Genomic DNA, 144,179 nt, shown 5'->3' on the forward strand with positions numbered 1-144,179 from the left:
TGTTTGTAACCTTTCATCAAGCCTTATTTTTCAAGACTTAGAAATTGCTAAAGACTTGATCCAAAGTTCAGTGGAAATTTTCCACCCTAAAAACACTAAACAACTTCAAGTCATGTCCACATGAATGCACAGTTCTCTTATAGATCGTGCATGATTTAGTCTTGAAGGCTTACACTGCACCTTGATTCTTCCTTGCAGTCTGAGTAAATTGAGTTTTCTTAGGTCATTTTAGTTCAAACTTCTGAGAAATGTATGAAGAAAGTAGTAAACAATACCCCATCTGAAACAAACCAGATACAAGAAAACAAAACTATTTAACTAAAGAAACATCTCAAGATGTCTGCTTTAAGACTAATGGTAAGCAGCTGCTCACTGTTAAAACAAGGAAGTTTAGCAAACAGTGGAGAGACTTCTACAATTCCAAAAATAAAAATTAAAAAAAAAAATTGAGGGAAACAAAGTGACATCATGCAGTACAGGAACATATTTATAGTAAGTGGAATTGCATTGAGCTGGTGGCCAGTCGCTATCAGGGCTTCATTTTGGGGCCCGACATTTGATAAATTATTTGGATGCAGGATATAAATGCACATTAAGTAAGTTTACAGATGAAACTAAACTGGGAGGAGTTGTTAGTTCCCTTGGGAGTAGAAAGGGCTGACAGAGAGATCTGGACAAATCAGAGGGCTGGGCAATCACCAACTGCATGAAGTTACCACTTTCAACTCCAGATATTCTGTGATTCTGTGACTTACTTGCTGAAGTATTTCCAAAGTTGTGGATGCACAGAAGGTCCTGCACTCTTTGAAAACTGTAAGGCATCTGTCTTGTATCTCAACTCAAAGCATCAGATTCAAAGTGCTAAAGTGTTTTGGAATATCTTCTCAGGCAGTCAGATAGTCACTGCCTACCTTTATCTGTTCTCATATTATCCATTCGCTCCTGTGTGCAAAGAAAGCTTGGATGACAATGGAATAAAATTCTCTGCAAGAACCAGAAACTCAGCACCTCCCCTGCCTCCTTACATCTCCTTTAGTGAGATCCTCATCACTCACAAGCCACACTCTGTCTCAGGACAAAGGAGATATATCCAATAAGCTGCTCAGACAATAAAAGAACTCTGTAACACAATGGAAAGCACAGCAGAACAGCAAAGCTTTAGGTTGTAGCAAGTAAGGACTTGCTCAAATGCAATAGCCACGAGTACAGAAATAGAAAAAGGAAGATGCTTACCTTCAGAAGGCCCTAGGTGCACAGGAATCTCCAACAAGATACCCTCACCTCCACTGCCAACTCTTAAATGAAATCTGGGATTGCACTGCATTGCATTGCACTGCATGCACCTGAGTTCCTCTGGGTTGGCCCTGCCTTTCCATCAGGTGCTCAATCACTGATTCAAGCTATGTCTTAGCTTTTCTGCCACACTATCTGAAGGAGACTTAATGCTCAGAAAGCAGCAAATCTCTTCCCATTGCCCTAAGCAATTTCCATCTCAGATCTTAATTGCTAATAAATCTTTTTGCACCACTTCATTTCGTGATAGAATTAACCCAATTGCATAGCAGCTAAAAGAAAGCTGCTTTCTGTTATTTTTCACAGGAGTTTTCCAGCATGTGTTTGTCCTTTAGGAATGGGAAATGTTTAGAAAGTTGTGGTACTACAACCTTTGGATTATAAATCTTCTCTTCAAGCAACTAGAACTCTTCTTTCTTAAAGTATGGTCTACTTTGTAATTAGTAAGTTGCATCCAATACATTTTTTTCTTCAAAGAGCTGTGAAATGAACTCCTTGTAAAAGTAGTTTTGTGCTGCTTGGAAAAAGTTTAACTCATTTTGTTAAGTAAGAATATTATTACAGAATCCTTACCCAAAAAAGTTAACAAGGTCATTGGCATTTTAATAATTTCCTACGTAGATATTGTAATATTTGATGTCCATTAAATGTCCATTTAAATGTTTGATGTCCATTTCCACTCAGTTATATTGCATCCTTTTACTCAGGATAAGCTCAAAGCATCAACTCATCCATCATAGATAAAACAGCTGTTTTGTGTTTTCCTAAACTAAAATGTATTGGATCGCAAGATGCACGTAATAGCATGAACATTGAAGGGAAAGGTTTGTGGTTTTCTTGGGTGTGGTGAGGGCAGGCAGGGTAAGAAGGGAATTCACAACCAAGTAAAAACAAAGCAAAGGAAGTAATCTGATTGTCCCCAAGGCGTTTGTTAATTGCAGCTGAAAAGTACATTTCACGCCCAGTTTCAGAGGGTGGTTGCTTGGAGAGGGTCTCTTGGGCACAGGACTGGGACAAGAGGCTCAGGATTCTGCATTCATGGGAACCAAGGTGACTCTGATGTGGCAGGTGCCCAAAGCAGAGGACTAGCTAGCCAGTCTAGTCTTTTGTCCTTTGTTTCCATCCTCATAGGACAGCTATAGATATAGAACAGCTTTAACTGTAAGGATGGGGAGTGTGCTTCTACCAGTATGCAGCACGGTATAGGGGCTGCTCTCCTAGGAAATGTGGTTTGGGTGAAAGTTACGGTTAAGCCTCCTATAAAGATACAAATCTAATCATTAAACTAGCCCTTTGGTCCAGACATCCTCTCTTTTCAGCCTCATGAAATGATAAACAGCAATCAGTGTATGTAATTCTGTACTTTGACAGACAGTGAGCTGAAGGAAGCAAATGTTTCTGAATATTTTCCTGTATAACAAAACTTTTCTCTCCTTACAGTGACCAAGCAAAGCAGCAATTGTTTTCACAATCTTGCTTAGGAAGATAGTTCAGTATCTTAGGTATGCATGTTCTTCTAACTGCTATTGACATTAGATTTGCAGTCTGTATGCTACAGGACAATCATTTTGTAAATACTCAGTATTTTCATGAACGTAAGTAATTTTGACTGTTAACTTTTGAGTAGTTTTCTCTCATGACAATGCCAGTGCAACAGATGTTAGCTACTTGTCAGGAAAAAATGTCCCAGAAGCATTTCTGGAAAACACTTAATCAGTAAGTTCAATTTGTACAATAAATCCGTGTTCCTTGCCCCAGATTTTAAAGGAGAAGTGAATAATATAAGGGAGTATGGATATTATGCAAGTTCTGATGGCAGAAAGATGAATAGAGAGGATCAACAGGCAAGCATGAGAAATGCTTAGTCAGCCTGCCTGCAGTATCCAGAGCAATTCACTGAGTAGTGTAGGGAGCCAACAGCACCAGGAGCATGGCCCAGCTCCTGGGTCTAGGCAGCATCCACTACCAATGCAAACTGGAGGATGAAAGGATAGAGGGTGGCCCTGCCTATAAGGACCTGGGCATACTGGTGGATGGGAAGCTGGACATGAGCCAGCAATACATCCTCACAGCCCAGAAAGTCAACCACATCCTGGACTGCAGGGTACTGTGAGCAAAAATGGAGTCCTCAGTACAAAAGAGATACAGACCTGTTTGAGTGCATCCAGAGGACAGCCACAAAAATATCTATGGAAGGGAACACCTCTCCTATGAGGACAAGCTAAGAGAGTTGGTGCTCTTCAGCCTGGAGAATAGAAGACTGCAAGGTAACCTGTTAGCAGCCTTTCAGGATCTAAAGGCAAGCTACAGGAAAGAAGGGGACAGACACTTTAGCAATGCCTATGGTGATAGAACAAGGGGAAATGGTTTCAATCCTAAAGAGGTTAGGAACAGGATAAAAGGAAAAAGTCTTTTACATTGAGGGTGGTGAGGCATTGGGACAGGTTGTCCACAGATGTGATGGATGCCCCATCCTTGGAGACTTTCAAGGTGAGGCTGGATCAGACCCTGGGCAACCTGATCCAGCTGTGCATGTCCCTGTTCATTGTGGGGGAGTTAGGCTAGGTGATCTTTAAAGATCCCTTCCAATTCTAAGGATTCTATGATTCTAAAGAAATCAAACGATGCCATACTACCTCTTCTGTTTACAAGTCTCAACTGAGTCACTCAGATACAAATCCTAAACTGGGAGTAAAGACCACCAGAAGATGAGGAAAAAGCTGGACTCTGTTGCTCCTCTGGAGTGCAAGATAAAACATTTTCTTTGTAGGTTAGGAGTTATTCCTGTTATCCTAATTATTTACCCTGTTGGAGTTATCTTTTCTTCTTCTAACAAAGATAATATTAGCCATTTGATTCATCTTTGCAAGTGAGGAAAAACAGGCCTTTAAACATCAGAGCATTGCTAGGCAATGGTCCAAGGCAATGTCCTGAAATCAGAAGTCAGCCCTTGCTGCTGGTAATCACAGCCTTGGTTACATAGAGCCCAGACAAGCCTTACCAGATTCTGTTTTAAGAACATACCACAGGGAGAAGCTATTCTTCTTAAGAATGAACAACAGTGTCCTGCAGTGCCTGACATACTTTTTCAAACACTTCTGAGGCTTTCTTTTGTTACTGTGCTCTACTGAGAAGTAGCATTACTGCTTGCCCTTATACACTGGTGTATTAAAAGAATGCTTCACAAGCTACTGAAAACAATCAGGAGTTCACTTCTAAGCAGTACTTTCATTACCTCTGACATATGGAGTGCTTCCATGTTTCTCGTGTTAGATGCTTTGGCCACGTGCAAGATTGTATGGTACAGAAATGGATGTGTAGTAAGATACTACTTCCTCATATTTTATGCAGGATTACCATATGCAGAGCAGAGCATGCCTGCCTGCTAGTTATATATCTAGATTTACTAACTTTATAGCATTAAACTAGGTGTTAATTTGTAGCACCTTCTTAGTCTTCACGCAGGGTTTCACTGTCTCTCGTATCAAAATTCATAAGCTATTTTCAGAGCAAAATTTCCATTAGAGAAGGGCTATTTGACCAAAAGGTTTTCTATTAGGGTCTTCCCCTGAGCTATCCTACCAGAGACACCCCTCTGCAAACAGAGGAGGATGCTGAACAAACCCTTGCTCCCGTTCTTTCAGCCTCTCTTTTCCCTAAACATGGGGCAACTCTATCTAGATCAGGTCTGCTTTCCTCAGCCTTTTTCCCAGTCAAGGATAAAAGCAAATGGCCTAACAAGCACCAAATGACTCAGAACTAAACACAGCTCCAGCCAACGAGCTCCTCCTGCCTGGGAATGTTTTATCTCCAGTTGCATATAAACAAATAATAAATACTAAAATACGGTAGGATCAAACTATCTGGTTCATTGTACCTTTTCCTGCAGAGTTAAATTAAAAAAATACTAGACAAATTCATTTCTTCTTCAGCCAGCTCTGTTTGGATCCCAGGGTTACTGCTGTTTCAGAATGACCTGGTTGAGACCACTAACTCAATTAGAATTAGCGCTTTGTAACCCAGCAACAGCATTGCTGAAGTTGGGATGAAGTTAGCATTTACGGTTACTTTTCCCTAGTATTTACAGCCTGCAATACTTCAACCGTTTTTGAGTTGCTGCCTGCCATTAGAAAAGCATTGATACATCCAAAAAGATGCAACCACTCTGGTGCAGGAACATACAGTGATTTCCTCAGCTGGGGAGACCCCAGGGGTGCCAGCAGAGAGAAGGGCTGAGGAGGCATGGGCAGGGTGAGGAGGAAGGGTGGTCCTTTCCTGTGCAGACACACGGCACCCCAGGGAGCACTGCGGGCTGGGTGGACAGCCTGCAGGATGCAGCAGTTGTCAGGAAGGCACACAAGGAACGGTGCTGTCACTGCCACTGCCAATGGTGGCTGTTACACACTCACAACAAGCACAAGCACCAGTCATGGAATCCACAAAAAAATTGCCATGTCCTCTGTGTCCCCCACGGCCTTTTCAGCCTCAGAAATCTGTGAGAGGTATGCCCAGGCAGAGCTGCTCAGCACAGGGACTTTGCTTTGGGAGCACATGGGCTGAGTGCTGAGGAGCACAAGGGAGTTGGCGAAGGAGATTGAGCAGTGGTATCGTGCTCTGCCATCCCTGGGACAGATGTGTCACTCAGCCACTACACAAGAAGCCAGCAGACAGAAAGAGGGGACTTAAGAGATAGAAGGGAATGGAAGCAGGTTTCTGCTTGGGGTGACACGCAAGTCCCTTCTCTGACTACCTCACCCTTCCAGACATCATTATAAAGCAGATACAAGATTCTGGAACCTGATGGACAAGCAAAAAGAGGTGTGGATGAAGATCCATCCAGGTTGGAGGAGTCACCTAGGGCTAGTCAACCTGATCTCATATCATGACCACTTCTGTCACACAAAAAAAAGAATTGTTGTCATCAACACTTGTGATTCCGTCTGAGAGGAACAGAGCCTGATAATGTCAACCGGACCCGACCTATAGGGGAGTCTGTTGCCTCCCTGGGGGCTGATCATTACCCATTATTGGTTTTTCACGTTGCCAGCAATGAGGCAGCAAAGGGAAGCCCAAAAGCAAGCAAGAGTGAATTCGGCACAGTGGAAAAATTGATTAAAGGCTCAAGGGCCCAGTAATGTTTTCTCTGTCCTTTCAGTAGCAGTGAATAATATTCACTGAAAGGAGTAGGCAGACCTAGCTGATGCTAATGTGGCACTGAAGTTGATGGCACTGGCAAACTTTCGGTGGTTTTTTTTTTTTGGTTTTCTTAATCATGGGATGAACAGCAGAGATGCCATTGCAGGGAGAAAATGAGGGAGTCCCCCCGTTTGCTCAGATTGGAGCAGAGCAGGCTGAGGGGAGGCCTGATGGTGGCTGCAGGAGCAGAGGACAGTGCTGAGCTCTGCTCTCTGGGAACAGTGACAGGGGCTGAGGGGACGGCATGGAGCTGTGTAGGGGAGGTGGAACAGTCTTTGCAAAGAAAAGGGTTAGAAGGGCATCGTGCACAGAGCAGGAGCTGTGGCGTTGTCCTCTCAGCTGAGCAGAGCCCTCAGGAGCAGACACAAGCCTAGAATGGCACGCTTTCTCTCTTCTTCAAGATGGTGAAAGTGTTCTGTATAGATTTTCTGGCAGTTTATTTCAGCAGTTAATTAGAAACCATGAGGTCATCTGACAGAGACCAGGCTCTGCCGTTAGGCAGGAACAAAAGGACGGGGATGGGGTGATTGGGTCTGGTCTCAGTGTGGCAGTAGCTCTTTGTTTTGCTGCTTCTTTCTGAGCAATTTATTGAAGAGATTTTAGCCTGGTGAGGTCAGAAAGTGTCGTGAGAAAACAAATCAGAGACTTTTTAAAACGCTGGGTTCAGTTTGGCTCCTTTTCACAGGGTATGGTATTCTATCAGAAAGCAATGTTTCTTAGTGCTGCGGCACTTTAGTGCCAGGAAACATGTTTTTAGATAAGGAAGTACTGCAGTTTGAATGTGACACATCTGGGAATGCAACAGACAGTGGAGGTTGCCTACAGTTGCAGTGCTGTTTTCCAGCTGAAAATACAGGGCAACATTCACCCACAGATAAGCACAGTGGGAAGGTCAATAATGTTCAATGATAGCACTAAGTGAAAAGCCTATTGAACAGCCTTTCATAAATAACTGTTGACTTTTTCTTGGTATCTTGGAGTTAATTGCAGCTCAAGAAAATACTGACATCTCTAGATGAACAACAAACCTTACGCTTGATTGAGCTGCACGAGCACATCTACGGTATGAGCTGTAGATGACAGGACAATGTGATCTGACAGCCTTCTTTTTGAATTCCAGTTGGAGCTCAGCTGTTCCCCTCCTGTTCTTAGCCAGACCCTTACCATTTCCCATTACCTTTCAATAATTGTGCTTCTAAGGATGCTTCCACATTTTACATTAACCAGAAAAGAAGGAATGCAGGGGCAGTTCAAGAGCCCACTTTATTGGGATTACTACAGTATTACCTGTATTACAGCAGTACTTGTGTTATAGACCTAGTGAATGTTGTCCTTCTCCCTGATACAGGCCGAGGCAGCAAGGAACGAGCAATGTAGCCTCCACGGAAGTTCAGACAAGCTGTTGATGTTTGTGTTGATGAAAGGGCTGAAGCTAGAAACACTGAACTCATTCAGGTTTATTTCTCTTCTGGAAACTCTGACCATGTAGATTTTGAGGCTTTTTGCTAGAGGTGGCTTTTTTGGTTTGTTATTCTAGTTGTTTTCAGTTAATTGTTCTCCAGTTTGGGATCATGATTAACAACCCTTGGAAACTATTGAATACCTTCAGCCTTTTCTCTCCACTCAGCTCAGTTCTGTCATTTTATCACAAGTCTGTTGCTTGAGCTCTAGACAGGATGCCACGTTTATCAGAGTGTAAAATCAATCTTGGAATCACCCTGACAATCTGCAGGACATAAAAAAATGCACAGGCTTAATGCCAGATGTCCAGAATATAAACAGGTAAAATAAATGTGTGCTGGCACACAAAACCACTTCCCTGGAGTTTGCAATTGTATTGTAACCTAAAACTTGCATTAGGTGTTTTACATACATTGAAATCTCCACAACCACTTCTGAAAAGAAGCTATTAATAAATGGAATGTCAATCTGTGGGACATGGTATCCAGGGAAGAGTCTGCAGTACAAAACCTCTCTAACAGAGGGTAAGGTTCTTCATCCCAGAATAATAATTTAAAAAACGTTATTGCATTTCTGGTCATCTTTATCTCCAAAATAGTCACACTGGCAGAAGGACCCAATGACCATTATGATGAAAACCAACATTAGCCTTTTCCTCCTAACGATAACAGCAGTGATTTGGTGGTGACAGCATATATTGTTGCAGGTTTTCCTCAACTGTCATCCAAAGCTGGTCAGAGTTCTGAATAATAATAGAGAAAAAAAGTGTCTCTTATGTGCAGTTTTAAATTGGTGAATTGAAGCTTTTTTTCTTTCTTTTTTCAGTTTCCTTTGCTTGGAGATGATAAGCCAGCACAGTGACAGAATTCACCTACTATACCCCATAAGCATTTTCCCCCTTTTCCTTCCCGTTCCCTTTCTCTCCCCTCCATGACCATTTTACACTTCGTGGCAATCATACACATCCTTTAGAATACACTCTTACCATAGTGAACTGAAACCATCGGGATGTGGGTGCCTCAGCCCCTGCTCTTGCTCCATGGAGATGAGTGTTATTGAAATGGCTATCAATGTTCCAGGTGTACACTGCAGTGCATAGCTAGGCTGCAGCAGACTCATGTTTGTTTGCTTTAGATTTTACAGGAGTTTTATTCATAGAAAATGCTCTGAGGTCTTCAGGTCCACCCATCCCTTATTCATATCAAGTGTTACCATATTGTTTCCTGTTTCCTTCTTTCTGTATATGATTGTCTTTCAAACCTGAGCTTGTAATTAGCCAGATAAACTTTGCACTCCAGCCTACATGAAACACCACAACCAGGTCACAAAAATATCAACCTGCTTTTTTTTACACCTTTGTCTTCATGGCTCTTTCCTGAGACGTCCTTTGTATGTGCGTGTAGTGATACATAGATAAAGGTACAGACGTAGAAATATGGATATGTAAAGAGCTGGATGGATATTTTGGGTGCTAATGGTGCCTTTGTGAACAATAAAAATGGAAATTTCCTCCACAACACTGAAAAAACAGCAGCCCTACAGCAGCAGATAGGGAAGGATGAATTAAAACTCCTCTGGGCAATAGCTTTTATTAGACATATCACCCTAGCCACTTTTAACTTTAAAAAGCCAAGATTTTATGGAATTCTGCATGGGGAAGGTCTATAAACAAAGGCCATACTATTAAATCACCTCATTGGGTTGTGAGTCCTTATAACATAACTTCTAAAGAATGACACTATGTGCTTATTAAGCTTGCTTTATTGAACCTAGTGAGAGTCCTGCTGTTTTTCAAGCCCTGTAATAGATAAAAACTATATATATTGTCCAAGAAACACTAACAGCAGTCAGACTACTCAAGTCAATTACTCTAAGAAGCAGAGCAGTCCTCTGCAAGGCCAAACTTTGTTAGTAATACCATGGAAATGTAAATTCTTTTGATCCAGAAGATTAGTTGCAACCACGCATTCCGTAATTTGCAGTTTCACTGCTGCTTTCGCTTTTCTTCTCATGTCAAACTCTTTTTTTTTTTTAAACAAAGAAATACTAAGATAAACTAGACACACTTATAAATGCCTTTGAAACAGACTTAGGTAAATATTTGGCCTCATGTTTCAACTACAGAACTTCTACTGTGAAAGCAGATCACTGCATTTAAATCAGAGACGAGAGCACATGTGAAAGAACTAAATACAGGGAAATATTTAATCAAATTTCATTGTTAGCTGTTGAGCTTAGCGTTCACCTGAAGATTTATTTTAATAACAAAAGTGGTCAAATCATACTGATTTCCTTGAGATAAAAAGCACTCAGATGAACTTAGGGTATGAGTTTCTAGTGCTTTAAGAAATTGGTTATGCTACAAAGCAGCTTAACAGGAGCTTTAACACTTAGAAATCATTAAGAAATGATAAACTCAGAGCACTGTTTCTGGCATGTCATCTTAAGTCATCCTGAAGTGTAGTACAAACTGTTCAGTTACTTCACAGTCTTCTGCATCAACTATTTATATACCATACAACCATATTTCTCTATTATTTTGTATTAGTTCTATACAACCATAGATGTCACAGATCTCACGCCCAGGGATCACCACTAAAGTTTTGGCAGGCTCCATCAGCATGAAGGACAAAGAGCTGCTGTGCAGATTAGCAGAGCACGGGCAATCTCTCACCGTGCCAGGAAGAGCTTCTGATGCACAGTGAGTGATGCAAAAGAATGTATGCAGCTCTCCCTCTTTGTTTCCCTACTTCAAACTGAGGATGTGATCCAGGAACCTGAACGCAGGAGACTCTTGAACATACGCACACAGTGAAACAAGGACTCAAGAAATGATTTAAATGCGAACCTCGAATTGCAGAATGGGGAATGTGCTTCTTTTGTATCAAATGCAACACTGAAATGCAACTGTCATGGAAAATAAAAGCCCAGAATTTCTAAAGGAATCAGTGGAAAAAATAATTTATTGCAATTTCTCACATTACCATGAAACATTTATACATATATATTCTGTGCTGATAAGGTATACTAGGTACAGACAACTTTTATACACAAAGTAATTGCACTATTCTAATTTATAATGCAAATATTCAGAAAATGCCAGACACAAGAATGGATATTATTCACACAAAAATGCACTGTATGTTAAAACTGTGAAGCATCTGCAATCCCATCTAATTTTACTATGTCTGCTTACAAGTTATATATCTCTTAATTATGCCATGAAGCCAAGAATACAATCAGGTTCTCCCAAGGTATAAAATAAAATCATTTTCTGATTCCAGAGACCAAAACAAAAGGCAACTACGACAACCATGTCCTGGCAGTACGCCTGTCAATTTTGAAGGCTCTATCAGAGCAGAATTAGAGCACAAGTGATGGCCTACAACAGTCCAGCAATCTATTATTAACATTACAACTTCATTTAGTTAATATAAATCAATGAAAAATATATTGAAAATGAAAAGCATTTCAGTAAACATACATTGGCACGAGCTTCAGTTGGACAAACAACTGCCCCCTTTCAATACAGAAGATGTTTTACATAGTGTCTACAAAGCCAAAATGCTGGATGATGTCAAAAGGTACCATCTTTCTACACAGGGATCAGCAGTGCATCAAGTGTTATTTGCAATATGAACAGGAAGCATGGTCGTAGCAGAAGTAAATCTGATAAACAAGTTTTAAGCAGTAGTTTCCACAATGATGCTCTATGTACTACTTTTTACAAATAGTTCCTTAGGTTCTTTGTTCTGCCAAAAAATTGAAATGCCTCCTGTCTTTCCAGAAAAGTCATTGATTTATGCACCCACTGTACCGCAGAGATGAAGATGAGAAGCATCAGACTGAGTTGTTAGTTGTGGCATGCATATTATACAGTTTGATTCAGTGGTAACTGGTGATAGGAAGGGCCACAGGATTGACATGCAAAAATGCATATTAAAAAAAAAAAAAGAGCCTGAAATACATGCTCATAGCAGAGAGAGAGTACCAAACACTAAGGAAAAAGTAGCAAGCATGCCTGGAAGCAAATGGTGAGTATGATTTCAGGACAAGAGCAACAGACAATGGTACTGACATAACAATGGGAGACACGAAGTAAAGTAACATTCATAATTCATCCTTACTGCCTGGCTCCCTATTTGGAGACAGTATTGCACCCTGTTCAGGATCCTTTTCCTCTTCCCTCAGCTCAGAAAGTATCTTGCTTTGTTTCCTTGAATGCATGCAAGTAGAATTTGAAAAATAAGGGATTTTCTTTGAAGCAGCAACATAGTGGATCAATGCAGTGACAAAATATGTTTGACAACTTGCAACCAGTATTAGTAAATAACAGAACAGAGCATAGGTAACACGCACATTTCTTTTGCATGTGTTGTACGTAGGAATGTAACAACTCCTACATTCCCTGATGGAACTACTGGGGATATTTTGACTTGCTCCCATTAGTAATCTGGGGACATGGGAGAAGAGAAACATATTTGGCAGTGGGGACAGATGGAAACCACAGTCAGGCATCTGGGGTTCTCTGCATGCTTTAGGATTTACAGCAAATCTGTTCCTCCTGAGAGAAGTTGCAGGTGAACCTCTGTTCATGCAAGCAAGCAGACAAGTCAAGGTTGCTTTGGTTCTACGTATATTTCTGATGCAGCTCTGAATATTGCTGGAATGGTATTATGGAATAGAATTCTTTAGAGGGAAGAACAGAGATGCCAACTTAGGAATAAAGTCTGAAGTATGCTGAGTTGCTCCAATCTGATGACATTCTACGTGCCCAGTGAAGACAGCGTATTTTAAGCACTGGTTTTATATCACTGTGCCAGCTGTAAGCATTTTGTTCACTTCTCCTATCATATATTGATCACTGGGCTTCAGGATCTGTTAATGCTAACAGATATGCAAATGATGAGATTGCCATTCTGTTAAGTGTAACAGAAAGAGGGAGTGTACCACTAATACAAATCAGTTCTAGATTTAAACACACTGGAGATAGAAAACTTCACAACTGAAGGACAGTCAGAGAAAATATCTTCAAACAGATTTAAGAAATATTTTCAGGGAGTGACCACTCAAGACATTTATTTACCACATGGATTCTTAACAGACATTAACGTGCCATATTAATTGTTACTAATGGCTCCCACTGAAATTAATCACTCTGCAAATGATACTAATCGTAAGAATGCACGTGTGTTTGAAAGGTCAGATAGAATAAGTATCTGAAAAGAAAACCAAAACTGTACCTTAGCAAAGTAATTACAATAAGGTAATCAAAGATAAAAAGGTGTTTATTTGATTTCTGCTTTTGGATTACCACTGTTATATGCAGCCTATGAAGTGTCAGAAATAACAACAGTTCAGCACATCTTAAAGGAGGAAGCCTTAGTGCATCTTTCTGTTTGTGAACAGATGAAATGGTGCAGGGAGTGGAAAAGAATGAAAAGACCATTACAAGATTATCTTCTTACACCTATCACAATCACCTCTGAAACAACTGATTATCATTGTCATACACTTCATGAAGTTATCCTTCTAGTCTCCTATTCTCCAAAACTTAGTACAACAAAAAAAGAGATACCTGTGATGGGAGAAGTCCTTATGTGTTTGAGAAATATATGCATGTCTGAATTTAAGAATATACAAGAAAAGCCTAACACAAACTAAGAGAGACTTTTCAAGTGTGCCTAAACTGTGATTTATAACTGCGTATTATGTGCTCCCAAAAACCAGACCGACAATATTTTATTTTTCTAGCATGTTTACCATTGTCCCTATGTTTCTCTCTACAAAGCTGAATTATTAGACAATAGTAACAGCAGGTACCTGTCAGGGCCGTTGTCATGATTGACAAAACTGGCTGTTTCACAAGCTCTCTAAAAAGAAGTTGCAATATTTAAAATCATAAACTTTTAGAACCCTGAACACATGTGAAGCTGAACTAAGGAAAATATGCACCTGACTCAATACTCTTCTGAAGCTTTACATTTAACATTACAATATTCCCTGATACAAATGATAGGACGTAACTTATAATGCAGAAAGAATAAGTCTAAGGTGCTCAGTTATGCATATTTCACATAAAAGTATGGATTTGAAAGAACAGTAGCCATGTGAAGTTACACTTAACTTTGATATAAAACAAAATCATACAAGTATGATCAAAAGTGGCACCCAGAATGTTAGCACAACTAATATATACTAAAATACAGACTTCAGCGGGGTTAAAATACAGGCTGTTCCCTGAAGTTTAATAGTGAGAGTTACTACTGAGGGTTACCATTAAACAGCCAATATTCATACACTTGGCTACCGGTTGCATTAAATCTTTTCTAAAGGGCCATAATGGTTTAACAGTCTAAATTTCATTTTCAGAGGCACACAAGAATTCAGAAGTGCAATCAAGTCCCTGTGACCTGTACGTTCAGTGAAGGAACTGATGACTTACATTATTCCAATCAGTATTTCTTAGATTAAATACATTAGCTTAAAACTTTTTGTACTTTTACTTTTAGGCAGAATTCAGGCTGTGCATATCACTTCCACACTTTTTTTCTCCCTGTTGGCAATAGGTGGAATGTACACCTGCTAGGCTGGCACAAAGCAATGTGATTAAAAGTAAAACTTTGTAGTTTATTTCTGAGTCTGAATCTCATTGGTTTCTAATAGGATTTTGGTTACTACATGTGCAAACTTCTGAAATTATCAAATAAGCTCAAAGACAACTTAGTGCTTGAAGAGCTTCACCCTATTCACAACAAGATTTAGTTTATATGTCAATCAGAAGATATATTTTTATTCTGTAAATTTCTGAATTAAGACCTTCATCACACAACAATTTGTGAGCAAGAAGATCCATCTGAGGTTAACAGAACAAACCACACATCAGGTTCAAACCTGCCTGTGTGTATTTGTTGGACTGCTGCCTAAATATCTGAAGGCACATTTATTCACTCATAGAAATGGTAAATTTCAAAGTGCTGATAACCAGGCATCGGTTAAACATTATATTATGGGCATTATATTGCAAAGTCTAGCACAGTGGAGAAATCTGTACATAAAGAGATATTTATATTTAAACACTGGCATTCCCTCAAGGACCTCTTGAAATATGAAAGTATTCCTTCAGGGTCTACACAAACTCCACAGACAAATTGTCAAGGACTTCAATGTGCTGTCAAGATAGTAAATGTTAATAAAAGTGTTGTACAAAACTGTTCTTTCTTCCAGGGAACATTTAGTTTGCAAATGGATCTCAGTGGCTTAAATGTATCATATTTATAACTTGTTTAAAAGAAAAATACACTTTGGTTAGTCATACCTCTGTCTCTGTACTCTTTCGGGACAAAAACCAAACCTGCATTGGTTCTTTTTTACCCTTCATAGAAACTGGACCCCTGTATTCCAGGTGGAACTGAGGATCTGAATTTTCTGGTGTCATAAGACACCTGAGAATGGAAAGAGAAAAGATGTAATTGTATGCATGCAAACAATACACAATTTAAAATATTAAGCACAAATGTGAGCAAATCAATAGAAGCATTGAGTCTATCTCTAGATTGTCATTATATTTGCATACCAACAGTCATGCATCATAATACAGTCTGCCATACAGTTTCATCAGAGCTCATGCACTTCAAAAGTGTGTTAACAACGCCCCATCACCATCAAATCCAAAGGCACATCGATGTTACACGGAAAAAGTGATTTCTTTTCAAGTGTCAACACCAGTAAGAATAGTGAATCGCTTACCTGTACGTATACTCAGAGACATTGATCTTTCCCTTTTCTCCAGTAGTTTCTGTCCTGCTTGTTAAATTGACAGTATTTCCAAACAGGCAGTAACGTGGCATCCTTTGGCCTATGACACCCGTGACTACCTCACCAGTATGGATTCCTATCGTTATCTTTAGAGAGGAAAAAAAAAGGCTTCAGTATTCAAAATAGATGTAGCTTATCTCATGCTTCCAACTAAACACAGGTATTATGCAGTTTCTGTCTACGAGTTTTATTTCCAGTGCATTACTCTGGCTTCTTCAAAGCTCTGCATTTTGTATCACCATTTTTTTTTTTTTTTTTAATTATTGTATTGCCATGACTCTGCCTCCCAAATGAAAGAACAAACCTCATCTTTTTCCAACATGCACCACGCCATGCTGCTGTTATAATGCTGTAAAGTAAAAGAAAAGTGGAGAGAGAGGAATACCCTGTAGGTCTGAGTTTGATGAATGCTCAGAAGCTGCAGAAATCGATGGGTTAGACCAAGAAAAGACTACTGCTCAGAAGTAAGGCCCTATATGAAACCTCCTCAATTCCTTGCTCACTGACAAGGTGAAATAGACAGACCTCAGTTAGGTCTTAGAGCAATAGATTGCAGCTAAATAACAATATGTATCACAACCAATTATTTTGTCCTCAGAGCTTTTTGATGAAGACAAGTCAATGGAGTCTCACCAATTCTGTATTAATGCAACAGCATATTTAAAAAGCCCATAACAACAGAACTTCCACTAACATACATTGTTGGAATCACTGCCAAAACTACCTATGGAAATGGACTTTTCTATTAAATGCAGTATTTTCCCATGCTGATGAGATCACAAGCATGACTGAAAATGCCAATGAGGGAATACTACTGTTGTATTCATTGAGATGAAAAAGACTCAGCTAATTGTACTTGATGCAAAAGGCAAATCTGTTGAATAGACTGGAAAGATCAGAAAACAAACATACATGACGAGGATCTAATTATTTAAATAGTTAAGCACAGCAACTGCATTTGAGGATCTGGGGAACTGCCAATACCACATCTACATGCAACTCTTCATATTATTTATAGAGATCTATCTCAAAATAATTAATCTACATGGAAAGGGATTTTAGTATTATCATATTTCAAAGCATTGTAATCATATAAAAGAATGGGCTCTTCATTCAAGCCCACACATTTACTAACCTGTACAGGCTCCCCATCAACTTGAACCTGGCCTGCTATTTCCATCATGTCCAATGCTAGGTGGCAGATAGATCGTGCATGATGAATGCAAGGCTCTGGTAGACCACTCACAGTCATATACTTGTCCCCAACTGTTTCCACCTGGCAAGGTACATATTGTTCCATTTATTACCATGGACTTCAGAGTACAATAAAAAGATGTAGCACTCCCTTCAAAGACTGTCCTTTCAAGTGTTTTCCCTATACTTACATTCAAGAAATCTTAATTCCAAAAATATCTTGTATTGATAAGAATTAATTATATTTCAACAACAAAACAAAGACAGTGATTAGGTGAACTTCAGTCTCTTTTTTGGAGTATTCCAAAATTTGTATAACCATGTTTATTCTCATTCACCCTTGATTTGTCTGGTGCAGGACATAAATTTAATTTAGAGTAAAAACTAGCAATGGATTTTACACATGCAATGACACAAGCATATACATGTGCATGCTGAAAAAGTAATGCCTCATATTTATTTCCACGGAAACTATAACAAAGAGCACAATAACACTATTTGATATGAGCAAATTCTCAGCTACAAAACACTATTTTTCAACACAGGCACCACCATGAGCTATGCATTTTCTCCAGCAGTGAACAAGAGCCTGCATGTCACAATCATAAAACTTCTCCAGCAGAGGTGACCCTTCGTTGTTGTCACCACTGCTGAAAAGCACCACCCACCAACCCACTGTGCTCACATCCACTGTTTGGTCTCCATCAACGTTCAGCAAGTGTTAATGAATGTCAATGGGTGCCATTTTTTCCACATGGAGGAATTCAATGCCACATCTTTGCTTCAAACACACTTCCACGTCAGACATCATTTTGCAGACTGCCCCTCTGCTGCCCTCTGTCACATGGCAGTAACAAGTAATTGGCAGAAAGGTTCAACATCTACTGCCACACCATCAACATCCATCTCTGATGCCATGGGCCAACTATTTATTATAAATAGAAGGCATTCCTTTTGAAGCAGCCCTTGTATATACGGGCTACATATCTATCCAATTATCTATCTCCTACCATATCTGCAACTAAACCTCAGTACTATTGAAGGAATAAAACTAAATAACAAATTATAGCTTACAGCTAGGAGGCCCAGGTATATGACTTAAAGCAAACTGCTTACATAAATTTTTACATCTTCTAAACGTGGAAGCAAATTAGAGTATCCAACTAACAGGTGACTACGCACAAACACTGCAAAAAACTATTGACTCACAGGGCAGAGAGAAAAACAACATACTCCTCTTTACATTCCAAAGGATGGAAAAGAGCAACATGAGAGTAGATTATTGAAAAATCACAGGGTAAACTACTTGAAAATCTACTGCTTACCTTGTAAACAAATGGATTCCTTCGTGAATCAGTTAGAATATCAAATCTCGTGTAAAGATCATTTAAAAGATTAACAATCTTCATAGCTCCCTCTCCAGAGGCATGCTTACTACAGAAGGCATTGAATCCAACAATGCCACTGAAGAGAATGGTGACATTGTCGTATCGCTTAGCTGGAACAGGACGCTTGTGTCTCAGCTCATTTGCCACCGACGGTGGTAGAACGGAGTACAGTAATCTAAATTAGTCAGCAAGAAAGGCACAGGCAAAACAGAAAGAATTTTGAGCAAGGTCTCTACATAACATAGACACATTATTAATTCTTCTGACAAGATTTGTTAATAGTGTCTTGGATCATTTTTGCTTTCTGCTTGAGCGTTTCTGCCACATCAACTGGATGGCAGGTAAGAAAGTTTGCAAAACTATTTTAGGTTAATTAGCAAAGTAAAAAGAATTGCCAGTTCACTTCTCCTCTAGTGTACTTATAAAGGAAGGAGCCATCAAAACAGCCATTTTCATGTAGGCGACAGCCCACACTGCAGATGACACATGACTATCTAAATTAAGAACAAAACCCTTCAAGGAACTGAAGTGAAATGTTCTTTCTTGACTTCAAAATTATTGGCCTTGAATATTTTTTACGTTCTCCCAAGATTCTTTTATTTTATGAAGAAGGTACCTATAAATAATATATTGCTGTGACTGTTTCAGCTCAAAAATCAGGATTTGTATCTTACGTGTCTGTCTTTTTCTTTTCATCTTCGAGTGCACGTAGCGTGTGCTGCAGTCTGTCAGTGAGGATCTCAAGCTCTTGAGTCAGTTTATATTCCTCTCTGAACTGCTCTCCCAAAAGAACCAGATCACGGGTAGCATCATGCAATGGAATATCACTCAGATATAACCCTCTTCTGGTTAAATCATCCAAGTTCATAACACTACAATGCGAAGAGATAGACAGATGTGAGTAGATAGACAGGGGTATAATTAAGCTTGCCAAGGAGCACTTAAACCTGAGATGAACAGCAGAGAATATGAAATAGGAGAAAAAAAGTGTGCTTCTAAAAATCTGATGAGCTATATAAAATATTCCTTCCACAAAATCCTTGGAGTTCATTTGTGTTAAAACACAGCTCTTGATTTTACCTTTAAATATAGAATTCTCATGAGTTCCATGAACATACGAAACACACGCTCTTCAGTGCACAAATAAAAGTGAGATTATGTTAAGGTAGCATCTTTCTGTCTTCAGCCACTCTGTACATCACTTTTATACACAAGGTGAACGTTTCATACACATGGTGAATGTTGGGGGTTGGACTCGATGATCTCTGGAGCTCCCTTCCAACCCCTACAATTCTGTGAAGTCTGGTGTATTAGCTCAATGAGGATTTAGCTAAAGCCCTCCATTCAATCCCTAATTCCAAACACTCTCTTCATAATCACTGCTGCTCTATTACACTAAAATTACTGAAAAAAAAAACCAACATGAATCCACATAGGAAACCGAATCAGTGACATCTCTCAGCATTCTCAGAATAAGAAACAAACATCAAAACTTGCCAAACGTCGCTGAATAGAGGAATTCTCACTCATCCAAACTAAGCCAGAGCATCCCAGTGCTTATACTGAATTATTTCATAAGCATCCAAGTTCCAATGTTCAAATGCTCCTCCCTCTTTTCATATAAACACAACAAAATCTATTAAATCCATACCCAAGCCAACTAATCTCGGTAACATTACTCTCATAGATATTCATAAAATCAGTAACTGTAAAATGAAAAGCAGTATTACACAACTCTTATTGTTTAAAGTACCTTGGTGAACAAAGAAAGAGAATGCTGTCTGCTTCAGGCAAGTAGATCATTTGCCCTTTCAGGCGTAAGCAACTGATTTCTGTGCCAGTCAACTCATCTTCACACTCCAGCTTCTCTACATCCAACAGCCCCTCCTGGTGAAAAAAAAAAAAAAGAATCACAATTACTTTATCATTGCACTGGTTTATGTGTTACTTCACAACATCTGTTTAAGTGCCTTCACTATGAAGGTCATCATGATGTCTAAAATAGCTACACCTTATCTTAAAATCCAATTATCCCTTGAAAACAAAACACTGTCCTCACTTCAACACTGATATTCTGCCTCAGAGATTCAAATCATGGCATCTTTCCTTAATTTCAAGTTCTTCTTCTCTTCACAATAGTTTGACTAAAAGATTGTCTACTCTATGAACTTCATAGAATGCCTAAGAAGTATTGCTGGCTTCTCTCAGGAAGTTTTTTAGCATAGCAGGTGCAATTCTACATTCTGCATTCATTGTTTCATCCTGCCTGCCTCCCCACTCCTGTTCCATGTGAATGTAGGGGCCCAAATGGTAACACATTTCGTATTTGCCTCCTTTGTCATAATTAAGTAAAACTAAGTGCAACAGCCCTTCCTTTCCTTCAGTAAATTGTTATGTATGAGTTTGGCCTCTTGCCAGGAAAGCCTCAGATGAGAAGTATATGTATTTCACCACTCCTGTTTAGCAGTTAAGTCAATTTAACACACTGAATTCAGATCTGTGATTTTTTTTCTTGGCTCAAGACTCATAAGGATCCAGGCTTACTACTATGTTCTCTGCAGACTTCTGCTTTTTCCATACTGCTTTTTTCTCTCATGCCTGCTTACTTATAGAAATGCCAAGTGAATATTTTTGAGTTACCTTGGTCCTCAGTACAAAGACTGTATTGATATGTGAGAGGATCCCATGGAAACTAATATCAATATGAGGCCGGACCAAGGAGAACACTGACAAAAGACTGCAGTTTCCTGGTTGCAGCTGAAATTTAAAGAAAAAAAACACAAAAAGAAACAATTGAATTATGTTACAATAAAAGAATACATTGAATAATTATATTCAACTTGCTTAAATTACAGTACTGAATGGAAGAGAATATATACTTGATGCATTTCTCCGTTAGAACACAAGGTTTTCAAATTAAGGATTTTACAACAAAAGTATTATTGGCTTCAAAATGCAATTCTAGCCTGCAACATGACTTTGTAAAATTGTGTTGGATTGTTTCATGTTAATTATCTGTCAAACTGTTCCCTAACTATAAAAAAAAAAGTAAGAAAGCTTTGCAGTCAAAAAAAGCTCTCCTCATTAGTACCATCCCTCAAACATGCTTTTCAACGACAAGCCATTTCCTCCAAGGTGTTGTCTGGTTGTAACGATCCTCAGAGCCATCCTCAGTAGGCTAATCAGTTACAGCTGTTCAGTGAGTGGCCTTGAGAAGAATTTACAAAGCTCTTCTTTCAAATTTTTCTGCAAAATCCAGAAGGAAATCACACACACACAAAGGCAGGAGAAGTGTTCTCCGTTCAAGTGTATTCCTTGGTCTGTTACTGCCCATTACAGACATGATTTTTAAGGAACAGAGCTGCTGGAGGTTAAGGGCTACTTTTCAAAGTCTTTTTTCAAACAACGGCAACACAACACAGTAGATATTATACATGGGGATGTTCTTTAGACAGAAAATCCTGTTTTATCAATCTTTGGGGGAAAAAAATGAACAAAAACAACCCAACAAAAAACCACCTGCACGATCTAGTATAAGAACTCTCCATAACTATTAACATGTAAGAATCATCTGACCTGTGGAAGGACTCTGTATATTGCATTGCCACACTGTGTGACCACCAGATCTCTGTCAAATATTATGTGGAAAGGAAAAGCCTTGCAGAAAGTATATGGACTGATGCGAGACTCTTGGGTACCATTTTCTTCAAATCTGTCAAGGTCCTCATAGTAGTCCTCTTCTTTAGATTCTTTCTCTTCAATTAAAAATTGAATGTGGTCACATTCCTCATTCCGCTGTTGAATAACCTAGGAAAAATAAAAATACAAAGAAGGAAAAGATGAATGAAATGCACATCCTGAAATCAGGGATGCAGGCTCGGGTTATGCTTGCTTTCATTGGTATGTGTCACACAATAGAATGCTCCCTCTCTTTGAATGGACCTGTTGCAAGTCTTGAATTTCACAAGGCACTGGAATCCTTATTTTAATGAAAGCTGTTTGCAAGGCCTGCAACATAACAGCAAACAGTGCTTGACCAGAGGGTGGGCATGTCATAACCAGCCAGAAGAGCAGCAGAGGGAGCAGAGCTCTGCATACACAGCCCTTGCCCAAGCAAGCAGTGCTGACTACAAGATCATGCTCAAAAAATAAAACTAGAAGCAATTACAGTCTTCTCCGAGTCACATTCCTTATTAAATTCCAGCAAAATTTACATCAGCAAAATCATAAATAAATGTCTTGAATACAGCACTTTGCTTCAGTAAATTTGCTTAGTCAAAAACTAAAAAGGATTATTTTGTTTCCAGGGAGTCGTATGCTGTAGTATAATTAAAGCTAATAATTAATAGAATAGCACAATTTACCTTGAGAGGCCAAACTCACCTCTTCTCAAGTCTAATTAGGTTTAGTGACTGGAACAGAACAATTCTATTTGTACAGTACTGTTAAACAGCAACTTTTTGGAACACATTGCACTTTATTGTACTTCTATCTAAAGTCTGATCCTAAACCTATGAAAGCAATTAAAAAAAGAAAAAAAGGTCTTCTTAAAATCCCTAATGCATCCTAAGTCTGCCTTTTACACATTATCTGGTCACAGAGAACAACAGTTAAAATACAAAAAAAAAAGTAGATTTGCACAAACACTGATGTTTAGACTTTTTAAACACTTCTCTTCTACAGCCATGTTAGCTGGTGTGCTGGGGAGTGGTGATACTTCATTTGTTCCTATTCACAAGCACGAAACAATATTTTATTGCTAAATGTTGCTTAATTTAAGAAGCTGGTGTTCCTTCATCCTCTATTTGAATATAAAGGAAAGACAGGCCCTCCTGGAGGGCAATTCAGAGTAGGAAACTAATTTAAGTGCTCTATGTAATGTGATGCACTAATTTTTCTATTGAGCATGTAACTTAGAGAAAGATCAGCCTATCGTTTACTAACCAATGCAAGTACCTGAAGCTAGATGTAAGAACAAGTTCAAATGTTAACGATGATAATGCTTACTTTATCTTAAAAACTCTGTTGGTAATCCACGTGGCAGTGTGTAGCAAAGATAAATGGGAAATTATCAGTTAACAAGGGGTAAGCCACAGAAAGAGGATACAGTGGTCATTTGAAGAAAATAAATCGCATGGGTTTATCTAGTAAAGCAGAACATAGTAGATGGCATCCTAGGTTTCTTCTGAATTCACAGCTTAAGGGTCTTCAACATCCTCCTCTTCATTTAAATCATTATCCCTGTAATTCAGAGAGTCTGTGGCCATACTGAGGATTGATAAAATGCAGGTAGCATCTTAGTTCTCATTTTCCCCTCACTCGTTAGCATACTTACCGGTTTTATTTCATTATTACTACTGTTATGGCCATGGGATAACTGAGATTATACACAGTAATTTTTCAAATTCTGCAGAACTAGTGCTAAAACTGATCTATTTTTACAGAAGATTTCTAGTCTTGAATCTTATTTCACAGTGTTGCTCTTGCCAGCAAAAAAATGCGTAATTTGGATAAAAAAAGCTTCACCATCCAGCAATGCAGTCATGTAAGTTTCAAAAAATCCAATATTTTTCAGGAAATATTTATATTGACAGTACATGACCTTTCAGAGAGATTAATATCATCACCTAATGACCATATTAGTCAGAGGCTGCAGATGGGGCTCACAAGAGCCGAGCAGAGGGGGACGATCACCTCCCTCTCCTGCTGGCCGCCCCTTTTTCATGCAGCCCACAACACAGCTGGCCTTCCGGGCTGCAGGCGCACACTGCTGCCTCATGGCCAGCTTCTCGTCCACCAGGACCCCAAGTCCTTCTGCGCAGGGCTGCTCTCAAGGAGATCTGCCCCCAGTCTGTATCAATACCTGGGGTTGCCCCGACCCAATGCAGCACCCTGCACTTGACCTCGTTGAACCTCATTAGGTTCACATGGCCACTTCTCCATCCTGCCCAGGTCCCTCTGGATGCTTCCCTTCCCTCCGATGCATCGACTGCACCGCTCAGCTTGGGGCCACCTGCAAACTTGCTGAGGCTGCACTCGATGCCATCATCTGTCATTGATGAAGATGCTGAAGAGCACCGGTCCCAAGACCGACCCCTGAGGGACACCGCTTGTGACCGGCCTCCACCTGACACAGAACCATTGATCACAGCCCTGTGGCTGCATCCAGCCAGCCAATTCCTAATTCATCCAACAGTCCATCCTTCAAATCCACACCTCTCCAGAGGTGAGAGAGAAGGATCTGCTGAGGGACCATGTCAAAGGCTTTGCAGAAGTCCAGACAGATGACATCCATTGCCTTCCCCTGTCCACTGATGCTGCCACTCCATCACAGAAGGCCACCAGATTGGTCAGGCACGATCTGCCCTCAGTGAAGCCATGCTGGCTGTCCCAGAGCTGACACACTACAGGCCAACCTCATGGAAACATGACAGATTCACAGTACAGCCACTGTGCCGGCTGAACACTATTAGTAATACTGATATGCTATGGATGGGGAAGGCTTATTGAGGTTTTGTTCTGGCCCTCCTTGCACAGGCCCTTATTAAGGGAAGCTACAATTTTATCCCTCTACAGGCTAAGTAAGCTACTGATTCAGCCTTAAATAACACCCAATTTCATGCCTTTGTTGCTCACTTCATTTATGCACTAGCTTATCTTTCTATCTTGTTATTTCATTAACCTCAAACAACTTAGACTTCTTCTCTGAGGCATTTGAGATACAGATAAAATTCAATCTTCAAAATTTAATGTATGAATGCACACATATACGTGCTGTGGTTTAACCCAGCAGCAGCTAAACATCACAGAGACTTTCACTCACCTCCCCCCTCTCCACCTCACTGCGATAGGTGGAAGAGGATCAGAAGAAAAAAAAAAATTAGAACTTGTGGATTGAGGTAAAAGCTATTTACTAAGGCAGAAAAGGAAAATAAAAATACTAGTAATTATAATAATATACACACATACATATACAAAAGAAGTGACAGACAAGCAATTGCTCACCACCCTCTGACCAAGTCTCCAAGCAGCAGCAGCTCCCCTAGCCAATTCCCCACCATTTTTTATGGGTTTTTTTTTTTTTTTTTGGTATGATGTCTTATGGTACAGAATTTACCTTTGAACAGTTTAGGTCAGCTGTCCTGGTTCTGTACCCTCTCAGCTCCTTGTGCCCTCTCAGACACCCCTGCTGGCAGGACAGTAAAAGAAGCCAAAAACCTGAAACGTCCTTTGCTCATACAGCAGTGAGTGCTCAGCAACAACTAAACACCAATGCATTATCAATATTGTTCTTCTCCTAAAGCCAAAACATAGCACCATGTCAGACATTTTGAAGAAAAAAATCAATTCTGTTCCAGCTGAAACCAGGATAATATACATGCATATATTTTGCCATCCTAGAAGATGAAAGCCATCCTAAATAAGATAATGAGATAATGCACAGAATAAGTCAGACAATCTGCTCAGACATACCACATCCTCTGGGAGTGTTCTTGACTTATAGTGACATCCACAGTAATTAAATGTTTCATTGAATAGCCAGGACTTTCATTTGTCAGGAAGTTTAAAATCAGCACTTCTGGCCATAACTTAACATGTTACATTTTTTTCCTTTCACTTCTAAGTAAGTCCAACTTATTTGATGAGATACTTACTTGGCAGAATGACCTGCCGTACAAAGCATGAAATAAACTTAACTAGGACGAAACTTTCCTATTGATAAGCTTAACTAGGATGGAACTCTCCTATTGTCTCGTTACGCCAGCCTAGTTTGCAAGCCACAGAATTCCAGCATCACTTCAAATATTACTAAGGAAGCATCTATCAAATGCCTGGCAAATGAAAGTTCAGTGATAGAACTGACAAAGCCAGGAACCAAGCCCATTTCTTTTCATCTCTAGTCTCAGCTGAAGTGACATCAGCTCACCACGTGTAAGAGCACAGTCACCATAGAAACAGCAGTTAAAAACGGAGGGGAAAATCTCTCTGCTGTTTTCAAAGAGAATATATAACATCTTACTGGTTATCCACCTGTGCTTTTCAGAAGACGTAATTTCAATTTCAATTTATTTATTTATTTATTTTGTGTAGCCAAGTGAAAAATTACACTAATATTTCAAAGGGGGACAACTCAAAAGGTTATTTTACAAATGACTCTGTGGTTTATTTGCTGAGCTTCACACAAGATACTTAATAAAGTAGTATCATTGTGTTACAGCATGTATACTGAACACATGCTATCTGTTAAAACTTCCACTGATACTCCTGCAAGAAATGACTCAGTTACAAGCAGTTCCACAATACAGACTTGTATTGCAGCATTAGGAAGAAACAGAATGTTACTGGACAGAATATTTTTCCTTTGGATTGTAAAGCTGAACACGAAGACAGGTTTTTTGCCATTTAACACTGAATACAGGATAAAATTCTTGATCCCTTCTGATCAAAACTGACCATGCAATGCTACTTGATGCATTTCACTACAGCTGCTCCAGGGAGGTCCTGAGGCAAATCAGTTTGTTGTGCAAGTGGCACCATTGTTAGCTTTGTACATCTGAGGTGATCTGAAGGGATGTCTGCATCTGTCACTTGGTTTTGAGGTGCAGACTGTCTCACTTTGCTGAATCTCTGAGTCTTGAGCTGGTGATGTTTCCAGGTGCCCTTGCATCAGAATTAGAGGCTGATTATGCTCTGTGATTTCCTTGTCTTCATACAAAGGTAACTTTTAATATATGGCTTAGTATTGCTTGTTCTCAATGACAAGTACCCAACCAGATTTTAGGGCAGCTTCTCAGCAGGTCACATTCTGGCTTTGTTGTTTTGGACTGTCACTAGTAATGACAGTTAGAAATTACCATCTTGACAAGAATTTTCTCTAGCTCCCTTTCATTTGCTACTGTAAACCATTTCTCCTGACAATCTAAAATATAGATTCTGATAACCTGCTCTTACATAATAACAGAACTGCAGAAGTCAGTTTTCCCAACATGTTCTTTTGGCTTTGTAGGATTTTCCAACACTTCCTCATTGTCCTGTATCATTTGTAGTCCTGAGAGAATCTCTGTCCTGACTTCACCTTCACCTTTATAGACAAACAACCTCTGACAAGCGAAGCAAGAGAAGGTACAGCCAGAAGGCTGCTAACAGAGATCTTATGCCAATGTCAGTAACCAGCAATGCAAAGAAGTATTTTTAGTCCTCACACTGAGACAGGCAGAACACAAATATTTTTAGTGCATTCTCAAAGTCAGGAACGATTCTTAGGACAGTACTTACTGCAAAAAATTGTATTAACTCTATTTAGCAAAAGTGGATTATGGTATCAGGGAAGATAAACAAATTGGATTTGAATTAATCAGTTGACTACTGTCAAGGTAGGCTTCCCAGGTTTAATGTGCTGCAGCTGTGAATCCAAGTTAAAAAACAAAAACAAAAACAAAAAAAAAAAAAACACCACTCCTTTTGGTACTAACAGAGTTTAATAGAGACAAAATCAGATCTTTTTTCTTCCTTGCCTTCAGCATACACATACCTTAGATGTTAAAAGGCATCTTTCCTGAAGGATGTCATTCTGGAAAAAGAGCTACAGTATACCACAAGAACATGCATTTCTATGTATGCATGTCTACAGAGAATAGTTCTGGGTAAAAATGCAGAAAGAGGGTAAAAATTAAACATTCTTTTTTTTCCTATTTGGCCATTTCTCCAATCAAAGAAATAACCTAGGAAACAAAAGGCACAATATATTTTTCCTCCATATTTACTTTGCTTCATGTGATCATGTGATTATTTAGTTTATCTTTGCACCCCATTCAGCAGACACTGGAAATGCCTACAAATTAATTCCAGGGTTGTGGAATATCTGAAAAACAAGCAAACAGAATAGGATTGGGCTGCCACGCACTCCAGGGGTCAATACAGGATCCAGTCCTATTCAACTTATTCATTAATATTCTGGATGATGGGCCTAGACTGCTGGTGATATAAAGTGGGGAAGAGTATCTGATACGCCAGACGGTCACCCTGCCATACAGAGGGACTGGACTGACTGACAGAAACTTAGTGATGTGCAAGAAATGAAAGTATGGACTCTGCACCTGGGAAGAAGTAACCTTATGCACCTGCATACATTGAGGATTGCCCAGCTGAAATTTGCAGAAAAGGTCCTTGTGAACAGCAAGCTGAGCACTGGTATTTTCCAACACGATCTTCCCAAGAAAGTAACACTCAGATTGAAAATACAATTTGTCAGAAGTTTGTCCTGGTAGCTGTTTTGAACAACCTGGATTTATCCCCTGCCCCACTGATCAGTTTTGCCTCTGCACAACCCTGTGATGATGCTGGCAGAACTCCCTGTGACACATAAGAAAACCGAATAGCAAAAGGGAACAGATACAAGTAAAAATAACCCAGAAAAACAAATGTTATTTTGAACTTAGTTCACTTCCTCCATCTAGTTTATTTTATAGCTCCGTAACAGCTGAAGGGATCAGTAGAAGAATCTGAATAAACAGGGACCAACAAAGAGGATTGTTTTAATTCTGTCGCATCCTTCCCTGACTACTAACACCTGCTGTAAATATGGATTTCTACCAAGCAGAATTTAAACAAAGGACATAACTATATCATCATCACCATATAGCAAAAGCTATTCACTATAAACCCGAGCTTATAACAAGAAACTTGAAAGGCAAATATTCCAAGATTGCAGTAGTAATTACCACTGTCATGGGAGCCTTTATAAATCTCTTGCATAAGCAAGCAAATGATCACACAAAAATACTTTACAGCAATGACAGAATGAACATGACACTGAAGCATTCTTCTGATTTTAGGCTTCAGCCAGATTCATGCTAAAATAAAACATTATTACTTCAGCTGAAGTATACAGTGTAACTCAGCTTGAAAAGTAGAATAGTTAGCAATAGCTGAAACAAAAAAAAGCTTGCTATGCACATTTAGATTCTTTTCTACTTCATGTAATGCATTTGTGTTGTGACACTTCTAATGGCAAGAAGTGTTTATACAGTTGGTTTCAGCCCATACCTGAAGCTAACCATGTGTTAGGTCACACACTGCTTTTATTCAGTTACTTATGCAAGGCCTGATGAATTAAATGTGTTTGCTACTCTGTACCACCTCAAAACAGGAGTCTCCCATTTCACAAGTGACAGCATACGCACATCAGGTAAACTGCATGACAGGGGAACACTTTTCCACTTCTGGGGCTGCAGCTGCCTATTCAGTCACAATCCCACCCTGCAGATGTATCTGAACCACAAACACGTATTTGTCTGGGAAGGACCTCCAACGCAGGCCAGAAGGAGGACTCTGCCCTCCAGCATGGCATAATCAGTGTGCATTGTTTTAAACTGCTCCTGAATGGGCCTGCCCACAAATTAATGTTGGCCTTCTCACCACATGACTGACCTGTTCTTAAAGCAACTCAAACAACAGCAGCTCTTCTCAAGTCAGTTCTTAAAGCCACCATTTCATAGAGGGCAGCAACAATTGCAGTGATTGTTTGCCATCACTTCTCTTTTCTTGACTTTGTTCTAAAGACATTTAAATGCGAACAACTCTTCAGGCATTACCTTCATATCTATTTCTGTACCGTGGATCTGCTGAGCTACTGTTTTGATGATTCCAATGACAATATCCTGCAGACCTTCCCTCTCTGAATAGTAATGCAGAATGAGTCCTTTCCCCTTCTCCGCATCAGTGCATCTGAAGGAAGGGGCTCGCATACCTGGGTAAATAGTAGCAAGATGGTCATGCAGAGCATCCAGGTTCTAGAAGAAGAAATTTAAAACATGATTATAAGACATTCACTTGTTAGCTTGGAACAAAAAAATAATAAAAAAAAAAACATTTCTTGCCTAATCTGACTCCACCCCTTCTTGTTGGTCACACTCCCTTTGCACTTGTTTTACTACTTCTGAAGCAGCCCCCAGCAGGCTTTTCAGAGCTCAAGGTATTCTTTCCCCCTGCTGCGTAAACATTTGGACATGAACAGCAGCAAAGCTAGCACTATAAAGAATTACTCTAAGTAGTAAGAATCCATGCATTTCAAAACTACGGTTATTAAAGACTGTATGGGCTTCTCAAATCCAAAGCCCATTCATTTGCATCCTTTTCAAATTCAAGCCTCTGCAATTTCTTTGAATTTAGGCATCAAACATAAATAAGCATGTTTTCATAAAATCTTTCCCCTGTTGACTGTGAAACAACAGGCTACTTCTATCATCATAACAGTCAGACCAAGTTGACAGGGCCTGATCTCAAACACAGACTGAGAATAAGGAGAAAAAAACCCAACAGGACTCATAGAACATGGCTACTGTAAAAATGTTTCAGAAAATATTTGTTTAGAAAGGGAAAAAAGGTCTTCTATATTTTCAACTGATGTCTTGGACGTCTTATGTGTTTTACTTTAAATTTTAACAAGACAAATTGACATCTGGAGAGGAAAAAAAAAAGTGAAATTGAGAGGCATATCTAACGAGGATAATAAAGAGAACAAAGAGATCAGAACCACGCTAAGAATACAGAGACAGTTCTGACTTTGTTTAGGAAGCAATTACCATGGCTCCAGCTTGCTGTTTGCTGTATAGAGGTCCATACACAGAAAGCAAATAGTGTTGCAACTCAAACAACTATTTATCTGTTGTAAAACATATACACATCCTTTACATCCTAAGCCCAGATCATTACTGTATATTTCAAATACAGTTCTCCCAACCCCCCACACAACTGCTATCATCAGATCCTGAGTATTTTCATCTAGCACAATGGAAAGTGAGGGGAAAATATTTTCAATGTGCTGGCTGGTCCATTTTCCACCTTTCCTGAGCATCTGTCAATCATCAGATCCATGGAACTATACTGAACTTTGTTTCATGTGAGCTGTGAAGCACTTAAACAGCTGGTTCTTCTCCTGGAAGGTCTCCAGAGGAAATGAGGCTCTTAGAAATGAATTCTGTAGGATGTACCCAGACTGAAGCTTCCTCCTTCAGTTTTTTAGTTTGTTTCAAACTCATGTTTTTGTTGCTATATCAACACCTCCAAACTAAAACTTGGAGAGGCAACAGCAAGGGAGGCAATTTATTCCAGCTGTTAATGAGCATTCAGTTGCAAAAAGAAGAAAAATGTTTGAAGGCAAATTCTGTAAGATCATTACCAGGGTTCAAGACAAGTAAGTTGGAAGAGAGCTTGTGAGATGTGGATGAGAAAAGAGCAAGAACTCCAAGGAAGTGCCCCTGAATCTCCTTAATTGCATTAAGAACTGTGTTTTTGGTACACAAGCTAAAGGATCAGCTGAGAATTATTTTGGAAACAAGACCCTTAAGGAGATGGAAATAGGAAATATGAAAATATCATGGAAATAGAGGGTAAACTATCAAGTTCTACAGTCATCAACATAATTCCAGAAGAAGTTAAGCACAGAATTTTTTTGTATGGCTGTCTCATTATAAATATTTAAGTCTGGCGCAAGCATTGCTACAAATGATGGCAGCCACGCTGTGAATGATCACTTTGCCACCCTACTACCTCATTACTGACTGTCCAAGAAACATCAAAGCTGAATGCCCTGCATGTGGCAGGGGGTTGGAGATTCGTGATCCTGGAGGTCTCTTCCAACCATAGCTATTCTGTGATTCTGTGAATCCATGCAATTTGCTCTTTAGTCTTGAACCACCACTCATCTAGAGCTGGGGACCTGTCCAGAATGTACTGCAGCACTTTTTTAGTATCCACTGCATCTTTTCTCCCCCATGCATATGACTTTGGAGTGAGCAAAGTACTTATTATATGCGGTCAAGAAGAAGTAGAGATGCGCATCCAGATGCGGGCACCAACACTGCTCCAACATCCTGCCATTTAGACATTGTATCATTATCACTTCCAACAGCAACCCTATCTTCGCTCCCAGATTACTCAGATGAATGCCAGAGCTTGTGCTGGTACCAGAGACACTAATTCTAGAGCTTGTTAAAAGATGAAAGGATCTCCAAGCAGGAAGGAGCATGGATAGTAATAATAAATCAGGCAGATCCAAGATAGTCTTAAGGAGTCATGACTGGCACCTGAAATATAAAGACTCACTGTTCAGCTCCGTGCTGCACAGAGCATACGGAAAGTATTGCATGAGCGGAATTAATCCACTTAAATTTACTGCACTGAAATGAGAAGCAAATAAATAGGCACGTAGATGATCTCCTATATGAGACAGGACTAATCTCCACTCCAGCGTTTGATTTCCTTTCTGTAGAAAGCTACTGAATGTAACAAAAACACACTTTGAGTTGCTCAGGAGGCTTCATCTTTTCACGTTGCTCCTCCTCAGCACAGTGTCTTCTTTCAATATGATTTGCAATTTTTCCAGCCCTATGTTTTTCTAGAAAGTATAAATATTGGATTTGGTTGTGCTGTCTTCTTCCTCTTTCTTAAAGCCTGAAGTATCTGTGTTTCATTTACGAATAAACTAAATTATCTCTGAAATGTCAAGGAAAATAGAACATAAACATGAGATTTATTTTCACACACTTAAAAAACCTGCAGCCCTCTATAATTTTCACACATTCCTGGGCTTAATACATGTTTCAAGAAGATGATGTTTTTGGAATCATACCATATATTTTAACAATCTGACAAAAAGTCAGTACATCAAACTCAATCTGCACCTATTTTAGTAAGTATATAAATAAGCTTCCTGACCTAATCTGTTAGAAGCTGCAAAAACAATAAATCATGGATAATGTTGATTTTCCATCATAATTAAAAGCTGAAAAGTACACTACTGGCACAATTACTAATACCTGCCTTGCCTTGTTAGAATTTACAGGGGTACATAATAACTAACGTCATCTTCTAGCACTGAAATACAAACAAAACAGCCTAAAATACTTTAATTAGAAGACCATAAATGTATGCAGTTCACACTTTTACAGGGGTTTGGTACGTGCTACAAATGTGTCCATCATTATTCATGTTAGGGAACAGAAAGATGAGTATACTGGATGGAAAAGGTGATGAGAGAAAGGAAGAAGAAAGGACCAATGAAGTGTACTCAAAGTGATGGGGGAATTGGATGGCTGTATCTTTTTTTCCTGTCTTCTATTCTTGCTCAACCCCAACCATAACTTCAGTACATCTTTAAAAATTACATTGATCCATATGCATCCTTTGAGAGCAGCCTATGGATGGAGCTATAAGGTACTATGGATGCCCAATCCCACACAGACAGTGGTATGCAGACCACACGTTTGGTATGCATCAGATGGAGCACACACATAACTTGTCTTTTGGCCCAGCAGTTACAGATCGTGGGATCTTTAAAAAGTCTGAGTTGAGAACACCCAGGAAGCTCTGCAGTGCTACAGGTTTCAGAGCAAGTAGTGAGATGCACAAGGAAATACCCCCAAAATACAGCAAAGTAGGCACTTTGCCCCTTTCACATTCTATTACTGGAGAGAATTTCAAGGGAAAAGATGACAAAATGCTGCTAAATTTCCAGTGAAAAATCAATAGAGGTTGGACACAGCTATTTGGCAATCTCCTGTGAAATCTTCATCAGTTCAGTGTCTTTAAACTCATTGCAGCACACAGTTCACCCTTGAGGTGATCTATGTCACAAACACAAAACTGTATTTGAAGCGAACAATCTTCAAGTGACAAAAAACAGAAGCCCATCTTTGCTACACTTGAAAATCAGGCTTCAGAGAGGCCATTACACTTTTTTCCATGCTACTGAAAAATTACTTCCAGTTTGTTGTGGTTTACAGCACAATGTCACAATGTTCTGAAGTTAGGAAAGCACAAAAAAAGGATAGCTGCTCTATCCCACCCTCAGTTCACGTACAAAACAATTTCCTGTCTTAGAAACAAGCTGTGTGAGCCCTAGCTCTGTACATAATGTACAATTATAAATAACATCTATAATTAGTCAGAGAGAACTCTGGATGAGAAATATCCTACAGGTCTGAAGATCACATTTTCTGTTAATCTAAACAACATAAAGCCCTTTTAATTATGATGTACAGGCAGCCTGGTGTTTTTTCCATGTCTCTGATACTCCATGCTACCTATGAAAACTCCTGTTATAACTTTTCCTTTGTAACTTCAAATTAAATTTCAGATGTATGAATGCTTCTGTGAATGCCAGCTTACTTGCCTTCTCAACTCACTGCTCATGAAATCAAACAAAGGGGATTGTTCAAAGGGATACAGAACAGCAATGCCAAAACTGCTAGGCAGAGAAAAGCTCTACAGAATGCAAAAAACAAGGCATATATCCTTCATACCTCTACACAAATAAAGCTACACAGTACAACTTCTATTTCTACATTCCATTCTAGCCTGTTGGCTAGACCATACTCCTGTCTAGTCCCCTGTATCTGGAATAGTTTGGCATAAAAATCTTACCTGCAAAAATTCTCTAACATTTGAGCCCAGAACACGCAGAATTGTATCATAGCCAGATTCTTGGCAAAACACAAAAAACATCTTCCCAAACATCTGAAGAATTTCCCCAGCATTCAGATCTAGTAAAAACAGGAAAACGTGTTTTAGTTCACACATTAACAATACCTAGACTGCACCCAGATCCAGAAGGCCAAGAATATGAGGACAAGAGTCAGAGTGCATAAAAAAGCAATGCATAGCTAATACATATTTAGGAATTTCAGGAGGATTTACAGATTCCCTTTATGGATTCTGTCTATGTGAAGCAGTTTAGACTTTGATACAGACAAGGAAGCACTACTTGCAATAACTCAGCAACACTTGACTCTGGGGGGTTACTTCTGGCTTGCAACAGCATGAAACTACATCAGCTGCATCAATTCAACATGACAACTAGCTTGGGTCTGCAGATAAAAGAAAGCTGATGGGCATAATTATACCTTTTAAACCGCAGGACAACTGAAAATGAATGCTACCCAAATAAACAGCAGATATGAAATAAGACGTGTCACAAATCATTCTGTAACTCAGCATCTTTCATCAGCAGAGGTCAGAAGGAGAGAAGGACGCAGAGGCCACGGACTGCCATCACAGCAGTGGTTGAAATCCGGGTGTATTAGCAAGGTCGTTACAGTGATACTTTGTTACTTCACGACCATTTTGTAACACTGATGATTTGTGGATTAGATACATTACTACAACTTCAGGCGGATCCAGTACTTAGAATATTACTTGGAAGTAACACAAATCACTTAAAGGAATAAAGGGAATAAAAATATTTGAGGTAAATAAATAACAATAAAATCCATTCTTCTGCTGTTGTTCTTAATCTCTGACCATTATTATGTGTTCTCATCCTCTGTGCTAAGTCCTGTTCCTCTCTGCAATGTGGACCTTCCTGTTGGTGGTAGTTTTCAATCTTACACGTAAGGACTGGTCAAAGAAGATATCCATATTACTTACTAAGAACCTTGCTTGCAGCTGCAACCAGATCATAGGTCTTGGAATCATCATATATTATTCTGACGAGAAACTGTCCTTCTTCATCCAGCTGTGCCTCCTTCCTATAAAGGAAACAAAATATTTTTGGTTGAGGGAGAAACACCAAATCTGTAAACTGGATATACATTGTTTGGTTCTACTCTTTTAAATCATGCATGTCTGCAAGTTATACACTTAGGAAGTTATGTAATAAAGCTAAAATTATAACTGTCTCACACCTCAGGGTAATTAAGATACAACATCACTATCTTAAGAGCATCTGTGCTATACTAATTAGCTGGAAGAAAATAAACATAACTTTTTGGTACGGGGCTTCCCAACAAAGTTGTAGAACTAATAAAGACAGAAGGTGTATTTTGAAAAGGGAAATATTTAGGAAGAGAAAAGCAATCAAAAAAAGATATGACTTTGTAACAAAAGCAGGCATGCCGCACAAATCGAGATACTCATCAACTCACCACTGAAATAATTACTTCTCTAATCAGCAAATGAATCACGAGGAAAACTTATTTACTACCACCATGATAATGAAGGGCTCTTATCACAGTAAGACAGAAATGCTTCTCAAGATAGAATTGAAACGTACTGCTCAAGAGCCAATATTCTAACTGCTTTAAACTCGTAACAATCCTCAGAAGAATTCTAAACCCTTAAAAAGCAGATTCTGAACCTACCATCTAAAATCCTACATCTTTTACAACAAAACCTTTGTCTCTACCACCACACAACCAGTCACCAATCAGAACAAAATTCTTAAATTGATATTTAGCTCCTAGTGGTGTAGAGCCAACATTGCCTACTTCACAAATGAAATCATGCAAACAAATAACGTCCACACAACAGTTCAAGTATACTGTTTTACTGGAGTTACCCATCCATACAAATACAGAAACATTCTGAGCATTACTCAACAGAGAAAAGACTGAGGATGAAGTATTCTGGTTCGTGTTAAAACTGATGGATGACAAAACTGTTGGTAAGGCCCGATTCCAGTTTCATATGATGTTATTCTACTGATCTGAATGAAATTAATGGTCATGTAACCCTCCAGTTAATAATCATGTCTTCCACAATCTGTCCACTATCAATGGAAGTCAAGAACACATCATTTTCAAATTAATTATTTCTTCCTCTTTCTCTTGCTTTAACCACACCTACTGCATTTTTACCACTGACCAAAAATTAGTATTAGATTGGTTTTGTATTTAAAATATCTGTCTACTTTGTTATTACTAGTGTATGAACGGGCATAGTGAGCTGAAAACAAGTGAAGCAACTTTCCCAAAGCAGTAAGACGAGACTGCAGCCTGTAGCTGAGACTAAAATTCCTACAGAATGGATGTAAAAGGAACAACTTTTGTTATTAATGGCATGAAAAATTATTAATAATCTCAAGATGTTTTTCTCTGAATCTCACGGGGAGATTCACAAAAAGAACAAACGAACTGGCACGAAAAAGACAAAGCATGGTAATATTTTTAATGAATAATTGTTGCAATGATTTATTCCTTGTACCAATAAACAGTGCATTAATAAAAAAGCAAGAAAAATGGTTTGTATACACACACTCCCCTATGACTCTTATTTTCATATTTCATTCTTCTGATCCTCTCCTCCAGCCATTCTCTGACAACTTTAAATTAACCTGCAGGCTATCAAGTCCCACTGGTTCCTGAAAACAGCTGATACGACATGGATTCCATCTTTCACTAAGAGGGAGAGACTCAGGCTATTAGCAGGTAACGTTGCCCTGAAGCATGTGATATCAGTCAGGAACGAGACAGTAAAGTTCACATTTACTAACAGCTGAACTGAAATAGTAGAAGAAAAGAAAATCATCTTGGTTCTTTGATTCTCATAGCATGGAATGCAACTGGAAGTCAAATGCAGCTTAGGGAGAAGTTTGCACAAGGGTGAGCAAACTTTCCCACGTCCCGGATGCACACTGTGCCTTCTCTTAGTCCCTCTGTTCCCAGCCAAACCACAAAGGATAACATACACATCTGAAAAAGCAATGAACATCCTCTAAAGTACTGCATACTTGTAAAAGCCACGGGATGCAGTTTTTCTGTGTGAGAAATTTATTCATTGAAAATTGAACCAGTTTGATCACTCTGGTACCTCCTCCAAAACGCTTCCATCTCCTTTTGGTTACATTGGTTGGAACATTTCCTGTCTCTTTCTCTGTGCCAAGCCACAATTCCTATTTTACTGTAGTTATTAGGGGGAAAAAAACTCTGAACTGCCCTGCAGGATCTTCCTGAAACTCCTTAGAGGAGGTAACATTGCCAATCCCCCATCCAAAACCTTCTCATGCCCCTCTAGGAAGCAGTGGGGAAATACAGAGGTTTGAGGAGGGGCCCCTCTGGAAAGGTTATGTGTCAGAAAGCCCAGCCGAAGTGCCTTTGCACTAATGCATGCAGCATGGGAAATAAGCAGGGGGAGTTGGAAACCGTGACAGGCTTGGAAAACTATGATCTAGTTGCTATCATGGAAAGGTGGTGGGATGAATCTTAAGACTGGCATACTGTGATTGAGGGCTACAGGCTCTTCAGAAGGGACAGACAGGGTAGGAGGGGAGGGAGAGTTGCCCTCTATGTTAGGAAGAGGATAAATTGCAAAGAGCTGTGTCCGAGTAACACTCATGACCAAGGTGAGAGCTTATGGATGAAAATCAGGGATCAGTCCAGTAAGGGGCATCTAGTGGCTGGGGTCAGCTACAGGCCAGCTGATCCTGTTGATGAGGTGGACAACTGGCACAGCTGAGCAAGGGCCTGCAGCTTAAACTGAGGGAAAAGAGGGAAATGGACAGGAAGTGGAAGCAGGGCTGTGTAGCCTGGGAAGAATCTAGGGATGTTGTCTGCATACGTAGAGATAAGGTGAGGAAAGCCAAGGTGCAGATGGAGCAGAACTTCGTGAGGGATGTGAAAAATAACAAGACGGGGTTCTTCAAGTACATAGGCATGAGGAGACAGATCAAGGAGAGTGCTGCCCCTCTGATAAATGAGGATGGAGAACTGGCTTCCTCAGACATGGAAAAAGTTGAGGTACTCAATGAGTACTCAACGATTTGCCTCAATCTTCACTACCAGGCTTCCTGTGTCTGTCAGGACCCCTAGGTGAGGGTGTGGGGAGCGGTTTCTGTCCCACTGTAACAGTGGAACAAGTCCAACTCCTTCTCATGAAACTGAATTACTTGAAGGGAGTGTATATCCAGGAGGGTAGTCCTTTTCAACCCAGGCCATTCTATCATTCTATTTTCAGTGTATTTTGTTGAAGTTTGTCTTCAATTCCTGTAGTTTCCCTATGCTGCCATATTTCAGAGGCACCACTGTTTATTTCAAGCCCTATCCCATTCAGACTATTTCAACTACTCTGGTTTTTTCTAGACGCCTCGCTTCAGCCAGCAGCCATCTTCTCAACAGCCTTAACGATGCATTTCCCACTCCTCTTTCAGGAATCTTATTTCTAGAGAATATGACAAATTAAGTACTCGTTCCAGCAGGGGACTACTCCCCTCAAAACTGCAGGGACAAAGAAAAGACAACACCTCAGTTTGTCCCGCAATTAAGTGAGAATGCACGATGTAAAGCTGTCAAAGGACGAAAAGCTTTTCCTAAAAATAAAAATAATACTAGTATCAACAACTTTTTACCTTCCCACAGCGACTTCTCCATACTTCCCAGCCTTGCTGGGCCAGTACATGCCAATCATTTAGCTAGACGATGAGATGATGTTTAATTCATCTAAATACTTGTTTTATTAGGCTGTTGGGTATTTTTTTGCTAGATGGATTACCAACTCTGCTCCCTCACCGGTTCACAAAAACTGCTGTGCATCTACAACAGGCACTTCAGTGACATCAGCTGAAGCCTTGTCTCCTGTCACCAGTGCAGTCAACTGAATTTCTGAAGCCTTTCTGCTTCCCTTGGCAACCTGACAGTCACAAGAACTTCATGAAGTTTTTCTCTAGAATTATCTGATTATCCTTAAGGCACCACATGATCAAGAAACGCTGCTGTACATTTATCACCGATGGCCAATGCAACATGACAGCACTCATTTTTACAGAGGCATTTGTTCTTCAGCAAATTTGCAGATCCTTTAATAACCCTGCTAGGCAGCAGAGCATCACAGGTATCAGCACCAGAGAGGGTAAACATGATGTGAATGCTAGCAGTCTAGGAAACAGGACAAAGCCATTCAAACATTCATTTAGGTGACTGGGCAACTACCAGATGGTTTCCCCACGACTGCAGTTCTCTCACCCAATTGCCTGAGTCCTACCTGGTCTATCAGGCCAGTCTGCATTCACACCAAGGAGCTGCTTCTAAGGCAAGAGTGATACGAAGAAATACGATCACAAAGCTGACAGTATGTTATCATGGTTAAGTCACTGTGGTTGGCTGTCCATCAACTATCGCTCCTCCAGTGAGATACAGCTCTTTTTAATTCACAACCTATGAGTATCATGTATGATAACAAACCTGCCTGTGTGGAACAAGGTCTGTGTGTGAACATGAAAATACCAGGAGGCTGCAACTGCTCTCATCTAAACAGCTCTTCTCCTGGCTGACAAGTGGTTCACAAGCAGGGATTAGAACAGGAATATGAAATGGCCTCCTTCAAGGTACAGAATTCACATTTGCCTGGCTGTATTTCACAGAAAACTTCATAATCCACATCCTTATGAAAAATCGTGGCACCTCCCTTGAAACATTTTGCTGCAGTATTTACTCTCAGCTGTTTCTGTGTTTTCACCAGACGATCTCTGCGGACTGTTGGGTTTGATCACAGAAGTATTAGCAGCAATAACGTGGTAAATTTCTTATGGGCTTGACTGGAAATGAGCCAAAAGCAACAAGTCCTGGCAAATTCCCAATTCCTGCTCTTACTAATTCTTTAACGAGTCAGCAGGACGACAGCACCAAGCTTTTAACTTTCATACGTCCTTCCTTTCAAAATAATTTCTATGTGAAGTAGAACACGATTTACAATTAATGTCTCATTTCCATTTCTGGAGGCAAAAGAAGAGTGTGCTTTGCTCAAAAACAGAAGAAATCCCAGCAGTCTGATGCTCTTGCCTGAACCACCTTCTGCTGTTAGCACACCAGATACGCTATTTCATGGTTCAAAACTTACATCCCACATTATGCCTGTCCTACCAGCTGTGCTCTGGCAGCCCTTTTGTTCTCTCTGGACTAATTTTGAATGATTACACAGAGCTATCCCAATTGTAGGAAACAAAGACTCCAGCCTAGACTTTCCTAAAACATGTTTTCCTCCAGAATGTTTACATTATCCAGGTCAATCTGTGGAAAACGTGGGGAAAAACAATCTTAACCAACGCACCACAGAAAATAACACAGTTATTTGAGGGCATTTCTTACGTACAGGTTTGACTTTGACATCATTCAAATCCACAGAAAATTCTTACAGAGCTGATCAAAGCAAGATCGAGTCCTGAAGCAGCCTTTCCTCTCTCTATCAGTCATGCTAACAGCCCCAAATTGCTGCTCCGTCAGCACAGAACACTGGTACAGGCAATACTACATGTGGACAATCGGCCCTTTGAAAGTCTTTTCCATTGTGAACCTCATTTAGTAGTTGAAAAAACACTACTAACGTTCAAAGGTAACGTTAATAATTCACAGAGATGAATGAGATGCTAAGTGCTAACAAATATGCAGACAAAAGCTGTTCTTAAAATGAGAACAGATCTTGCACTACAAATCGTTAAACCACAGGTTGCACACACTTTTCTTTCACCCTTGGTCTTCACACTAAAAAAAAACTCAAAAAGACATGCTCAGGAAAAAAACCCTTTTCTCTTATTACAGATATTCCTAATTCGAATGCATAGAAAAAGACTTGCTATTAATGTGATCTTTAAGTTCCTGGAAACACAGGAAATACTTTGGTTTTGGTTGTTTCAGGGCTCTCCTGCTGTCTTAAGAGATCTAACAGGCGACAGAGTAGGACAAGATGCCATCTCAGCTTGCTCCCAGGTACATCTTTTACTTATGTACACTTCCACAAAGTGGATTTCAATGTCGTTCTACTGTCAGAATGTAGCAATTAAAAGTAATCTGAATCTATCATTACCAAGTAGAAGGCTGCTGCTTCCAGAACTTCACAATTCATGCAATTTGCTATTCTATCTCTTAGTTGTAAAGCTGGAACTTAAAATAAAGCCAGTAGCAAACATGTTTTACAGCATTCTTTCAACCTACAATTTTGCAGACAGTAACTATTGATAAAATATAATGGATACAATGAAGGAAAAGTGATGATTTGAGACAAGGCAGAATTCTTGGTATCTTGAAGCTTCTCTGACAGCTATGCTACCATTTAGAAAGTGTTGGCATCACTTTCAGAAATCAGAATTGTACCTGGAACTCTTCCTACCAAAACTCTGCCCTGGGTGTGTCACCTTCAACACATCACAACAGCCACTTCAAAGAGCACCTCTAGGACTTCTTCCATGATAGGCACTGTTTCTTCTGGGACTTCTGCCACCATTGTGCTTAACTATTCTTGGCATACCAGGGATGGAAAAAGCGCTCATTAATTTGACCAGAGCAGTCAAAACAATCTTAATGACAAAATAACACTTCTGCACTTAGAAACCTAGCGCGATTCTGATCTCACTGATAGGAGTTTGTTGAGCTTAACTCCCTTCCAAGGGAAACATTATTAGACAGCCTTACATGTGTCAGAGTTAAAGATGATTCTGGTTTCACCAGTGCCATCACTTCTGCATCTCTTTTATGTTAAGATTACACACTCACCACCCATTATGTTACTTAACACGTGGTTTGTGTTTTCAAAACGCCCGTCCTTTTCCACGTTTCACAAAGATGCTTTGCTTCAAGAATTTAAGATATTGATTCAAAATCCCCTCTCTTCTCAATTAAAAAAAAAAAAAAAAGACTTGTACATGTTATGCACGGTCCAGAGATATTTTAAACAGCCCACTGGGAAAAACATAAATTATATTAAGTTACAAGATTAGGGAAAAAAAAATGGGAATCTGTCCAGGAAAATGACGTCCTGGGTAAAGTAAATAGGTGTATTTATAGACTTCAGAGCTCTGAGCTATTCCCCAGTTTTACAGGCTGGAAATGAGAATGTTTAATGTAGGTTTTCAAAACAAGATAATCCTAGAAGATACAGATAACAAATGAGCAAGTTTTTTGTTACTAATACAAATACTAAAAATATTATGAAAAACACAAAGCTAGAAGCATTTTGCTTCCTTTTCCATAAGTGGACTAAAAGGAATGGTATTTACAATATTATTTCTTTTAAAAGCTTCATTTATAAGAGTGAGTGATATGTTTACAGCACCTGGTATCCTGACAGATCTAAAAGTAATTCACCGTTCTGGGAATAACTGCAAAGTACCTAAAGAGATGCTGCCTGCACACTTACACCACATTCCATAGTATGGCAGGATTTCTTTTCAGCCAGGCCTTTCCCAGATTAATTATAGAGCTTGGCATCCGCACAGCTAAAAATCCTGACATCCATCCAGATCTGTCTGCTGTGGGGAGCTGAAGGAGCAGCAAATGCACTGCCCTGACCCTACAAATGCTGCCAGTCATAGCCTCCAGGCCCATGGAGAATCCCCTATTCAACATCTGCTATAAGAAGACTTCATAAGAATTGTTGAGAACTTTGGAATGCTGTGAAATAAAGACTTAGGAATATAAAAACAGTAAATGTTACTACTTAAAGCTGATTCCTGGACAAACACTGTTAAGAGGTGTAACGGATGAAAAGAATTAACCTATTGTCCTTCCCATACTAGTGGCTTCCCACAGCACATTTCTGACCTCTATTTATACTCACTCTGTTGGATTCTTTTAAATAATTATGAGATGGACTGAATGGAACACTCCACCTTTAGCACTGCATAGAGGTGCACAGTGCTACGGATGCAGGAAATAATAAGCTTTCAAAACTTTTCACAGACCACTGCAATTAATTATAAGTGGGTCCTACACAGCCCAGAAAAAACATAGACTTCCACGTATAAAACCATAGTGAAGAGTTTATTTTCTAAAAGGCACTAAAGGTAGCATGTCTGTAACACCTTTGAGCATGACAGAATCAGTGACTTTGGCTCAACTGCAAAGCAAAAATTCTTTGCAATAAATTTATTGTGGGCTGAGAAAGGTGAACGTGAAGCAAGCTCACAGCAGCTCAACAACACAGGAGGGAAGATTCACAAGGGAGCCATTGGCAGCACTGTGAAATATAGTTAGGTATGTCTACATGGTAAAGTCCATAACCCGCTGAAAGGTACCTGGACTTCCACAGTTCTTGGGTGAGAAATGCATAAGAAAGGAACAGGAAACCAAGCAACTAGATGGAAAAATCCCAAAGGCATTAAAAAGACAAAACAACAAACATTAAGTCCCAGGCACATCCAAATCTACAGTTAAGGTGCCTAAAAGGAGTTTAGCAGCAAGCTTCTCTTGCAAATCAACCCTTGCTGAGAAACACCACCAAAAATAAATGGAAGGACTATCTAACACTTCAACTATACGTGATACCTAAGTATGGTTCATAGCTTCACTATGTGAAACTCACTCAGAGGGTGGTGAGGCACTGGAACAGGCTGCCCAAGGAGGCTGTGGATGCCCCATCCCTGCAGGCATTCAAGGCCAGGCTGGATGTGGCTCTGGGCAGCCTGGGCTGCTGGTTGGTTGAAATTATTTGATTTTGAGGTCCTTTTCAACCCAGGGCACTCCATGATTCTATGAAGTTTCATCCTCACCACATTTCCCTGCTTCTCACTGAGGCTACAGGACACAACCTGCCTTTGAGAGCACACAGCCTGCTTCCCTCCCTCAAGGCAACTGATTCTTTCAGTTTGAGGACAGATTCTGTGTCACTTAGATAATATACAACTATTTAGTTTCTTATTTTGGTCAATATTGGTTGGTCAGTATATAACTTCACCCTGGGTATGAAACATAGTTTTAAAATCCAGCTTTGGATTTATTCCTCTCTAACAAGCCTTTCTGTGGAATGGATCCTCATAATAATGGACGAGCATTAATTAGCTCTCCAACTGGCTAGTGAGGCCATTTACATAATTTCTATTTTAAATGGATGGCACTGTCTCAGAGCAGAAAATAATTATATGTAATGCTGAAACTAATTCAAAAGGTTTCGTGAATTTTGGATGCCCAGTTTGAGACAGGTACCGTTCTTTCAAGGTACTCAGCAGTTCTGTGGCCAAAACACAGCTTTACATGCCACCACATCAGTACAGTTCAAAGGAAAATGACAGCTATGTCGCTTGGCTACCCTAAATTGAACAGTTTTTCTACCACCCCAGCTGAATTTGAGAAGATTTCTGCTTACATTATACCACGAGAAACACACCATGATAATTACTCAGCTCCCCATGTTCCACTGTAACAGGACAGTTATAGCAAATTCTGATGAGTGAACAAGCCCAGATGCTTGGTAGCTGACAATGCACAAGGTTTTGAAGGCAACAACAAAAAATTCCTTCCTGAAAAGACAAGTGATTGCCTTCTGCTCTTCACAGTGCTCACTGCCATTCACTGAACTCATGTAAACACTTCACTACCCAGCTGGCTCCCCAGAACTTGAGTGTTAACATTTAAGAGCACGTGTGGACAGCACTACGCCAGGCTGACCCACAAAAGGGCGAAGGCAGGAGGATGCCTTGATTCCATACTAAGCACTGAACAACAGGAAAATAATATTATTTCTTGTTTTCTACACCCCATACTAAGGCAAAGAGCACAGGCACATTTTGCCAATGTACAAGTTTCCATTCAGATGCTTCTTTCTAAAATCAGCTTAAAAAATTATTTTACCTACAAGCATTTTGTGCCTGCAAAAACTGAGCTTTCAGCTTCTGCTGAGTTATTCTGTGCTCACAGGCTACTTGTTTGGTGTGGATTTCTACTACAGTAGCAGAAAAATGATGGAGACTCCAGTTGAGAGATCATCCCATTTCATTTCCCTAAAACAATCTTCCAGATCATTTACACAGGAAAAATACTGATTTATTTCATACTCTTGCGATGAAGCCTTTTAATGTGTTTCTTAATATGATATTTAAGTTTTCATTCCTATTCATGGCAATATACTTGAAAGTGTTACAGTTTGACCATCTAACACAGAGTCAGTTTAGAGCCTGTGGGAAAATCCTGTATTTAAACAAACACAGAGGGGTGCTTTTGTAAAAGACAGACTACATGCATATGCCCTGCTGACAACAACTTAAGGCACCTAAACTAACAGGTACTTAATGCCTAGAAGAGGACCTCCATACCATCTTTTATAACAGCATAACCATTATAATTTGTTCCAGTAGGATAAATGAGAGTTTGCTTGCTGGTTTCTAAACTCCACAAAAAACTAACGCTCAAAGCAAGTCATAGTGAATACAAAAGCAGTTGCAAACATATTTTGCATAAGCAGCTGGGGCAGCTGTTGTGTAAACACTGCCTCTTTCTCGTAGATCATTTTCCACTCCTCTGTTTGTGCCTTGTTACAATACTGTTCATTCCAGAAAGCCATCTTCTCTGTGAGTTAATAGCAGAACCTGCCTCTTGAACACTAGAAGACAAGGCTTCCCAGCTGAAAGACAGCAGCATGACCCATCAGCTTTCTGAACTTACACAACTGACATTCAAACGTTTTATACCTTGTCATTACATTCTTCCAAAACATTACATGAGTAGTGCTGACCGTAGGCTCTAGGTGATCATCAGTACTGCAGTACGTATGTGCAAAAATGAGAAGTAGGACGTGCGAAGACATCCGTGCAGTCCACAGAACTACAAAGTATAGTTTATAGATTAACAGCCTTGGATCCCTGGGACGGAACGGTGGCTACCTGCTGAACCAGAACTGGGGGTGCTCCATCTCTGATGATTTCAAAGACATAGCTTGAAAAAAAAATCAAAAGGCAGCTAAATCCTGATACAGGTAACAGTGTTAAACAGTGTTAGCTGGAACAGAGCGTGGGCTGGACAACCTCCAAAGGCCCCTTCCATCCAACGTTTTGTCATGCTCTGATAAGATTAATCCATTTCAATGAATGGACTCGTGAAGAAAAGCCAACCATTATGGTCACGAAACCCTCCCACTTGAGGGCACCTAAAAATTGTGTCAGATCAACAAGACAGCTGCACTGACATACTATTAACACTGGCCCAAAATAAACTGGATAGAACAGTATAGAAGATGTCCAACTGAAAGAAGGCTGCCTTCTCCAAGTTAGGTAATTAGCTCCTCCCTTAAAACATGCAATATCAAAAGACCACGTTAAGCTGCTTAGCCTAACTATGCAGCAAACTGAAGCCTTACTGCATTAATGTAAGCATCTGTCTTTTTAAAATATATCTTATACTCATGGCTATGTATCAGTGCTGCTGTATTCACGGCCACTAAACGAGCAGCACAAGCAACAGTCTCAGCACGAAGATGCAGGAAATCCCAGTCTCATGATTTATCATTAGTTAAAAACGAGGACATTCATCGCCATTCCTCACGGGTTGGACCAAGAAAGCAGGTCCCACAGAAGGCAGGCAAGCAAACAGGCAGACTTACTTGATGTCCTCCCAGACCGCGGGCCCGTAGTTCCGGATGACGAGCAGCTCCAGGGCGTGATTGACGAAGCCGTACTGCGGGCAGGGCGAGGCGGCGTGGCGGTCAGACACCGGACGGAGCCCAGACCCAGACCCAGACCCAGACCCCGGCCCCGGAGCCCAGCGCCCCTCGCCACGGAGCGGACGGCCCTCCGCCTCGCCACCCCCGCCCCGAACCCAAACCGCCCGGGGCCCGGCCGCCCTCCCGCTTCAACCCCCACATCTGCTCCAGCCTCTCCCCGCCACGAGCCAGGCCAGGCCCGGCCCGGCCACCCTCTGCCGGCGCCCGGCTCCCGGGCGAGAAGACGACCCGCACAGCTCACCATGATGCCGCCGCAGCCGCCGAGCAGAAGAGGGGTCCTGACCGCCTCGCCGCCTCCCCTGCAGCGGGCCCGACTGGCACCCGCCGACAGCCAATGGGGAGCGCGGCCGTCAAGCTAGTGGCCAATGACGAGCGCGGCCGCCGTGCTGTCCTCCAATCGGAGGCAGAGGCGGGACGCGGCGGCGGGGCGGGGGCCGGGGGCCGAGGGTCGGCATTCCCCGTCACTGCGAGTTAAGCGGCGGCCGCTCCGCGCTGACGGTCGCCTCCGGCTGACGGCCGCCCTGCCGCCATCCCTGACAGGGAAGGCTTGTGTGAGCGGAGCGCTGCCTGACTGCTGCTAGCGCGGTGCCTGCGAAATATGCATCCTTCTCTTTTTTTTTTTTTCCTTTTTTTTTTTCCCGACTGTGATGAATTTCATTGTCTAAAACAGCAGTCCGTTTTTAAAAGTTCGGAAGGTGTTGAATTAAAAAATTTAATCAAGTGATTTGCTGAGTAGGGTCGTTTTCCATTCCAGGTGCCTGCCGAGTCAGGGCTACGTGCTGAGTCTTCAGGCAGCGTTTGGTTTCACCTGGGGGATGACAGGCTTTAAGCCAACGGATGCACTACATGTTGGACAAGTTAACACTGGGCTGCGTCTTCAAAATCCAGTTGCTAGGCATTAGGACACACGTGTTACACTTATCAAACAACTTATATTTGGGCTGTGCAAGATGCGCGTGCCTAAAGGTTGCCATTCATGTACCGTAGCATGCAGCCTCATTCCTATTTGGGGACCTTGTGCACTCTGTGACTTGCTGCCCAGCTATTTTTTGTATTCAAGAGCTGCTGTGGCTGTGGTACCAGCCACACCTGTGTGTGCAATGGAATGCTGGCATGAGAAGCCTTCTAGAAAGAGCTCTCCACACAAATCCCAGAAGGCAGCTTCTCCTCTTTGTGTCCCCTTTGAAGCCTCGCATATTTCGCATGAGTTTTGTGTGTTGGCCACTAGAAAGCCAGAAGAGATGCAGCCTGTGACTGCAGGAGAAAAACTGCTGCACCTTTTCAACTGATGTGACACCCTGACTTCATCTGGGAATTGTTGAGATCCAGGAAAGTAAAAAGTAACGTAGGATCCTTTTATTCTGTATGAAAGGATGGTTGCTGAGACAATAGCTTTGGGAGAGCCACTAGCTGGACCTGAACTTTTACGCTCAGTTCAATGTAGTTTGTGTTAATATACATCCACCATAAGCCACAGCGTTTTAATAAGTTGCATTTTTTAATTCAGATTTTGTTCTTAAAGTTTATATGTTACTGTAAATCTCAATTAGAAAACCCTTTATATAGTATTGCTGGATTTCAGCTAGTGAAATGGCCTTACTTCACTGAATTACTTCACAACAAGCTGAATTATGGTGTATTCCCTTTATCTGTTTCAAATCATAATGATCTGAGAATTTACATTTGGGATTTTCATAATGTACTTGCGTCGTGCAGAAATATGAATCCTTTTTTTTTTTTTTTTTGAAGATTCCTTCAGCAATGCTAATTATTTTTACTTTAAACTGTTGAATCTAGGTGTACAAAAGGTTCCAGAACCACGGGGTATCCCCCATCTTCTACTTGTGCTTCAGTATCAGTTGCTGCTGAGTGACAGAAAAGGGCTGCCAAATAATCGGGTCTTATACCCAATTCACCAGATTTTTATTTAATGGTGTCAAAGGCCTCTAAAGCGTTTTGTGGCCCACATCTTGCAGATCCCATATGTGTAAAATCCAAGCTTTTATTTCAGAAAAAGCTTCAAAGTTCATTTTAGTTCATGCCAAGCTGACTTCTGATAAACTGAAGCACAGCTTTGAAAGCAACATAGTCCTTCTTTGTTATATGGCAAATAGCCACAAAAATTACTGCTGTTCCAGGAAGCCAAAACTCCCCTTTCACTGCTTTTGCAGAACAATGAACAGACAAAAAAAAATGGCAGCAGTTACAGTAGCTGCTAGTTTATAGGATGGGTGGGGTTTGAAAGTGGGTCCCCTTGCCAAGATTCAAGAGAAATTTCCCTTAATTCTGATGGCTTTCAGCTGGAAATACTGATTTTGCCTCTGTACTTGTTCCTGTTTCTGCAGAGAATGCAAAACAAAGCAATGGGAGAAGTGAACTGTATTTGAGGAGGTCTGAATTTTTCTGTTACAGGATTTTACAGGAAAGTAGATCTGGCCTCAGGCTCAGTGCTCTGTGCACGTCGATGTTTTGTCACTTTCTGTGAGTTCGCATGGTTTGTTTTTGCACAGTAGTTCAGGGAGGAAGAAAACACCACTCCACACTAATTGCACTTCCTCTGACACCAGCAATTAGGAACAAAATTCTCTGAAACCATATCAGGGCTTGCCAGAATGAAATAAAATTCATGATGGTTTTTTTTTTTTTTTTCTCCATGTATCTTTTACTTTAGCTATATCACAGTTAAATTCAGAGGACCCAATTCTCGTTTATTCCATGAGCCATTTACAGCTTCTTGCCTAAGAAATTACAATATAATCACACAATGTAAATGTGAACAGGACTAGGCTCCTCAGCTGATGAGCTAGTAAAAGAGTTCATGTAATAACAGAACTGTTTCTAGAGTGAATACTAAAAGATTCACATATCAGTATCATTATGTAGATTTGTCGGCTTTTCTTTAGAGCAGATATGGACATAAGCACGTTGTAAAATACCTTCCCAAATCATTTCCTAAAAAAACCTCCCTAAATTATATTTGTCTCACTGAGATTGAAGCACGAGAAACCCGTAGCACTTAGGGGCATGTTTTAGTGGCTATGGTAGTGATGGATTCGATGATCTCAGAAGTCTTTTCCACGCTTAGCCTCTATGATTCATACAGGTTAATATGTATCCTTAAGCATCTTATCAGGACACTTCTGGGAACTAAGGCTGAAATAGGCATGACAATGTGCTGCCTTTTTCATAAACGTTCGAGAAACAAATAGGAATTTCACAGCAATTTTATCCTAGCTGATAATGTAGCCAGGGGTATATTTAAAAAGAGAGTTGCAAAAAGTGACATAGGAAGGTGAATTAGATCTGTAGTTGATCTCCCCTTCCGTCTAGGGGACACTGTGTTTTACAGAGCTATGCATAGGAAGAGGTCAGAAACAGCCAAGATGAACATCCTTCAGAACAACATATTTATATGGAATCTGCCTACAGAATGGCCGTCCTCCAGTCCAGCAACAGTTCTCCCCGTGGGACAAAAGGAAATTTGCTCCTAGTTCTTCTATCCATTTGTAAATAAGAAATTATTTTTGTTTAGAACCCTATCAGTCAATAGTACAATTCTTCCACATTTTTCATTCCAGGAACACCCATATGGGACTGCTACCAGTCTCTGGGTATTCATGTAAATAGAATTTTCCTAAGAAAATAATATTGCAGTGATCAGATTTGCAGACATCTTGTTTTCTTGAAATGCTGCTGTTAAAATTTAACAAATATGTATGTGGATATATATATATATTTATCACATACATGTAGTCTTTCAGGGTTGGTTTATTTTTGAGTGTTAGAGTTATTTATAAGCATCTTAGATAGATGTAGGACATCTCAAGAAACAGCAGGATGGAATGTTTCAAGTTTTGTTCAGATGAAGCTTGCAGGAGTTAAAATGTGCTTTTAAAATGTTTGTAACACTAGGCACTTACAGCTTCTCAGGTTTCTGATATGCTCTGTATACGTTCCTGCAAAACAGTGGGATTAGAACAGCATCTTCAGAATGAAGCACTCAGACTCAGAAAATGAACAGTCTAATTGAATCGCTCCCTGTAAATACTCAGAGAGCAAAATCTGAGAGGTACGTTGAAAAAAAGTCACTCATGGTTTAATATGCCAAAACCCAAGAGTATAAGAGGTCAGAATAATAACAAGTATTATTTGATACTACTGGAAATATTTGTGTGTGTAAGCAATGCAGCTCTCCAGCCTGCAGCTGGGACCAAACTGTACAGCACAGAGAAATTTCTGTGCAGATGAATCTGCTAGTTAGAGGCAGAATGCTAAGCTTTGTAACTGTATTTTGCCCTTTTCCAGAGGCAGACCCTTGAGAGTCCTTCAAGAATTCTGGAGATAATTCTGTAGGTCCTCCTTACATCTTTAAAGTGTTCGACATAACAAGTTGTGTCCACCTTGCTGTCCTTGAATAAAGATCATGGCTTTAAACCAGTGCACTTTTGTTCCACGCTATACGCTCTGATAGGAATTTCTTATCTAAGTAAACGCTCCAAAGCACATTTTATTACACTCTTTTTAAAATATTTCAAATTCAAATGACAACAACAACAAAGAAAAACATTTATTGCTCTAATACATCATAGCAAGTTGATATTATTTTTATAAAGTGTTTTAAAAACCCCGAGAACTAAAATACTGTTTGATGATTACAGAAACTGTAGGACGTGATTATACAGTGATTATACAGAACCTATATTCATTTTATACACAGAAGAGAGTTCAGGAAACAGTAAGCAGGAAACTCTTGTATGTATATGTGTGTTAGCTACAATTAGCAGCCCTATCCAGAAGATGCTGAGCACACTCAACACACTGACTTCAGCAAGTATTAGAAGACGGTCAGCAGCTGTACGGATAGAGCCCAAAGGATGTTCTTGAAGGAGTATGTGGTAGCAGTGATGATATTTTTAAGACCATTTTTCTTATGGAATCACTAATAAAATAAACTTTTAACGGTCACTGATAAGCACCAGCTCACAACACTGCATTTGTCTGCATCACTTGCACATTACACTTCCTGGCACGCTGCACATACAATACACCTAGAATTCTCAGTGCAGAAAGAACTGAGAGGGTTGTTAGGTAGCACTCACAAATTATCACAGGGAACATGTACTTTTTAGTGGCATTTTAAACAGTGAAGTTGCAATATTATTTTAGTGACTACATTCCTTATACAAAGGAAAAACATAAAGGAGTCAGTTACATACTTCCTGAAATTTTAATACTGGCTTTCAGGTGTTCTCAATCTAAAGTGCTTTCATGTTTCATATATTTTTTAAAATTTTCAATTTATACAAAAAAAACCAACAGAATATTTATACATTTATTCTATATGCTTGTGAATGTAGTAGATGATTTAGTCTATTCCCGTTTCCTCACCCAAAAAATTGGCATTGCCATCTCCCAGATCTTCCTTTTGAAACCAAGTCTGTGAGCTTGTTCCTTGAATATAAGCATCCAGAAAATAGCAAATTCCAGGGATATCACTGGGAAAATTTGGAGGAAGTTCTTCTCTTGAGCGTGGCGTAAATACAAAACCTGGATACTCCTTTAATAATCTGTAACAAAAAATGAATTGCCTTGGTTAAGAGGGAATCAATCACTAATTGTTACTACATACACTAAATAATTCCTCATGAATTCTTTATAAAACAGGTCAAAATTTACTTTAATATTTATGTTTTTTACTGAAAAGTTTAAAACAACTATTTACTTGGTAATCTTGATAACTCATTAAGTCAGGCACCAGTACAAACAGGAATATTGCCTCTCTTTTTTGTCTTGTCACTGTTTTGAATATAGGTGCTGTATTTGTTGCAAGTTCTTGCAAAGCCAATGTAGCTAGTTCAAAAGTGAGAGCTAATTCAAATTAGCACATGAAAACGGCACCACAATTAACGTTACAACTAATGGAATACTGACAAGGTTATTAACTAAGCTATTCAGATCCTCCTGCCAACTCTAGGAATTTTTTCCACAAAACCTAATGGTCTTCAATATCTGAAACACAGATGGCTGTTCTTCATGGATAAATATTGATGACTGGTACCTAAGGTTCCAAATAAATATTGCTACAGATGGGAGTTGTGCAAGATGCCATGCTCTGTATATAAATCCATGTAAATGGATTTTAATGTAAAAACATTAAACACAAAGACTGTTTTTGCATCATTCCCTCAGGTGAAAAAGCATTCGGTGGCAATAATAACTATAGTTTACCCTTCAACTCCATTGCCTGTTTTCTAGGCATCCAAATAATTACGGTGTGAGTTTGGCTTTTTTCCTTTCGACAGCTGACTTATTTGAGATATTGTCTTGAGATGAACAAGCAGACAAACAGGGAGCCACTTACGCCTCAGAATATAAACAAGTTTTGTATGAAAGAACTGCATAATGATTTTAAGAAAAGACCGTGGCCAACCTGATTCAGAACGATTTGCCGTGAGGACGTGGAAAAAGTCATTATTGGCCACCACAGTTCTTCTGACTCAGCTAAACACTGGAGATGATGATGCTACGTCTCTGTTTAGACTGCATGATCCAAACCCAAGTTACTTACGTGTGCTCTAATACATCTGCTTTCACCTGCAGAAGATAATCTTTAGCTTTGCACCCTCTAAGTCACACAGTATTGCTGCAGGGGATTCCAACTTCTCTGACAACTGGCCACACAGTCCTGACACAACATCAGAAACACAGCACCAAGCAGAAGCTGAGTACAGCCAGCTGTCTAGGCTACAGTTCTGAATGTAGCAGATTATTTCAATTACTCCTGTTTCTGCACCCCAAAAAAATGGTATTGCAGTCTCTCAAATCTTTATTAAAATGAAAAAAATCACTTATATCCGTATTTCTGGTTATTTTACTCATCCAGCACTATGATTTCCTACTAGTGAATTCACTCTCTGTAGTTCATATTTAAAACTTTTTGCTATTCTGGAAGAAACAATAAAACTGTATGAGTTTCGTGGCATAAAATTCAGATCTTTACCTGGAGCGCCGACAGTTGCTACCACCAAATTTAAAAAAGGTTTTTAATGCTTTGTCTGGAACATAAAAGACTATGACTTGGCCATGGACATATTGGCAAGGTAATTTTAAGTATAACTGAAGATATAATACAAAGGGAGTGTTGGGCTAAGAGGACAAGGGAAATATATTTCCCATGGGAGAGCCTGCTAACTATCTGCACAAAACCAGATATCCTTTACTAAAAATGATCTGAGTGAATCATAAATAGTGCAGCCTGGGTTCCACACTACGAGGTTCAAACTGAGCTGGGATCAAGACATGCATAAAATAAACACTATCATGGTTGATTCACTGCAACCTATTCATTCATCTTCCCTAATCGAAAGAGAATGGGGATGTGTACAGTGATGCTTAACAACTGTTTGATTAGGATGTTATTTTCAAGTGCATCTGCATAAGCTTGGCATCCAGGAATTAAGGAAAATAATTTAGGTTAGGTGCCTTCATGGGGTGCTGCTGAATCAGCAGCTACAGATCTGACCTTGATTAGACAGGTTTGGCCCCCGATACCAGATGCTTTTCTACAGGCTTAGACAGTTGGTACAGACAGCGGGCCTCCTGTTTCTCCAAACAACATTGCTTGCTATCCTATCTCTGGAATGCAAGGTAGCAGGCTCAGCCAGGGAAACCACAAATTAACGGAGAAGCAGTGGATTGGTGGACAGAGTTGTAGCCGATAAGATGACCAAGCAGAGCGAGTCAAACGTCCTCCAACTTGACCCGGGTCAAAGAAGACACAGCCTTCATCAAAAGACCACCAGAGGAACGTTGAGAGATACCACGCGTGCACAAAAGAACTGAGACTTGGGGCGGGGAGAAATATCAATCATTTTGGGGACTCGTAATCACCCAACCTTTTCTTGGAAACCTAATGCATACTTAAGCAGCTTGTTCTTTAAGTATGTGCTTTTCTTGCCCTCTGGTTTGCAGGCTTGGAGGGATTACCCACCTGCATCTGGCGTGTGCGCAGCGCTGATAAAACACACCTGCTTTATAACTCTGTGGTTAGAGTTTGATTTTTGCACATCATCCAGTTTACAGTGAAAGCCACCTCCCTCAAAGATAAACCAGTTTTACGAGAGGCAAAAAAAGGCAAGAGGTACATAGCTTCAGGGCAAGAAGCAAATTTGCCCCAAGTCCTCCACTTATTTTAATCGTAGCATCTGAAAAATAAATATCAGCCGTTCCATTTCACTCTGTTGCTGCTTCTGATTGCATTCTGAATAAAAATAGCTATTGTGCAATCATGAGCAGTCAGATAAAAAGAGTAAAAAGAAAACAGAGTAAAAAGAAAACAGGGAAAAAATAACAAGATAACAAACTTTTACATTAACTATTTCAAGTGGAAATTTTACTGATGTACACTGTAAAGCACCATACCTGTAAGTTGTTGGGCTGACATTTATTTTTCGAGGTACACTGCAAGATTCAAACTTGTTGGCAAGGGTTACATTATTTCCAAAGAGGCAATAACGAGGCATTTTAACTCCAACAACTCCAGCAAAAACAGATCCAGAATGAAGGCCAATACGCATCTTTAAATAAAAGGCAGAAAATGTCATGATTAGGTAAGGCAAATAAAATGGTTGAAGTTTTAAAAATTCTTTCTTAATTAAAAAATAAAATTGAGTTGTTAATATAAACTGAGTTAGTACAGCCTACTGAATACGTCTGTACTCTGGTCATTACTGCTTGTAAATTGGAAAGTAGCCCAAATATATCTTGCTTTGCATAGTAAATCACTCTTCATCTGACATGACTGAGATAAAGTTGGTCTTTCTGGCAGTATATTCATCTAAAAACACCATCAGGAGTTACTATGACACTTAAATATTTTCCTAGGAGGAACTGCATGGCACAGTGTTAGACTGATGAAAGTTACTAAATTCAAATTGTAATTGCTTTGCTGTTAAGGTCAGAAGACAAGTCCTAGGGAACAGTGAAGAAATTATGTACATGCTCTTCAGCAGTAGAAACGTTTCGATACCCCCTCTTTGCAATTCATAGTCTGAATTTTGAGTTTTGTTAAGTTTTCCTCTAAGAAGCTTCTAGAATTTATTCTTTCTCCCTACTGTAAAATTACTTTCAGAATGTAATAACATTCATCATTCAGAGCTACACAAGTAGCATTTGCATGGAAATTATAAACACTTAATATTGTCATATATATGTTTCCGTATTTTCAGGCATAATTTAATTTGATATTGTGAAATACAAATATAATGGTCTTTATTTCCACCATTCTTAATACTGCTGTTCTCTGTGATAAATGTGGAGCCTGTAATCCTTGTAAAAAACATTTTCTTGGTCTTAGAACACAAATATTCCTTAAACCATAATCAAAGAAGCCTGAAGCTCCTTTTCTAAAGGGGCAAATATTAAAAATAAGCAAGTGCAAGACATAATTAATCAAGACATCTGTATTAAAAATAACAAGACCGTATTCCAGGTGGAAAGTTCAGTACACTCTTGTGTCTCCACTGAAAGGAGGTCACAAATGTGACTACCACTGAATCTGACAGTGGCCTTGCCAGCAGTAGCACCATTCTTATGGTGACCAGCAACAGAATCACAAAGACGTGTGGATTACTGCAGTCACAGCACGTCTCTGATGATTCATGCTGGTCACTCTTGCCTGACAATACTTCCATGTTCTCCTAGGTTCTTATTTTGAAGGAGGATTAGTACCCTAATTAGAAAACAATAAAACTGATTGCTAGGCAGACAAAAACAGCAGCACATCAATGTGCACCCATTAATTTAGCAGGAACTGGGTTGATTTTAAGACCTCTGCTTCATCTTTATTTCTCCACAACATTCATATTCATAGAAATAAAATAGTCAGCCTCTCCACCTACACACATTTGATTCCCCAACCTGTCTGAGTTAATGCAAATTTTCCTTGAAATAAATACCCCCAGACCAACTAGGCCATCAAAATTTTCCCTTTTTACCATAAAAAATATTATAAAATAAAATATATGACCTTGATAGGCTCTCCATGGGGAGACACCACCTCATCTGACAGCTCCATCATCTTCAGGGCCATCAATGCTATTTGGACAGCATGGGTTTCACTTTCTTTGTGTAAACCTCCAGCAACACAGTAGGCATCTCCAATAGTCTCAACCTAAAACAGGTACATTTGTTCCTTAATATTACAATAGTTGTATAAAAGAATAGTCTGTGGCTTCAATATGCTACCTCTAAATTGACTGAGTCCTATTTGTCCTGCTAAATCATTTAAGTCTTGAATAAATCCTGTGGTATCCTTTAAAAGGCAAAAGTGCACAACTAGTATTTACTGTTGGGCACGACACTAGAATACTTTTCCTTGCTCTCCTACTGTCAGACACCTGTAGTTACCTTAAACACATTGATTTACCCCAGATTCATAGCACTGCAACTGAAATCCATTTTAGAAATGACCTCTTAGGTTTTAATGCGTTTCTTGTTTGGCTGCATATATTGCCCACTCTGTTGATAAACTTCTGTTTTTGTTTTTGTTTTATGATTTATCTTAATATTTTTTTCTTATAACGAAGGTTTTAGGCAAAATATTTTTGGACTTGTATTATTCTCTGTCCTGTTTTGTCTTTATTTCTTTTTCTGCCACATAGCCCCACATACAAGCAAAAAATGTTGTACCTTGTAGACATCTAACTCTCCACACTGGTAATCAAAGCGAGTATAAAGCTCATTAAGCATGGTTATAACCTGCATAGGTGAGCACTGGGAACAGATGGCAGTGAATCCGACAATGTCAGAGAAAAGCATTGTGACATTACTAAACTTCTTGGCTTGCACCACTTGTCCTTGCCACAGCTGCTGAGCAACTTCTCCAGGAAAAATAGAAAACAGAAGATCTACAGTCTTCTTCTTTTCCTCTTCAAGTGCTTGATGGGCCTGTTCAAGGGTTGCTTTCAGCTTTCCTAACCTCTTCTTCAGTCCATCCTGAGCTCTGGCTTGCTCTCCGATCAGAACAACATCTCTCAGCGCATTGTGAATAGGAATATCTGAAAGATATAATCCACGTCCTGTAAAATCTTCTAGCCTGTCCACACATGGAGATCCCAAGAATAGGATTGCACTGGATTCAAGAATATAGATCATTTGGCCTTTGAGATCCATTACCTGAAACAGAAGATTAAAGAAAGAAGGATTCATGCACACCATGCAAGGCAAGTATTTAGAAACAAGAAACACATTTTGCTGAACCATAGGAGAATTGAACTGATCCACAGTTCTCACATTTTCTTCTATTTGTTGAAGATACAACATGGAATACTAAATTGCAGAGGTAAATAATAAGTTCAGTTTATTTTACCTTAGGCTTCTGGTGCAAAAGGTAAAACAGCTTAAGGACAGAACACTAATGTGGTATTGCTAAGCATCAATTTTATCTTAGGGATCAAACAAAAATCAAAAGAAGAATTTTGTGCATTTTTTACCTACCAATAAATTGCTACTGATTTGAGTGGCCAATAGATTTCTGATAAGAACTATACTGTTCGAGTCATGCACAACTTCTTCTATAAGATGAAGTGAGAAAATGGGCTTCATTTTTATTAAAGTTTTATTAAAGTACGCACTGAGACTCAAAATTGAAATGCCGAAATGCCAGAAATAACTCATTTTCATGATCTAAAAAATCAATATTCTTTGTGTGTAATGCTGTTTCTGTGTTCTTCCCCTGTTCGCTCCTGCAACGTGGAAGGTGCTGAGGAGGTCTCCTTAATGTTGCTTTGAATCACCTTTTTTTTTGTGGTAGCAATTGCACCAGTAAAGGTATATGAATATAAAAGATGCAAAGTACAAAAGATAACAAAGACTGAATTAACACAAGAAACTCCCTTCCCCAAATTCAAAAGCTGCTGTTTGCATCTAATTCAAGTACGCTATGGTAAAACTCTCCCTGCTCCATTTTTTGTGTTGGTGATGCTCTTACTCTCAGCAACATGGCATGCCACTGGCTTTAGCTCAATTTATCAGTTTCTCTCTGTATTTCCAATGACTCCTTCAAAATCAAGCTAACAGTCAAATTTCATATGTGTAGTGGTTCAAGAGAATTTTCAGTCAATGTTGGTTTCAAATTCTGAATTACCTTACATTGTCCTCATAATAGACCATCATTATTAAGTTGTATTAGAGGTTGAAAGACAAGTGATGTAAAACACAACATTATTTATTTTATGGCTATTTTAACTCTATCTATATTGCATGTCTCCAAAGAGGAAAACAAATTCATCTCTGAAGATTATACAAAGACTCTTACCATAGATGACTTCAGATCAGTATTATCCCATCTTCTCACTCGTACAGTAAACTGCATATTTAACATTGTCATTATTCCACTAAATGTGCAGCTTATTTTAGGGGTAAGAATTTCAAAATATTCTTCAAAATTGGGCTTAGCTTGAAATTCTCTTCTGGTCAAAAGCCTTCTTATCCCATTTCCAACTTGTAGAACAGACATATCCTTGTCAAACATAAAATGGAACGGGAAGATCTTACAGAACACAGAGGCAGGAATCACAAGTGAAGACTGCGGTTTACATGGAGATAAAGAAGGCTTTGCACTTTTGACTTGTATAGAGTACAGCAAATAGGGCTGATTAACAAACTCAGTGCAGTCATTATGGAAACAAGGAGGCATGAGCATGACTTCCACCTCAGTTTCATACAAAATATGAGCCGCTGCTTTAATAATGCCAGACAGAATAAGACTTGTGATTTTCTTGGGAAAGAAATAATACACGTTTAAGAAGTCCTGATCTTTCTCCAGGCATAATATGGAAACTTCTTCAAGTCTGTCCTTTTTCCCTGCTTCCTGACTGTGGCTACTTTGCTTCAGCAGAGTAGTGAAACTGTTCAAGAAGTCCTTAAGGGTTCCTCCAATAACCCCCAGTATGTGTTCATCCTCTTCATAGCATATTTTGAACAGCTCTTCACCAAGAGATTCTCGTAGAGACTCCACAGGAACACCTGCATGGAATTACATGTAAATCAGAACTACACTCGTCATGCAATCTCAGGCTAGCCTCTAATTTTTTTTGTCCTAAACCTAATGAAATCAGCAATATCCTTCGCTGATCCAGCACAGACAACTGAGGGCCTTCTCACTTACGAGTCCTGCTGTGACCGACTAAGGTTGTTCTATCTGGTGCCTGAAAGACATGCAGAGATGGGCTGTAGTCTGGAACGATCCATTGTGCTGTGGTAGGAGCGTAGACAAAATGAATGCCTATTTTGGCACATGACTGAAACCCATAGAAATAATAATAATAAAAAAGTAAGAATAAAATCAGATCTGTGCAGATATACATGCTATGCCAAATCCAATCATTCAAATGCCTCTAGGAACATTCCAGGGCTCTGCAACCAGTCAGCACAGAACAGCTCATCTTCACGGTAACTGTATGCAAACTGATTGCTGGGAACGTTGCTGGAATTGCTGCACAGCTGTTACTAGGAATCCTTTTGAAAAGGGGAAAATCTGCTACATGATCAGCTTTACTGCTTGAGGTTACAGAGGACGATGCTTCACTTCCTGGAAATGTTAATTTACTAACTTCAATAAGTACTGGCTGCTAGAGATGTAGCCTGCTCCCATATTCCAAATTAAAGCAGTTCTCATCCCAGAGAGTAGAATCCTTCAGAGGATGTAAAGAATCGAACATTTTCTCAACATTTTTACACCATAAGATGTTACTAACAACACTTTACAACTCTCTCTAGGTGTTGGATGTTGGGGGTCAGCACAGACTTGATAAATTTTGACGCTCTGGGCTGTAGGTTGCCCAGAAACAGTTTATTTCATGTGATGTTGGCATTACTTCAGCCATCACGAGGAGGAAATGATTTAACAAGCCCAATTTATATATGTATATATTATTTTATACATATATCATTTTACATAAATATTTGCACATGTAATATATTTGTACATGTAATATAGATGTATTATTAAACAAGAATGCATTACCTGCTGCAATAGCATGATCACTGATTATTTTTTCAAAATCTTCTCTATCGCCAGTTTTTCTGCAAAGATCATAAAAAAAAGAAATAAAACTCCTGAAAAATCAGGATAAATAGGATAGAAATAGTATGCAATAATATTTACTCCATATTTACTCTGTAAAGATTAAGTTCTGCCAGTCAAATAGGGAGGTTTTGTTGTGTTTTTTTTTCTTCTCATTCAAAATGGGCCTTAGTAGGATCTTAGATTATCCTGTGCATTTGTGATAAATTTAAGTTTTAGTTGTCTGAACTCAGACTATGGATTGAGGCCAAATGCTGCAGTGTGTCATTGATTACAGCCTCTTACATTGCAACAACCCTATCTTTTGCTTCACTAGTATTTTGCTACTTGTAAGTGTATTCATATTCACAAATAATAAATATTATATACATAATATACATACAAATATATAGTATAATTTGAGTATACATTCAAGCATTTCTTCGAATTACATTAAGTTAAAGAAAGGTAATAAAGCATTTGTTTTTGATAGGAAACACCCATCAACTCTAAAATTACTTGTCAATTGGTAGAAATCCTGATTTCTGTGTTACAAAACAGCAACCCTATGAGTTCTGAGGTTGATAAATATCAACCTGAATGTCAGACACAAGGTGATGAGATGCAGCTTAGATCAATCTTCGCACAAGCTGCGAGCCTTTGATACAGATTATCTGAATTTCCTTACTTGAAATAACTTAAATATGCAAAACATGCAAAAGCAACATAGGTCTTTAGATTTGTTTTAGATTTGCCTTAGTACACTGATTAGGATAGCATACTACTTTTTTTGCTTCAAACTAATTCTCTATATTTCAATACATAATTAAGACAGAGAAAGTATTCCAGTCAGCAATTATAATACACTTCTGACCAGCTATTAAGAATGCAAGCATACTAGAAAACAATTTATTTTTTGTATAATTATTTGAATTTAAAATTCTTTTCCCAGACTCTTAGAAATACCAGAGGTTTATTTATTATAAGAAGGCCATACAATTGTGAAATAAGACAACTATATCCATCTTTCCCATCTATGTCTGAGTGCTCCCTGAGTTCCCCCAGAACATCATTGCTTATTTTAAGCAATGTTTCCCTGCACAAATGGCTAAATTTGCCCATTAAGCCAACTTAGATTGCATGAAATGTCATGCACCAATTTAACAAGGTAAGAGAACACAGATTCCAGAAGTCCTGATCCCCAGCCAGCACTCCAGCCATTATGAACTCTGCAAAACATTTTTACTGCACGGTTTAGTTGCAAGTCTATTACACATACGTACCTGGTTTCTTTTATCCTGTGCTTTGCTAACGTTCTCTGAAGTGCAAGATTTAGTCTTTCAAACTGGGAAAGAAAGAAAGCTACATTGATTAAGTATCGTTGCTGAAAATTTAATCATAACATTTTACACAGAGAAGAATTACTGTGCTGTCCTTGGGACCGCCATCTTTTTTCAAGCTGATACAGTTAGAAAGAGTGTGTCATTTCTGTGCTTGGGGTTTAGATCGTGTTGATGCCTTCAGCTCCATACAATCATAGAATGGCTTGGCTTGGAAGGGACCCCAAGGATCATCAAGTTCCAACCCCCTGTCGCAGACAGGGCCACCAACTTCCAGATCTGGCTCTAGACCAGGCTGCCCAGGGCCCCATCCAGCCTGGCCTTGAACACCTCCAGGGATGGACGGGGCATCCACAGCCTCTCTGGGCAGCTGTTCCAGCACCTCACCACCCTCTCTGTGAAGAACTTCCCCCTGAGATCCAAGAACTTTCTCTTAGCATACAACTACCAGTACCTACTACTCCAGTACCACTATAACCTATAATTAAGGCCCCTTATTTGATGCGCATGTGTGGTTAGGCATTCTAAAAAATGATGTGCTTCACCTCCAAATTGTCAGATGACAATAAAGATAATACTGCTAAAAATTAACTAACTCGACTTTCTAGCATAACTCATTACCCTCAAAAAAGAGCAATCCCTTAATTCAGAACTACTAAGATAAATAAGAAAAATTGATTCTGACAAAAAAAAAATACAACACCCCAACAAAACAAAACAAAACGACACAACAAAAGAAAAAAACAAATCACCTGCATTCTGCATTACACCCTCAGCAAAACATATTAAAAAGCTGTAACAACTAACTTTTCCTGAAATAATACTTTTTTTTTTTTTTTTTCAGGGCAATTTTCAAAATTGTCAAGGTTGAAATAACGAAAGGTAGCACAGCTTCAAAAGCAGCTGCTACAGATCAACATAACATTCTTCGATTCAGATTACCTCCTTTTCTGTTCTTAGGACTATAGCGCTTTGAGACAGTGCTAGAATCACTTACACATGTAAAAAAAGAAATCTGGCTATGTATTCTACAAATGGTTTGGGTTGGAATGGACCTTTAAGGGGTTTCAACTGCTATAGGCAGGGACACTTCCCACTAGACCAGATTGCTCAAAGTCTCATCCAGCCTGGCCTTGGATGCTTACAGGCCTCCAAACCCTTGCTGGGCAATTTATGTTAAAGTCTAAGCACACATTCCTCAAGTAGTATTAACATACACAAGTATTACTATATATTCTAATAATGTCCTCCACTTTTTTGGTATTTGAAAGTGAGGTAATTAAGCTCATAAATAGTCTAAATGATAGAAGGACCAATTTGATCAAAAGTTTATCCTGCTTGCACTATATCATGGATTTCCACACACAGTTTACTGATGTCACAAGGAGTTTGTGAATCATGATATGGCCACGTATTTTAATGGGAAAGAAGATGAGGTTAGTTGCTGATGAGAAGCAAGGCACTTTAAAGTATAAAAGCAATGAAAAATGTTTTTAAACAAACAAAACCCTTCTATGAAGAATGATTGGGAAGGTTTCTGTCTATAGAACCTGAAAGCTGACAGCATGAGAACAGACTACTATATCTGAACAAAGTTCCAATTCATAAAACTTCAATAACTGTTGATATCTGCGACAAGAACCTTGAGGTTCAGGAGCTTTGGGAATACATGGCCACAGCCTCCTTGACTTTGCTCTTAGTACAAGTAATGGAATTGTAATAAACTGAGTACTCAGAGATGGCTGTTCACTGTCATCCCAACACAGACCAGTCTATTTGTCCATGTTTTCAGCAAAATTTGAGGTATACCCACATATTGGAAGCCATGCAGTGGGACTTTCTTTAAAGCTGTAGTTCTCATATACAGAAATAGCATGCGCTGTGTCTGTTCTCATTAGAACTGAGCAGAGACTATTACTGAAAATATATTAATTAACCCAGTGTTTCAACATAATCATTGCATTTCCCAGTTGCACAGATACTCTGTTCAGTCTCTCCAGGGCAAAGAGTCAGGCATGGTTTCTGCTGGGAGGACACTGGAACTTAGATGACAAGTTCTGTAGTCTTTGCTCATTTAAATCTAGTAGCTATGACACAGCTCACACACGACAAAAGTTCTATTTCTTTGTTTGAACCATTTGCCCAAATATATGCTTTAGAATTTTCCTTTGCATTAAACATGGACATGAATGTATTTAAAGTAATATTGCAGGAGGTTCGCATAATAGCAGATGAAAACAGTGAATTTATTTGTATATTTATTTGTGATAACAAATGATACGCATAGCCTGGATTCAGTTAGGTGAATTGATTAGGTAAACATGTAATTCATGTGATTAGATACCAGGGCAGAGTTTCTCCAACTGTATCTCTATGTTAAAAAAAATTCTTTGGAAAGACATGCTCTTAAGAGGAACGAGTAAAATGAGCAGTGGGAGACTGCAAATACAGGACAAAATATACGGAAATACAGTGGAAGAGCAGACAAAACTGATTGTGGCAAAATTGTATCAAAAAAGGAATTGGAAAGGATGAAATGACGATTTAACCTCTGCTGACCTACATAGTAATACAAACTCTGAAGTCAAAATGGCTTTCAGAAGGCTTAGATCTAAAGGCTTGCATAAAATGCATTTTAATGTACATAATGAAACACTGGTGTTAATACACAGTATCCATTTACCTCAGGAAATATTAGTTTGCAGATGCTTTCAGTTAACGTGTGCAGGTACACTCTACTTCTGCTCGTTTTCCTTTGTGGAAGGTTTCCTTGAGTGTCTTTTTCATGGACTTCTTTGCAGATGGGCAAAGCTGCTCTGGAGCTGTTTTCTGTGCAGCCCTTCTCATGTTCATCAGCAATACGACTTTGAGTCAGTAAGGAGAAAGGACATTCCCCTGTGATCTTCAAGTCTTTCAGTTTTGTACAGAACATGCTGTACTGTCTATTAAGGATAAGAGTACTTGGCTTGGTATTTAACAGTACTCTTCTGTTTACTAACAAGAGAAGAAGATGCCAGAATATTTGATGAAGCAACAACCGTGGAAGATTATTGGTAGCTATAAATCATCTCAGGAACAAATGTGTGCCCTAGAAAAGAAGAAAGGAAAAAAAAAAACAAAACAAAAAACACACAAATGTATTATTTTATTTTCTCCTTTAAAAATGAAGTGGCAGTTTATGCCATGCATGCATTAAAATAATGGCTTTCTTAAAGCCTTGCTCAAGAAAACACTTAAGCTTTGCTCATGCAGTATTTTAAGCACGTTTTCCCTACTGACTGGAATGCTTCAGGTATTTAGAATTGTGTGCATGGCTAAGTGCTTGGCTGAATCGTGGCTCCAGCGATTAAGGCAGAGGAGCTGCTTCATCTGATACATCTTTGTTCATGGTGATGGATGAGGTTCCTGAAAGAGCAAATAGCAAAGTTCTAACGAGAAAAATCTTTTTAATTCTTCATAAGCAGCTACTAAAAGTACTTGAAGTGGCACAATGAAACTGATTTGTAATGGATGCTTAAATCTCCATTTAATCAATGCCAAAGGCATCCTTCTTGGAGCAGAGAACTATTTGACTGAAGTCAGCCCTCAACTGCCTGGAACAGCAGACCGTCCAAGACCATGCGTTAGTGCCTGCTGTAAAAGCCACAGCTACTGCCCACAACAGGTAGGAAATAGGCCACGTAACTGATGTAGCTGCTTGGAAACACCAGGAGATTTTATGCTTTTAAAGGTGATGCCTTTCAAACAATGCATTAAAGCCAGAGTTGAGCATTTCAGTTTAATTTGGAATTAATTCCCTGTTTGTTTTATTTATTTCAGTAAGACTTAATTCATTTTCCATTGACCATACCTCATTTAATCAGATCTCCTCATCCCCATGCAATACAAGATAACTCTTGAGAGCTTCTGGCAACTCTTGAAGCAGCTGAAGCATTACATTTCTCTCTCTGGAGGTACAGCCCAATAAGGCTTTCTTTCAGAGGCACTGTGGCTTTAATTGTGTGCACCACACTGCTTATTCCTCCCTCCGAGACAACCGAAGGGCCACTGGACCGAGGTAAAAAATAACTAATTCCCTAATACAGGTTGTGAACTGCTGCTTTTGAAACAGCTGTAATGAATGGCACGGCAGGGGAGCGCTGCACGAGTGCTGCAGATGAAAGCAGCAACAAGCAGAAGGCACTGTGGCTGGACCTCCTGCTGAAAAAAATACCTGGCAGAAAAGGCCCTTTTCAAGTGTGCTGCAATGCCGATGGTGGCAGGCCAGCTTCCAGAGGGTATCTATCGAAACTGTTATTGTAAGCATCTGTAAACACGGGGAGAAGAAGAAGAGGCAAAAGAATGCTCGCGTAAGATTTTATATTCCTGATTTCAACGCTGAAATTGACTTGTTTCTACTATATGAATATCAGTAGCACTTTATTTTTTAGTGCTGCATGCTCTTGAGTAGCAAACGTGGCAGAGCAACGTTCCAAGCAAGGATCACGCTCTCTAGATATACATGAACACATATTGTTATTTGTTATAATATAAGCATCGTTATATATACATAAATATTTTTCTTCAGGAGCCATTATAAAACCTCATATTACATTATTAAAAGAGAAAAGCAAAACAACAACAACAAAAAATCCACCTTTCCTGTACTTAACTGTACTTCTTGTTGAATTCGTGCATTGAAATACTGTTAAGAGAAGGGATAACATTTATCATATACATTTGAACCACTGTCAAAGGATGAGAAGATCTGTGGCTGTGATGGAACTTACATGTATCTACTTAAACATTCTGCTGTTTGGAGACTTAGATTTCAACATATTTCTACTCCTAGATCTTAGAAGAAAAAAATACTTGAATTTTGAAAGTTGGGTTGGGCTTTTTGGTTTGTTTTTTTCCTCTATTGCTGGTGGAACTATTTTTCTGTTTCTAGAAGCTAGTAATCTGGAATTATATGGGGAAGTTCGCTGGCATGCTAGGATAGTGTATTAATTAGCGTACTATTAGTGTAAATGTCCTGAAGTTCTTGTTTTCCCCTGAACAAAGGGAATGGTCCCTTGATACATATATCCCAGTTCGAACCAGTATCAACTTAACAGGCACGACAAGTTCAAAGTGGTGACCAAAGCAAGATTATGCACTTGGCCTGCCAATTCCACTTGGTATCCTAAGTGTACCTTGCACTTAATCTACCTAAAATTCAGCAAACATATCATTTTCTAGGAAAACCTGCCTCACTCCAACTGTAATTGGGCAGCGTTTGTTGAACGTCTGTCAGGAGAAGGATCATCTGTGTCGTGTTTAAAGAAGAAATTCCAGCAGTACGATGGACTTCAAAAAGTTATAAGAAAGATGAGATACGGTACGTGTCACAGGTTGAATCAAACATTTGCAAATGCGTTTCAAGAATTATAAACTCCAGCCCTCCCATTTTTCACAGCGTTTAAAAACATTTTCTGACCATGAGAAAAAAAAAATACGGCACTTGAAAAAACCATGGAAAAGTTTCTGGTTTTGATCCCTCTCCAAACATGCTCTGTGAGAGCTTATCCCACGGGAGCAGCAGTGTTTTATATGAATTCTTCATCTCTGCTGTATTAATTGCTGTCGTATTTACCTTTGGAAGCAAACTGAAAAATTGAAATGAAATAATCTGTGGTGAGAACAAACTGCAAGCAACAAATTTATTTAGTGTCTGGCTGAACACAGCGTGGCACTGTGCCACTCAGCAAAACTCAGATGACTTCACATGGCATAGTCATAGCAGTAGAATAATTTAACAGTGTTCAAAATGGTTTGTGCAAACATTTCATTGTGTATTTACATCTGTACTTGTCTTACAGCCAAAAGGTCTTCCTGTATGATTATTTGTACTAGCTGCTTCTGAATATTTTCCTCTGTTAAAACAGTTCCTTGACAATTCCATGAAATAGAGTGCAATGAATAAATCATGCAGTAAAACCGCCTTCTATTAATGCAGTCATTTATAAGAATTAAGCAACAACACTTGCTAACAGTAGCTAAAGTTGTTATTTAATCTTAAAGACATGGGAGGAAAAATTAGACGCGACGTGAAATACCTTTTTCTGTACATAAGCTACGTCATTCCATCAGAGAAGCATATGTCATGCCATAGTGTCACTTTCTATTTTCAGTCAGACATATCAGTTAGGTGAACTTCTGCACACCGAGCCATAATTTTAAAAATGTATACTGACTGATGCAAAAAAACCCTTAAAATATATTACTGACTGGATCTAACTTTCTGCAGCACAAGAGCAATTGCAGTGCTTGAAGGAGCTTAGTGTGGTCTGGAAGTCATTGCCTGAATGGCAAGCAGTTGTTAACATCTGTCTTGTCTTTATGCAAAATGGAGACTTGCAATTCCCACCAAGCTCTAATCCTTGTGGGATTAAAGAAATCACTGCCTTTTACCCCTTGCCAGTAGGCCTCTGCACAGAGCAAGGCACGATCTCTTTACACACAGGCAGACCACAAGTATCTCCTAGCAAGACAGATTAGAACCCACCACCCTATTGGGAATAGCTCAGTGTGCATTTTGCTCTTTTAGCAAAGAATCTCAGGGAATAAAACTAAATCCTGTCATTTTGTCTTAAATTCTGAAATGCAACAGCAACACTTGACTTTTTCTACTTATGGAGATATGTGTAGCAGCAGAATCAAAGCTTTGATTTCCCCTTTTCCAAAGATTTTAAGGAGCCTTCTAAGATGCTCAGAGAAAATGGATCAAGTCTGCATCAAAATAGAAGTTAATATTTTAAGAAGTCAAAGTAAGTTTGTTTGTTTGTTTTAATCTCACTAAATCCTGCACAAGTAAGCAAACTAACTTACTTGGGCTGCTTCATTGAACTTGAACACATTCAGTGTGCACATACCTTCAAAAAGTTAATTTGTTTGGGTATGGCTGCTTTAGGAAACAAAAGGTAACTGGAGGAGACAGGCAAATCTGTTTCCAATTGTCTGAGTGGCACCAAGTCATAACAGAACAATGCCAGTTAGTGCCAGTTGTTGACTTAAGTGGAGGATGTCTTGGAAGACACACGTCCTTGTAGACAGGACCAAGGTTTTTCTCTGCATCTCCGCATTCAGAGACTAAACCTTCCACTGAAATTTGAGGATGCCTCATTTGTTTCTTTTCTAGTAAGTTAGTTCTGTCATTAACAGAGTAAATACATTGGCTAACCTACCTGAGGACAGCTGTGTCATTGGCCAAGAATAGCATGTAATGTACACATTAATGTAGTACACTGTAGGGATAGGATTTTTCAATCTGCAGCAACAAGGCAAACTTAATTAAAATATCAGTAAGACCAAGTTGCATAAAGAATATAAGTGTAAAAAGGAAAATTGCAAAACCAAGGACTTGGGTGTTAGGTGACTACTGAATCATCACTACACTTGTTACATCATCGCTACACTTGTGATCATTACTACACTTGTGTAGATACCATTGTACTTACACTACAAAGCAATACCTTGTTTTCAGTAAGATTCTAGGCTCTTTGACTGCACAGTTGCTACTTGAGCAAAGGCTATACTTCAAGACAAGACTGTTATCCTCTCTGTAGGTCAGGTGAGATGTGATGATTTTTAACAGCAGACTTCACAATAAGTCAGCGGTACCCCAGACATGACTGGATTCAGCAACCTCAAATTATACTCTATCTCCAGAAAGGAATATGCTTTGTCAGGCATTAACTTCTGCTTTTTCCCCTGTAAACATCCACCCCTCTTTCTGGCAAGCTGTCCCTACTTCTAATCTGTCTGTACACCAGAGCCCTTTAGGGAAGTGCTATTTTTCACTCCAAAGCACTAAATGCCATTTTGTGCTGTGCAAGCCTAATTCCAGTGTCCTGACTTCCAGATTTAGCTCTGTTTGGGGCTATTTCTAAAAGAAGTACACTCACAACAGTTCTGTTAATCACAGCACACCTTTGGTAGAAAGGAAATACACTGCCCATACTTAAATGCCTAGTGAAATTGCAGTGACTACTAATGTATGTTCAAGGTAGTATTACATACAATACATACTACAACCCATAGTAATCAGTTGTTAATTTAACAGCCCAAATATTTTACCAAACCCAATTTCAACATGGTGACTTGTTCCTGTGTCCTGTATAACAGCTTAAGACAAGCTAAAAATCTAGACGTTGCTTACAAGACTTTCTCCCCATTTCATGTGAAATTTCTTCACCTTCATACACTTTTCTTCATGAACTGCTTTAAGAAACAGAGAAATGCAGTCAGTTATTGCCACAGTGATACACGTCTCATGGACTGTGATCTGCTGCAAAAATGACAACTTCAAAGCTAGGAGATGCAGAAAATAAGAAAATTGAATTATTCCTTTGTTCTCGTGGCAATCAGCACAAAATAAGTTTCAGGGAATACATAAGCAAACTTCAAAACTTCAAAACTTCTAATGTATGTCATTTAAGGTCATCCTGAGACATATGCTTCTTCTGCTTTAAAATATTAACGTTGGTATAAGAACAACAAGCTCTGTGCCTCGGCATAGAAACCAATGGGCTTGGAGACAGGCTGAATCCCTAGTTTTAAAGTATCACTGAATTTCTGATACTGATCGACCCATTTCCCTCCAGTGGTCTACAGCAAATTCCTGGATCCAAATATAACCCTAAGAGAGGCTTAGACTGGTTTCAATTAAATGCACGCGGGAAACCCTAATTACTGCACCCATGATTTGGCCTGTAACTAAAGGAAGGGCCGATTCCCAAATGTAACTTATAAGATACATATTTGTCATTTTAAGTATCGCACGCACTTTCACAGGGTAAATATTTTCCCTGTGTTAGGACCAAATAACAGGGAGGCATGCTGAGAAGATAGCGTGGGAAAATGTTTCTCTTCCTGTTAGTCAAAGGCAATCTGTGAAAACATTCCATAGCAAGCCCAGCAGGCAGCCCCACAGCACCTGGTTCTTGGCTCTTCCATCATGCTCTCAGGCAGAAATAGCAGTTTGGGATTGTGGTGCATCCTCTCAACTCCACTACAGGTCCAAAACATGGGTAGCACCACCAGCTAAGCACTTATAATAGAGGTGGTGCTCATGAAAACTCCAGCTACTTTAACTGTGGGAGCTCTGAAGGTTGGCTGCTCATGGGCCCTCGTTCTTGGGAACAGCTAGAGATATTTCATGAAAGTACAATCTGCTGTGTGCAACCACAACTCATTATTTAAATGTCTTCAGAACTCCTGATAATGAAGTGACATAATTGGTGACACCTTAAGTGATCCAGGTACACAGTGGGGAAAGCAACTGAAACAGTGAGAACAAACATTAGCAAAACCTATCCCAAATGTCCAGAATTATTTCCACACTCCTAAAGGAATATATTTTAAATATAGCATTTCCCTTTAGCCTGCATTTGCAGTCCACAAAAGTGCAGATTTTAGTGAGCATCTTAAGAAGAAAGCATGTAAACAAACTGATGTCTTCAGCACTCTTTCTGCCATTTCAAGAATAAAAGCTTGACTTGCAGAAATACCATGTTCGTGGCGGTGTGAAGGAGTTAAACACAAAGATCAAAGACATGCATGCAGTCAGGGGAATGTAAATTAGAATTCACAAAAGGCAAAGCCTTGTGATTCTAGAACATGAAGTAGTTGTCAACTGTTGTGTTTACTGATTCTTCCCAAATACCTACTTACAGCTGTATCTCTCAAGCTTACCAGTGCAAACTTTTCTCCTTTGAGCATACCTTGTGTACCTGAGAAATCTGACTTTTGTTTAGCTCATAGATTGGAAACGCTTTCTAGAGCCAAAGAAAGTAAAAAACAAAAAATACAATTGTTTCTTCTGCTGTGATAGAAAAGAAATGAATAGCTTTCTGTCTCAGAGTGTTTTTCACTTAAATCTTTACCTATTATTTATGTCTTAACCAGGATTGCTACATTTTCTATAATAAATGAAACAATAAACTTATTAAAACTGCCAATTGCTAATGCATGAAGTTATTTCTCCTTTGAGAATCACCGTATTAACTTTAAAGCATCAGGAGATGACCAAATAATTCTTCCTCATCTTCAAAGACACTTATCTTGCTGAGTCCTGTATCTGCATGAATTCATCTGCCTCAAGTTGAATGTGCATAATTGTTTACAAAAATGGCCCACAGGTTTTCCTAAATACCATTACTGTTTTCCAAAGACATTGGAGTGTGATAGAGGAATACAAAACATTGAGTATAGTGTCTTAGTGCATACATTAAAATAGTCCCTTTGTGTTCAGAGCTTTAAATTATAATGAACAGCAAGTTTTAGAAATCATGGAGTACTAAAAACTGCCTTGAATGCTATAGATCTTAGAAAATGGCTTGAAAATTAGGTCTGCAGAATGCCAAGCGTTTCACTAGTAGCTTTCAAGTGCAGAGATTTTAAATGTAATGTTTGTCACCTCTGACTTGTGTGTACAATGCCTACAAGATCATTTTCACACTGAAAATCACAGACAACTGCCTTTCATATTTATTCATATTTAGGAACTCATGCCAACTCACACTGAAAGCGATAGTAAGCTTCTGGGTATAGCAGGAATAGCATTAGTCCCCATCAGTTCTCCTACTGTTGTCACAAAAATACTGCCTTGGCTGTTCTCTTGTTTCTGAATAAAAATATGCCCTTGGCTTTTGTTGTTCTGGGTTTTTGCATGTTGGTGTGAGATATGATATTAAACACACAACTGGTCTCATCTGAGATCAAACATGCTGCATGAGAAGCTAAAAGCAAGAATTTCTAATTAGTGAAGATAGTTTGTCCTGCAGCAGCAAGGTCACGGCCTTCTAATTTTTCAGATAGGAAAAAAAAATATCTATTAAAGTGGTATTCAATCAGAACAGGCAGTAGAACAGAGGTTTTCACACTCATCATGCAGCTACTGACACTGCTTTACCTAAAGCACAAGGCAGAGAAAACAGCTCTGAGATCAGCCACTTTCCTAATTATTCTCTACCATAATATCTGCAGGGCTGGAAACAGAAAGCACCTTTCTTTTCAGTTTAATGGTTACAGATGTTTTCTGCTACAAAACACACAAAAACAACAAAAAAATCAAGTTCAGGTACAACTTCAGGTGGAGATAAATTACATGCATTTTGACCATAAGGGCTCTTCTGCAACTTTTCCCACAAAATTGTGCAACTCTGGGCAAGGTTCTCAAGAATTTTTCCCAATTTGCAGATACTGACTCCTTTAATCAAGGCAGGTGATTTCTCTGTTTTCATGAGACAAGGGCCATATGAATGATACTTACCAAACATGCTTGTGATCCAAACAAATGCCTTTTTAATGATAGAGAGCCTGAACACTGCACAGCGTGAAACGAAGGGGAAGCTTTCGTAAGTCAGTCAGTGTAGACAACACACAACTGTCCACAGTTGTTGATCTCACCACCTGTACAAGTGCATGATGTACTGTTACGTTAACATCACTGTGTACTTACCTAAGCCTTAAACACCAAAGCTCTGCTGCACTTCTCAGATAGCAGTTTTTCTCATTGCAAACTAATGTTACGATGAAAATCTGCTGTTCTTAAATACGTGAGAAAATATAGAAAAAGGAGAGTAAGGAGATAAAGACAGAGAAAGGAACAAGGAAGAAGAAAAACAACAACAAAAAAACGAAACAAGAAAGCAAAGAAGGACACAAAGATTAAAAAATCCTTAAGAAAGAAGAGAAACAACGAAATAGAAAAAATTCCAAAGGATCAGACAGTTCTTTTAGTCTGATAACTGCTTTTTCTCCACCACAGAAGGTAGAAAACTGTATCAGCACTTAGTTTGTAGTTCAAGGTGTGGCCGTTGATGCTACAGTGCTGGGAGCCTTCGTGTTCCAGTCCTCAGGCAAAATGAACAAGCAACAGCTTGAGAGCCTTGCATTAGAAGCTAGTGCTCCAAATTGGAGCGTCAGCAAAAGATGTAGCAGCACACAGGTATGTGGAAATGACAGGTGTGAATGATGTGAAGATGTGAAGTGCCTGTCATCCTCGAAGGCTGCAGTCTGAACCCTAAAGTGGTAGGAAAGGACTGCAGAAGATCTGGGCTGCTTTGCTTTCGCAGAGGCAATGGGCTGGTCTCAGATTGATTTCATTATGAAGCAAAATTAAGATGAAACGTAACTGTTAAACATCTTGGTTGCAGCACGTCACCTTCTGCAGTGATAAACTCCCCAGACATCATAAAACTCACATGGGAGCTGAAGGATCGTTAAAGTACGGCTTCCCACTCAAATGATGTACAGCACCCACTCTGTATTTACTATTTTCCAAGCCTTTAAAATGGCACACCAACCATGACCACCTGTTCTGCTGGGTGGTTGTTTTTTTTCCCCCACTATGTAAAGACACCACACCATTTTCAAAAATCTTACCAAGATGGAGACTGTGATGAAAAATGCATCTCTATTTAAAGCTTCGCAAGCTGTCACAGACTCTCCTTGGTTTTTACTGCCTTTTACTTCAAGGCAGAAACAATTTTAAAATAATTATGGGGGTTAAGCAAGGGCCACACAACAGACTACCTCTGATTTGTAATGTTACCTATTTGTGCTTTGAATAGGAGCTCTAAACCAGACCAAAAACAGCTCTGTTGTTTCAGATGTGTAAAAGCATGGACAGTAAACTGAGATAAAACCCTAAAAATAAACCAAAAGCAAGTCCTGGAAAGTTCACATGTACTCAGAGAACTACCTCAAACAGATTTTGAATTACTATCCTGAAAAGAAATGCTCCTTTGACTGGAAAGTTAAATGCATCGTTAACTGGGCTCTTAATCAAAGAAACCCCATGACAAGGAATAGGTTCCATCTGTGTGTATATGCAGAGAAAGATGGTGCTCTATAAGCAGTTCTCTCTTTTTCTAGGAACATACATGAAATTTCACAAGGAAAAGGCTAAGAGAACTTTTTTATAGTCAGGGCAAAGGGAAGGATTGATAGGCAGGAGTTCCCAGAAGATAAAATGAGAGATGTAAGTTTAAGGATGAAGAAATAGAGTACCACCTTCAGGAAGAACTTCATGCCAAGACAAAAAGTCTTTAAGCCTCTTGGTATTTTGGAGCACCTGGAAATACCATGAATCTTACAGAGTTCGTCCTCTCAGGATGTTAAAAATGGAGAGAAAAGAAAGACTGCCTTGCTTTTTACGGTCTTTGCACGAATATTGGATATTTGTGTTTACAGCTTAGGTGATACTGAAAATTCATGGTTTAAATATTTGCACCTAGCAGTTCCTAATGAGACAAAGACACCAACTTTTCCAGCATCCTGTGATCATACAGGAATGAAGTTCCCACGGTATCTCCAAGTTCTGTGCAGCATATTTATGTCGTAAACCTTTGTTCTGAGCCTTCAACTCTGTTTATAAGTAGCACCTAAATCCCACGTTGTCTATTATATATCAAACTAACAAAAGGAGTACATTGAAAAGTAATGCAGCTTCTTTGCTGAAAGCACGATTACCTAATTTAAGTTCCGCCTTAATGTTCTGAATTAACTCATTAATATTTGACTACTGATTATGAGTGTTTTCCGTGGTTGTAGAGCAATAGCAGGGAAAGAAACGAGTGAGAATACATTATTAAAACTGTTGCATAAAAATTATTTTTTGCATATTTATTCCAATGGTAAATAGACCAGCCATTTACAACACAGGAAGTTGCAGCAACTGCAATAAAAACTGATATATTTTAATACACCAAGCCTGTAAGGTGTTTGTATGCTCTCAGTTTCTTACCTCATTTTTTTCCCTATTCCAATATGTTGCTAACTAAAATGTGTCCACAGCATGGGCCATGATGGATGTTCTTTTCTAGCTTTTACTACATATAAATCATAATCCTGTATTCATCCACTAATCCTTGCTCTTTGCTGCTTCAAATCCTATTTTAAAAGATACTTTTACCATTTAGCTGCCTTCTATCATTTAAATATATTTTTGCTTAGAAATGACAATTGCTTAGAGGTGTAAAATATTTCCAAAGAGAAACTGCAAGGAAGGTACAAAAGCACATTTCCTACATTATATCAATTAACAGTCAAAAAACAAATGTTACTCTTACTTCCCAGTGCCAGTCTCTTCTCTGCTGAGGGAATAATGCGTATCTTGTCATGATGCCTCCCATTCTCTCAAGTCTGGTATACTTGTGCACTTCAAACTCTGACTAAGCTGTGACTCCACTAGTTATAAAATTTACCATTGATGTGGACAGTGACTTTTTCCACATTACTTGACTATCATGCACCATCTCTCACAACCCAGACACACAACCATGACACGCAGAGTAAGTGCAGAGCTCATCTAAGCTGATGCTAATTTTCAGATCAGCTGTAGATTTTCAGTGTCAAGCGATCGATGTAGGCTCTGCCTCATGAACCTATTAAAGCATTCTGCAAGCCATACCTAACTCAAAACTGAAAGCTGCATCTCCTCCACGGTATTTCCACCACACAATCAAATTTTGTCTGAATTTTTTGTCTGAGAAAGGAACTACTGAATGACACTTCAGTAACCAAGGAGGCCACCATTCAGTTAGTGACACTGACACTTGGTCAACACATGACAATTCCTACAGAGCCTTTGCTTTAACTGAAATGCTGTTATTTAACCTTCTGCCTGATGAGTTTATCCTTGGACAGAATGCTTAGCTGGGAAACTGTGCCAATGTAATCTTGCATTCTGCTGGAATTACTGTTTTTTCTCTATCACCTTTGCTAGGTGCGTTACTTGCTTAACTTTTCAAAAGGCCCAAATTACGATCAGTGACATATTCAAATATATAGCAAAATATCATTATTTGCCTTGAAGAGCTTGCCCTCTGAATAGCAAAGAGAGAAAAATGGGATACAAAGTGCTACTATGCCTCTTTTGGAAGTGAGGCAATGAGATACACCACTGGTGATCACAAAAGAAAAACCACAGTTGGACTAAGGAGTGAATTTCTCTCTCTTCAACACAGTTGCACGGGTTTCCCTCGCTAGAAGTTCATTCAATCTAAAATTACTTGATCATTCCTGTCATGATTTTTTGACCTTGTTGAGAGAAAAAATAATTGGCACCACACTGTCCGAAAGCCTTGCGAAGTCTCTTAACTTATCCTTCATACCATTCTTCCCCATGTGGAAATTTTAAAATCCTATCCTTCAACGTGCTCTGTGAATTCTGTGGACTAATGGCTATTTCCACCAAAATTTGAACAGTTTTTTTGATTAACTGAGCATTTTTCTCAACCAGAGACCAATGGTTTTGCACTCACAACTTGTCTGTGCAAAGGGAAAGCTACAAAGACAGTTTAGGCAAGAAGAAAAAAAAGTTAAATTAAAAGTTAGATTGATGCATGCTTTCCCTAAAGACATGGAATTTTTGCCATTTTTAGCAGTCCTATTTAAAACAACAACTGCAACGAGTATTTTAGGCTCCAGAGTGCCTGCAGCCAAGACTACAGGGCCACACAGCTTTTAGCAGATAGCCCTCCCTACTAACAAGACAGCTGGGTATATCGTCCTCCGTCTGCAAAACGTATAATAATTGTGAGGAAATGCAAAATCTCAATTTTCCCAAGTAACAAACTGGAAATCTTGCTGAGGTGTTCAGCCAGTGCCTTTTACAATGCTCTCTCATGTGTGAAGGGTTCCTGCATTTGCCGAAGAGAGAAATCCGCTCTCCTTGAACAGCTTTTGTCAGTTTCCATCTGCATGGAGCACCAAGTGGAACGCAAGGTTAACACGAAATTAAACATGTTTACCTCAAACAGCATTAGAAAGGCAGTTTCCTCCCCACAACGTGTTCCTGTTTAATATACCATAAAAAGACCTGTTCCTGGGATCTCAAAAACTGTACTATTGCTGATTAAAAGCGGAGAGTTCAGCAGCAACCACTGTGTGTGGCATCACAGGAACCATCTTTTACTGCACCCTCTGGAATCCGTGACATGCTAGAATTGAAGTGCACTAAAACCACCAGCCGGATCCCCACAAAATATCATTTCTCCAAAAGATCTGACTTATTTTCAGTCTGAATATCTTAAAATGGGGCTAAGGAAGAAGTTCACTTCATAAGTATGTTTGTTTCGATTTCCATTCATGGGGGAAAAAAAAGATTTTAACACATTGCCTTACAGTAAGATTTTTTTACTCACACTGAAACAGTTGGATGACTTGCATGGAATATTCCCTGTAACTCTATAATACAAATAGCTGTCTAAGGGCTAGATTCCACAGCGCTTGATAAAATCTTTGGAACTGCCTCCAGCCTCTTCCATGATAATGTGCACACCCTGCTTTCTATATTACAACCCACACAATCAAAGCTCTATTCCTGAGCCGCTGCACGGCTGACCTATTTTCCATATGGACTCAGCTGAAAGGATCAATGGGCACGGCCACGCATAAAGTGCAAGTCACAGGCAAACAGCCCCAAGAGACAGCTTCAGGCTGCCCTGTGCCCCACAGCCACACGCTGAGGTGCATTCCTTCAGGTATTTTTCCCCTTGCCCAGAGGCAGAGAAAAAATATCTGGCTCTCGAGCAGGGAGAGAGCAGCATTCTCTGCACAGTGAGAGGCACAGTCAAAGGGGGGATGGTGAAAGAAGTGCCCTCTCAGACATAATATGCAAGGTTACTGCTTGCTTATCAGCTAGGTTCAGCGTGTTGCCTGTGGGAAAGCAGCCTACTGGTGCTGATTTGCATTTGTCTGAATGCTTTTACTAGCAGGGCACCGTTCTCTTGGAACAGCTACTTCTGGAATGAATATGCAAGAAAAGAGTCGATCAGTGGGTTAGCTTGAAGATACACTAAGGAACTAATTAAGAGTTAGAGCAACAAAATCAAGAATAATGTCCGTAAATCGAGAATCATGAAATCAAGAGTAATGATAATGCTGCCAGGTTCAAGAAGCAGGGAGAGTTCCTAAAAGTAGCCTTGAGGCTCTGAAGCATGAAAGGGGCATTTCAATGAAGAGAGGACTACTCTGCACTTAAACACGAAAGCTGTAATCTTAGCAGAGGCATTGATTCCATTTAAGCAAACTACCACGTCATGAGAAATATAAATGGAAAATAAGTGTATCCCATAAAACTGTACTCCCATAAAGTGAAGTTATCTCAAAGATTGAAAGCCTGTGGAAGTGCTACGCCTCAAATTTAAATGGGGTCTTCAGCAGTGAAGAGGACACAGCGAGACCTCTCTACAGTGAACTAAAATTAATTCCTAGAGAACATCTTTGCTCCAAATTAGGTGATGAAGCAGCAGAATAACTGGCAGCAATGGTATCCGCACTCCTCAACAAATGAATGAATGAAGGCTACTTAACAAAGAAATAAAATGAGAGCAGAAGTCAGATTGCTCTGAACTCCACGTCTACAAAAATAAATAAGGATACTCTGTGAACTATAGGGCATAAATGAACTAAACCAACTAGGAAACACTATTACTAATTGAGCAGTGGCATCACCTGACTAGGACAACCAAAGAACTGGACCAAGGGGATGCTACCAAATGAATAGCAATTGATATTTTGTTACAAGTTAAAAGATGCTTTAAAGATATTAACACGGTCTTTTCAATTGATTCATAGATCAATAAGCAGAAATGTAATAAAAATGTGCTGTTTCTAGCAAGTTTTCCCATCTTCACTAGGGAAAACAAAACAAAACAAAACAAAACACCCACAATAAAAAAATGACCAAGCAAACAAAAAAGAAACAACAGTTGTTTAAACCCTAGCCTTACCCCATTTATGCATGTGCATAAATCCTACTGACATTTTAAAACAGAATACATATTAATACTCTGTCCTGAACAGTGTTTCTTTCTTGTCCCTGAACACTGATAAGACAAACTTGATTCTCTAACAGCTGGTACAACCAGTCATGGAAGACCTACAGAATGCATAGAGTAGATAGAAAAAGTGGCCAAGTACTTTGTAAGACATATTTCCTTGCTTATAACTCAGAATATTACATCTGGGTACTGCAGTGCTCAATATTCTTTATTATTATTGTTTTTTTAACACAATTTACAACATATTTTGGTGTAATGAAGAGTTTCAATTAAAAGGAAAAATGGCTTAATTTTCTACAGAATCTACCTTGAGTTCTTGGACTGCTTCCTTTGCTTCTCGACCTTAGCTTAGAATTTCAGACAGACAGCATTCATCTTCATAGTGGCTGTGACATAATCTTTTACTACATGACATAGCCAAGTTTTGATCATTACTGATATTCTGAGCATTTTTTTGGTAAATTCTTATTTATGTTTGGATTTCACTAGGGGATCTGTTCTGAAACGTAGTGTCACAGAGTGGTTATGGACATATTTTTAAATAAACATTCACCAGAATAACACAAATACACATTACTTTAGTACTTGCTTCTATGGACACAACATGAATACCAGCCTTGACTTCTCATTTTTCTTCTCATTTCATAGTTCTCTATCTACTGTACTGAACCAATGGGACAAGGGGCAGTGAACAATTTCTGTTGATTGTGGCAAAAAAGAGGATTAAAGATACCACTACAGAACTAAATTCAGTTTCTCCTGCTGTGTTTGCCTCATAATCTTGCACTGCCATGAGTCATAAGAGCTGTAGGCTACATAATTCCACAAAACAAACAAAAACAAGAGATCTCAAGATATGGTTTCCTTTCTCTTTTCTTACTTTTCCTGGATAATTTGGATCAGCATGGTATCAGCAATTGCTTTTCTCTTCTGAGAATGTGCAGCGTGAAATCTTTCATATCACCATTATAGCATTTCTCACCCTTCCTTAAAATCATCCAGTTCATTTAAGGTTCTTGCTATTGGCAAAGCAAAAGAGTACTCAGCAGAGCTATGAGTGTACATTCAGTTGGAGTGAGAGAGCAACACCATCCAAGCAAAAAACTTCACAGTGAAGAGAACATCCCATTTGGAACATATTTTCACATGTCCCTCATTGCTTCAATTGCCTAAATTTTCTGATTAACTGTGTGAAATAGTCTGCTACTGGAACCTCTTTCCAGTATGGACTGTCACCACCTTTTGCTCCTAATGCTAGAAAGGAGAGGATCTATTTATGTGATTTAAAGTATACATCACCTTGCTCCTACTTTCTGCAATTTGGAAACAAGCTATCTTAACTACATGAAAAGGGATCTCGGCTTCATTGGGAATCCTGCCTTAAGAAAATCTAAAAGATTATGCCATTTCCAAGTAAGTAATGCTCTGTCTTCTACTAGATAACTGAACACTTGAATACTTGCACTTGTTTCGTTGCAGTTTACACTAATGAATAATTGCACCATTACAACTGTTGACTGAGACTTTACGACTGAAAATCTGAGTGAACAAAAATGTCTTCCCTACTAATATTTCAACAAACAAAAGTTACACCACACCTCTTCATACCAACCTGTACATGGAACATTGTAATCAATACAGCATTCCAAACCAGTTCATTTCACACCGGTACAGCAATACCAAGATCACATCTTCACATAAGACTTTTATTTTTCCTGTCCACTCATCTTTTGCACGTAATTAAGCCACCTCACAATGTGCACAGCAGAAGCAAATAAACCTGCTGTAGGAGTAGCATTGGATGAAGCAGGAGAAAATACAGATGATAGGTAAAGGTATTCCTCTACATTTGAGAGAAAAACGTCTCAAGCATCATTAGTAGATGATTTTATATATATATTTAAAGGGACTACTGGCCATGGGCTAGTGACGTTCACTGAGCCTGAGCCACAGAAACAGCTAGCTCTAGCCACTCCCAATGGCAATTACCAGCCTCGAAAAAGTAGGAAAAATACTTAAGCTACAGAAATCGACAGCAAAAAGTGATCTGCCGTTCCTGAGCAATACAGTAAAAAGAAATGAATGCAAAAGCGAAGTTATTGTTCGGGTTTAAGCGCGTGATTAAACGTCAGGCTCGTGTCAAATTCATCAAGTGCAACAATGCGAATCGCGCCGCGAACGAGATAAGAGAGCTCGCCTAATCGCGAGGCGCTCCGGCCAGTCCGAACGGCTGCCATCAGCCCCGCAGTCGGATAGCGAGTTCTTCGAAACCACACAATGCACAAAGGCGCCCGGCGGCTCGAGCCGACCGCTGCCAGGGACGAACCCAGGGTGCCCACGTCCTGCCGCGGGGCTCCCCGCGCCCCCACGCTGCCGGGGCTCGGCTCCAGCCTCCCGCCCGAACCCCCCGGCCCCCGTTCCTCCGCGCCCCGTCCCAGCGCTGTCCAGGGTCCCCGCCGAGCCGCCGCTCACTCACCATGGCGCGAAGGCTGCCCGCGGCCCCGCCGAGGGCTCCGGGCACGGCTCCGGGCACGGCTCCGCTGCGCTCCCCGGCGCCGCCAAGACGTATTTGGGGAGCGGGCGCAGCGCGGCGCGAGGCCGGCCCGGGCGGGGGGGGGGGCGGGTGGAGGCCCTGCGGGAGGGGCCTCCCCGCGGGCCCAATCAGGGCGGGCCGGGCGGCCCCGAGCCGCGGCGGGGGAGGCGGCGGCCCGAGGGCACGCGTGCGGCCGCGGAGCCGCGAGCCTCGGCCTTTGGCGGCGGCGAGGGGAGAAACGTCCGGCTGCGCGGAGCTCCTGGCCGCGGGTTGCAGCGGAGCGGGAGGCGGCGGGAAGCTGCGACTATTGGCCAAGCTGGAGGTGGCTCTGGGCAGCCTGGGCTGGTGGTTGGCGACCCTGCACACAGCAGGGGGTTGGAAGGGGATGAGCACTGCGGTCCTTTCCAACCCGGGCCGTTCTGTGATTCTGTCGATCGATGATCTTTTCCACACAAGTGTCTTTCTGAACGCAGTGACGATCGGGTGCTACCATCTTTGTTTTGTTCCCAGTTTGCTGGCAGAGCTTAGAATTACTGGGAGTGTATCTTTATGTATACACAATATACACATTTTCACTGTAGCTTTGACGTGTGAGGATTGTAACCGACAGTTAAGCAACCAGCATGGGGAAGCCTCTGGACTCTCAGGGCGAACTGGGGACTAACAGCTTATAACCACATTGGTGTGCTGTTGTGTCTCCAGCATGTCCCGAGAGTCCAGAGACTTCCCCACAGACGAGAAACAGTACTTTTCCCAATAAAACTGAGAAAAGAGTAATTAAAATGATTTCAGAATAGTGGCATGCTGAGTGAAGCTTGATTTAGAACACAAATTCATCACATACTTTTTATTGAGCTACCCAGGTCTGAAATCATACTCTAAACTCTTGTCAGCAATAAAGCTCAGCTTCATAATTTCGAAATCACCAATGGAGCCCCAGAAGCCCTGGTTGGAAATGTTAATCATGTTGGGCTGACAGTTATCACCGACCAGCCTTCCAGCAGGATTGTTGCTCTACAAAGTCACGTGGGAGCAAACAGAAGATTTCACCAAGAAAAATAGCCGTGGTGCACTGAAGGATGGGTTTTTGGGAGCTCCATACCCACAGAAAACCAAAGGGAATCATCTCTTGTACCTTAACAAGCTCGTGTTGAAGACAGAGCTGAAATCAACTAAAATAAAGCTGGCATATCTCTTGGTTTTGAGCCCATCACCTGTACATGAGAGAGGTACCAAATCTCAAGGTGTGGATGACTTTTTGCCTTCTTGGCTATCAGAACTGAAAAATGGTTTCATAACTATGTCTGCTTCACACTGTTCTTCCCTCCCTGCTCTGTTGACAGAGGACAGACCTGACAGCTGCAATAAAGCAACTGATGAATTCCTTCAACAACCAGTTAGTCAGTCAGCAGAAAATAACCTGCCAAAGCCCATTTTCTTGCTGTTTCTGCAGTTATCAACAAGCAAGATGAAGCTTAGTTGAATGCTTACTACACTGGGAAATACTGTACCTGATAAAATTAGTGAGTTAATAAATAGTGTTTCTTGCCTCTAGAAACAAAGGGTAGTCTCATGACAAGGTAAGGTCATGCCAATGTTTGCTCTCATTTGCAAATGCCCTCCTGCTCAGTGTCAGCTTCCTGATCCTGGGAAACCAGCTTTTGCTGTAAGCAGCCGATACAAATGGTTTTCATTACCATCTTCCAGTGCCAAAAGAGATTCTGTGCAATGCAAATTCAGAGATGACGATCACTGCAGTATAAACCTGTTGTGCCTGGTGTAAGAAAGGTGGGTTTGGTGAGACAGGCACCTGTAGGTCTTCTTGTGCCCTTGAAATGCTGCTGTTCACCCCTGTTGCACCACTCACTGTGTGTACAGCAGTAATGGCTTGCATTACATGAGACTAAGAAAAGACTGATGACTTAGATCTTTGCAGTGAGGATTTGGAAGAAGAAAATTGTATTTCAAATTATATTAATTGAAATATTAATTTAAGACAGTATCTTTTTTTCCTTTAGTCCTTGAGAAGCTAGTTCTTTAAGCAAAAATTAGATGTGATAAATTTATTTTGTAAGATCTTATAAATACAAAACCAAGAACAAAACTACATAAATAAACTTTTCTGTTATACTTGAAAATGGCCGCATTTTCTTCAATTCCTTTTTTAAATTAAAGGTCACTTTCTGAACTTGAAGATGTAAACATGAGCTGCAATGGTGCTAGAATGTAAGTTGAATCAAATAGATGGGCGTCATCACTCAGAGCATTATTAACACTCCTAAATTGCCATTTACTGTTATCTGCTGTATTTAAACCAAGTTCTGAAAATTACGTCTTTGAAGAAGCATCTCCCAAATTTATCACCTCCTCCATGGCAACTGAAATTTCTGATACTAACTGAGAGAAAGAACAGAAAGCTGGAGCCCAGAGCTGTGGAGATGAACAACTGTGGCTTAGCCTGGTTGGCTTCAGATAACAGCACTGTGGGACTGGAGGTGCTGGCAGACCACAGAACTGCAAAATAAGGTTGGAAGGCACCTCTGCCATGGATCCAGTGCTTCAGATCTGTTTGACCAGCGCAGAGCAGAGAGGAAGCACTGCCTCCCTTCAGCTGTTGGCACTGCGCTTCCTTATGTGGTCCATGTAAAATTTGTTGCAGCCCAAATGATATTGAAGCTGTCCCCTTCAGTTAGTAATCCATTATTTATCCAAAAATAATATTAATGTGGATACACTACAATGCACATTTTGGTTTGCAGCTTTTGAATCCAAGCTGGTCAACCAACTGGCTCCCTGGCTCAGTTCACCTCTACTCTGTGTGTTACTAAACCCAGGAGCAATGCAGCCACACTCTTGTGCCTTCACTGAAGGCATAGGCTATCTCATTTGCTCCTTAAGTGTAACATTTTCCTTTGTAACTTTTTTTTTTTAATCACTTTCTAGTTCGTGATTGCAATTTAAACTCCACCCCGTAAATGATACCAGTATTGCCATTCAATGACAAATACTGGGGACTGATGAGAGGAGCACAACAGCTTTCCATTCCAGTGCAAGAGAGGTGCACATGACACAGAAAAGTGACAGCCACTTGATCTGTGGCGCTTGTAGTCAAATTAGGCTTTGCAGAACAAGGATGATTCTTGGAGGTGGATCAACACATGAAAACCTTATTAAAAAAAATTGTATCATACAAGATATCTTCTGAAGAACCTTCTAAACTCAATAAAAGTGCCAAAAGATGTGCTGCAAACTGGAGAGTTAATTTAATTTTGCTCTATCTAAAATACATCCAAACTTAACTGTGGGTTTGAGCTCTAACTTCTACCTGGTTAGTATTCTGGTATTGCTTTGCTTGTTCTTCCTATGGAGAGTTGAAAACTATGGAAAACATACTACTCATGGTGTGCCTGAAGGGATCTTCTTGACCTTTTATTGAGATTATATCAAATTCAGAAGAGTTCTCAATGATTTATCTACGTCTAACTCAATTTATTCTTTTCTGGACATTGTTAAATCATCTCAAATATTACTTATCCTTAAGACTCATAAATATCCTTCTGAGGAACATCGTTCTTAGTATTTGGACATGCACTGAACTTCAGAAGGGCACCAGTATTAAAAAGCTTTTTTCTTGTCCCTTTTCAACTGAAAGACCCACTTATTTTGTCCTTTCCAAAGAGCACATGTCATATTCTTACTGTCACACAGCTTTGGTCAGCGAGACCTGAGTATCAAGAGCATACATTTTCACCAAAAAATGTTTATTTGCAAAGAAAATTTCAAGTCTGTCTAGAAGAAAGGTTTTGTTTCACTGAATAAATGAAAACACAGCTGGTTCCAGATTTCTACTTAGACTGTGTATACATACATGCAAGCTATCCTGGGTCACACAAAAATATTTTTGTTGGTATTGCTGGTTTTCTTGTTAAGCTACTCTTTCCTGAAGGACTGCCTAGATTTACTAGCTGGCTTGTGACAGTATGTCTGTAGTTGTATAGAAATACAATTTTGTGAAGTTTACCTTTTACCATGAAGAGTCAAAGAAATGCTATGATGGCTCTAACTGCCGTGACAGATAAATAGGATTCTCAGTCCTCTTCGCTGGAAATTACAGGTAGTCAGACTTCCTGGGGAAATATCTTCCTGTGGAAACATCTTCCTGCCAGTCAGATATGCTTTCCTGCACAAAATTCTTAAGTCAGAAGATTGATGGTTTGTTCTGATCAAGTATTATACCTGTTTTTAGGCAGAGCAGCAACGACACTTGGCTGGAGGATAGTTTCTTTTTCTTCTGAAGTCAAATTTAGAAAGCTCTCAACTTAAAATACAAGTTCCAGCTTGGGTAATTGCAAAGTCTTTGCATCCTCCTCTAATTTAAATTGTTAGGGAATACTTCCTGTCCCAAGTGACTTGTTATGAAATCTTTGTCATGCCTTGTACTAAACATTGGCTATGCCTATGCTGTGTAATCCAAATTCATTTTTCACCTCCTAGTTCCAGGTGTGTGCCCTGCTGAAGCCCCGACTTTCTCTTGGATGAGCTCTGCAAAATGCATTCTTTTCTATTGTGCTTTAATTTCCATGAGAAGGGAGCTTAGCAGGCAGGCAGGAAGGGAGCTGCAGAGTGATCCCACAGGGAGCACAGAAGTCAAGAAATTAGGGTTGCAGAGATCAAACGCCGTAAAGTACATTTATGCTGCCGTAAATTTTAGCTTGTTTCACGTAAGTGAAATGATTCTGTACCTACAAGGTACAGAAATTCAAGTGTAGCTAATGCTTTGGTATCTGCTTAGATGACGGTCAACCTATAAAGAATAATGTATTTCCTACAGCTAGGAGTATATCAGTATATCAAATTTTGGTGGAAAACTTGTGCTGAAACAATGCAGTTATTGCAGATTGTGTTCTTCACTATTTAACAGCCTTTTGCTGATTCAGTAAGTCAGCTATCGTGCAGAACAAATATTTGCTTCTAAACTGCTCATTTTTGAAAAGCATTAGCTGTATGGAGTGCTGTGTGCATAGAGTCTCTGAAAATCAGTTTCATTCAGCTGTTAAACGGATGTAAGAAGAAAAACCTTTGCAGAAGCTGGCAGTCATGTCTGAGGTGCTCATTTTATCTGCTGTCTTAGCATTACTGATATTAGATCAAGTATCATTCTTGTGCACAACAGTAGTTCTCATTCTGTATTTTAGTCTCTGATCTTCTAAATTAAATAAAGTTACTTGATTACATCATTATAAAAATTGCTCCTTCACTCTTTGCCAAGGAGAGTTTGTTTGAGTTGCACCAGGTACAGTGGGTTCCACCCATTTTTCATACGGTTGGATGCTATGATATTACAAATATATACGTGCTATAACCCAACAGCAGGTTGGTGTACAGGAATATACAGACAATATCTCAGTTTTGTAAAGATAAATTCACTTGTCAAAACATTTGCTAGCAAAATCTTGAAGTTTCTCTTCTGGGTGTTTTTGCAAACTGATTATCTATAGATAAAATTCTATCTTACGGTAATTGCATATCATAGAATCATAGAATCACAGAATGGCCTGGATTGCAAAGGAGCACAATGCTCATCCAGTTCCAACCCCCTGCTGTATGCAGGTCACCAACCAGCAGCCCAGGCTGCCCAGAGCCACCTCCAGCCTGGCCTTGAATGCCTCCAGGGATGGGGCATCCACAGCCTCCTTGGGCAACCTGTGCCAGTGCCTCAGAACCCTCTTGGTGGAAAAAACATGACAAAACTCCTACTGACCCGCTGCAAATAAGGTAGGGTTTCCTGTTTTCTGTGTCTACTCTTCAATTCCCTAACTATTTTAGTTTGAATCGTCTTTGATTCACATGGAGTTAGAATGAATGGGTTATACTTATAAAATGCAGGTAATATCATCAACAGAATCCAGCTCTCAAGAGTTGTTATGGAATGCTGGAAATGTTTGAATAGGCTTGTTGTGTTGCAAGGCACTGATAGGAGTTGGCTTCCTAATTTATCAGTAGAGCTCCCACTCTCTAGCTGAACTGTGTACTTCAATTTTCGAGTACCTAACAGAGAGCTAACAAGGAAACTGCCTCCCTCTAATGCAGCAGCAGAGCAGTTCCTAGGAAATTACAATGACAGAAATATATTCTAATATTCTTTCTAAAGCCCAGAGCATTATGCAGCTGAGCACTGGAAGAGGGCTGCAGATAAGCACATACTAATTACATCAAGACTAACTACAGATAAAAGTGTATAATCACCTGAATTTGATGCATGAAGTACATTGAGCTTTGATTTTCCCCCAAACAAAATATTTTTGTAAAGTATGATTCTTACCTTCACACTGAAATTTCCTAAAATCACTTTTAATATGTCCCACATCTGTACAGAAACATTCCTTTTCCTGTTAGGCATGAAAATTTGCCGTTTTCCTTTCGACTCACAGTTGCATTCATCAAGAGAATTAGTTTTTGCAGTACACATTTTCCTGTAATGATCACGAGACTCCTTTTGTTCTAGAAACCTTTCCAATGGAATAAGCCTATGAGTAGATTCTTTGTATAAAACCAGCTCAAAGCAACACTTATGCTCTCATTTTTGAATAGTTAATTATGATGAGACAACAAAAGAAAGAAATCTGAAATTGACTTAATATGACTAGCACAGAATAAGGAAGAGAGAAAAAAACAAGTTCTGAAAAGCCAGAAGTACACAGCAACAGATGCAAATATAGGTAAGAATAGCAAAATTGGATAGTTTCAAAAAAGCAGTGCCATTTGATACCTTTTGCCTGTGAGTTTCAAACCTCAGACACACGATCTGTTCCACGAAGATTTCCACTAAGTTACACCAAATACCACAGCACTTGCTGCCACTTGCTGCAAGGTGATCAGCAGCAAAAATACGTCTTTGCCATGCCTTAAAAATGCTGCTCACTAAGGCAATGGGGAGAAACTCCAGTAAGAAGAAAATAAAGGACAGAATCTGAAAAAAACCAAAACGTATCAATGTATCCATTGATAATCAGCCATAATGAGCGCTCTACTGACCTGCAGCTTACATCACCTTAACTACTTGGTCTATAATTATATGAGACTTACGGAGGTTACTACTGATATCTAAGCTGTATCAGTATGCAGACAGCATGCACTTCTCTGTCTCATTTTCATTAAGCTCAGACAATAATTTTAAGTTCCTTGAGTGATCTTAGATTCTGATGACAGAATATTTCATCATTTGCAGAAGCGAAACAGTTTTGCAGTAAGATTGTTTTCAAAATACACAGCACAGAGATGAGATCTGTAGTGCAGGCACTACTCTAAGACAGGGCTTAAAGCACAGAGAAGGCTGCATCTTTTCAAAGATAGGAGAGATTTCATAGCCTATTTTCTTCTTCATACTTTTCTTATCTTGATGGATTCAAGACTTTCTTCAGGGAAAAAAACATTTTCAGAAGTTTCAACAGTTTAAAATAGGAAGGTGAAGAGTGAATGGTAGAACTGAATGGTCAACTTTGTGTAACTTCGTGGGGAAGAATCGGGCTATAGTGTATTGGTGAGTACAGCTGGAATGAGGTAACCAATAAAGATAATATTCTTCACACAGTAAAAACATCTCTGTAATGCCCAGAAAGAGAAAACAAAGTAGTAGACTATGAAAATATAGGCATAATTTATTGATATTAGAAATAAAAGTAAGGTAAATAAGGTTGAAACATAGCTGAGTTTAAACTACATGTATGTTTCACCTCAGCAAGCACGCAATTCCAAAGTACATACATGGGCCTACAACGATACATGCCTCAGTGCTACCTAGCAATACCGTAATCCTGTGCCACTTCTTGTAAAAGAACCACAGCTAGTTTGACCCAAATCCAATTGTTTAAACTCTTCACTTTAAAAACTATTACTTTTAAATTGAAAACGTGGAAGATGCAAAGATTTCCTGTTGGGTATTTTGTAAGACTTTGTTCTGTTTACTATGGATTTAGGTGTCTGAGAAGGCAGGTGAGACTGGAAAGTTGGCTGATCTGCCTGCTAAAACGATGAGCCCACTGCAGCTACCACAGGCAGCATCACTGTGGACTACATTATTTACAAAACTGTATAGTTTTCAGCTAGCAAGGCACTATATAAACACCATTACAATTTAATTAGCACCAATTGTAGATGGCATGTGAAATCTTGTCTTGTAAATACCTTCTTAACCTCACAAGCTACGATGGATACACACAGACACACATAGCAAACAGAGGAAGTATTTTCTTCAAAGAAGAAAGTACTAATGAAATTGAAGTTATGACCCTGGTTTGTGCTGATCTCTTAGGTCTGAATTTTATTCAGAAAAATTGTTAATAGATCTTTCCAGCACATATCCAAATAAAATGCAATGCTTCACAACCAGAAGATTTGGGAATAATCTTTACCTGTCCTGTTTTCTAACAAAAATCCTTACTTTAGTAAGTTTCACAGGGAAGGAATCACTGCAGAAGTTCTGGAGGTAATGGCTCAATATTCTGAATGGCTGCAGATAGTAATTGCAGCTTGACCCTGGCAATGATTTCATTTATTTTTTTTCATTTTTTTAAGATGTAATTTAGCATCACATCATTAAATCACAGAAGAATCATTTTATTTATATGTAGAAATGCAGAGGAATAGAATGACACTTTAGAAAGATTCTGCACTTTCTAAAATTATTATCTAGGCTGGTGAGGAGAAATACAGATATGCAGTGTGCAATAAACTGGATGAGAACCTTACCATATGGGTGGCCATCAGATTTCCAAATCTATAATTCTTCACTCCTAGTATCTCCTTAGCCACAGGCTCCTTGATGAGGATTGAATTTTTATATTACAGAACAGTGGTAACTTAGAGAATACAAAGCACTGTACCTTCCTGGAAGTCAACATGCAGAGTTTAATGGCTGCTTTAAATTATACTGAATATTAGCTGTCCTATTTCAAAGCCATAGGAGTCAGGGATAATTTGAAGTGTCAGAACTTCCATATCAGAATGATTTTTTGCTGTTGGTCTGTGATGAATTTGAGCACAAAAAAAATTGTCTTTGTTTTCTATGCAGAATGGCCACATCTTACTGTCTCAGATCTGAGCTTTTTTCAGTTGATGCGATTGGAAAATAGACTGGAACTTCTTTTGTTGCAGTTTGTGCTTGTTGCCCCTTGTCCTGTCTCGGGGGAGCACTGAAAATAGCCTGGCCCTATTCACTTGACTCCTGGCCATTAGATAGTCACAAGAGTTGATAAGATCCCTCCTTTCTCCAGGCTGAAAAGTCGCAGGTCTCTCAGCCTATTCTCACGAAGGAGCTGCTCCAAGTTTCATGTTTGTGGCCCACTGCTGGGCTCTCTAGAAATTCCCTGTCTTTCCTGAACTGGGGAGCCCAGAACTGGCCACAGTAATCCTGATGTGGCCTCACAAATGCTGGGTGGAGGAGGATGATCACCTCGCTTGCCCTGCTGGCCACGTTCATTTTAGTTCACTGCAGGATCCCATTGGCCTTCATGGCCACCAGGGCACACTGCTGGCTCATGGCCAACCTGTGTCCACCAGGACACCCAGGTCCTTCCCTGCAGAGCTTATCTCCAGCAGGTCCGCCGCTATCCTCTACTCCTCCCCAGGTGTAGGAGTTGAACTTGCTTGCCCTTGTTGAACCTCATCAGGTTCCTCCTTTCTCAACTCTCTGGTCTGTCCACGACTTGCTGAATGGCAGCACAGCCTTCTGGTGTGCTGGCCACTCCTCCCAGCTTTGTATCATCAGTTATCTTGCTGAGAGTGCACTCTATTCCTTCATCCAGGACCCTGATAAAGATGTTGAATAAGACCAGACCCAATACCAACCCCTAGCTACATTCTAGTTTTGGACTTAAAAAAGAAAAACGTAAGAAAAATATATCTATTCTTAATTATCCTATTACTCCTGGATTTTATTACTCTTAGAAGAAGTTAGCACTTGAGACACTGGAGTGAAAAAGTCAATATCTCTATCTCTTGTTAGTGAACTAAATTGGATGGAGCAGCATCTACTGTTCAAGTCAGAATGTATATATATATTCTAAGCAGCATCATTTTGGAAAAGACTGGGAAAACAAAAATAACCAGTCCCTCACATTTCTGTTGAACTGTCTGTTTCCATTAAACTGCTGTTTGCATTATGAACATGGGTTTTTTACCCAGGGAATTCTGTCAACATTAAGAGTGACAGCTCAGTACAGGATTCCATATATTCAGCAGAACAATACAGCAGGAGCATACAAGGATATTTCTGTCCATCACTATGGAGATTCTGTGCCTACAGAGTTTGGAAGGATTGCTATCAATAACAGCTTCCTTAGTGATCTACAGGTATGCATCAATGCATAGAAGACAGTCTATTTTGTTTCCTGTATTCTTGCTATACCTGAAGAATATCAGTGTAAGAAGTATTAGGCAGATGAGGTCAGCATCCACAGAACTCACAAGTCTGCTTTGGTCACGTGCAGCTTCCACGTCTCTGGTCTAAAAAAATCTCTCATCTGAACCTTGGATTGATGCATTAGTTCATTAACTTCAGTTGTGGTTCAGTGAACATATTTTCCCATGCTCTCTTGGAATAAATTATGCAGTTGAGATTGGATTATTTTTTTCTAGTTAAAAGGAAATAAATCCAGCAGAAAAGTACATTTAAAAAATGTAATTATCCTCTTCTATGGGAAATATATGACTTTTTGAGATAGACAATTTAGTATACTAATTAAATTGAAGTATTGATGGAGCCTATTTGAAAGCTTAATATGCAATTTCTATTGAAAGAGAGATAAAGACTTTTAGTCATGAGCAAAAAAAAAAACCCACTTTTTTTCTTTAGTATCTAGGGTGGCAGTACTTTTTTGTGCCTGTCAAATCCACATCTGTGTTTAGGAGAGTATATTCAGCTTGGCACAATGAAGAAGCTTTTTCATGAATATGAACAAAAGACACATCAAGACGAACCCGGCACACTGGGGGGGAACCCTCTGCAGCTTCTTTAATTGATATCTCTCGACTGTCAGATGATTTTATGATTTTGGGCCCTGAGCTTCTAGCCACTGAAATTACCAGTTCTATTCACAAGTATGGAGTTTAATGTGATATTTGAAGAGCTTGCTGGTAAAGGAATTGAGCACAAGACAGTCACCAGACAAGAGTACTTTGCAAGTCCAAATTTTGGCCCTTTCTCGAAGGACCTAGAGAATGAAGGTGTGCACAGAGAATTATAACCAACACATAACACTATTATCTGTGTGTTACTTCTAACGAACACTAAGTTACACAGAATGTAACTGATTTCCTAAGGAGTGAGGCATGTTCTATGTTTCTATGAGTAATATACATCTTTTAACCCATATGATCTTCATTATCAGTGGTACATCAGTATGAGCCTTGATCAAAGTTTAAGGGACACAGATTTACTGGAAGTAACAGAAGTAGAAATAAGACAGAAAGTGGAGAGTGAGAAGAGGAGGAAAAAGAAGAAACAATTCCAATCTTGTTAGTTCTGTTCTTCAGTCCTTTTTAATGATTCTGTAAAATACCACCAGCCACTTACAAAATTACACAGAAAGAAGAAATCAGGCACAGATATGAAGCCTAGAGGGGATTTTCCATATATTATTTTAACTTACTGGTTTAATTATGCACAGTCATACATCCACTGAAATTCTTGTTCATTGAAAGAAAATTCAGCTCTAACCTTCTGAACAGAGAACACAGGCATGATTTTTAAATATGATTAGGGAAATAACACTCAGTGGTGCCAAGGGAAATAACACTCAGTGGTGCCATAAAAGCTTAGGAAATGCAGTCGTGCACCTGGGGAAAATTCTGTCTTTCTACAAAGTAGCAGCAGAACAATTTGATCACCATAACTGTTCTCCTGTGCTGCCCTGCCATATCTTGGATCTCTCAAGGCTTCCTCTTAGAAAAGTTACCCCGTGTTTGTTAAAGGCCTTTCATATGGATGAATCAGACCCTACTTGATGAGTTTCTCATGCTGCTTTTTCAAGGTTTTGCTTCCCGTTGCAGATGCTTCAGGTTCTTGTAGCAACAATAATCGTCTCTGTAGCAGATCAGCTTTAGGAAATTGTGTCCAGGCGTCTTGCAGTGTAACTCAGCCACTAGTAAAAAAGAAGTAACATCATTGAGCTGGATCTCTACAAACCACTAGCAACCACAGTGATTCCTATGCTGTTCTTTGCAAAATTCTGATCCATGGAACATCTTGCAGTCTACACATAAGAGACTTAGGGCAGACATATTTGATTGCATTCAATGGGAAGTCTACTTGTGATCTGAAAGAGGGTATTTCTTACTGTGGTGGTTAGAGAAATCTTTGCTGAAGATTACATCAGAAGTAAATTGTACGTGGCCTTGCACCACAGCACGCCATATATCAGGTTTCAAGTGAAACAGTTATTTCCATACTATTTGTGTATTCTGAAAGGTGATTCATCATGCCCCAGTCTGACATGCATAGACATGGAGCGAAGTTTACATTTTTTTTAGGCATGATAATAACCTTACAAACTGTAGCACTCATAATAAATGAGCTGTTTTTCTGCTTAAAGGAATATTTCACAAGACTGAATGTAGTTTTCTTTACACAAGAGTTTGACAGGGACTGACTACAGCTATTGAATTTTCCTTTTCCTGGATGATAGAAGAACAACGAATTTATTTGAATCTTTGAGGAAATATTTTTACTTTCACAACCTCTAATGTTTATATGATAAACCACCGAGTTTGTCATATAAAGTGGTAATTATTGTAACTGTATTTGAAGTACTTGTGCTTGTATTGCTCAATATTCTGTTACATGGATTGGGTATATGAAATGCTTTGATATTCCTGAAGTGCACGTGTGAGTATTTACAGCTGTAGCACGGGCTGAGTCATGTCACAACTAAACTTTTACTGCTTATGGACTAGTTTCTCATCTTACTCAATGTTATTGTTATGTCCAAAAGAGACCAGCATGAGCAATCAACGTACCACTTACTCTTTACAGTACTGAAATAATAGATTCAAGGCTTGTGCTTCATCTGTAGGTGTTATGAGAGATACTAGCATGTAAGTTTTATATCCATTGCCACTGCTTTATCCCTACCCAACATAAGTTTTCTTTGGCTTTAGTAGCACTGCTCAGAAGGTAAGTGGATGAATGGTGTATGTGAAAGATTCATTCATTACTTTTCTGTTTCTAAAAGAACTACTGAAATTAGAAGCATGGGTTGTCAGGGGCTCATGATCTCTTTATCTTCTCTTGAAGACAGGACTAGCTTCAATGCCCTTTTTGTAATGCAGCCAGTTCTGCAAAGATGGGACTCACAGGCTGCCTGCTTTTCTCCTGGAAGGGAAGAAATGTCCCTAGAGCTTCAGTTTTTAAGTATTTTTGTATTTGATCATAGCCTACCCTAATTAGAGAGCACCCAACTAAAACCATTTCATTTCTACATACTTCTGTTGCTGGCAGGAATTAAATTTGTAAGAAAAAAATTGCAATTGTGTTGTGTTTTTATTTTTTCCTGATCTTCAAACACCACACTTTTTTTACTATATGCTGCTTAGAAAGACAGTTTGTTAAGCAAAAGCCTGATCCTTTGTCTCTCTTTGCTCCTGTTACCTTTCTTTAATAATTAGTCTTCAATTTTATTTCTAGTTTCACTTCAGCAAAGCAGTATTTTCACAAATGTCAGGGCAATTCTAATAAAAAAGTCTTCTCTGTATACAAAGAGAGAGGAACAGTTGGTCATCCACTGCAAGCTTTAGCATAGCAAACCCTTGGCGTTTTTCTTTTAGATAGCAGTTCATGTTCATTCAGTACTTATTTCTAGCATTTTTGCTTTTCTATTCTTTAAAGAAAATGAAAAATCCTGCATACAGTAGAGAAATTAGCTTTCTCATGAAAACAAATGCTTTTCTCTATTTGACACATTCTGTTATGCATACTTCTGGAATCAATTAAATTTGCACAGTCGAGACTTCATCATAACCAGGTTCTCTCTACTGATTTATTGTTACAGTAACTAGCTTGCATGTTGATATAGGAGTGTTGATGAACATACAAATATTAGTCTATAATTCCCATAGATCTTACTGGGTGTTGAAAGCAAAGTAAATCTCAAAAATCCTTTCCTCTTCCTGGTAATTTTTCTTATCTCAGAATTCAAAGCATCACCATCTCATGCTGTGCCATAGCAAAACATGGCCTGGCACAGGAATATCCTCTCATCCAACCCACCTGTAGGGATGTGCACTGCCTCCCCAGGGCCTGTGTCAGGAACATCACCAAAAAACTTCTAGGTCTGGTTTGCTCCTCTGATTAGTACCTGCTACTGCTAGTTCAGGTAGGCAGTGATGAAATGGCTGTGGGGAGACCTCATTGTGGCCTTCCATTACTTGAAGGGAGTGTATATACAGGAGGGGGAACAGCAATTTATGAGGGTTGATAGTAATAGGACAAGGGGGAATGGTTTTAAACTGAGACAGTGGAGGTTTAGGTTGGATATTAGGAGGAAGTTTTCACACAGAGGGTGGTGAGGCACTGGCACAGGTTGCCCAAGGAGGCTGTGGATGCCCCATCCCTGCAGGCATTCAAAGCCAGGCTGGATGTGGCTCTGGGCAGCCTGGGCTGCTGGTTGGTTGACCTTGCACACAGCAGGGGGATTGAAACCAGATTATTATTGTGGTCCTTATCAACCCGGGCCATTCTATGATTCTGTGGTCTTGCCTGATGCAACATGCTGCAAAGGCTGTGTTTTAAACAAGCAGTGTGATCTTCGTTATATATTTCAGCCAAAGAAGGGCATTTCTGCAAAACATTTACAACTTACAGAATCATAATTATTTCCATTGTGGTAAAAATGCACTGTTTATATCTTGCTCATTGGCAAGACAGATTATACTCAATTTAGGAGAAAACTTTTGATAGAAATTCAAGGGGAAACACAGTCTTTATACCACTTCTTTATCCAATGTGTGGCAATATGTATATCTTCTAAAACCAAAGAGCCTCCACAAAGAATGCCTGACCTGCTAAACATTTCCCATATGCAAGCTATCTTAATAAGCAGTACCTGTTTAAGGAATAATTTGCCTATAAGGGCAATCATCCAGGTTATCTGGGGATGTTGCACTGTTTCTGTTCTCTGTGTTTTTGAGATTTACTTGGATAATAGATCCACTAGTGCACAAAATAATAATAATAATAATAATAATAATAATAATAATAAAAATAATAAAAACTTAGTCTTCTGCATTTCCATTATCAACATTTCTAGATGTAACAGCCCATATAAACTAGGATTAAGAAATTTATCAGGACTTTAAAAAACAAAAAAAAAAAAATTTGAAAAAGACACGAAAGCATAGATGTAGAAAACTGCATCCTGTGAGACAGCTGCCAGAGGAGAACCCTCAGGATCTAACACTTGTTGACTTATTTTGTAAAAGAAGGGAATATCTTGCCAGGTCTTGCCAGCAGATGCTAATACAGCTCCATCAGTGGGAGTGACAATTGGCCCCACTCAGTGACACTGTTTGAGTTTGCTGGTTTTAGTTCCAAAGGAAGTCACGTTCAGCTGACTGAAGCTGGTTCAAGGCTGTCAACCTAGCCTTGCTGATAGTGAAGTCACCAGAATGAAACCACTATGTACTAGCTAAGTTTTTGCAAAGTGGGTTAAAAAAAACAAAACAAAAAATAAAAAAAAAAAAAAAAAAAAATAATAGCAGACACAAGAGGTAGAAATGAGTTTTAGATTTCAAGGCTCCAGGACTATTCACTTTCTCTTTATTTGATAGATGAGTCAGATATGATTAGTGTAATGATTACTTATCATCGTGTCAATTTTAATGAGCTAATTTGGCATTTGCTCAGGTGCCACACGTGTTTCCAAGATGTATTAATTCTAATTGCCTTGCGTAGTGGACTCAAAATAAGTTGTTCCCAGCATCAAATCAGATTTGGCAGCTGTGACAGCCTTGCCAGATTTTCATCCCTTCTGGGAGATCAAAGGAGCTATGAACTCCTAATCAATGTCCTGCCAAAAAGGAAAACTAAAAGCCGGCTTCATCCAAAACCTTGTCATCGTATATTGCTGTTTTACCTAAAATAAATAACAGTACTTTACATCAACTACTACTTGATTTATTCTATTAAACAGAAAGAACTTGATCATCAATATTCAAAATCACTGGTAGACGGTGATAAATTGCCCAAAGTACTATTTACAGAAAACAGAGCTGAGATTGTCAGTTTGAACTGTTGAGTCCTGAGGAATGTGCTGGCTTGAGGCTTCATTTTTCTCCACTTCATTACACTTGTGCTTCTCTCTTTCCCGCAGAATAGGAAAGAAATAGAGGGAAGGATTACTTTTTCTGGGTGAGGAGGATGTAAAGTGAGAGAAGAACATCACATTAAAAATGCCAAATACTTAAAGGCTGCCAGTGCTGTATTCTTTTCCCATTTTGAGCATTTGGAAAGTATTATCTAGTAATAAAAAGTCATCATTAATTCCCGTGCAAGCAGGAAGGACAAATATTGTGTCAGTGTCTGTTATGCATTCTGTAAAGCCTAAAAAAAAAAAAAAACAAAAAAAAAAACAGAGTGAAAGATGGAAGTTTTTCCTTTCCTTCAGAATAATGGAAGTGGAAGGCATCTGCTATTCTGGCAAAGTAAGGAGAAAATCGACACATTTGAGTACTTCAGTGAATTTAAGATGTGTAGTTTTTCTTATGTCAGGCTAGTATAATATATATTAATAGAAATGTTCCAGCTCACTGTTCCTTTTCTTTCTTTTCCTATAATACATATGTATGAGGAGAAAAGAATGGAAGTCAATAGTTCAGTTATCCTTACTTGTTCCAGCGATGCACTGGAATTAAGCTTACAGTTATTCCTACGTCCTACTCAAACAAATCTTCATTAATTCTCTATTTAAAATAGAACATGTTATGTGTACTCCTAATGGGACACATCCTGCTATTAATATTTTAACAGATTTCCCCATGGACAGTAATGTAGAGTCCACTAAAAAATTGATGGCGCCATTATGTTCAACTGCAAGTATGTTTAAATAAAACCATTTTTCTTTATATTCATTCACATTTCTGCTCGTGAGAGACAACAGTTCACTGGTTAAACTAATTTGTTGTGAACACATAATGTTTTGCTTATTTTGGTATGTTTTGATTCTGAAAACTTGTCAGGAATGTTCTTTCCTCTGTGGATTAACACAACAGAGTTCAGCAGCTTAGCACAGATTCAGAACATGTTTGCAGAAACCATTTGCCATAATTTAGGAAGAAATAATTGCAACCTGGTGTGATATAAGTGCAAGTATGGCCTTGCTGGAAAAAGCTGGATAATAAGAAGAATGGCTAGAAATTGCAGAATGTAGAAACTGAAATACAGGAATTTATAAAACAGTTCTGTATGTATTCAACTGACTTTTATTGGGGTTCACAAAGCTAAGGAAATTTTAGCAATTTCAGGAAGTTGCTGAAACCTGCTTCCACTGAAGAACTGTCTTTACAGGTAGAATCTTTTCTAATTTATACCAAGTGTCTGGATTTGTTATGAAAAATATGCTGAGCAATTTACTTAATGGGGAAGTCTTCCCTAAGTAAGGTAAAGGTTGGAGCAAGTTTCTGCATTGCTCCACTGGAAGAAGCCTCTTATCTACTCTTTTCCTTTATTGACTGCTTGAGGTAAATTCTTATTTCTGGGTATTTCCTACCAGGTGGAGTTAAATTTTTGCTAGCTGTTTTTGATATTTTTCCCTCTCTTTGCTCTACATTTCTTTGGGTATCTTTTCATGTTTTTCTTTCTTTCCTTCCCTTTGGTGCTCTGCAATTTCTTTTAGCCCATTTGAGCACTTCAGAATCTTAATGTACTCATTCCCAGAAGATGTGGAATACAGCATTGAATTCCTCCATGCAGACAAAATGGCATCTGCTGACATTCATTGATGCTTGCTGGATGCCAGTGTAGACCAAGCTGTGAAAGTGAGTACAGTGAGGGGTGGGTGATGTGTTTCAGCAGTGAGGACAATAGGTTGTCTCCACTAGTGCAGATTTTTATGAGCATGGCTTGCTGTCCTTTACTGGTGAAAATATATAACTAATGGTGGTAACTGTGTTGAAAAACAGCGTTTTGTAGCTGATAATTTGTTCTATCAATTAGTGTTATCGTACTCTTTGTATCTGTTCTAGTTTCCATGCAAATAAATAGGAGGCATTACTTTCAGAGTGACCTTTGTAAATTTAGACAACACAGTGCAAGTGGATATGCTCAGTCTGGTTTTGCTTGCAGTTACTGTCAGGAAGTCTGCTTATAACTGCCATGTGCTAATACAGAATCACAGACTCATAGAATCACAAGGTTGGAAAAGGCCTACAAGATCATTTATAATCCTTTTCCCACAGTTCTGCTGTAGTAGCCTGTCCTCCTATCACCATTACTACCCACCAAGCTACTAACCCATATCTCATAGCACCTCATCCAAGTGCAGAAGCCAGCAATTGGCCTTGTTGAACCCCATCCCATTCACCCATTCCCATTCATATCTCTTACTGAGAAAGAGACAGGACAGTAATTAACAGCATATGCATGATTATCTATGATTATTGGAGGCTTGAAAATAACTTTGCCCACTTAGAACTTGAAGATCCCACAGGGGTTTTATGTCATAACATAAAATTAAGAAAAAAATATAATTCTGGGGGGGGTTATTTACAAGGCAGGTTGATTAATGTGTGCTGCTGCTTTTGCACATGAGCAATTTTTTTCCTAAAATATATATATGTAAAATATACAGGACATGACCTTTAACATTACTTAGGAACATTTTATATTTCACATTAAGCTATTGGATTTCCTAGCTTTAATAAAGGCACTGAGTTTCTATAAAAACACTGATCCTATTAGCTACATAATGACAGTATCATTTAAATAAACATTACTTCAGTATCATTTAAATAAACAAAAACTATATTTAGACTTGAATTCTAAATACCTATCCTACCTGATTAGTGTACAACATCAACAAATAAGCTGGCTTCGAATGAATAAAATTAAACCTCTCTCATCTTTCAAAACTGTTTGACTATTACAGCAGAACTGTGGGAAAAGGATTATAAAATAATATAGTGATCTTTGTTGTAATACAGTCAGTGTAATTTTTCTTTTGTGTGTCATGTAGTAAATCACAGAAGTTTTTGAAACTTCTCATTGTACCTGACAGTTCAGCTGCTGTTAAAATTCCCTTGTCTGGTGTAAAGCAAAGGGATCTGGTTCTGCATCTCACTTGGTCCTCTTTGCCAAACAAGGTTGCCATATCCTACACTTTTGTCACGCCTGTGTAGACGAAGCTTGCAAAGGTGGAAGGGAGCACAAATAAATCCTCCAATTTTCAGATATTTACAGCCTCATTTGTGGTAAAGGTCCTGAGATGTAATCTTCTGTTTATAAGAAAGCTAACATTCAGTTACTTAGAACATAATGTTTATTTATCCATAATTTCCCCTTTTAATGAACTAGTTTTAAAAAATACTGCATGTTTTAATGGGACAGAACTTCTTTGTACTAATCTGATGCAAATGTTATATATAAATCATGTCCTAAAAATGGATCCACCTAATCAAAGTCTTATGTTCACCTTGTCATCTCTTACTCAAAGCTTAGCATTCAAGCAATGTAGCAGAACCAGCTCTGTTCTGAACTCAGTGGGATGTGAAACATCAATATAACAAGCAAGCACCATTTCTCTGTGTAGAGACAGAACATCAAAGATGTCAGGATTAATTATGAAATGGGCTGTCAGAAGTACCACCTATGCTAAGAAAACAGAATTTAGGATGGGAGTAATGTGCTTATTTAAAAAATTAACATTAAATGCTAAGTTCATTTCTGTGTCATGAGACAGAAACTGTGCCATCTGGTAGCAGAAGGAAGCTCTTCAGGTTCTAGTCACAGTGCATGCTGTTGGCTCAGCTGATAGTTATGGCTACTGTGTATTCCAGTAGAATTGCCAGAGTTACGAATAAATGGAGGAAACTGAATACCAGGAATAGCTAAAATGCATTAGTGAAAAAGTCTGCTTGGATTAATACCCACTGCTTTTCATTATGGAATTTGTGCTTTAAAATCCCAGTTTAAATATTCTCATACAAATGTTACTATATTGCTTCTGATATCCAGTCTAATGTTGGAGTGGCTTTGTAGAAAACAGCTAGAAGAATATACTAGACCAGAGTTAACATAGATTGCTAACATGAATACATGCTACTCTGTTTATATGAGTCAATTTACCCCTACACTAGGAATATCGAGAAGTCTGGTGCTAGCCACAGGCCCACAGCAGAGGTTGTTGCATTGAAATTGCCAAGACTATGTCTTGGGAACAATTCCTTTTGGTTGCTCACCTATGTGATCACCAATACTGTCCAAAGAAAGAGAATGGAAATATCAGGAGTGACTGTGGGGCTTTGAGTCCCACTGGTGTTTTCTGTCCTGCCACCAAAGGATAAAAGGTTCCATAAGATAGGGCATAGCTTTGTGGCAGGTAAAAAAATGCAGAGCTTTTATGACTGTCTCACCTCAAGTGCCTGTACACAGGCCCACTCCTCGTGGGAAACAAATACGTCGAGTTGGAGGTTTGTGCACAGATGCTGTTCAAGTTAGAGATGAAGAAGGATAGTTCACATCACAGGGATGCTGCAAGGGATGGTAATGTCCTTTTAGGAAAGCCAGGCTGGGAGATCAGGAAGGGTGGTTGTTACTACATACAGAGGAGCAGCTCTGCAAAGGACTGAGCAAGGGGACAGCTGAGAGTTGGTGTCAGGATCAGTGAGGTTGCCAATTTGTGCATGCCATGCTAGGCTTTTGTCCAATCAAAACAATGGTAAAGGCCCACTCTAAACATCTGGAATAATCTTAATGGTTCTCTGCAATCCCAGTATAAGATGGAAGAGTAATATGGCAGGGTGCAACCTATCCAGGATACTTGAGAAATACGTTGGTGTGTAGCTGGTGAATAAGATGATAAAGGTAGGGGTGTGGTTGTCTTTAGTATCATGGAATTGTAAGAAAGTGTATGGATGTGTAGGGAAGATGGAGCTAAAATTTTCATAGTGCATACAGCCAAGGTTGGTGAGATGACAGGAAAATGCAGCAAATTCTGAGGAATAAAAAAAAAATAATAGTACGAGGGCAATCAAATCCCAAAGCAGTAGTCCAGAGATGCTACTGTCTCCACCACTGAGGATACTCCAAGCTCGTGTGAACAAGACATTGAACAACCTGATCTTACTGTGAAATTAGCTTTACTTTGGAGCAGGAGTGTACCAAGGATTCCTTCCAAATGAAATTATTCTGTGTTTCTGTGATTCTTAACAGACCACAGAATTTTCTGGCCCTGAGATATACTCATGCCCATGCATTTAAACTCTATTAACACCTCAGAAGATGACCACATATAGACTGATCACTGGCAACAGTCCTCAGCCCATGCTGTTAAATGAATCACGGTGAGGAAAAAGCTTCCCTGTAGCAGGTCTAAATCACACTGGTGAGTTTGCTAACATTTTAAATTATGAAAGTTGATTAACCATTGCTCAAACATATGGTCTGGCCCCTTCTTCAGTTATTAATTTGCGTATAATCATACTAATGAGTGTAAACTGTAGTTAATAATCAGATGTGATCTTCTAAATGTCATCTCATCTGTAACATATAAAACATTCAAACAGCTACTAGAATGTCTCAATTCCTCTGACAGACCTTCTGCAATCAGAATGTAGGGATAAATTTAGTAAGTGTTCTGTAAATATAATTAATTCCTACAAAGCTGAGAACAACTTTGTAGGTCACAGAATTAGTCTCATTTTGAAGAACAAGTGTTTTAATACAAACACTTGATTTTCTAGTTTCCCTAAGACTGACTTGATTTGAGAAAGTACCATCTAAAAAGAGAGAGTGATGAGTCGTTTTTGTTGAAATACAAAGGCCTTTGGTACAAAGTATCCATCTACCAACTGTTTGGAATGCTTCTTTCTGTTTTTAAGTTGTCATAGAGCCAAGTCCTGTTTTCAGATAGAAGCAAGTTGCTACCCTGCAGTCAGCAGAAACGAAGTCAGTGGAATCTGTATGTGAATTATAATGGTACGATTTGGCTCGAACTTTATAGTACTTCTGTCTCGTCAGTTTCAACAAATTACTCGATTTAAACACACAGATTTATGCTAAGGGCTTTTCAATATATTTAATGCAACTGACTGATGCTGAAAATGTGACAGTAGTGAGCAGCTGACCTTGCAGTATGCCCAGTAATCAGTTTTCCTGAGATGAAATGCCCTTTGGGATCAGCCTTGCACAGTGCATAGCATCATGGTTGCAATTCTGCCAACTTGTTCAACATATACTTGGTATTAAACATCTGAGTCAGCGCATAAAAGTAATTAGGTTGCTCTTGTACTCAAAGATAAATACATAATAAAATGCTTCCTTGGGTACTGTACATACATTACCACAGGTCTGGCTTCTTATCTTTCCAGCTTGAGAACTACGGATTGTAGTTGCCCTGTCAAGATTTTATATTACTCTTTGCTAGGTAAATTAAAAAGATTGTAACCACAATTGATACTGACGTACAGGCATGATAAATCATATGAATTGTAGATTCATGCAAGTCAGAGAGCATTTCCTAATAATAGCTAGCTCGTAGTCCAAGTCCACTAATGGTTATAGCAAGAAAGATCAAATAAGATTAGTTTTGCTGTAACTGTAGAAGTACATGATATCCACAACAGTGCCAAAAAGTTGAGTCTCTCTTAATGTTGAGGAGAGGAGAGGGCTGTTCAATGAACATTCAGTCAGATCCTTCTTTCCTGAGTGCTATAATTGGAAAGATCAGTGCGGTGGAAAGGTGATACAGGAGTGGAACAGCAAAAGGCCAAGCACGGATGGCTGCACCTCTTCCAGTCACAAAGCTGAATTGCCTTCATCTGTGCTCCCAGATTGGTGATTGGTGGATGGTTGGACTGGGTGATCCTGTGGGCCTTTTCCAACCTTGGTGATTCTATGATTCTGTAAGATGTTTGACAGTCAGTTCACGGTTGAAGGTTGTGTTCTTTTAGGGGCCACTGCTCGGTGTTACTGGAGGCATGCAGTTGTTTGGTGCAGGTCCATTTAATGTTCCATCAGTCTCGCACAGGCCATCACTGAGTGTCATGCTTGATCTCACAGCAACACTAGAATATTTTGATGACATTCTGCTCCTTTCGGTGATCCTAGAGATTCAAAAACTCACGGAGAATAGTACAGATGTTTCAGGGGTACCAAGGTACCAGGAGGGGAAGGTCTGCCCTCCAGGGCAAAATGCAGGCTGTATTCCTATCCTGGGTCAACACTTCAGCTTACACTGGAGCATGTCCCAGCCACCTGTATCACAACCTTTGGCCAGATATCTGTGGCTGCATAATAGTGGGGGCTTACAGAGAGAGCTACAACTGCAACGAAGACTAACAGTGTAGGTACACAGTAGGTTGACTACAATGCTGGCAAAGTTTGGTAGCAACATAAAGAAGTCATGAAACTCAAGTGAAGAACATGATGAAGAATCCAAACTCCACGTTTGCCAAGGGAGTGTTAACAGGCTGCTGTAGATTAACTTTACCCTCTTAATTTATTCACAGAAAGTTATTATTGAGGATGAGGTAAGCTAATCTGCTAAAGACTGGAAGGAGGTCTGGCACTCATTAGCCTCTAATGAAAGTCTGGAGTGATGAACGTGGATGGGTTTTTATATCAGCCACCTACAGCTGAAAAATATAAATATATGGAAAAAAATGAAATAAGATTTAAATCTTGTAGTTCTGCTTCTTTTTACCTACTGGCAAAAGTAATTAATAAGCTTATTTCAATTATACTCCCTCAAGAAAAAAGTATCTTAATATATGCCCGATTAACCTGAACAAGAATGATTCTATAGCTGAACCATAAAGAAAAAGAGTAAAGTCAAATTAGAGAGAAAAGTGGACAAGCTTTTGGCCAATGGTTTATGGGCTGGTTCGGCCCAGTTCTGTGACTAATGGGTTGGAGGGACCCACTGATCCACATCCTGGAATGGGATAAGGAATAAAGGGTAAAGAGATGGGCCCGAAAACAAAACAGTGGCCATGATCCGAGGAGAAACAAACCAATTTACTAAATAAGATGTTAGAGTGCAAGATAACACACTATCATACAGTATAATTAGAATTGCTGCTTATAAATCAAATATAATGAGAGTGTCCGAAAACTGAAGGCCTTACACTAATGCTGAGGTGAGACGTGCAGTCAGGCTGAGCAGCAGGGAGGAGAGCCTGATCCCATGCCTTTGCCAGGGATTTCATCTCCTCTCTGAACACAAAGTCCCCTCGGACAGGTTTCCAGAACTGGAGCATTAACACTTTAATTCCCAGTGCACCACATGATGTTATGATGTGGAATACCAATTACCAGAAGTCATAACCATGGCAAGCTGTCTCCTTACTGCATAGATGAAAAGCTAGTGAGTGTTTTGCATAGCAAGACTTGGAGACAAATCTCCTATCAGATGGAAGTGAAGTTGGCTTTCCAGAGCTCCTTTGTTTCAGAACTTATTTCTTTAAATCTGTTTTGGAGATATTCAGTAGTTTTGTGTGGTAACAGGAATGAAGCCATAGGATAAAGACTTTGTACATCACGTATCATCTTTTCATTTGATGAGCTTTTCCAGAGGTGACATAAACACAAGCCTTTTGCTCAAAAAATGAAGATTTGAGTTGACCTGAATAAATTCCACTTTTGGTTATATTTAGTAGATATTTATGTGTGTTACAGCAAATTATTTAAAATATAATTTGGACAAAAAGTCTACGGGTAGTACACCTCTTTTCCCATATGAATACCTAAATGAAAAGAGTACTGACATGCCAGCTATCAGTTTGAGCCCAAGTACTTTGACTTGATATTTGTTCTGATACTTAAAAAAAGAAAACAGCGTCATCTTCAAACAGGAGTGAGTAAATTCAAACTGCGCTCAAAAAGATCAGTAAGGAGTTTGTGCTTATTGTGAACTCATGCAGCTAATAGCAGCTAATAACCTATGCTGTCTGAATCATAGAATCACAAGGTTGGAAAGGACCTGCAAGATCATCCAGTCCAACTGCCCTCCCATCACCGCTGCTACCACAAGCACTAAGCCAGATCTCACAGCTCCTCATCCAGGCACCTCTTGAACACTGCCAGGGACGGTGACTTCACCACCTCCCTGTGCAGCCATTCCATGCCTGACCACCATCTGAGAGATAAAGTTCTTCCTCATGTCTAAGGACATAATAGAATCATTTTAGAATTGCATTTCCCACATTATGTGTAGAACTTGCTATAAATTACCTGGACTGATTTAGCAGCAGAGCTGTTTTCCAGTCTTACACAGTACCTTAGAAATTGACTGTGACAAGTTGCACAGCAAGATTTTAGGCAGTTGTGAGCTGTGTAGACAGGCTTTTATTGTTGCTTCACTGCGAACAGAAATACACCATTTGGTAATGCAACCGGAATGTTCTTATTGGTGGGAATGTATAACACCTGCCTGGTGACCAGTAATCTAATATTTCATTGGATGTGATTTTTGTCCTTGTTTGCAAACAATTAGAATCTGTTTGCCAGGAAAAAAAAAGCTCTATTTTTACTCTCTGTAATGACATGGAGAGCTAGGTGAAATAAAGAGACCAAAAGACTTCATCTCGAGAAATTATGAACCCACCACTTCATTTGACATCACGCATTGTCATAGCTCTGAACAAGGCAGTTCATTATGGTTGTGTGCTGCTCAGTAGGTGTTCAGTGTGTGCCATCATTCAGAGAGTAGTTCACCACAAACTTCCCTGATTACATTGCTTCCTATGGCCTATAAACAAGTTTAACAATTTCTTACCCCAAACCTCTCAAACATTTATCTCACCAGCTTTGAAGAAGACCATGCTGCAATACATTAGCTAAAAAACATCTAAGGCAAATCCAGTGTGCTGCATGTTTTTGAGTACCACAGAACACCTAGGAGTTTGGTAGTAAAACACAGTGATAGGTGAGTGGATATGAAGTAGAAGCGAGCACGTAAATTCTATTTAAATCCCTGACTGTTATTTTTAGACCACTTGCTCAGGGCCTCAAGTCCTTTGCACATCACTTTTGACTTTAAGATCCTTGCAGACACAAGCATACCAAATAGTCCAAAATCTATCCTTAGTTTTAGCCTTGTCTCCTATCACTATTTTCATGTATGAGTGACTGATGATAACCCTCCTTTTTACAGCCAAGGGGATAGACCAGAAAGTCTGGCTGAGTGTCAGATCTTTGAGAGCCTGGAGCAGTTCCAACTTCAGCATTCCACTTTGCATTAGCTGTTCCCAAAAGCTATATGATTTGCTATTCTGAGATAGATGCTTTTTTTCACCCTAGTTGAACTGTACCACAATGTAAGGAACTCCATTGGCTTAAGAGTCGCAAGTTGAATGCTGTTTTACATAGAGCAGTCAATTAATGTAGGCTGTTGTGAGAGTAATTTAGACTGTGCTGTACTGTAATCACAGCTCACGGCTGCAGTCATGTGAACTGTTTCTCTGGATTCAGCTCAGCTACTGATGTTTGAGTTTTGGTTATTTGCTTTGCTTTGCTTCTTGAAATCTTGTGGTTTTGATTGCTCTCAGTACAAATCTATTAACGATCTTGCAGCCTGCATCCATGCAAAACAGAGTGTTAGGTAGTTCATTCTTTTAAAGCCTGAAATACTACCACATCTAAAACCTGGTGCACTGACCATTTTAATGGAAAGTGAGTGTGATTTTTGTCATATACCTGATTTAGAAACTGCTGAAGATATTTAAATATTAAAAAAAAAAAAAACAAAAACCATCCTGTAATGAGATTGCAAGTTCTTACACAAAGCAAATAACTTTTTTTTTTTTTTTTTGATCCAAAGTATGACTTTTCTGAAGAATTCTTTTGTTAACAACAACCAGATATAATTCCTAATGTTACAAGTACAGATGGATGATATGGAGGGGTGGGAAAAAGGAATAGTTTGATACATGTTCAGGCACTTGTATTATGGCTCTGGCATTGATATGCAACTTATGTAGTGTGTCCTGTTCTAGGTGTAGGAACTCCCTTTTGCTTGTGCTGGTACTGATTCACTCGGAGCCATTCCTTCTCTGTCAGAATTGCCAGCAGTGATAATTGCTCTGAAAACAAACAGAACTGGGTTGAAGGCTTCCATGTTTGTTTTATTCCCTATATTCTGAGCCAGGCAATCGGATATGGAGAGATATGTATTTGTGCAGGTAGATTTGACAGCAAGTCTGATTCTCTTGTGTGCTGCTTGGTTGCAGATATGATAATGACACTTCAGAGTCTTCTGATGCTTGATAATACACTCCAAAAAAGGAACTGTGGTAGGAGCAGGAGACTGGATGTGGGCTATTGCAAGAAACAAGGTTTTATAATTCCTTTTATCTTGATCACTTTGTCTTGAAATTAATTAAGATTAACTTTATTTGCCTGATACAACTCTGGTTTGAGGGCTGTTCTTTGCTTTTGCTGTTTTAACGATAGGGAGTTTTCTTCTAATTTCCAGTACTGAGTTATTCAGAGCACCTTTGGGCTTTAATATTCTTCTGTTGCTTGCGTAATTCTTGTGTAACTCCAGTAATTCATTTCTTCCTTGGTGTTACGAGAAGAATATCAGGTAGCCTGTTTACAAAGACCACTTTTATTTTGCGAACTTAAATGAAATAATCTAGTCTCCACTTCCGTAGATATTCTCCCATTACTAACCCCATATATATATATATATATTAATTAAAACTCATTCAATCTCAAAAACAGGTACGTTACTGAGTTGCATCATACTCCTTTGCATATTTCATAAGCCTACTCTAAGATCCGTTGTATGTCAAATTCACTTTTATGTAACCATCCAAAACTGTTCTACTTAGGCTCATGGGGGGACTGAGGCATATATGGAATGCTATTTCAAGCTCCAGTGTATGAATAATGACCTTTCACAGCTACTGACAAATAGCTGATACAGTTTTTTTTATTCCCCGAGACAATCGTTTTAGAATGACAGCAGTGTGTTTAGGTCCTATGTTGCTGAATTTCACTCTGAATCTATTAATTTATTTCCAGGTCACCAGTGTAATCATTTCATATTCCAACTGCTTTAAGAAAATCTTCAGATTTTGTCTCTCTCCATGAATCCTTTTCTCCTATTACTCATCATCTTACCAGTCTTATTTGGTGGTTAACTACCTTTAAATTCCTAATAAAAGAAAGAAAGAGAACAGTGTCAATATTGGAGAATAGGACTTTAAGTTATTTCAGAAACATCATTTTGCGTTTCTTGTGGATACATGTTCTAAAATGATCATTAGTACAAAACTTGATCTTTGCTGTGGCATTGTGGGAATTTTACACTGAAAAGAAGGCAAGGAAGGATTTTTTATCCTTACACATAAGTAAAAATTAGATATAAAAATAAATATAAAGTAATAAAAATATAAGTATAGAACCTAAACATAGGTATCTTTCTTCAATCTGTCATTAGAAAAAATAAGCCTATGACAACAATGAGAAAGATGTTCTTTACAAGGCACTTTCTATCAACAGGCTATCCATTCATGGAAAAATATTAGAGTTTGGAATGGGAACACAAATACTTATCTGAAAGGACTCCATTAGAAGATTTGTTCCAATATCCCCTGAGTTCAGTACACTCTTTCCTCATTAATGCTAGACAGGCATAGCACGTGCACATCTTTACAGTAACATGAAGAGAGTTTGGCTTATCCTTTCTTTAGAAAAGTAACTGCATTGTACTGCTTCTAAAACTGACCAGGATATTGGCATTTTAAGGAGTTGTATATTAGCATAATTAAATTCATGGTAAAATGTAAGTTGCCGTCTTTGGCAGGATAGAAGGTATTCAAAGCTTATGAAAAGCAGAGTTTATGTGAAAGCTGTGGTTCTTAATAATGCTAGCTTGGAAATTTGGGTGGAGAAATGTCAAAAGGAGCTATTGGCTGATTGATTAATTTTTAACATTTAAGCACATGAATGCCTGTAGACGAATGCTCTCATGTTTCATACGCTATTTAGTTACAACTCACAGGCAGGAGTGCAAAGGAAAGTAGTAGAATGCAGACTGGCAAAGGAAATTCTTGCTAGTGAGACTGGTGGAAATGGTCAGATCTTATCTGACTAAATCTCCAACTTCTGTATCGAGACTGGAAGCTGAAAATTGTAGAAGATACCAATTCTGTCATAGATATTATAAATTAATATTCAGGAAGAAAGCACAATGTGGATGTGAAGGCAGATGGTGTTACACCAGTACTGACTTTAAAAAATGCCACACTCGTTTTGCTGTATGAATGGAAGAGAAGTTTTTTGCAGACCCACTGTCAGTAGAAGAGATGACTATATGAAACAGAGTAGAATTATTCAACATACATGAAGGTGAATATTGAATGTGTTCATGTATATCTTTCTCGCTAGAGAGGACCATCAATTGTGGAATTCTTACTGTAATCTCCTGAATAAATACAGGATGAAGAAGCTATTCCTGTGGCCTAGAATTCTGCTTAAGACATTAATATCTACCAATTTTCTTATCTTTCTTATCCTTGCCAAAGTCACTATACCCAATTATTAATAGCTCACTTATAGCATAACTTACCAAAACTGATGAAAGTAATAATTTTGCAATGAGAGTAAACAGTGCAGCAGATGAGCACAGTTACACAGTTAGTAAGAATACTAAATGCATTAAAAAATTTAACTAGGTGTATTTCATATGTTAATACTTACTATGGCTTTGCATCTCAGGGTATGCTTACCTTACCCTGCATCTGGTGCTTGTGAGGACACCCAGGTGTACACAACTTCTGTGACTCGAATGAAAGTGCAATGTATGACTTTTGTAAGAGATTATTCTGTTAACGTTTGTGTCTCAAAGCTTGCTGGGGACACAGGTGGACTTGTTCAAGTCCAGACAAGTCCTGAGCAAGGATTGTGAGATCCTTTGTGTGGGGGACGCAGATGGACAAGGCCAGGGGCAAGGAGAGCGAGATGAGCTGCAGCTAAATGGCTGAGAAGCGCTCCTTTGTGTGGCCTTACCTCAGGACGATGGCCATCTCAGGGGCTGCTCAGTGACTCTTGCTCAAGGCCCATCCTTGTCACGTGGGCAGGAGAACAAGGAGGATAAAAGAGGAACTGAAAACCATGAGGAGAGGTTTTCTGGCAGCAGATTCCTCATGAAGAAGAACAGAGGTTTCCAGAAACAGATTCCTCATGAAGCAGGACAGAGGATTCTTGACTATCCTCATGAAGTGAGGCCTGCATGCTGCCCAACTCTGCTGGGCTGCTGCCTGAGCGCTGCTGTTCCTCCCGGATCGGCTCGGCGCCTGCCTCCACTGCCTGCTCGCTGCCCAAGGCCGCCACGCTGCTGCTCCCCGCCCCCCGCTGCTTCTGCCTCGGACCTTCAAACGCCGTGCAGCGGGACGCTGCTGGATCCTGTGGTGACTCTCCCCGCTTTACGCAACTCGTGCTTCTTTCCCATCTTCTCTATCACCCTCCTTCCCTTCCCCATCTCCCTGATTAGGATTTGTAATAAACTGGTTGGACCAGCATATGAACCGTTGTTTCTTAATCTCATGCCAGGTATACAGATATTAAAAAAACCTCATCTCCCTCCTGTAAATTGGAGCGAGACAACTTTGCATGTGCAGGAGTTGTATATCTTTTAAAATCTGCACTAAATGCTTGTTGTTAATACATTTGATTGACCTGTAAGTCTTGGTTTTTTTTTTTTTCTTTTTTTTTTTTCCTACATGAGCTTTGAAGGTCTGAGAACAAGAGGCAGGTGGCTAGGCCTCTGTTCTGCCACATCCAACAATTTCAGACACTGCCCACTAAATGCCTAAGGTTGGAAAAGGCTGTTATTTTTCCTACTGGTTGTCACTTCCCAAAATGTGTGACTTTATAAACTGCATATCTAAGGATAGCAGGGTAATATTTAGAAGGGAAAGTAGACGTTCGTCCTCAAACAACACGTAGCACTGAGTGGGGAGTTCTGAGGTGGTTCCCTCACTTCTGTGGTAGGGGAGGGCAGCTGAAGCTTTACCACTGCATTTCCAATGGCAACATGTAGGCAAGAGCTCTGCAGCGCCGTCTCCAAATGAACTGTCCCCACAGCCCTTGAGAAACGGTGGGGGGAAAATCTGGGGCTTTTGTTCTAACCAGCAGGTACTGTTTTTAGAGGTAGTTGTAATTAATTACATCTTCCTGGCATATCTAGTTCCCCATGTTCTGTATGGCCTCGCTTAGCTCAAGGCACCAGGAGACAAGCTAGGTGCCTAAGTGGGCTACAAGCACCAAACTAAACTAAGATAAACTCAGATATTTAAACATTAGGGTTAAATTCTCGACTTTTAAGTAGTTTGTGAGAGTTGTGGTGGATCTCTGTATGTTCTGTGTTTTGTAAGCTGCCAGACACCAGCCAGAAGAGCAGTCTGTTTGTATCTGGGTCTTCTGTGTTAGTACACAGTAAGAAAGTACTTGGTATGATGCTGTTTCTTTCTGGGATGCAAGAGAAGTTTGTTAGCATTTTTCTAAAGAGAGATGCAACAAAACTAATAAACGTTTACAGACAAACTCGCACCAGTTAAAATAAACTGTCTTAACATTACATCTTTCATTAGTTCACTGCATCTACTCTGTATACAGGTTCCCAGTCAGGTATTTGTAGGAAACTGAAGACTTATTGCAAAATTAATTTTGTTAACTGTGCCATATAAACATGCACTTGAGAAATAAGAGAGAACCATCTCAGGTTGTCCTGTAAAATGAGTACTATTTCTTCTAAGGAAAACTTGAGAGTGTGTTTTATTGGCATTGTAAACATATTCTGACATGATCTCAAAAGAATCAAATTAGGGAACGTGTAGAAATCACCGTCTTTCACAGCAATGCAAACCATCCATCCATACTTATTTCCTCTTAAATCCTAAATTGTTCTGTCTTATGCAGTCCTTATTCAGGCTGTGGTTCTGGCCACCCCTAAAGCAATTATGTTTGACTTCTGTTTTGTTTTTTTTTACTGCTTATGTTTTGTTGACACAGTTTTCAAACCTAATCTGATTTTATGTTTAAATCTGTGATGTCAAAGTTCTTCTTTCAAATAAACACTGAGTTGACAGGCATCAATAATTTGGCAAGCGTCAGAGAAATATTTAGAATTACATCAGTGTCACACATTGTTCAATGACTCCATAAATCCCAAATGGCAGGGAATATATGACTTACTGAAGAATGAAATGAAAGAGAGTCATAAGAGGCTCAACTAAGTTAATATTTGTTCCAAGCAAATTATAGAGTCATTCTATTTCAAGTATTCAGTAACAATCATATTGTTTCCATTTATATTATAGGACAGGACTGTATCTACTTCACTGTAATTCCATATTCTGTTTACAGTGGTATCTAGAGTATTCATATGTCTTACTCTTGGAGCTGTTTGTTTACTGTGTAGGTGCCTTGATATTCCTGGTAGCAGTAACTGAAAATAGATTACCAATAGAGTCTTAATCACTTTCATAATGCCCTTTTTTCTGGCTAGACGTTTTTAGCACGTCAGTCTAGTTTTTCAAAGAGAAAAAACATTAAAAATATAGGATTAGTCTTCTGCATACACAGCATACTGAGTATACATACAGCAGAGTAAATTGTGTTAGAGCTAGCATGCCTATTAGTCTGATCTTTTATTGTGATGTGCAAAGAAGATTTGGGAGTTGCTGCTGAAAATTAGATTGAACTGTTTTGTATCATCAGTCTGCAAAGACAATTCCATTTTTTATTGCTGCTAAATCCATCTTTGGAACAACCTTAGAATCATGCAGGTGTTCCCAGTGGAGAATAACAGCAGGGAAAAATGACATGCAAATAAATACATTCCAGCTCACCCAAACATAAATATATTCAGTGATGTCTTTGTGTTTACATTGAGATCCTTTACACTTTCTTAATTCAGTGTTTTGGAACCCAAAAACACTTCTGTGTTTGTTTTCACATCCATTATTTGCACACAGAAGTCTTCCAAGGTTAATAAATACCTGTGACAGTGTTAGACTTGTTGCTCTCCCTGTCGCGACTGCACTTTCAGACTTGCCTCTCCTCACTGAATGGATCTCCTATGATTCATTAAAAGACAGTAAGAGGAAGAGCATGTAACCTTCCTCCCTACTTCAGTTTGTCTTCCCTTCTTATTTCTTTTCTACAGAAGCTTTATCTGTTCTATGCTCATCTGCAAATCCCTTAATCTTCTAGAGGTTTGGCTCGTTTCTTTATTATAAAAGCCAGCTTAATCTTGCCTGCTGTTACAGAGGATGGGAAAAAAAACTTCTAATTTTTCTAGTCTCTCAGCACAGGATGGAACTACTCCTTCATGAAGACTCCCATCTTTTTCTTCCCCATCCTGTATATTCTGCTTTCTGTGAGAAAGAATTATGCAGATTGGAAGGATGTCACAGTGCGAGTCACCCTGCTGCCCATGCAGACAAATAATGGTAAGGAACACATAGATGCATTGCAGAGTCACCTTCAACTTAGTCTAGCCCATTTATTATTCTCCTCCCCAGTAGCTCTTTTGAAGCATGTAGTGATAAGCACAAAACTGCAAGGTTGGTTCTTTGATATTAGGTCAGTCAAATTCTTCTCAGGATTCACCCTTTTTTGCCTGCCATGCTTTGAAACACATTGTCCATCTATATTTCATTTGTGCTTAAAAGACAGAACAATGTGTTCTGTGTTCACAGCCACTCCTGAAGCTAACAAACTGTGGAAAGCAGCTACGTAAGTTTGGAACTACTCAGGAATTATGCAATCTTTAGCTTTTTCTTTTGGTACAGAAACACTCTTTGTAGAACCAATAGGTTCAATTTCCCCACTTCTTGTGCAAGGGCTTAAAAGTGTTAAATTTCTTCTCACAGTGTTTTCCTTGTTTTTTTCTGCTTGTACTGAGGATTTAAATGTTTCTCTCCAGCTGGAGAATAGGAGCCTTATATGTTGAAAAGTCATTTTCTTTATTCCTGCTTAGTATCAGAGAGAGATGTGTAACAGACAGCATGAAATGTCTCGCTCTACTTCTTGCTTTAGAGGCTTAGTCCTCAGTTTCCCATTGTATGCAATAATACAATCACAAGATGAGAAATGTAGAAGATTGCCTTAGACATATTTGGGAAATTCTTTCCATTTGCTTATGATGAAAACAATTTGCTTTTAAAATGTTTTCTTTGGCTTCATACTTATCAAGCAGTAAAATCTGAGAGATTTTAAGAGCTTTCTAACATAAAACAAGACTTCAGTATGATATAGATAACATGTTGAAAATGCCAGAGTACTCTGAGTTTACCATAATTATTACTTTTCATTGTAACAAAATTTTCCAAAGCTTAGCAGAAGCCACAGCAGAATTACAGGATGTTTATACTCATCTGCTTGTTAGAGGTTCTTAGCTTCTGTAGCCATTGCCTTAGCTGCCAACAGCTTCACAAGCACCAGCTGCCAAGAGCTGCAACAAAAGCAGGTTCCTGAGTTTGGAAATGTTCCCTGGAAAATTACAACAAACCTTTTTTGTACTTAGTCCTGCATGGGAGCAACCTCGTCCTTGAGCAGGGCCATGGTTTTGCAGCATCCGTGAGATGCTAGTTAGAAGCCTTGACTCACAGTGGCCAGAAGCTGCTGGGTCAGCTTGGCCCATAGGGCCTGAAGAATCTCTTGGGTATTTAGCTGCAGCACTCCTCCCTGTGTTCCTATGATTGGTCATTTCACATTGAAAATAGCACTGGCAGACTATTCAGAGCATAAAAGGTGAGGCCTTCCTTTAGATGCTTAGATGTATCAGGCCCTTATATAATATAAATTTATATTATTTTATATAAAAGAGAGAAAACAAGATTACTGGAAGCTGGAGCTGCTGGTTACCCATTACAATCTTTCATAAATTCCCTTGGCTACTCAAAATTATCCAGGGATAAGCTTTCTTGCCTGCAGTAACATTCTAGACTGATCTGAACCTGCAGAATTATACAGTTTCTAATGAGATACCCGCAGTACAGAGGAATTAAATCAGACTTTCAAAGGGCAAGGGAATATGTGATTTTATAAAATGCACCAACACCACCACCATCTTTGACATGTAGCAGCATCTGTCAATCAGTTCTAAGCTATGTGGTAGGACAAAAATTTTTTGTTGTTGTTGATGGTGCTTTTATTGCTGGAGATCAAATACATTTCTTCATTCAAAGGATATTTTTAACCATAATAAACTGTTTATACGTGCCTTTTCTTAGAATTTCTTCTCTGGGCTTCAGAATAAACTAAACACAGAATTCTGAATAAGAAAGTCAGATCAACAACTTGAGTTATTCATTCTGCTGATTAGCTGTTCAGATTCATGCTCAAGGACTATAAGTTACCTAGCTAGGTGGTATGACCGTTAGATTGCTGCTGCTGTACTGAAACTGTGGGGCCAAGCCTGGATCTGTGCCTGTTTGCATCAGCTGAGAATTCTCCATAATATCCTCAAATGATTCTTTTAACAGTTTAACTTCTATTTATTCTCTGGAAAAAGAAAGCAGGACTATTTAATAACCACATAGAACCTTAATGTAGTTAATAAGATAATTCAGTTTTATATTAAAGCTCATGTAAGTGAGTTATGGCTGTTTACTAGATTTCTACCAAGAAAATGTTGAAAGGTGCTTTACAAAAATACAAGAAAGTAGAAAAGAAGCTTTGTGTATTTACTCCATGGAGATATTTACATTAAGGAATTATATGAAAACTGTTGCTTTTTAAAAAGTCAGAAGCTACAGACAAAATCTGTTTCCTTCACTTTCAGATTTGTTATTAAAACTGAAGAGCAATTTAGATTCCTTTTCTTAACTATTATGTTGAACATCTAGGTCAGGGAAAGAGTTCTTTTAGAAGAAAGGCAGCTGTGAAAAGCAGAAATCTATGCTTGTGTTTATAGTGCAGCTTCCTCCCTCCATGTGCATTCACATCTTAATACAATCAGGAATGAAGTGACAGACCTCACCTGGAGTACCTGTATAATCAACGGATATTAAGATGCCTAATCAATGGATACTAAGATGTTATAATCACAAAAAGAACAAGAGAGGTAGGCAAAGCACACGAAGATAATAGGAGAGAATAAATGGAAGGCTTACCCATATGCTAGGCTCACCTATAGAAAACACCAGAAGAGGGGATCTCTAGACAAGATCCTTCCCCTCTGGTAGCCAGCTCTTCAATAGGTCTAGGAATTGCCTTCACCTGTGCTCCTCTGGCTGACTCATGGCTCACCTCAGGTGATCCATCAGAGGTTCAGGCCGTAACTCAGCAGTTCCCATACAGTACCATATTCAGTTGTGGGCTCTGTGGTACAAAAAAGACACAGATCTCCTGGAGAAGGTCCTGTAGAGGGCCAGAAAGATGATAAAGGGCTTGGAGCATCTTCCTTATGGGGAAAGGGTGAGTGAACTGGGTCTGTTCAGTCATGAGAAAAGAAAACTCTAGAGGGAATTTGATTAATGTTTATAAGTATCTTAAGTGTGGGAGTCAAAGAGACATGGCCAAGCTCATTTCAGCAGGCTGTGGGGACAGGACAAGGGGAAATGGCCTTGAACTGGAGCGTAGGAAGTTCTGTACCAAGATGTGAAGGAACTTCTTCACAGTGAGGCTGACAGAGCGCTGGAACAGCCTGCCCAGGAAGGCTGTGGATTCTCCTTCTCTGTAGATATTCAAGACCAGCCTGGATGCCTACCTGTGCAGCCTGCTTCAGGGGGCTGCTTTGCAGGGGGTTGGACTCAATGATCTCTGGAGGTCTCTTCCAATCCCTCAGTTCTGTGATTCTGTGATTTTCCTTTAGGGCTTATTTTTAGCAGCAAATTTCTAATTTTAATTTCTAACTCACGCAGCAACTAAATGTTTCAAGTGATATAAATATTTCTTTTTATTTCTTGTGATACTTGAACATCTATCTATTGCCTAATTATGAAAAACAACTCTTACACTTCCACTGGTATTTATCCTAATGCACAAGAGCAGAGACACCAACTGTGTGACCTTTGCTTGCTGGTTCAGAACAGAATCACAGAATCACAGAACAGCCAGAATTGGAAGGGACCTCAAGGATCATGGATCTCCAACCCCACTGCCACATGCAGGGCCAAACAATAGTTATTAGTGAGCTTTATGATCAGGAAGTCATTTTCTGACAAAATTCTGTCTTCACTTGTTCTGTTTTGAGAAAACCCTTCACCTAGTTGAAAGAAATAAAGTAATAATCATACAATGTGTCTGATGGGTAAAGACTGTCATGAGTCTACCCAAAGTATAGATTCCACTAACTGTGTATAGAACATTGCTTTTCCAAATGAGTTTTATCTTTTCTAAATAATGGGGGTGGGAACATCACATACTTCTTTTTCTCTGATTTCAGCTGCTTAAATGCAGATCAAATTGGGGGGGGGGGGGGGGAAAGTACACATAAGCTAAGTACTACATAGTTTTGTACCTCCAATTATCTAACTGGAAGAAGGAATAGACAGCATGACTGATAGCTGGCCTGATTTCTTTCTTGTCATCTGGCAACTTCTGGCTCACGTTGAGCTTTTCATTCACCAACACCCTGAAGTTCTTCCCTATAGGACTGCCCTCGATGCTTTTGCTGCCCAGCCTGTATTTGTGTTTCAGACTGTCTCAACCTAATAATATAACTTCACTTTGTAGTCACTCACAGCAGTGGCTTTCCACAGGACCCATTCATGTCAAGCACAGAACAGGGATATTCAGATGTGAGATTTCAATCTGGGACTATTCTTGTGTTGAATACAGCAGAGTTGAGGTTCATGAAGTCAGACTGACATTCCTGCCCAGATTACCACAGCAGGGATGATTACACCTCTGGTAGGATTCTGAAGTCCTTATTTTTGGATGGTGTTAATGTATCATTGTAATAGCTATAGCATAAGAACTAGAAGAGAATATTCCACAAAAAGGCCAGGAGAATAAGAAAAGTGTTAAAGAGAAAACTTACCAGGATAAATAAGTTTGCCCACCACAGAGGTAAATATACGTATCTTGCTAGTTTTCATATTTGGTCAGATAATTACAGTTGCCTATCTGGCAGTCATTCATAGTTTTTAATGTATTTTTCTCAATTACCTTTCTGAAAGATTCTATCCCAGTACACAGCTGAGGAACTGGGACATAAAGAAAGCAGGATTTTCTCAGGATCAGAATTAGTGACTATCATTCAGGCCGTGTGAAATCATTGCCTGTGATTTGATTCAGTACTGAAATAAGAAGGCAACTTTACTAATATTGCTACTTAATGTTTTCTGTTGTTTTAAAATTAAATTTGTTGGTTTCTAGTCTTTTTTTTTTCTGAGGTCACATGCACTTGGAAACTTCATGCATTTGCATTTTTTTTGGCTGAAAGTATGCAACCAAATAATAAGTTACTTACTGTAACTATTCTATTTACTATTAAACACTTAACTACTGTGAAACTGTTATATCAACCATTAAATATAGTTATTTCATTATCTATAATTAAATATATGCTATGCTCCTTTGCCAATAATGACAAAAGGGAACTTTTTTCTTTGTTTATCTCAAGATAACACAGATAGATGGAAATAAAGAGAATAAAACAAATTCTGCTTGAGGTCTGCATTGTAAAAGAATAAAAAATAAAAAAAACGTAGGAAAGAAAAGCAGCAGTGGACTGTTTTCAGGATTTCTTTAAAACAATAGCAGTGTATATTCACAGAGCTCAGCTCTGAATATGATCTGACATATTTATTACTGTATGATTTGTTCCTTTACATTGCTTCGGAACATTTATAAGTTTGTAAGACACATTGATGGATGTGTTACTCTGAAATGCTGTCTTGAAAAGTAGCAGCTGCAAAGATTGCTCTGGCTTTTTTCACTAAATGGAAGTGAAGGGACTGATGAACTATGTTGGTTAAACAGGATTTATTAATGTGCCAAGAGACACTTCAAATTCTGCACTTTTTTTTTTTTTTATGCTTTAAAATACAAATATATCTTCTCCGTATTTCAAGAACAATTAAGAGAAGTTGGAAAGGCAAACCACTTTTTGCTTGTCTGGGTTTGGAAACCCAGAAAAATCTCAGCGTTGTCAAAACTCTATGAAAAGTACAAGACAAATTCAGCCTCTGGCTGGAGCAAAGAAGTTCTGCTCCCATGTGCTCACTGAAATGGAAAGCACCAAACACATGGATTTACTGGGCTCTTGACGGAACTATCAGCAAAATCTACTCCTATATATGAGCCTTTCTCATGCAGATGAGTGCTTTCAGCTTTAGAGGACTAGTGTAAACTGGAAAATGCTCTAGATACTGCTTGTGCGCTTTGAATTTTGTCTACTTTTCATTTTACTTTTTCCATCTTTCTTTTGTTGTTCTAAGAACAGAGGCCTATTTTTTATGTGCTGTTCTTTGTGATATACACAAGCAAATAAATAAAACCATGGCTTGATTTAACTTCCCTACTGTAGTGACAAATGGGCTTTGTTGGAAGCATGCACATTAGTTTATATTAAATTTAAACAGTTTTTATAGAGCTAAAAATGCGTGTCATTTATCTATTGTGAGACTCCTACTTCAGTCAAACTGTGAAGGATGATCCATTCTGAAATTTTCCTTAACTTTTCCAAACGTTATGTAAAGACCAAAACGATCATCAGCAACTTCATTTTTATGTGGGTAGTACAGGAGGAAAATTTTTTAAAGTTAACGATAAACTCCTTTGTAGGGTGTTATTAAGAAGGTTAATTACATACTGATTTTCTAGACACAAGCAAGCTTGAGATGGAGAACATAATGTCATTTTAGAATATGCATTTTGCTTTCATTTAAGGCAGCAAGTCTTTTCAAAGTCATAAAACCAAAAGTAACCTGCCTTGCAGCTTCTCCAAAAAGATCGTTTGCTTTCAAAACTGGGTCCAGTCTTGCTCAACATCTTCATCAATGACCTTGATGAGGGGATAATGGCCACCCTCAGCAAGTTTGCTGATGATACGAAGTTGGGAGGATTGGCTGACAGCCTGAAGGCTGTGTTGCCATTCAGCGAGACCTGGACAGGCTGGAGAGCTGGGCAGAAAAAACCGGATGAGGTTTAACAAAAGCAAGTGTAGAGTCTTGCATCTGGGGAGGAATAATTCCATGCACCAGTACAGGCTGGGGGATGACCTGCTGGAGGGGAGCTCTGCAGAGAGGGACCTGGGTGTCCTGGTGGATGACAGGTTGGCCATGAGCCAGCTGTGTGCCCTTGTGGCCAAGAGGGCCAATGGCATCCTGGGGTGCATTAAAAAGAGCGTGTCCAGCAGGTTGAGGGAGGTGATCCTTCCCCCCTACTCTGCCCTGGTAAGGCCTCATCTGGAGTACTGTGTCCAGTTCTGGGCTCCCCAGTACAAAACAGACAGGGATCTCTTGGAAAGAGTCCAGCAGAGGGGCACAAAGATGGTGAAGGGCCTGGAGCATCTCTGCTATGAGGAAAGGCTGAGTGAACTGGGTCTGTTCAGCCTTGAGAAAAGGAGACTGAGAGGGGACCTGATCCAGGTCTGTAAATATCTAAGGTGTGGGGGGCAGAATGGCGAGGCCAGACTGTTTTCAGTGGTGAGTGGAGACAGGACAAGGGGAAATGGCTGGAAATTGCAGCATAGGAAGTTCCACACAAACGTGCACAAGAACTTCTTTACAGTGAGGTGACGGAGCACTGGAACAGGCTGCCCAGGGAGGTGGTGGAGTCTCCTTCTCTGGAGATGTTCAAGACCTGCCTGGATGCCGACCTGTGCGACCTGCTGTAGGGAACCTGCTTTGGCAGGGGGTTGGACTCGATGAGCTCTGGAGGTCCCTTCCAACCCCTGCAATTCTGTGATTCTGTGATTCTGTGAAAACAAGCCCAGCACTGTATTTTGTCATTTGCCATATTTAAGGAGAACAATTTCTTCACACTTGTCTTGCATGTTAGTTTGTCTTGAGGCACCCTAGTGATTGCACAACAGCTTGAATTTCAAGTGAGGGCTGCTGCTCGTTTCCCTGAAGTGCTGCTGACAATTATATCTGATCCCATGGTATATATGGGTGCCACAATGCTCTAACTCTCTTCAGTTGCTCTTTGGTTCCCTTATGGGACAGTCACCCCAGTGTGTCACCTGTTTGAGAGAAAAAAAAACAAATTGTGAGGCGGAAAGTTGCTTTCTTTTCCTCAAAGAAAAAGGAAGTTTGGTATTTTCTCACTGTTTTCCATGGACAGAATTCTTTTGGCATGCATGCAGAAATGGCTGTAGCTTGCAGATGATTTCATTATGCATCCGGCAAAAATAACACCGTCACAGCTGATAAATATTTGAATACATACAGGCATCCAAAGTGATACAAGCCACTTGATAACTAAGAAAAAAATAAGTGGTGTCGTTGTTGTTGTTGTAAAATTTATGATAGTCCTTCAGAGGATTAATTTCAGATAAGAATTTGTTGGTGGGATATATCTGCATGCTTTCTGAACACATAAGGAAAACCATTTAGTGGATGTATTAAAAGACACTGCTTCACAAATTTCTACAGTAGGTAGGGAAGGTTAAGTGCTGTTTTAAATTTATCTCCTAAGATAATTATGCAATATTATATGTTTTGGCTCCTATAAAGACATTGTTCTGTCTGATTATTTAATAGAAAATATTACCTTTTTACTGACAGCAGTCATTATTATAATCAAATTAGATACCTTAAGTTCTGTTAATATTAGAGCTGTTATCTCAAGAACCTAAATAAACTTAGTTCATACCTAGTCAAAGTTACAAGGGAAATGCATTTACATAGAACAGTACAAGTATAATGTAATTATATTATCACATAGCTTTACATTTATGTAATTTTGCATGTTCATGGGGAGCTGTTGCGTATTTTCCCAAAGCATGATCTTGCTCAGCTTCAATACAAGCATAAACAATGATCCACAGTGTCATTTCATGGAATTTCAATAAAAAAGGATTTAAAAATGCAAAATAGGTGACTTTTTGTTGTTTTGCTCTTGATTAATTTCTGTGTTTGGGAATAAATGATCTGCAATTATTTCATGACTTCAAAGGAAAGCTTTTTTTTCTTTTTTTTCCCCCCACCAACTGCATGTTTCAATCTTTTGGACTAATTATTCTCAGTTCTGCTCTTAGTTACTGCTGTTTGCAACCTACCCAAGCACAGTTACCATGTCATATCAAACTGATGGGGTTCAAGTAGGTTTGCAAAGAATCAAAGCAAATCACCTGTGTCTACTTTAACTTACTGGCTGAGTATTTGTGCTTCAGGTAGAAGCCAGTTCTTTTTGTTAGTTGCATTCCAGGAACTGAAGGAAAAATCTGTACTATCACTGAGCTTTTTGTTAGGTGGATGGTTTGAGAATCTGTTATTATTTGTTATTACTTTTGCTGGAGCCTGGTTGGTGCATTCCTTTCAAACGCTGCATAATTCTAAATATTTTATCTACTCCTAGTCAGGATGTAGCTCTTAATTATGAACTTGTAATGTGATTATTTCCAATATTCTATACTTTTTTCATGTTTTCTGTTGCCTATTAACCTACATTAATAATTGTGCTATTTTACTGCTATTATATCTTTGTCATGTTGGAGTGGAAAACCTCAAGGATTGTGGAAGAAAAAGCCCAACTACAGTAGAATAATGAAGTGGTTCAGAGCAGGCTGCCAAAATCTCTCTAAACATCTCGTTTTATGTCTGCTGTGCTGGCAGTAATTTTCAAAGACACAGACAACTTTCCCCCTTTCTCTTTGCAGTGATGTCCAGCCAACTGGAGACTCGTGCCCTCTGGGCTGCTCTCAATTGGTCTTAAATGGTTTCTGTTAAGATTGGCTTGATATATTTATAGTTTTGAGGTAGAAGAGTTTATCAGTTTGGAGATTTTAATTTCATTTGAATTTTAAAAAATAGAATACATTCAAGATTATATTACACAAAAGAAACCACAAAATGAAAAACTGGTTCACATAATCGTCTGTTTTTCAGTAAAAAGAGCTTTGATTCCTACTTTACAAAACAATTAAATTCTGCAGAAAATGAGGAAATCAGAACCTCTGTCACATACCAAAGGCAACAGAGCATCTGGGAATATTTTTTCATTAGTATTTTAAGTAATCTAATACTCATTAAGAAAAATACTTACAAAGTTTTGGGGTTAACTGTTTTTTTTTGTGAAGGGTCAGAACCTGAACTGACAAAAAATAATGACATCTGAATCTGGAAAATCTCATTTAGAAGCACAGATGGATGTTTATGTTTGCTATCTGCATCTACTGTCCTCTACTGAATCAACTCAAACTGACAAGAGAAGCTTGGTGCACCTTAATGAGTGTTCAGTGTTGCCAGAAAGATCTTCCAACGCTTGATCAAACTGGGTTTAGGTGAAACTGCTGCTTGTGAAAACAGTGCTGATTTTCACTGGAGCTGATATGGTGATCTATTATCATTACATTACATTGCATACTTGAAAGATGCTTTTTAAAAAAAAATACATATGTGCATACATACGTATGTCTACTCAATTTAACACTGCTTGTGTTGTTGAGTTCAGTGGGTAGTGGCACGAGGTTTTGTAGTGGGCAAAGAAGCAGGATGTGAAATGACTTCCAGACAGGGAAAAAATGGTGATACTTTCCCATTGATCCCTCTGCACCAGTAAATTCCCAGGTGCCTCTGGGATTAAATTCTGTGACACTAGGAGCAGCAATGAAATGGTGCGACTCTGAACAACATGTGTGAATTTAGCATCTTTGAATTGTTGGACCATTTGAGTTGGAAGAGACACTTAAAGGCCATCTAGCTCAACTCCCCTGCCATGAACAGGGGCATCTACAGCTAAATCAGGTGCTCAGAGCCCTGTCCAGCCTGATCTTGAAAGTCTTCAGGAACGGTGCATTCCCTACCTCTCTGGGCACAGCGTTCCAGTGCCTCATCCCCTTTACTGCAAAAAACCTCTTTCTGATATCCAATCTAAACCTCCCCTCTTTTAGTTGGAAATCATTTCCTCTTGTCCTGTCTCAATAGGCTCTGCTAAAGAGTCTGTCCCCTTCCTTCTAATAGCTCCCCTTTAGATATTGACATTCCACTTTCAGGTCTCCCCAGAGCTTTTTCTCCAAACTGAACAGCCCTGGCTTGCTTACCCTGCCCTCACAGGGAAGGTCTTATGATGCTGTCTTCTGAAGTTTATCAGGATCTGTGGTCTTGGGGGTACATATTATTTCACTGGATCAAATCTGTGTTCTGCTCCTTGGAGAACTCAGAAGAAATGCAAAAAAGAAATCTTCAAGGAAATTTTCCCTTCCTTCTCTCAACATTCACGTCCTCTAGAAGGCAGGAGTTGATCCAGCTGTGTATTTTGGTGCCAAACATAGAACTGTATTTTACCAAAATTATCAGAGGGGATTTCCAGTACGAATCTGGAAATTCTGCAGCACTTCATCTTTAAGAAATTAGTTTGTGAATGACTAGATGAAACAAGGGAAACAAGGCACATTTCAAAATTATACTAACTCTGAGATGAGTCTAAAGGGCTTTATTATTTGGCTTAGTAGGAGGATTTTGACAGAAAGCATGTGACTGTTTGTGATTCTCACTATGTCTTTTCTCCATTTTTTTTTTAAATACAAATATTTGCATAGATTTTCTTTTTTTTCCTTTTTTTTTTTTGTTTTCATCACTGAAGCCTGTGAAGCCTAAATAAAGCCGACTCACTGAAAATTCAAAAGAGTATGACATTTATATGAAATAGAAGGTCAGAAGGGAAAACCTCACCTGGAATAAATAATAACAGCATAGTAAAACAAAGCTGGTAGCAATTTCTGGAATACCCATCCCCAGTGTATTGCTTTACCATAATACATTACAATTAATTGTTTCACATAAAAAATAAAATGCTTGTGTATCCATGTCATCTGTAGGTATATATGAAAGGTATATTTGATATACACATTTTCTCTTTTCTAAAAAATCTTTTAAGGCTTTTTGCATTAATGAAACTGCTATGTGAGTGCTGCTATCTCTTATTTATCTTAGATATAAAACCAGTTCTAGCATAAGCATTGAACGTGAAAGAATCTTTGTGGTGATGGGACCCTCCAGGGTTTAAATAAAACGCATCCTTCTAACTTTTAGTAGAAGAGGTTGTGCAAAGTGTGAAATTTTCATTAAGTAACAGAGAGGCTGTTTGAAGACAGCCTGGAAACCCTTATCAGATGCATGCTGCATATCTTAAAAGAAAAAATTAACATAGATGAACTGGAGGTAAAGTTTAGTTATTAAGAACAAGGCTGCCTTCATAAAGCCGTAGTCCTGTCCCACTGATATCAGAAGTCACAAACATCAGCAGGTTAACTGTTGAAAGAGCCAATAAAGTATTAGATCCAACGGATAAGCAAAGCATAAAATCATTTGCCATGGACAAGCAGGGAAGTTTCCACACTCAAACCCTTTATGTTTGAAGAGATGTTAGAGCATCTGTCACAAGCTGAAGTGTCGGTGCACGGAATTACGGAACGAAGCGACGGATGCTCCATCCACCAGGAGCGGCTGGCGTGTGCCCAGCATCTGAAGGGGCAGACATGCAAAATGGCTGAACTGTCAGCCAGGGTTGGTAACTTTTCTCTTAATGAGGTGCTGATAGAAAGGATGAGAGGACTTTCTTGAAAAAGGACCGTTGAATAACACAAAAGTAACGAGAAGGATCTGAGCTTTAAGACAGCTTCCGTGTGATGATTAGAATTACCTTCCTGGGAAAAGGGAAAGCTGTCATAGGAGACAAGAAAAAAAGCTATCCAGGGGCAGATACAAAAGAAAAAAGAGGTTCTTCAAGGAAAATTTATTTAAGTTGTGAAGCTTCGTGTCATAGATTACTTGGCACCTGTAAGGCTGAATGTATTCATAATCTCTCCAAGAAATTAAACAGTTAGACTGACTTGAGTGCCTCACTGGCCACGGATTCTCAATTTATTTCCTGTGTTTATTTATTACGTGTTTATCCTGTTCTTATTTTCTTATTCAGGGCATCTAGTGCTGGCTTACTGTTGTCAGACATAGAATAAAAGACTAGATGGATTTAAAGTAAAGTCTGGAACTGTACATTTTTATGTTCCGAAGAACACTCCAGAAGATAAAATACTAACAAATGAGAGAATCAGAAATTAACATGAGGCAATTCCCAAACTATGGGAAACTAACTTTTTCTCAGTCACAGTAGAATAGCGTTATTTTATACTAAAGACCTATTATCTCAGAAGTGAAAGTGAAGAGGATAATTGTATTATGAGCTAAAAAAGACAAGTGCAGAATGTGCAAAAGCTGATCCTCATCTCACAGGTTGGCATCAAGGAAAATGGATACCAAGGACACTGAGGAACCTGAGGGAATTAACAGTCAAAGGTAATATATGTTTGATGTTTGAACCTCAATTTTGGGGGCCATGAAAATGGAAGACAATTACTTTTATTCCCCAGATTTTTTTCCTTGATTAATATATATATTTAATTTTTTTTCTGTAGTGGGAAGCCATTATTTTGTTAGTTTGCATCATTTTTGCACAGAATGCCTGAAATAACTGGGAGATTGTGCAGGAGCCTTCCAGAATCATGTATTTGTGACATTGTTAGGGGTACACATTGCCTACACCAAGGTACTAGTGTCTGATGAGCTGAGTATGGCGGGGGCTGTAAAGGAGGTGTAGGAGGAGTTGCAGTTGATGCAGCCCAACCTGTCTTTAGGAAGTGGTTCCAGGAAGGAAGTGTCCCACCAGCCAGACCTAGTTTCATCTCAAGGGAGTAATTTGACTCACTAGAAGACAGCTTGGGAACAAACTTGCCTGTTCAAAAGCCCTCAGGTGAGAGCAAGGAGATTAGGAGGTTAGGAGATATGATTTATAGGATAAGACTGAAGAAATGTTATTTTAAATAAAGACACTGTTGAGGGAGGACGTAATTTCATTTGAGAGGCGGTTTCATATATGGAGGGAGTAACTGTCATCCAAATCCTTCTAGGACAGACAGGAAATGACTTCTGTCTGCAGACTAGTTAATGGAAGTAATATATTTCTTATGATAAGGAAACACTAGGAGAAATTACCTGGAGAAACAGTAAAGCCTCTACTATGGGTAGGTTTTCACAGAACTGACAGTCATCTCACCTAAGATATCATCTGTACTGCTTATTAAGGCGTATTCTAACCTTGTGTTATATTCACTCTGTTTTAAAGAGGGGAGGAAACATTCTTTCTCCTTTCACTTTGGCTATTTATGACTATTCTTTCACATTTCCAACCCATTTAGAAGAGGCAGTACAGTACATAGTAACTCATTAGTTCCCAGATCTGAGAAAGTATGCATGATCCATCTTTGTATAGATATCTTATAGTTATCTTTAAGATAACTGTTATCCATGCCTGATAGATGCAATTTCTGCAATCTGTCTCCTGCTGAGAAGGGGCATTAAGAAAGGGATGCACCAAACCAACTTAAATAGTGAGGAAGTATGCACTGGTCAGATGAGTAGTTTGGCTAACCACCTTTGCACCAAGCATTCTCAGAGCTTTCAGGAGACTTGTGCTCACTGCAACGAGTGCATGGCTTAAGACAGAAAGGCTGATGTAGTTTCAGAAAGCAAGTAACATAAGAAAAACATTCTGAACAAAGCATTTAAAAATGTGGACTGAGATTTTTTTTAGTGTCAGAATTCATTCCTAATTTAGCCCCCAAAATAAAATGCAAAATACTTCCGTTTCAAATACCCTGGGTTTGACAGACAGTCACCCCTAGGATCTGTGAGTTCTGGGAGGTGAAGCCTGATCAGGCGCTTCTAAACTAGGTGTCTAAATATGGATTTATCTGCCTCTCTTGAGGCACCTATGTTTGCAAATGATTGGCTGTAATCCCTGCCAAAATGGCTCACACCATCCTCTACACAGCCTATGTGCCGTGTTTCTAGTAGCAATTGTTTTAGTTGGAAAGAGTTTAGTTTTCATTTTGCTGTTGAGAAAACTGGCCAGTCCCAATTATGGAAACAAATCTTCAGCATAAAACATTTTTAAAATATAGAAATTCTCTTGGGGAAGTCAGAGGCAGGGCAAAACTAGCTTTTCCAGAAGAGCTGACAGTTGTTTACATTTTAATGTGGAGGAATTCAGCAAGTCTGCAAGTTTATTTTTAGTAGTTGTAAACCGAGTTATTTAACTCCTTTTTCTCTGTGGCTGGAGCTGAGACACAAAAATGATGAATACAATGGCAAACTGGTGCCTGACCTCAAGGTAAAGGTTGGATTGTGATGAATATTGTGTTGATCAGAAGGCTGTACAATTCTTTCACATTATATTTCTTGCAGTGTCTCATCTAAATATTTGCAATCTGACAGCTTCTGTGCTTAGAATAGTTCTGGTTGCCACAAAAAAAATACTGGGTGCATCCCTCCTTGTGTAGCAAAACTGACTTCTGTAAGGTGACAGATTTGTGGAGTTGATGTAAAATTGGAACTGCTTCAATTATAAATCAGTCCAGTCACAGGAATTCAGCTCAAAGATCACATTTCCTAGAAGAATAGGTGGCTTTTTCCAAAACCACTGTTAGATACGGTGCCCAGGAGACAGCAGAGTAACAAAATAATTCCACAAAGGGATGGTGAAAAAGGATGTTGGCTTTCAACAACACATTATTTGATGCACATTACTTAAGCTTGGAGTCTGTTTCCACATGTATCTGCAAAGACATGCAATTTATTTAGCTAAACTCCAAGGAGGCTGGAAAAATGCTTATAAAATATTTGCAGATGCTCTTAATCTGAGAAGCACTGTGGAAGGGCAAAGAAGCATTGCGTGGCTTTTGATTAGAATTTCAAACAATTTAATTGATTAGTTTTAAACTAGAATCCAAATAATGTTACAAAGCATTGAGCTGTTCTGGTAGAAAACACAAAAAAATATCTAGTATGTTTGATTCTTTACTCACACTGCCTCCTAACAAGTCCTGTCCTGTTCTCACCATTATAATTAAATCTATCTGATATTTGCCAGAAAGAAGTGCACTTGCAACCATACACAGATTATATATATGCATATATAAATTTAAATTAGCTGCTCAAGTAACAGTCAATCCAAAAGATGTCTGGTGGGACAGGTCATGATATCACAGGAACATCCACGTAAATCAACTTGTGAAGCTTTTGTCATAGCCTGAAAGGAGGGCACACCTGGCTCAAAGACACAGGAAACTCTGAACATATTTGAGAAATTGACTCATATCACAAAGTCTCATTATTGAGATTTTAGAAAGAAAAGAAGCGAGATGATTTTTCTGGATAGCGGGACCAAAGTTTTAATGGAAAGGACAGGATGCCATATGCACCACTAAGTTTAAATCATAGGAAGTATAAATGTATACCTGTTCTGGTACTTGGTTCCTAAGAAGATAAACTATAAAGCAGTATTGACTTAACAATTCCATTGCTTCCAGTCAAAGGACTTAGGCAAAGATGTCTCCTCCCTATGAAGAACAGTGCAAAATGTTTAACTGTGTAGTATTGTTTAAGACACACCACCAACAAGACAATAAAAGACATCACAGTTGGTAAAGAAGCTTTCTTTGTAGCTTAGCAAACTTTCCAATTGAAATATTTCAGGCCTATTTTGCTTACTGGGGGTTAAATAAGATCTTTGTACTCAGATCTATATATAAAATGTGGAAAGTTATTATTCCCAAATACTTGAAGTGAGTTTTTGTAAGAAGAGAGCAAGAATACGGACACTGTGTTTGAAGAAGCTAAACATAGTCAAACTGTCTCTTCAGTTTAAAAGGATTTCTTGGTCTATCTAACATACTGATCATGGATGGCAAAGGGCAAGATATTACAGTCTAAAGATAAACTGGCAGATGAGCTCTACACAATTTTTATTAGGTCTGATCCTATAATGAAAAAAACGACTGTGCATATTCTCAAGTATAAAGCTGCAGTTATGTCAATAGAAAAAGGCAAAGAATAGGGCTAATGGTTGTACTAGTAAGCTGTGAACAAAGATCAGAGGGAATAAGCTATGCCAGTAAAAATCAAATGCTTCAGACTTCCTTGTATCTCCCAAAATCATGAGTACTGTTGCTGTTGAAGTGCCTGAAAGCTCCATTGGGTAAGAGTTTGGCTGTGTAAGGCTTTGCTTAATCACAATATTAGACAGTTTCTGCCCTGCAGAGCTAGACTGTTTAGCCAGATTACATACATCTTGCATTCTCTTTAATGTGACCTTTCTTCCTTTCTTGATGCTTTGTGCTTGTGTAACGTACCATGCTGGGGACAAGTCTCTGTGATATTTTTATTCCGAATCAATGTTTAAGTGAAGGATTGCCTCTTGGGTCTTAGGAAAGGATGACATTCTTAACCAATGCATAATGCATGAATTTTTCATGACTCTGCAGCAAGAACTAGTGTCACATGTTGGCACAGATACTAAGCAGTTTTCTTTTGTTTAAATATCAAGGTTCTCCTGAGACAGAAAAAACTCCATTCACTTTCTGTTGTATCTCGTAATGATAAAGTAAAACAAAAAGGATTCAGCAGGAGAATGATTTGTTTGTGATTCCAAACCTTCACTAAATGGGCAAGCATCTTTTAGATAGCACAGTGCTGGTATGTCACTTGTCTGATAGAAGGTGAAATAACATTTGATTTTTAACATCTTAAATGAAAGCACTTTAAACTTAGCTGAATCTCTTATATGCATGCTTTCAAAACAAAGGGGCCATGGGGGAAATAGCTGTGAGAAACTCAATAGGTGTACACCAAGCTTTTATGTAGTGAGAATTTCATTACACTCTTCAGCATATATGTCTGCTGTCAGCAGCTATGTGTAACAATGGAGCCATAAATTGTTAGTAAGATCCTGCTGTCAGGATTTGTATTCATTGCTTCATTTCTCTTGCCCACTAGGATCACACACCATCTCTCTTCTGATTAGCAGCAGGCTTTGCACAGCCTTGGGTGGAGATATAAGAACAAGCACGGCAGTTACTGGTAGCTAGAAACAGGGAGTGCAGTTTAGAGCACTGATTTGGTGGAACTGTGTTGAGTGTAATATGCCCCAGCATAATTGGGACCCAAAGGATGAACTAAATACAGAATATATACCCTCAGATAAATCTTCTGAATTTCAAGTCCCAGTGAAATCAGAAAGAGCTGATTTCTTATACACAGAGCCTGGCTTAAGTCCTTGCTAGTTTCATATTCCAAAGATTCACAGTGTGAGGTATGTAAGCATCTTTACAGTTAAATCTTACAGAAGATTTGAAGAAAATCAATTAACTCAGCTAGAAGCTACAAATTAAAATTCTGAGCGGCAGAAATCATCGCTGACTACTGCTAAACTTGGAGAAGTCTAAAAAGATGCAACCTTTCTCAACTGTTCTTTTCTTGTACCAATCAAGATTTTGCCAGTGTTAGCCAACAAATCCTCTGTTACTGGAGATTTGTATGAAATGAATTCTTCAAAATAGCACTGGTGGAAAATATTCTTACTCTACTGAAAGACTTAAAAATGTAGTTCTATTCCCTGATCCCACCTTTTGAATTTAATTGCTGCCTATATCCTGAGTTATCTTCCTTTGGAGAACATAAACTTCTGGAGACACTTTAGAGAGACAAAAAAATCTAGCAAAAAAAACACAGGACATCTCCTTTTCTTGAGGTATTTCTTTGCATTAACCTGGAATATCTGCTAGAAGTAGGAAATATGTAAATCTACTGTCTGCCAAGCCTACCACTTGCATGCAAATCAGACTGCAATTACTTATAATTGATTTTTCAGAAATGTATCAGGCTAAGCTTAAAATTAGGTCTTTTCCTTTGCCATCAAGTTCTTGTAATATAAAAGAAAAATAGAGCAAATGAGATGGAAATTCTGCCAGGTGTGCACGATAATAATTAGCTGCTCTCTGTGTACCCTCACAGAGAAGTACAGTCCTCACCCACAACCATCCTCTGGGAATGTAAAACTAGAAAAAGATTTTTAGGGAAGGTAACTGTGATACCAGTTTAAAAAGGGTTGTATCTATATAAATAAGTGGATGATGAAACATCCACACCTCGGGTATTATTTGGCAATAAGCTTCTACTCAATTCAGTTCTACCGTAGTGCATATATCTCCTTCAGTTCAGGACTTCTCCTCTTGAGAACATCATACTGACAACCTGGCCTTCAGGGTGAGAAGCATCAATGGGCTTTTCTGCAGCCCACAGATGAGCACTCCTTGATTATCTTCTGATGTTGTCATTAACCAGATGAAGTGATTTCTGTGCTACCCAGCTTCATGCTACAGCCTAATTTTTTGCTGTATTTATAGCTTGAGCAGTCTGTGTAGCATCTTTGCAGCCCCAGAGCAAAATCCTTGCTGGGCTGCCTGCCTCATTTCCACCCTTCTTGTTCCTTCCTTAACCTATTGAACAGCTCATCCTTCAAGTCCTCTCCAATTTAGAGAGAAGGATGTGGTGAGGGACCTTGTCAAAGACTTTGCAGAAGTCCGAGTAGATGAAATCCTTCACTCTTCCCTCATCCTCCAAAGCCATCATTCCATCATAGAAGGCCACCGGATTGGTCAGGCACGATCTGCCCTTGGTGAAGCCATTGGCTGTCTCAGATCACCTCTTTAAATGATGTTGACAGTGATTTTGTCTTCTTCCTCCAAAATATCGGAAAAGTGATTCCTGAGAATCCATGACTTCTGTCTTTAACACCAAAAATGTATATGCTAATGTTGAAACTACCAAAACTGAGCTACAGTAAGATCTTGTTTTTTGATTTTCCATATTCTTAATCCTCATAAATAACTGATGCATGCAATCCCCGAGTATTGCATAGTAGCAACAATGCTTTTTAAAGTCAGAATTTAAAGCTCTGATAAGAAATTTTCTTGAGACTGCAGAAGAGAATAGCAGATTTTAGACCATTATTGTCATCATCGTTTTTGTCATCATTGTCACCCCTGAGATATAAATCAGCACAGCCTTATTGACTGGAGATGAGACACAGTGCTGTCACGCCTTCAATTTTTGCCAGATAATTCTAGAAAACCAGGGTAAATAAGAAAACTTTCAAAACAAAAGCCTTTATCCTGCAAGATACTGTTTAACCCTTCTCTAAATGTTCCTCACATGTCCTGTCAGCTTCAGCCCCAGTCAATGACAGGACAAAGTCAATACCTTTCTGTATTCTCTTCACTTCAGAGTGCCAAAACTGGGCACTCTGCACAAAAGGCAAATCTTAGTACTACAAGCTTTAAATCAGATTCCTATCGAAGTTCTTCAGCTTCCAGATTGCTTATAGAATCACAGCACGAAAAATCAGTAAGGATAACAAAAGCCCTCATAGATTTCAGTTTGCTCTTTAAAATTTCTTCCATTTTGTACCCATGCCTCAAACTTTGAAGCATTATTTAGGAAGGACAGTTACTTTCTTTCCCACAAGTGATCAGAGAACCACTTCAACTCTTCTGCATAGTAGGGGGTCAGCTTTTGATTGAGGAAGTTTGATTCCCCTCTTGGAAATGCAAACTTTGTTTTTTGAATGGTTCAAAACTGATCCATCAGACCACCAGGTACGATCTAGGGCTTGGATTTAATGATTCTGCCACACTCTTTGGCCCAAAAGACCTAGGAGCGTGGGAGAAGTTCAAGACCTGAAATTGAACCCCTTCTGGGAAAGCGCATTGTGTGAACTAGGAAGGACTCCTGGGACGATCCACTTTAAATAGCATTTGTTTCTAAGTGCGATAGTTCATGTGAAAATGCACGCAGCGCTGGTTCTTGCAAATGTTTCACCTCAGTTTTAGTCTACATGAAGAACAGTCTCAAGCAGTTCCTACATTTGCAGGATGCGTACGGGAAGAATAAGAAAGGAACAAAAGTTCAGCTGTTTTAAAACATAGGTAGAGAAGCTGGATTTTCATTGTCTCCCAGTGCTGCCTCTCTCATTCAGTGCTGCAGAGGGTAATGCCTGGGAGAAAGCAAGGCGGCAGCTTCCCAGAACACCACAACTAAAGCTTGCCAAACACATGGTGACCATCAGAAAGTTGTAGTGATTTCTGGCAACATAAATAAACATGGTTGAATTCTGCCCTAACAAAAAAATTGTTTGCTCTATGTGATTCTGCTTCATGGAACATCCTTAGGTCAGTGCGGCACAGGAAAGAAAGAACAAGAGATTGAACTGAAAACTCTCCTGTGCTGCAGAAGATGAATGGAGAGAGATTTTAACTAGACTCTGTTCAACTATACAGGGCAGAAACAGGTTTAACCAAAGGGTTAAGCTGAATTGGGGGTTTTGCACTTTGTGTTATGCTGGGCTTTCAGGCAGCATTCACCATGACGATGACAGAGTAAAAGATAAGGTCAGTCCTCATGGAGCTCTGTGGGGAGACCTGCCTCCCACATTGTCCTCAAATGCAGAAACAAAACAAAACGGAGAGAAGCAGCCTTGTGCCTTGTTGGGAGGGACACTGAAATGTTGTACCTTGATAGATGTATTTTTAACATCCAGTACAGGATTAGAGTGAGGCCACCCACAGGACTCCATATAAACTTATTTATGTGCTGAAAGCAGCGAGGCAAGAGTAACATGGAGCTGAGTTTACTTGTGATGATGCAGAACCACAGTGACACAGTCCTGCTACTTCAGGAAAGAAGCCTGTATCTCAGAATGATTAAAACACTGAAAGTTATTTGAATCAGGACAAAATTGCCTGAGCAGAACAGCATACAATACTGCTTCTGGAATCTGTGCTAACTGGCTGGGCTAAAAAGGCTCTGTGCAGTAACACATTTTATTACTGAGATGCACTTTATGTATTCTATAAATGAACCAGCTTGTTCAGAGCTAAGCTTTTGTACTTGCAAGATATTCCATTGCAAAGCTGACATATGCCTTAAATCACACTTTTCAACTGCCTGATAGTATATTTGAGGCCATTATTTCGTAATAGCCTTTATCAGCAGACCCCTAGATGCCCCCATTCTGGAGAAATAAGATTCCAAACCTGCATCTCCTTTCACTTCCTAGTCATATGAGGTAGCTTCAGGAATAGGGACTCTGGAAATAAACATGTGTTTAATCATGGGGAACCATAGCAACAATAGCTACAGTAAGACTGGAAACATTTATCTAGTGGAATACATGAAATAACAATATTCTGAGTATTTACTGCAAGTTGCTCAATGCCAGGTTAAAGCCAGCTCCACTCTGACTTATTGCTTTTTATAGTGAAATAGTGGAAATGTCATTGCCCTGTTTAAAATCTGCCTTCTGATAGAATACTGCACCTTGTATGGCTGCCTGAATGCAATGAAAAAGATTTCATTGCACTGACCTTGTTTGATGACTGGACATTTAGGATTTCTCCTTGCTAGCACTGTGGCATAATTTCCCATGCGGATCTTCATGAGAACAGCCAATGTCTACATGGATGCTTGGTAATGGTATGGAAAAGACAAACAGCAAGTCCAGAAAGAAGATCACGTGAGGCCAGCTTTGCTTCTTCCAGCAATGTTGGCTCCAAGGCTCGTTTAAGGAAAACACATGAATCTACATGACACACTGCGTTTTATGGTGAAACATACCTGCTCTCCAGGTAGCACAAAGTAACTGTAGAATTAGTTGAGGTCAGTGGGATTTCCTATCCTGTGCAGCAGGGACCTTCCTTTCACTACCCGGCATACCTGCATGAAGTCCATACAATGTGTATCTAATGCAGCTGCAAGATAATGACCATGGTTTTGAAAGAGTATTAAGGTGATTTCCTGATACAGGAATATCTTAACACTGGTGCTTTCTAGTTTAAGATTCTGAGACTGGCAACAACTGAGAAGTATACTGTTAGCTTTGCTAGTTCACCTCAGTGGCTTTAACATCATTCTGCCCAAATTACCCATGTGGCACAGCATTTTAGCCTAACAGTGGTACATTGTGCATAAGGGCTTATCGTAACATTAATCGATGATCAACATCAACTTCTCTGAAAATGTTAAATACAACTTAAAAAAAAATCCCTTTTAAATTTTGTACTACATTGCATCCTGCTTTTGCATCATGCACACACACACCACTACTGTTGTGATCAATAATTAACAGACTTCTTTGTTGTTCATTAACTAGCCCTTTCAAGTCCCCAGATAAACAGAAACACAGACAATTTCAGCCTGTTTCATTCCAGGCACCTTTTTCCTGTGTTCTTATGGCAATATGCATACAGATAGATTGATGGGGGCTGAAAATTTCACAGGAAGCAACTTGTTAGCTTGGAATTGTACTCTCATAGGAGAAGCCATACCTCCAACTTTTCTCCACACTTCTAGCTTTGAGATTAACATTTGGAGCATCCTCTCCAATTTACTGCAGCCACCAGAAGCTACTTTTACGACTGTGACTGCCCTAAACATTTATTATGCTTTGATAGGACAAGAAGCGTGCTCCATCCAAAAGCAAAAATAAATGCATTACTAATAAAAAGTGGCAAAACATCAGCAAAAGTGTTTGTATATGCAGAAGTAAAACTGAAATAGTTGATTGCTTTAGTTTTTTTTATCTAATATCTCATTCATGCTAGTTTCAAATTCTATTTAGAAGTTTATAAAAATAATGAGCATAAAATCAAAATGCTTGCTTGGGGAAATCTATCTTATCAAATAGTACTTAACAGGAATGCAAATGACTCACTTAAATCTGATGTTCAGCTGCTTAAATGAAGGAAAAAGCAAAAGCATGATAAGAATAATATTGTTAATAAAATTAGCAAATTCACATAAAAATTTTACATTCTTTTGGATTGGTTGAATGCTAGTGAACTCTGGTCATCAGGCTAGCTGTAGCAATAAAATTTAACAGATTCTGAGTATGTAAAATGCTTTATGTAATCTGCAAATTTTTTAAATGATTGATGGGCTCTGAGGAGAGACAAGTTGTTCCTGAAGACTAAACTTTTTCTAGCAATTATCACCAGGAAGGGATGACTAATTGCAGTACTCAGTATGCTGAATGATATACATAGCAGACATATAAACTTTAGAGTTTTGATTTAGGTGTTCTGCATTTGGTAGAAGGAGTCAACCTATTTTTGGAAAGAGACTTATGAGCTTGAAGGCTGTAGGCTGATGAAAGTCTTCATACTGTGCTTTGTAGAATCAAAACATTTTCTGCTGCTGCTGTTAGTCAAAGTCAAAGCTTTTGAATTCAATACAATATGTACAATTATTCAAAGCGTAATTACATTATTATTATTAAAATTGCTGTCATTTTAGTTCAGCACTGCAAATGGTTGGCACGCAAAACAGCAGACAGAGGTTCTTTTAACACAAAAGATATGTAACTTTCAGCAACGGCTGAACACAGCAACCCTGCAGGGATTTTTGCTGCCTTCATATTTTCATCCCCCAACATCTCTTTTTCAAGAATATTGATCACAAGAAAAATATTTTTAGAAGTCTGTTTTATACTCGTAATTAATTTTGTCTTTTCTCAAAATGAATTACAGTGCAGAGTCTAAAAATAACCTAGAACCACAGAATCAAAGAATGATTTCTGTTGGAAGTGACCTTAAAGCCCATTTAGTTCCATTCCCCTGCCACGGGCAGAGACACCTCCCACTAGACCATGGTTCCCAAAGGCCCATCCAACCTGGTCTTGCACGTGAGGCATCCACAACTTCTCAGCACAGCCTCTTGTACCTCTTGCTACCCTCATAGTGAAGAATTTCATCTTCACGTCTAATCTAAATCTCCTATAGGCCCCTTTTGGGTACTTAAAAGCCACTATAAGATCTCCCCAGAGCCTCCTTCAGATCTCCTTCAGGCTGAAGCAGCCTAGTCCTCTCACCCGTCCTTATAGGAGAGACGCTCCAGCCCTCTGATCATCCTTGTGGTCCTTCTCTGGACTCTAGCTAACAGGTCCAAGTCTTTCTTATGCTGACCCAGAGCTGAACACAGTACTTCAGGTAGAATCTCACAAGATCAGAGTAGGGGAGGATAATCATTTCCTTTGACCTGATAGCCAGATTTCTTCTGATGCAGCCTATGACAGAACAGGCTTTCTGGGCTGCAAGCACACATTGCTTGCTCATATTCAGTTTTTCATTCTCTGACACCTACTAAGTTCTCCTCAGGGCTGCTCTCTATCCACTTGTCACCCCGTCTGTATTCATGTTTGGAATTGCCTTGATCTGTATGCAGGACCTTGCACTTGGCTTCTCAAACTTCACAAAGTTTGCATGGACCCACCTCTCAAGCTTGCCACAGTCCCTCTGGACAGCATCCCTTCTCTCCAACATGCCAACCACACCACTCAAATTTGGTGGTGTCTGCAAACTAGCTGAGGGTGCACTCAATCTCACTCTCCATGTCACTGACAGAGATGTTAAACAGCACTGGTTCCAATACAGACTCTTTAGGGACATCACTAATCACTGGTTTCCATCTTAGGTGTGTGTGCAGATGTTTATGATGTTTGTCATCCAACACCTTGCCTCTATGGAAAAGATCATTGTAAGAATAACTGAGGACAGATATACAAGAACTACAGTAAGACCCTCAGTAGTGAGTGAGTGTGAATGCAAGAGAAACCCCATTGGATATGGAAGTACCACAAAGTATTCTGTCTTCAGTACAAGACAAAATTACTTGTTGGTTTTAAAATTGTAGAATTAGAATCACAGAATGGCCTGGGTTGAAAAGCACCTCAAAGACTGTCTAGTTCCAACCTGCCCCTGCTGTGTGCAGGGTAGGGTTGCCAGCCAGCAGCCCAGGCTGCCCAGAGTCACAGAATCATAGAATCACCAAGGTTGGAAAAGACCTAAAAGATCACCCAGTCCAACCGTTCACCTAGTCCCAACTCCCTGCTGCGTGCAGGGTCACCAAGCAGCAGCCCAGGCTGCTCGGAGCCACATCCAGCCTGGCCTTGGATGCCTCCAGGGATGGGGCATCCACAGCCTCCTTGGGCAACCTGTTCCAGTGCCTCACCACCCTCTGGGGGAAAAACTTCCTCCTAATATCCAACCTAAACCTCCCCTGTGTCAGTTTGAAACTATTCCCCCTTGTCCTATCGCTATCCACCCTTGTAAACAGCCGTTTCCCCTCCTGTTTATACGCTCCCTTCAAGCACTGGAAGGCCACAATGAGGTCTCCCCACAGCCTTCTCTTCTCCAAGCTCAACAAGCCCAGTTCCCTCAACCTTTCTTCACAGGAGAGCTGCTTTTACTTTTCAGTTACTTTTCAAGTGTAGAAGCTAAACTGTCTGTACTATGCCTTCTTAGCTCGAACCTAATTTAATGTAACCAAAGCAGGCATATTTCATCCTTCCTTTCCATAGTGTGACCATTGCAGGGGTGGTGTCTGTGGAAAGAGGTCAGGGGGTGGGCAGAGCTGTTTTCAACCAGCTCCACCACAGACCCCCACATGACACAGCTGAGCCCATCAGCCAAGTTAGTAGCACTTTGGTAACACCATTTTTAAGGAAGAGCCCAAAGCACCGAGGGGGAGTGGGAAGAGAGGACGGGATGAAAAGAGAACAGAGGGAATGCTATGGCCCAATGAGTAGGAGCTGCTCCATGGTGGAGCAAGCACAGCCCCAAGGGGACTGCAGTCACATCTGGCACAGAAAAAGTGCAAGAAGGAGCTACAGAGAGAAACTACCACATCTTGAACACAACCCCACTTTACTCATTGCCTCCCTGAAGGGACTGTGCGTAACCCATGGCGACAAACAGCAGGGAGAAGAGGAATCCAGACTGATGCTGAGCCTGGAAGAGGGAAAAGACATTCCTCATTACCCAAATGAGTAATTAAATATTTCTGGTAACTGTCAATAAATTCAGTTATATTCCTCAAATCCAGCCTGCTGTACCCATAAATATTTTGTGATTTCCCTGTGCTTTTCTTAACCCACTAGATTTATCATACTTGTTCTCCCTTATTTTCTATTTATTTCCCTGTGGAGCAGGGATCAGGCAAGCAGTCAGGTGGATGCTTGACAGGGGTCAACCCTCCACATTGACAAGAGCTCTCTGAATGCAGACTAATCTTGCATTTCAAACAGCTTTTGAAAAACACCATTTCTTTTCAGCAGAAACCCTATGAAGGCTCCAAAACCTAGAGTGAAGAGACCAGTGGTTTGAAATGTTTCATAGCCTGCGACCTGTAGTCATTTTTATAATTTTGTTCTCATGGCTTTCAGCATTTTCAGATTTAAAACCTCCTCCAGATACTAAAATTAAATAAACGTGAAGAAATAGTTTCTGAGATGTCTTGGAGAAAGCATGGTGAGATAAACTGATTTTAGAAGGAGTAGGATGAAAAGAGAGAAGAAGCTGAAATGCCATTGTGAACTATTTGCTTCATCTGAAAACGAGAACAGCTTACAATGCATACCACTGTTTCAGAAGGGAGGCTTAAACTGACAACAGCAAGTTGCTTAACATACTAGGCTATAAAGACTCACAAACCTTTATCTTCTGCAAAGACCATTCATCTTGTGTTCTTGCAGATAGACTGGCCGTCTTCTGTTTTATTGATCATTTTCTCTTCTAAACTTACTACCTGCAAATACTATTTATGTTTCTGAATGCTATGGAGACTGTTTAATTGTTTGACAGATTTAACCTACTAAACGAA

General features: G+C 39.4%; 2 protein-coding genes and 1 long non-coding RNA gene across 4 annotated transcripts; all 3 read right to left on the reverse strand.

The window, feature by feature from the left end:
- Positions 1-10,895: 10,895 nt before the first annotated feature.
- On the reverse strand, positions 10,896-47,852 carry GUCY1B1 (guanylate cyclase 1 soluble subunit beta 1). The gene is made up of 14 exons (XM_052690365.1): positions 47,785-47,852; positions 47,424-47,497; positions 35,778-35,878; positions 34,776-34,894; positions 29,945-30,142; positions 21,927-22,157; positions 20,991-21,107; positions 20,104-20,237; positions 19,025-19,222; positions 18,288-18,525; positions 16,904-17,044; positions 15,700-15,854; positions 15,269-15,395; positions 10,896-12,166 (listed from the first exon to the last, which is right to left on the reverse strand). The coding sequence occupies exons 1-14, from the start codon at positions 47,785-47,787 to the stop codon at positions 12,143-12,145; spliced, it is 1,860 nt and encodes a 619-aa protein (XP_052546325.1). The 5' UTR covers positions 47,788-47,852; the 3' UTR covers positions 10,896-12,142.
- A 4,233-nt stretch (positions 47,853-52,085) lies between these two features.
- Positions 52,086-66,065, reverse strand: GUCY1A1 (guanylate cyclase 1 soluble subunit alpha 1). 2 transcript variants are annotated; one of them, XM_052690356.1, is made up of 8 exons: positions 65,632-66,057; positions 62,892-62,953; positions 61,570-61,628; positions 59,860-60,569; positions 58,233-58,718; positions 57,571-57,714; positions 55,965-56,119; positions 52,086-53,110 (listed from the first exon to the last, which is right to left on the reverse strand). In XM_052690356.1, the coding sequence occupies exons 1-8, from the start codon at positions 65,878-65,880 to the stop codon at positions 52,909-52,911; spliced, it is 2,067 nt and encodes a 688-aa protein (XP_052546316.1). In that variant the 5' UTR covers positions 65,881-66,057; the 3' UTR covers positions 52,086-52,908. The 2 variants fall into 2 exon arrangements, with proteins under 2 accessions (XP_052546316.1, XP_052546317.1); XM_052690357.1 differs by lacking the exon at positions 55,965-56,119 and having other exon boundaries at positions 52,921-53,110; positions 65,632-66,065.
- Positions 66,066-67,260: 1,195 nt separating this feature from the next.
- Positions 67,261-83,375, reverse strand: LOC128084395 (uncharacterized). The gene is made up of 3 exons (XR_008208510.1): positions 83,238-83,375; positions 74,242-74,381; positions 67,261-74,010 (listed from the first exon to the last, which is right to left on the reverse strand). It is a non-coding gene; the product is annotated as an uncharacterized LOC128084395 (long non-coding RNA).
- Positions 83,376-144,179: the final 60,804 nt, after the last annotated feature.

The sequence above is a fragment of the Tympanuchus pallidicinctus genome, unplaced genomic scaffold (genome assembly GCF_026119805.1).
Source record: "Tympanuchus pallidicinctus isolate F22 unplaced genomic scaffold, pur_lepc_1.0 scaffold26, whole genome shotgun sequence".
Lineage (NCBI taxonomy): Eukaryota > Metazoa > Chordata > Aves > Galliformes > Phasianidae > Tympanuchus > Tympanuchus pallidicinctus.

Excerpts from the sequence above, each read along its gene's own strand:
- GUCY1B1 (XM_052690365.1), bottom strand. Across the intron at positions 17,045-18,287 it reads GGAATCCATTTGTTTACAAG|GTGGAAACAGTTGGGGACAA; the intron begins GTAAGCAGTAGA and ends GTACCTTGCCAG. Across the intron at positions 15,396-15,699 it reads GTCTCTGAGTATACGTACAG|GTGTCTTATGACACCAGAAA; the intron begins GTAAGCGATTCA and ends TTCCATTCTCAG.
- GUCY1A1 (XM_052690356.1), bottom strand. The coding sequence starts at position 65,880 with ATGTTCTGTACAAAACTGAAAGACTTGAAGATCACAGGGGAATGTCCT. Across the intron at positions 61,629-62,891 it reads CACAGGATAAAAGAAACCAG|AAAAACTGGCGATAGAGAAG; the intron begins GTACGTATGTGT and ends TGATCTTTGCAG. Across the intron at positions 57,715-58,232 it reads GAGAGTTAGATGTCTACAAG|GTTGAGACTATTGGAGATGC; the intron begins GTACAACATTTT and ends TACCTGTTTTAG.